Genomic DNA, 144179 nt, shown 5'->3' with positions numbered 1-144179 from the left:
GAAATTCAAATTACAGTAACACATGGCTAAGGCTGAGGATGACAATCATGACACCTTCAAAGCGACAGAGGATTGAACAAGAGCGTATTGATTTCTATTTCACTATTCCACCAAACAGATTGTAAAAACGTCTATAGACTATTACACTCTCATGAAAAAAAGTTCCACAGAATAATTATTTACCTACGAAAACATGTTTAACCCCAAACACCCCATCCTATTTTAAAATTACAGCTGAATAATGATCCCCAGTCAGTATTTATAAGCTCGAGATAGATTTAAAGTATAAGGTACGAACCATTTGATTTGAGGAGGCAGTCTGAGATATTTATATATGTCTGGTTCGCATAACTGCTATATTGAATACTATTTTAAGACCTGACTGCAACCTGCCTGCTGGGTGTGACCTTTATGTCTACATATTCGACCGTCATTCATAGATTCGTTGTCATTTCAGACCCATTGGCAGCCTTAAGTTGATAAAGAGCCCCTTAATTTTCTTGGGTGAAACCTACCAAACAAACATTTGGGTAAAAATTTCTTCTTTTGTCTTTTTTATCTCGTGTCCGTCGTATTGAAATATTCATCGAATAGCCCGGCGTACATCTGGTTTACTGAAAAGTCCCACATCAAATTTATCAGCACATAGCTCGTACGTTTAAATTTTATGATAGACAATTGATATAGGAGATTCGAATACAGCATCGCAAAAGTCGAACCCTTACACTTTACAACTACTAATAAATATACATGCCCAACGACGGGAATCGTTTAAAAAGTGCATATTATACTTAATGTATGTTTTTTAGACCCCAAAAAGGTTCCAAAAATTTTTCGCCTCGCTCTGCTCGAAGATCTTTAAATAATTTGCCCCCCTTCCAAAATCCTGGTTCCGCCCCTGACCGATATTCTTTTGGGAGACAAAAACAGTCAAATATATTCAACGAAACTATCCGACACAGTGAGGGTCTAGATTAGTGGCAACGAGTGGGAAGGGGGGGGGGGGGGTTGCATTTCTTTGTTCTGTAATTCTTTTAGCCATTTTTATTCGATATGCACAACTACATAGTATGTCCTTATTAACCGAAAAGGTTTCGTGAAATTCTGTTGTGTGGTTTGATAGGAGTTGCGATGACAAACTGTTGCAGTAGTACGTTAAAGTAAATAAGTTCAAAGGGGCGTAACTCCTAGAAAAAAATTGAATCGCAATTTCCCGTCGATATGCACAACTACATAGTATGTCCTTATTATCTGAAAAGGTTTCGTGAAATTCTGTTGAGTGGTTTGAGAGAAGTTGCGATGACAAGAAACAGGACTGACGGACGGACGGACGGACTGACGGACGGGTCAAAAACATTATACCCTCCGCAACTCGTTGCGTGGGGTATAATAAGGGGACGACCATTTGATATTCTGGGGGGGGGGGCCAGGAGGATTTTGAAAATAAATAACTCAGCCTTGATAATCACAAAAATAAATGGTTTGTTCTTTGGTAGTTTGAAAATAAATTACTTGACTTGCAATGTATTGAAAATAAATAACTCAGCAGGTCTATAGCTTCTTCGGCCTTCAGCGGTTCCAAAACCCTTCAAACAAAATTTTGCCTCGCTCCGCTCGGCTAAATATGCTTATAACAAAACTATTGAAAGACTTTAGAAGCTAGGTAAAACTAAACTTTAATACTATTTAATAATAAAGTATGTATGTATGCAATCCATGTACTATGTATTATCTTAATATGTTTGTATATATTGTCCTTTTGTGCACAAATATGTGTCTGAGGTTATGAATAAAATCTTGAATCTTAAAATTTCTGCAGGAGATAATGATTAATTTTGATTAAATGGTTCACAATAACTTGACTATATAAAAAAGAAGATGTGGTAGGATTGCCAATGAGACAACTATCCACAAAAGACTAAAATGACACAGACATTAACAACTATAGGTCACTGTGTTAGGCATTTAACAATTAGCAAAGCCCATACCGCATAGTCAGCTATAACAGGCCCCAATAAGACAATGTAAAACAATACATGTATTATTCATAATTAACAAATATTTTAATAAAAATTGTATGTTTTTCGAATATCATAAATATAGTTGTGAAAATGAATAAACAGTCCCTTGCTTTAATGAAAATGAAAAATCTTGCTTCAATAGTGCAGAAAATGAATAATCTGTCCTCTCAGTTTACAAAAATAAATAACCGATCAAAAACAAATCCTCCTGGCCCCCCCCAGAATATCAAATGGTCGTCCCCTAAGACACTTTAAATGTATTATAGATATAAAATTAATACAGAATTTAGTACGATTAAAGAATTATGCAAGTATTCCTGAACATTATTCTGCCTAACGAGTTTAATACATGGTGAAGCCGACAAATACTTTCTTTCATTGAAATTAAATTATTACGATGGCTGAGAGGACATGGTATATATTGTCCATTACATTTGAAGGGGGTCTCATTGGGAATTCCCGGATCCCGCTTACTGTTTTGTCAGATTCCCGTATCCGGCTTACACTATGCACGTAAGCAATTCTCAGTATTTTGTAATTTCCCGTGTCCCGCTAGACTTCATTTCCCGTTTTCACGGCACAATAATTTGACTCTTACAAAAAATTGGTAATCCCGCGTCACACTTAACCCCAATTAGACCCACTTTGAAGACAAACACAGTACAATGTATTAAACCAAACTACATGTATCTGTCACAGTAAGGGTCTGGTGGATATTTTTTTTGATGGTGGGGGAGGGGGGATTTAATTCTCTGTTCTGTATTTTTTTATTTTCTTTGCCATTCCTATCTATTCAGTAAGATGTTTATTCTTATCTTTGAATTATCTATCCCTTTTTCGATAAGAGGTAATAGTACTGATAATTCGAAGCTGAGCATTTTTTTTAAGGTATACATGCAGCAGCTTTAGTTATCCAACATTAAGAGTAATCTGGAATTTAATAGAGTAAAATTTGATCACCAGAACTAAATTTTATCATTTATAGCACTACTGTCCAACGTCCAACAAAATTTATATAGAAAAAAAATCCAATCAATCATTTTTTTTTTTGAAATAATAACGTATATATTTTATATTTATATGTAGAAAAAAAAAAACATTTCCAAAAAAAACCAAAAAAAACAAACAATGTCATCCGTCCAAAGCATTCGTCTTCCGTGAGACCTTAGCAATACATTGTTGTTTTTAGATTGGAATGATTTGTGGATCTTCCAAATATGAAACTGAAGACCTATGTTAATCATGTTAATAGTCGAAAATTTTGACATTATAAAGAAACTCAAGTTTTAATATAAAAAAAAGAAGATGTGGTATGATTGCCAATGAGACAACTATCCACAAAAGACCAATATGACACAAAAATTAACAACTATAGGTCACCGCACGGCCTTCAACAATGAGCAAAGCCCATACCGTATAGTCAGTTATAAAAGGCCCCGATAACACCATCAGGCAAAGTTGGCCTTCGACTTATTTCGTTATTTATTATGTCCTTTTTTGTCAAATAGCTCTTCAACTGTTTCTGTTCTTTTTGCATCCTTGGTTCCAAATATTTGCGCTGTTAAGCGTAATTGATAAATAGAATATAGCTATTTTAGTTGAAAATTTGTTTTATGGCCTTCGGTTATTGCAGAGCTTTTTGTTGTCAGAGGTTATTTTGTTCTGAACTCTAGATCTATCACGAACTGTGTTATCAGTGTTGTAATAATTTCTGACATAATGTCGGAGAAGAATGTAAAGATAACTTTGTCTGCAATAGTGGACGAAATGGGAAGTCAAGATTTGTTAACTCGTGTGCAAGGTCGTGATTTTGGAGGATAATACCAATGCTTGCGAATGAACATTGTGTGCATGGCTAAAATCAATGAACGAGTTCTGATAAGGACCAATATAATATTTGGCATGCAGAAAACGCAGAGTTCAGTTATTTTGTTAATCAACTTTGCTTTATATTCCCCCATATATCGGATTATTTCAAATAAATATAGTCCGACCGTGTGCGTATTTTGAAAAAGTACGCATACGGTCCGGACAGTACGCGTACAGTCCAAATACTCATCTGGTCTGGAACATAGACACCTATCTATATTGTCGAAAACTATACTATATATTGCCCTCTAGATGTCCTTAGTATGTCTTTGTCATTTGATTGCTGTCTTATTTACGCATAACCTACATCTCCAACAATTTTGTATACATACACGGTTATTGTGTATGACATAATTGTCTTCAGTTCATATCGGTTGAGAAATAGCTTCTCTTATTGGATAAAAAGGGGCCTCATGGCATTCATTATTCTTCAGTAATAAATTCCATCGGTCATTAATAGAACAAGACGGATCAGACATCCGGTCGTTAACGGACTTGTACATTGTATTGACCAATGTGGCGTGGTTTATGTCTGTTAATGGCCGGTGGGGCGTAGTTTCTCTGTTTAGAAAGATGTCCCTTTAAGAAAATATTTTCCTGTTTCAATATTGTATTTAAGTTGTAGAATTGTTTTTTCGTAAAATATAAAATTATAGAGAACTTGATTTAGTATTCATATACTGAAAAAATGCACTTAAATGAATGGTAGTATTACTACGACTGATCTTCACTCTCTGCCATAGAAATCGTACAACTACTGGAGTTTGCTTTGGACATTTTAAATTTATGAGAATTTTCAAAAACATGGTTCCTCAATGAAACAAACAAGTTAGTTATTATTGCCCGTAGGACAGTCCATATATCACGATAGTGACCAGTTTTTCGAGAACTATTATGTAATTCTTTCCCTCAATAATATGCTTGAGGGAAGCTGAACAGATAAGCGATGTATACAGGCACTTCTTTCTATCTTTTTATAACATATGGAAAGTCGACCTTCCCGCAGAAACAGCTGCCTGTGCCGATGTCCCCAAATTAAAAAAATATTAAGTAAACAGGAAAAAAATGCTTTGAACACTTTTCAATCTTTAACTTCCACTCTGTCTTCCAATTAGTTTTCTTCTGTATTAATATTTGAAGACATGTCTTTGGTATATATACTATCCAAATGAAATTCGATCCCAAAATAGTCCCTTATAGAAAGGCATTACATGTATATCTAAATAGTTGCAACAAATCCCATTGACCACGAAACTATAATTCCAAATCACATTGTATGTTCATTGTGTTCTATTTGAATGGGAATACATAAAATATCCTTCTTTTTAAAAACGTTTTATCGATTACCACTGTGCCTTCAGTGATATAATTATAAATAGATTCCAGAACGCGGACGTGATAGAAAGCCTGTTTATACAAATATTTTAAGACTGACACCGGTAGGAAATAAGATGAACAAAAAGCGATTAACACCTAGGATTTGCCTCATATAAGATGCCTGCATATATACAAATAATCAAATGAAGAAAGACTTTTATTCAATGTAGTTCTATAATATTGAAGATTCTTCTTCGTCTTTTAACATTTGAGGCATCTTGACCAAGAATAAAGAACGCTGCAGCCATGGAAGATGGATTAACTCATTTTCGTAGAAAAGCTACGATGGAGTTACGACTGGGTATAGCTGTAGTAAGTTACGCCAGAATTTACGCTTTATTTACGATCATCTTAACTTACGACGGCTTTGTGAAACGGCTGTAAATCCTACGATTTATTTACGATGGACTTACGGTGACACGTAGACTTACGAAGGCTTTGTGAAACGGTGGCCAGGATTTTCCACAATGTTCCATTATAGATTGTTCTAGAATTTTCCATGACAACATTATATATACAGACACTAAAGTTAAACTCTCATAATTAAACTTTGACATAGACATTGATAGACATTAGTATTCACAGCATTTGGATTGACACTTTTATTCTAGTTTTTCATAGTTATCAAAAAAACCAGGATTCATGTGTGACGTCATGCTGTTTCTAAATTTCATAAATCAAATGTAGCATAACGTTTGCCTTTTCGCCATCGTATGTGACGTCATTTTTTTTAATTGCGTTGACTCCTGGACTGATTCTGGTGTGTCTATGCTGTATTGAACTTGGCATCATGTATTCGGGTTTAGTTTTCTGTAATAAGTTAATACTTCAATTTCATTATGAATATATCTTTCACATTCATTTGTTAAAATTTACTGTTTGCAATAGCATGAATCGTTCTATATAATAGTGTTCTTATCCCAGGCATAAAAACAATGCCGTATTTAGCAAAACCTTTTCAACTTTTGATTTTCAGTGCTGCACAATTTTGTATTTTTTTCACTTTCGATCTTTTATATCTGGGCGTCACTGGTGAGTCTCGTGTGGACTAGACGCGTTTTTGGCGTATTGAATTTTAAACCTGATGCTTTTTGCTATCTATTAATCATGCTTTTCTTTGTCTAATATGTTCTCCTTTTTATTTGTATTGTAGTCCTGTAATATTTTGTTTTCATTTCAAAGTTATATTTAACTGTGCCATTAAAGTGCGAGGTTTGGCATGCCATAAAACCAGGTTCAACCCACCACTTTAATTCCCCTTTAAAAGTGTCCTGTACCAAGTTAGGAAGATGGCCATTGTTATAATATTGTTCGTTTCTGTGTGTGTGTTGCATTTTAACGTTGGGTCGTTTGTGTTTTCTCTTATTTTTGAGATAAGACGTGGCACGGTACTTGTCTATCCCAATTCATATATTTGGTTTTGATGTTATATTTGTTATTCTCGTGGTGTTTATCTGTTGCTTGGTCCGTTTCTGTGTGCTGTTGCGTTTCGGTGTTGTGTCGTTGTTCTCCTCTTATATTTAATGCGTTTCCCTCGGTTTTAGTTTGTTACCCCGATTTTGTTTTTTGTCCATGGATTTATGAGTTTTGAACAGCGGTATACTACTGTTGCCTTTATTTATTCTACAAACAACATCATACTGGATTGTGACCTTAGTATAGTGAACGTTATATTCAGATTGGATTCCGAAAGATTTCCGGATACAGATAAAGATTAAAGATTGGACTCATATTTGACAGTTAAGTTGACAGTACTATTTGTGTAATACCTTTTGTAAACTTTTGTATAATAAATATTGTTAAATTTTACTATTGATTTGTGTCTTGTGTTGGCTACAATTTAAAGGCGATTTCTGGCATTGAGTGTAATGATTTAATATTAAAAAAATATGATGTAAATTTGATTAATACGGAAAAAAAGAGTAAAAATAGAACTAAGAATGAAGTATCTCATTCTGTAGTAGTTCTCCTCATGACCAGAGCACAGCAGTGAGGGACTTTTAAATCACAACAATGCAAATGTCATCAAGGGGAGATCCTTAAGAATTAGCTACAGATACATGAGCTTACTCCAAAAGTGATTCTCCTCATGATTAATGCAAAGCAGCAAGTGTTGACATTGCTACTGGCCAATATTAATCAAGGGACGGTGCTTTAGAACTCACTATAGAAAAAATATAAAGTTCAAATTACAAGTTGTAGAGGGAGATAAACCCCATTAAAACTTTTCATATTTCTTAATGAACATGCATAATTCTTATAATAAATTATCATCTTCATATTCTCATCTTCATCTACATTTGCGCGGAAAATAACCACGTTTGAGTTAAAAAAAACAACACATTACGCTTTGAACGAATTTTACCTGTCTAAAAGTAACTACATTTGCGCGGATTTATACAGAATTATATCAAAAATAAATCCATAAGTTTTCATAAAAGAATACTTAATTTTGTTAAAATAAACTGATATTTGAACAAATAAACTTAACAAAATAAAGAAGATTTGATTAAATAACAAATTTGACGACTATTAAGTAGCCAGAGTATTTTCATAGCCATTACAATAAACAGTTTTATTCAACTTATTCAGTCATCTTCACTTTCGTTCAGATTATTATACAAGTTAAGGCGACTACTTACATAAAAATTCGCGACAGTGATAATCAAGCCCTTGTAAAACGCACAGAGGAAGAGAAAATTAAGTTTACCGTTCGACAATTTCTGAAATTTCAAAGTGGTGAAATTTCTCCTCAATGCTAACTCAAATCCCTAGGATACAAGAACCAGGCAAGGACTGATCTATAATTATAGATGATTCTTGTATAGATATCATCTGCATGACTTTTTTTATACTGCGTTTTATTTATGACTATATACTTTGAATGCTCTTTTCAATGATAGTCGCTGTATTTTATTCCAAACGTGTATTTTACATTAATGTAGTGCTTTTTAATGTTTATATAAAGTAATCTAGACAAGTATTATTTATATTTTTCAATGATCGCCAATTTATGTTCAAAACAATATCGAAAAACAAATTAAAGGCAAAAAGATCTCAGCTAAACTAAAGGTAAATTCGCGCAAATGTAATGAGTGTAATTTTAAATGTAGGTCGCTACTTCACATACATTAAAAAAATTCAGTCATTAAATCTTACCTATTCGGTAAAATTATGTCACCCTGACTGAGGTCGGGTGACATATTGTTATTGTACGATTCTTTTTATGGCACCCTCAACGGAGTTGGGGTGACGTATTGTTATTCTACGTTTCTTTTTTTTCTTATTATTTTTCTTGCAACAAATTTTGTCCGCGCGAGTTCTTGGAATCCAATGGACCAATGTTGATGGAACTCTACTATAATGGAGACCCCCATGTGAAGTTGTGCACCTTGCTATGGAATGGTAAAAAATGGCCACCGTTTCCATGGAAACTGCACAATTGTGAAAAAATCTAAATTTTGATTTTGGTGAACTATTTGAATACTAATTAACTCAGAATCATTATATTTTAATACAATGTAGGTGCCCACTATATACAGGTGTTGGATGATTTTGGCACTCATTGGAACTACTATGTTGCCATGGAAACTACTCCAAAAAATTAAAAAATCTCAAAATGTTCCAAACTTAATGAAACTTCACAGTAACGATGAGCAACATTGGAAGATGTGCAATTTGGTGTTGGAATTACCAAAACCGCTGTTGTTACCATGGAAACAATGCAAAAAGGTCAACACTTTGAATTTTCACAGAACATTCTGGAACATCAATGTTTAATTTATTCTAGAGACATTAAATGGTATATGATTGTGGAGGGAAAAAATTGCAGCGGGGGTTTGACTTTGGAATATTCAAAATGGCCACCGTTACCATGGAAACAGCAAAAATACAAAAAACTTCAAAATGCTTCAAATTTATTGAAACTTATAACAAATGTTGCTCAGCTAATGTAGACTTGTTTTTTGAGTTTGGAATTTCCAAAATGGCCGCCGTTACCATGGCTATCGCTCACCTGGCAATGGGGGGAAGGGTGCCATCCGCTATTGCTTGCAATCGCAAATCTAGTTTTTATTATTATTATTCCACACTTTTTTGTCCAGACTATTTCTGACAATAGGATGGACCAATTGTTATGGAACTATACCAAAATGTTAATGGCCATATGCAGAAGTGCAGTCGAGGGTTGGCATATCCAACATGGCTGCCGTTGTCATGGTAACAGAAAGAATGTAAAAATGTAATGGAACATTCTAGAACATTAGTGTTACAATAAATCTGCGGCCAATAAATGTTATATAATGGTATAATATTATGAGGAGCACAATATGAAGCAGCAGTATGACTTTGGAATTTCAAATGTTGCCATGGAAACTGTTCCAAAAAAGCTAAATTTTGAAAATTCTTCAAAAATGTATAAAACGTTACAGCATATTAATCTAGATGCGGCTTTCAACATTGGAATTTCCAAAATGGCTGCCGTTACCATGGCTACTGTTTAGTGGCAATTGGTGGACCAGGGTGACATCCGCTATTGCTTGCAATGGCAATTCTAGTTATATTTGTCCTTTTAAAATTACACAGTCTATTCTGGTCAAAATATACATTATATAGGTATTCAGGAAAGGAATAACTATTCGGTGTAGTAAAATTTGTCCTGTTGAATTTACTTCTCACAAAAACCCAGTCTGTTTCGGTTGATATATGGAGGTATTCAGGGATTATAAAACAGAGACAATTATAAACACCATGCAACTACACAACTCTTCAAAAGTTAGATAAGGAATTTATTGAGGTAATAAAAAATGTGTAATACTTTGAAATAAAAAAAATGAGAATGGAAACGTAGAATGCGATAAAGAAACAACATCCCGATCACAGATATATTTTGCATTTTCTTTTTAAATATTATAGTCCCTGAACATGCAGTACTCGGTTCGTTACCAATTTTTTATTGTGATACTGCTACATGAAGGTAACGGTTAAAACAATCAGAAAGTTATCATTGTATTGAAAAAGTTTAAATATTGTCAACATTGTTATTTACAATACACGCATTTATGTTTTTTGGTGCAAATTCATTATATTGTGCTTCACTTATTCTCAGTTATAACCTACCGAAAAAGTTTTTAAGTTCAAAAATTTCTTTTTTCTTATATTCACATTTTGCTTCAAACGCCCGGGATCAACTAGCAAGAAACCGTACGTTTATTAACTGTTGCTCTCGAAAAACAGACCGACAATGTAAAACACAGTATTAAATTTTTAAAAATACAACGACATTTTGCGTCGTTTGTGATCAAAACATCAAGTGTTAAATGTATAATAGGCAACAAAAGTAACGTAACTTTGTTTTTTAATTTGAAAATATCACGTTTATTGATTTCAAATATTTTCATGATCAAAACTAGTAACCTAAATGATTTTTCTATCAAATTTACTCATTTATAAAAATATCGGAAATGACGTAACGTCATTTTCTGATTTCAAACAAATAACCATTTTTACATAAATTTACCTGTATAGAGTTGAATTCGAGTTATCCTTTTTGTCATTTATTGTGTCAAACACGATTGTTAACAAAAGGTCGCAATGAAAAAATTAAAAGGTTACACGTAAAACTCATCTACGCCAAAATGAGAGAGAACGAGCTATTGGGATGTTGGCAGCAGGAATGACTCAAGTGGTGCAGGTTGCAAATCATTTAAATGTCTCTAAAATGACTATTGCAAGGCTTAATACTAGTCGTAGAGATACTTGCACAACAAATGATCGCCCCCGTAGTGGCAGGCCACGACAAACAACGTTTCGTCAAGACAGACATCTCCGCATCATTCATCTCCGGAATTCGTTTGAAAACAGGTGACAAAATGCACAACAAACCCACAGCAGACATTACAAAATCATATCTGATCAAACAGGTCGTTACCGATTGCGTCAAGTTGGTCTAAGAGCTCGTTGTCCATTGAAGGCAACTATCCTTACGCAGTGTCACAGGATGGCGCGAGTTCAATGGATACGGCTACGGATTCGATGGATTAGGCAAAAAAGGCGACAGGTTCTTTTTACCGCTGAATCTAAATTCAAATTTAAATTTAGCGATGGCAGAGCCAGGATTTACCGGAGACGCAATGAACGATTTTCTGATTGCTGCGTACATGAAACAGATCGGTATCATGGTGTAGGACGGAATTACCTACAAATAACTCAAAATCGTCGTTGGTAATCTAATTAAATGCAACAAGGTAAGGGACGAAATTCTAGCTCCAGTTGTTCTCCCGTTTTTCATCTACATTGTTTTAACCAAGTTTTTCAGCAGGACAACGCCCGTTGTCACGTGACACACATTTTGATGACCTTTTTGGAGAATAATCATATTCGTGTGTTGCCTTGGCCTGTAATGTCTCCAGATTTATCACCAATTAAACATCTTTGAGACGAACTTGGGCGACGTATCAGAAATAGTCCAAATCCACCGGAAACGCTAGCCCAGCACCGAACAGCATCCCTCAAGATTTTGTTTCGACGTCTCATTGATTCCATGCGACGGAGGTGTCAAGCGGTCATAAATACAAGAGGTATTGACATGTTCTGTACTCGTCCTGATAAAATTGTCCGAAAATGTGCAATTTTGTTTTCAATACAGAAAACTTGGTATTGTTCTCTTTAAAATCATGTTAGCTAACTATTCCATTAAATTTTTGTTATCAATTTTTTTTAGTAAAAAATTTAAACGATCTTATAAGATAGTAACGTTTCTTTTTTGCCTAGTATATATAATATAGTTTTCAAAATAAGACGGAATTTCATGAATAAAACTGTAGTTGTGAAATGCAGTAAAATGACCTGATCGGATTTTGCATCACTCGAAAAACCTGATCCATAAAAGTTGACAGATTCACAAGAAAACAAACACGACCTCCGCCGGATAATAATAATATAAACCTATCATTTAAATGTACAATTTATCATAGATTCGTTAATATAAAAATTTAACGGACGTTTTAGATGACCGGAAAGTGTCACATTTCAAATTGTGTTTAATCCTTGATAAAATTCTATAATACATCTGTAGACAACATGGACAAAAAGCAAAGAATTAATGAACAAGATAGTGAATATTCTACTTACATGAATATATAATACGCGGTCAGATTAAATCCTAACAGTTCCGAATCGACATATCTGTATTTTTCTTGTCTTCTAAAATTACTTATCAGAAAAAACTTAACTATTTTTGTGAATGATCGAATCGAGGGAATTACAATTTTTAAACAACCGCATTCCGTAAGGTAGATCTAAATATAAGATTGAGGTAAGTAATTCTAAAAATAAACAGGTATTATTCTACTGTTATATAATGATATATGTTTGGATTTTCTTTTCACTTTCGTTATAGAGTTTTCAGAAATCTAATTCTCATTACAACGGACAGATTGAGAAAATAATCCAAAACTGAGTGTATAATACTGTTAAAAATAATAAACATGATAAAAAAATTAATCACAATTCGTCAACAATAATATGTAATAAGTATTTATAGTAATTTCGAAGATAAAATCAAATATACTGTTAAAGAGCATTTTTAGAATTGTGTTTTTAAAGTGGTCATGTAGTTAAATTATAGTCTACAATTAAAACACATATCAATTGTATTGAAGTGAGAAATTTTCACGGACAGAAATTGAGTGCATTGACCTATTGCATCACACATATCGTATAGTTGGTTATTTTCGCGGGATATTTGTTTTCGACATAAGATGAGATTCGCATAAATAGACATAAAACATTAAACATTAAATTTTGCACTTCATGCACCATCTTAATATTTTTAAGACACAATATATGGATATAGGCACATTTTTTATTTATTTACATTTTAAAATTTACAATATACAATATACATTTATACTAAAAGGGAGAAAACATTTGTTTATTTACTTCTTCTGAATAATGATATAGAGTATTAGGTTTTGACAACTATTGCATCAACATTGTCGTTACTAGATAAAAGTATAAATTTTTAATCATCTGGTATTAGGTTTAAACGTTCATTAAACTGTGATGCTTCATGCATCATGATATGTATTAAATCGAATTTAATTGGCATAACTCGAAGTTCATCTTAAATTATAGAGCTACAGTTCAAAGATATCCTCTCGGGATCTGCTTTTCTTTCATGATATCCACTTTCTATTTATAGTTGAGCTACCCCATATCTAAATTTAGCAGAAGAACTCCTGTTTTTTACAATATACAATATTTTTCAAATAATAGTCAGTACAATAGTTATTTCTAAACAATTTGTAAGTCTTTAATTTACTTCTGTCTGCATATACAGCATTTCTTGAACACCAGTTTTAATCATTTTTAAAAATAAATCCTCCTCAATTTGTCTCATACAATTTGTGTTCAATACCAGAAACTGATGATACAATTATATGTTTTTGTCAATATATTTAATTCATAATTAAAATATTGCTCATGTTTATACAATTTCATCATAACTCTAAAGCTCCAAGTCTTTATCTTAGTATTACACCTCCGTATGGACCACTTAAATATCTTCAAATTTATCCTGTATGGGTTCATTATGGAATACCTAGCCTAAAACATCAGTGTACCTACATTGGTCAATTTCGTAATTAATCAACCGTAACACTTACAAGAAGTTTTACACCTATGAAAAATAACTACCGGTTTTCTATTAATTAACTGTATCAAAATATAATCACATACTAAAACGTTATGAATGTAGATTAATCATTTAACCAAAGCAATAGACTTTAATCTTGTTTGTCAATTTTATAATTTTTGATCTCAGTTAAGCCAAAAAATAACAGTCTTGGATTCAAGTTTCACAACCCCCTAACTAAAAGCTGCTCAAAATACACTATTTAAAATAATTTTCATTCTAATTAAGAATACAAATGATGGATGACGCTCTGGTATCAGATACGACTTATAAATTTCTCTAAGTGTTGAAAAACATAGCTCGACATTTTCAGTGAACATAATTTATTCCTTCAGTTTTCTCGTTAGACTTGTTTAACATTTTTCGTTTCGGGGCCGTTTATAGCTCGCTATGCGATATGGGCTTTACTTATTGGTTAAGGCCGTGCGATGACTTATAGTTGTTAATTTATGTGACATTGGGTCTCTTACAGAAAGTTCGTCTCATTAGCAATTATATCACATCTTTTTTATAATTGAGTAATATATATTTGTCTTTCTTTAAAACAGAGTTCATATCTTCAAAAGATATATTTGTATTTTGTGCATTTTTAAAAATAAAATATTATTTAAACCAAATCGAAACACTAAACTGCCACAAGAACAGCATAATAGGCTATGCATGCATTTAATACAAACGAAGACACACATGTATTAACAAAAGAGTAATGCCTCCATTATTTAGTTCACTTAAATGGACATTCTAAGGGTTTTGTTTACGAAATAAGGGGGAAAAGAGGCGTTTAAAAACCCTCTAAAGTAGCAAGATGAAGGGGTTATGATCTTGTTTGTGTTGAACGTAAAATCGTAATTTAGGGTTTTTCTTTCATACGGTACCGCACGAAGTTCTATTAAGACCATCTCATGCATATACCATGAAAGTTCGGTTCTCAATTGGTACCAGTTCCAGTTTAACTGTTTTAAAATCTTGAAATTGTTAATCTTCGCTCCCATGAATCCAGGGGGGATTTCAAATATGACCAAACGTATGTAGGGTGCATGGCCCTCGCTGTCTTTAGTAATTTACCTGGAGGATATACACACGAAAAAAGGGTACTGATTTACACTAAAAACACGACCTCCGCTGGATACTCATTAAAATGAAAAAAAAAGTGAAAATGTACAACTTATGATTTATTAATCGATTAAAAACATGCGACGGAAGTTTGAGATGATCTGAACATTGCAAATTACAAATTTGTTTTTAATCCTTGATATTCTATTACGCGCGTCTGGCGTACTAAGCTATTATCCTGGTATAGTACCTTTGATAACTATTTACACTACTGGGTCGATGCCACTGCTGGTGGACGTTTAGTCCCCGATGGTATCACTAGCCCAGTAGTCAACACTTCGGTGTTGACATGAATATCAATAATGTGGTCATTTTTATAAATTTCCTGTTAACAAAACTTCGAATTTTTCAAAAAACTAAGGAATTCCTTATCCACGGCATAGATTACCTGAGCCGTATTTGGCACAATTTTTGGGAATTTTGGATCCTCAACGCTCTTTAACTTTGTAAATGTTGACTTTATGAATATTTGGATATGAGCGTCGCTGATGAGTCTTATGTAGACGAAACACGCGTCTGGCGTACTAAATTATTTCCCTGGTACCTTTGATAACTATTATGCATCTGTACGTTAAAAGGAATTAATCAACAAAATAACGAATTTGCTACTTGCATGTACATATGTATGCTGTGAGACTAAATGATAACCTTTTTAAAAATCAATGTCTGAGCTTGCCTTGTCGTCTAAAGTTACTTTAAAACGCCTAGTCTTTATAAGTCAATGAATTATAGGGAGTTTCAATTTTTGATAAAACGCATTCCGTTAACTAGATCAAAAAATAAGATTGAAGTAAGAAATTCTCTTAATAAACAGGTTTTATATAAGACGTGTGGTTGGATTTTCTATTCACTTTTACAATAAGTGAACAGCTTAACAACGGACAGATTGAGATTATCATTTTAAACTAATAGGTGCATATTGTCGTAAAAAATAAAGAAAAAATCACAATGCATCAATCGTCTACCATTATATGAAATTAGTTAGTAAGCCTAGTAATTTTGAAGTCAAATCAAATATACAATATAAGAGCATTTTTATAATGTGTTGAAACAATAGGTCATCACCATGTTACATGTTTATAAAAACATTCAATTTATAATCTAAAAGTTGTATTACAGTTATAAAGCTACTTGAGGTGTAAAAATCTCAGGGACAGAACATTCTCGATGATTTTATTGACCTATGGTATCATACATACCGTATAGCGGGTTGTTTTCGCTGATTTTGGCGGGTCAGGATGAAATCGCGAACATTTATTCATACGTTCTTTATTATCTAATGCTAAATAGTTTTGTAAACTATCCGCCCACGTTCGACGCGTATCAATAATGGTTTAAGTTAATTTAAACAATATAAATGACAAAGGCCATAGTTTAATGTCTGCTAGGTTTAAGTTAGTTGGTTATATAATAAAATAAATCATAACATAAGAGTGTAAGGTACGCTGTTTAGTTATGTATCCTTATTAATAAGTGTCAAGTTATATAAGAGTTGCAAGTCACATATGATAATTTTATAACTTAATTAGAAAAGATTCAGATCCAATATTTCATTATAGTCTCACCACATACAAACATAAAAAGAGATTCACATACATAGACATAAAACAATGCATTGTATGTACTATGTGTGCCTCTTGATGCGGTAAGTTCTTGCTGCATTGGAGACCTGTTGATGACCTTCTGCTGTTGTTTTTCTATGGTTGGGTTGTTGTCTCGTTGACACATTCCCCATTTCCATTCTCAATTTTTTTTATGAGAGACTTTTAAGACACATCTGCATATACATATAAACACATTTTTACACATTTACATTTAAAGTTTACAATAAACAATATACATTTATACTAAGAGAGTAAAAGAACTAGTTACATGAAATACCGTTTCTTCTTAATAGAATAGTTTTGTAGGTTTTGGCAACTATTGCGTCAACATTGTCGTTACTAAATAAGAATACAAAACGTCATTATCTGATATTAGATTAAAATGTTCATGCATCATGTATCATAATTTGTCTTAAATCTACATATAATGAACATTCGAAAAATAACTCGAAGTTGTTATTCAATAATAGAGCTACAGTTAACACATGTCCCCTCGTGGACTTCTTTCCTTTCATATCTTCCAGGTTTTTTTTTAGTGGAACTACCCAACATCTTATAAATTAAGCAAAAGAACTTCTGTTTTTTATTGACACACTATTTTTCAAATAATTTGCAATACAATAGTTATTTTAAAACAATTTGTAAGTCCTCAACTTGCCCCCTCTGAATATGCAGCATTTATTAAACACCTTTTTGACTTAAAACTATTAAATACATCTTCCTCAATTATTTAATACCATTGGTGTTCAATAAACTCTCATGATTATAAATTCATTTTACAATTCTATCATTCAGTTTAGCTTTTATTTCCATAGAATCATTTGGTCACAACCTTTAGCTTGAGAAAATGCATGGTGACCTACTATTTTTATTATATATTTGAACATATATCAATCAAGACTACATTTTGGCAAAGTATGAACAAATTCAAACACTTTTAATTTAGACACAAATACCAACTTATAATAAGACAGAAACACATAATCTTCTATTTCGAACATGGCCTTAACTTTTCACCTTATGCCAATTGGCATCGTCCTTGGTCTGCAATGTCATAACAAAAGTATCGATGTGTGAGTATGACCTTTGGTTCAAGAGGTAAAGGCTAAATTTCTCATTTAAGAAACATTTAACAGGGTGTATGGCCCGTACGAAATGGTCAAGTCTCTTCGGTCTAGATGTGAAAAAGGTTGCGTCTTTAAAACCCAAATATGTTTTACTATTTACATTTTTTGTATGTATAATTGTTTGAGATATCCAATAAAAAGGTGTAAGGTCAAATTACTTTAAGTCACGTTTGTATCTACCAATTAACTAAATGTCTGCATAATATTAGGCAGATTGATGAATCAATGGGCTCTCACCATTATCATGTGCACTTTGTCCTGCAATTTTGACATTTTTTAGCTGACAAGTTACAATTTAAGCCCTCTGTAGATATCGAAGATGACATTTTTCTTGGAAATCCTTCTGATACAACCTTTTTATATACAGAGTCTATGATTTATTTGAGGTTTATAGACATTGAATGACCAGGGGTTCTCATCCTCATTTGAATGGTCACATGTAGGTTTCCACTTTATATTGTGAATATCCAACTGGCACCTGGGGCCCTCCGTTAATATGGACGACAATAATTTATTCAAATTCTGTCTAGTCATGTCTGTATCTACATATAAACTAATTGTCTCCATAACATTACAAAAAATTGAGGGATCTGATCAGAGGGACCCTCACCCTTATCCTATGGTTGTTGTACTGAAATGTTTTAAATGTTTAGCTGAAAAGCTACAATTTAAGCCCTCTGTATATATCGCAGATGACATTTTTCTCGGAAATCCTTTTGATACAACCGTTATAAATACAGAGTCTATGCTTTCTATGAGGTGTATAGACATTGAATGACCAGGGAATATCATCCTCATTTAAATGGTCTCATGTAGGTTTCCACTATATATTGTGAATATCCAACTGGCACTTGGGGCCCTACGTTAATATGGAACACAATAAGTTTATTCAAATCCCGTCTATTCACGTTTGTATCTACCTATTAACTAATTGTCTCCATAACATTTGAAAAATTGAGGGATCTGATCAGAGGTACCCTCACCCGTACGCTATGGCCTATGTACTGAATTTTTATTTCTATTTTTTAAAGAAATCTATATTACATAAAGACAAATATGCAACTTAAAAAAGGGTTTATATACTTGCTTTTAATGTTATCAAGTATTAATTTTTTGAAGATTTTCAACTAAATTTAAATATCGAACATCGAAGAACGAACCGGCTGCTAACTTCAAACACATAAAACAAAATATTTTCGGTCACTATATCTTACCTATTTGGTGAAGTTAATTTTGTCCTTTTAAAATTACTTTTCATAAAAACCAAGTCTATTCTGGTCAATATATACATGATATAGGTATTCAGAATCAGTGCATATAAATGTGTCCTGTTGAATTTACTTCCCACAAAAATCCAGTCTATTTTGGTCGATATATGTAGGTATTCAGGAAGTATGAAACAGAGACAATAATAAACACCATGCAACTACACAACTCTTTGTAAAGTTAAATAAGGGATTGATCGAGGTAGTAAAAAAAAATTAAATACACTAAAAATAAAAGAGAATGGAAACATAGAATGCGTCATATTCCACCGATGAAAAAGAAAATCAAGTTGAAGGCAGGATGCAATAAATAAAAATAATAATATAGTCCCTGTACTCGTTTCGTCACCCATTTTTTTTTATCGTAATATCGCTACATGTAGGTAACGGTTAATTTTGGTTTTATAAAGAAAGTAAAATTCTAGCAACATTGTTATTTAAAATACAGTTATTTATGTTTTTGGGGGTTACATAATATTGTCCTTCACTTAATTTCAGTTATAACCTAGAAGAAAAGTCAGTTTCTACGTTCAAGAATGTCTTTTTTCTTATATTTTCATTTTGCTTCAAAACCCCGTATCAAATAGCAAAAAACGGACGTTTATCAACTGTTGCTCTAAAAAAAAAAAAGACGGACAATGTAAAATACAGAATTAAATGTTTTAAAGTACAACAACATTTTGCGTCGTTTTGAGATCAAAACATCAAGTATAAAATGTGAATATAGTTTTCAAAATAAGATGGACAGTCATGAATAAAACTTTAATTGTGAATTGCAGTTAAATGACCTGGTCGGATGTTATATCACTCCAAAAACCCGATCTACAAACGTTTATCGATTCACTAAAAAATAACATGACTCCCGCCGGATAATAAAGTTGTATACCTGTCTTGCAATTGAACAACTTATCATTAATTAATCGATATAAAAAGGCGATGGACATTTTAGATGACCTAAAAATTAGACATTTCAAATTTTTTAATACATCTAGCTGTACGTAAAAAGAAAAGAATTAATCAACAAATAATGAATTTTCTACTTACATATATATGTATGCGGTCAGAAGAAATCATAACAGTTCCGAATCAACATATCCAAATGTTCTTGTCTTCTAAAATTACTTATCAGAAAAACCTAATCTATTTTTGTCAATGATTGAATTGTAGGGATTTACAGTTTTTGAAAAAACGCATTCCGTTAGGTAGATCTAAATATAAGATTTAGGTAAGTTATTCTTAAAATAAACAGGTACTATGCATGTTCTATAATGATGTATGGTTTGATTTTCTATTCACTTTCGTAATTAGTTTGTAGAAATCTAATTCTCTTTACAACGGAAAGATTGAGAGAATCATCTTAAACTGAGTGTATAATATTGTTATAAATAAAACAACATGATAACGAAAATAATAACAATTTGTTATGCCAGAGACATAATTCGTCAACAATAATAAGTACTAAGTATAGTAATTTTGAAGATCAAACCAGATATACAATTAAATTAAAGAGCATTTTTAGAATTGTGTTTCAAAGGAGGTCATGTAGATATAAACTATCCCGAACCTTAAAAACTTTCAATTTATAATCTACAATTAACAGATATCAATAGACAACTTTCGAGTTCGGTGCATTTCCGTCAAAAACTTCAATTGAAGTGAACGTCACTCGTGCGTTTAGATGCGTCGTGACTTCCGTTTCATTGTTGGGCGAGTGGTTGAAAAACTATAAAGCTATATTGCACGAATTATTCGGCAAATTAAACTTCTCATAACTGACAATTTGTACCGCTGTCATTAGGGAATTGTGATTAAGTACCCACTGAACAAACTTTATTTCTACTTTATCCTGCACAATGACGATCACTAAGACGATTGATGAACGTTTATAGTGCAGGAATACAGGCGAGCCCCTTTATCTGGTAGATGACGTCACATAGAGGCGTATAATTGACGAGTTTTTTTTCGGTGACGAATGAACTCGAAAGTGGTCTATTGTATTACAGAAATGTAGCTACTTGAAGTGAGAAACTCTCTGGGACAGAACATTCTCGATTATTTCATTGACCTTCTTTATCATACATACCGTATACGCAGGTTATGTTCGCTTACTTTTGCAGGTCAGGTAAAATCGCGAATATATATGCATACGTTACATACTTTATAAATGCTAGCTCGTTTTGTAAACTATCCTTATTAATACGTGTAAAACTATATAGGAGATGCAAGTCACTCAGGGTTGGGTCCGGGTAAGAATATATATTTTTTTTAAAGGGGGCGTACGCCTAATAGAGAATTCTCGATATCTGACTTTACTAACGTCATACATAAAGTATACGTAAGAAATCACAATTAAGACTTTATTTGAGATTGAATTGTCTCCCTTTTTCCAAAATGCATTCAGCCATAACTTCGCCTTTATCCTCATATTTTACCTTAATCTAATTAGGATATTTGAATTAAGACAACATTAGTGGAACAGTTAGGGAATCATAAATACATTGGACAATTAAACAATCTTTTGTTGGTTGATACTGTACGTGTAAGTCTTTTTTGTTTGATAGAAACAAACCGATCAAAGAACAGATACAGCCAAATGCCATTAATCGGCTGAATTCTGCTATATGGTCTGGTGTGGTCTTTTTGAAATGTTTCGTCTTTCATTTTTTTTATACTTTTATTCCGGGCTTTAATATCTCAAATCGTTAATCTATGTCCTAGCTTAGACTATATCTTACGAGTTATTGATTGTGAATTGTTGCAACTGTTTTTTTAAACTGATTTTTACCGACTGCTGTTGCATCGCTTTCTAAATTTAGGAGAGAATTTTGAGTCGGTAAACATGTTTGTCCACCGCCATTATTTAAGCTACACAGTGCTTGACTTTGTTGCTGCTTATGATAATTATATAATAATTTGGTTCGCACATGTTTGCTTTCTCGTTTTAATTTCCTTTCCAAAAAAGAGATTTCGTCAGTGCACAATTAGTCGATCTTTACGCTAACATGCACATCCTAAACTTTTTTGTTTGTTTTAGTATTTAGTGATTCTGGTAACTTAAAATTAGTGACCAATAAATCGCAACAAAAATAATCGTAATTAATGGAAACAAAGGAAGATATAAAGAGCTGATATCCAGTTTTGGATTCAATAACTGGAGACACTGCTATACATCTGTTATACTTTCTTTAAAATGCCATGATGGGTTAATAATTAAGTCAAAGCATGTTATTATTATGATATTATAATTGAAATAAAAAATCTCAAAATACAAATATCATCTCACTTTGTTGACCGTCTATCCACGATTTTTACACCAAAATAGGTTGTATTACTAGATTTATTTCACTTGACTGGGCGGCGTTTAACCGGTTCGCTCATAATAAACCAGTCCATCTATAGATAGGTGTTTTAGGATAAACTTATTAATGAAGTGTCCAGTTATTCTTTTATAAACTCCTTTGATGACACTGATAGGTGATTAGAAATCAGGCATACTCATAGTAACAATCATCCTTATCACACACATCTTCAAATAGACTGTCCTTATACAAATTAAAACGTTAGCTCCGCCCAATCAGTTGAAATAACATTAATAATATCTCTAATTTAAAGTTGTGCTTGACGTAAAGCTGTGTTTGACGTATAGTTATCATAACTAGTATTTTGAAGGTTTTTTGTCTACGAAAAAACCTTTAGATATACCTTATAGTCAAGTCAGAATCAAAATGTGTGAAATTATAAAAAAATCTACAGATAAATATTTATGGTTGATACAAAACTTCACGCCAACATATACATTTGTCGTATAACTGATATCAAAATATTTCTTGTTTGTTAATTGTCGTCAGTACATAATTAAGGCAATCTGAAATTGAGCCCTGGGTCTGGACTAAAGCTCAATAATGAAGGTCATACGGTAACCAATAGTTGCTTAAAATCAGCATTATTCCCTCTTGTAGTTAGCTACTAGTATCTGATTGTTAATATTGTTAGATATCGACCATTCATCCTTTGTGGCTGAACAAAGGATTTTTTAAAAGTTTTATTCTTTATTGCTTCATATATACTTCATCACATTGTCTGTACGAAATAAAATGCCGCTCCGCACCAAATTTTTAAACAAATAAAACGATTGTTCGTTCCTACTATGATGTGAACATTAGAAAGAAAATTAACGGAACATCTGAGTGGCTATCTCCTGGCCATATTGTACCAAATTTCTCTTTAAACGAGTATCCACAGTAAGGTTTAACACATAAATAACGAAGTTTATTTTTTGGGAAAAACTTCTTGCAAATACGTTTATGAAATATCGAATGAAACAAGTGTGGACACAGGCTAGTGTTGATAGTATCCAGCATATAAAGAAATACACGATCAAACTCATAAGACCCAAACAAATTCGAACTTGATCTGGATTTAATTATAGACATTTGCCAGCCAGACAATACCACCAGAACGACAGATGTACAGACAGATAAGACCACCAGACCGACAAGATCATCAGAGAGACAGACCGACAGGCAAGACCACCAAACAGTCACACAAACAAAACCACAAGACAGACATAAAAACACCACCAGACAGACACACAAACAAAACCACAAGACAGACGCATAAAAACACCACCAGACAGACACACAAACAAGACAACCAAACATACACCGACAGACAGTCAGCTAGACAAGAGACATAGACAGACAGCCAGCCAGACTAGACCCACAGATAGACAGAAAAGACCACTTAACAGACAGACAGACCAGATAAAGAGACAGACGGACAAGAACACCAGATAAACTTACAGCTAGACAAGATCACCAGACAGACAGACAGACAAGACCACCAGACAGACAACACAACCAGACTAGATCACAAATCAGACAAACAGACAGACAGACAGACAAGACCACCCGACAGACAGACAAACAAATATAATAAAGTCTCCTATGGCTCCACTTCACAGGTCAGGAACTTGTATAACCAGCTAACACTAGATGATTAACGATGTATATCAATCAACAAAATGTTTTTTAGCTAATTGAGCACAAGTCCCACACAAATCAATTAAGTTTAATTAACCCAAGTTAAACTTAATCAGCATATCTTTGCGTCCTGGCTTTAAACGCCATACATAAATATGTAACATAACGTTGTTATGAAATAAAGAGAATAGCAAATATATTTGCGGGTTCCTAAAAGGTACTTGAAATACTGTGGAGACCGAATATCTACAGATAAGCCTTTTTCAAATGATTTTTACATTTCGTTCTTATATTGTACTATATATAACACCACTGTTCCAGGTTAGGGGAGGGTTGGGACCCCGCTAACATGTTTAACCCCGTTTTAGTTTACGTACATATGTGCCTGTCCCCATGTCTAGAGCCTGTAATTCAGTGGTTGTCGTTTGGTGCCGTGTTACATATTTGTTTTTCGTTCATTTTTTGTACATTAGGATTTTAATATTTTATTGTTAATCTTTAAAAACTGAGTCTATCAAAATTATTGGTCTCTTCAAAACTGAGTCGATCCAGAGCTTTACATTTTGTGATGAAAGGCCTAGACTACAATTCATTGATGGTTCATTTAATTGTTGTCGTAAAGTCGCTTTAACTTTTATAGCTACGACTGGATTATGAACTTGACAGATAAGAATTATTTGCCCTTTTGACACTTTTATACCATGGACATCGATGTTCCCCCCTTGTTGACACCATGTAAACGGATTTCATATATGAGGTTTAAACAGTTGTTTCATCAAAGAGATTTAAACATTCATTTCATCATTAGATTTTTTAGATAAGGTTGTACAAGTTCCAGTTGGATGAAATTTAAAAAAAAAAGGCAGGACAGAAATTTTGATTTTAAGAATACAGAACATGAGTTTCGATTGAAAAAAGGCAGGATGAGCAACTGGCCATGGCAAAAATAACCAGTACCAAATATAGTGAAAAATAATAATGCAAGAAAGAATTACAACTTTAAAAAAAATGCAGGACATTTTTTTTATCGTAGCCACACACCCCCTAGAATCAAATGGTAGCTTCCTGAAATATCAGATGTATGACATTAAGTGATTTGAATATACCTTTACATTGTGATGCGGCAACTTGTCTACCATGATAGGAATACTAACCGCATCATTTAATTTAAAAAGGTTTTTCGAGAAATCATGCATTGAATTTGCGCTTCAGAATTGTGCAACATTTCGCGAAAAAAAATTGAATCTGTAGAAAAAAAGAAATTCATCTTATCTGTGAGAAGATATATTTAAGCTTCAACTTTAGATTACGTTATACAGCCGTGTTTAGTTTCTTTATCGTCCCTGGAGTGCCGATTGGGAGTCCAAACATCTTTCCGCCTTTATGGTTCTGAACTTCTCGGATGGGTAGATTTGTATAGAAATAGTTCTAGGTGGTTTTTTATATCTTGGGTTACAATGCAAAATCACTGGCAGTTCCAGCTCAGATTAACTCTTCACTAAAAGATGGAGTAAATTAAAGTAGTTCCGAAACAGAATCGATCAATGTTGGGAGTTTAATTATAACGGTACAACTACGAGACAGGGCTTTACGGGTTGGGATGCTTTCTATAAGGTCCGCGTTCTCAAATTCATATATGAACTTGACTAGGATGTAGAATTGTCTCATTGGCACTCACACCACATCTTTTTATTTATATTAATAGGTTAAAATTCTAATTTGGGTGCTTTCTGTGACGTTTTCAAGTTGTGTTATTAAATATCGGCCTAGTGTAGTAGTGATCATTTCAAACTTTAAAGTATTGTCGATGCTGCTGTTGCTTCATGTTGAATCATATACAAGGTGTTTCCATGTAATGCCTTAAGCTCTTGTGCTCACTTCCTTCTTGTGAGTGTTTTGTTGCTGCCGTTACTTGAGGATAGAGTGTTGTTGTTGTTGCTGCTGCTGCTTAAAGTGCTCATATTAAGATTTTTTTTTAAAACCTTTTTTCAATGCTCATGCAGCTTTTGTCGTTCTTATTTCACTTCCTAAGTAGTTATGCTGCTGCTTCTTTTGCTTGAGGGAAGATCGAACAGAGGGGATTTTTCTTTAAATTCATAAACATATAGATATAGAAAAAAAATCATGCAATGAGTTTGGATGTGATTTCCTTTATTTGATTCTTAAAAGTAGCAACAGCAACAACATAACTATTCCTAAGCAACAGCAGAATACAATGAGCAAAAGAACAAGCTATAAAGGGCCCCAAAATGACCATTGTATCAAAATTGAAACAGGAAAACCAACGTTCCAATCTATTTACCAAAACGAGAAACATTTATGAAACATACCAACAGAGACAAGCACGGTTCCTGACATAAATTCCTGACTTAAGACAGGTGCATATAATATATGCAGCGGATTTGAACGTTTTAACAGGCGCCAACCTTCACCCTTAACCTGATACAGCAGTATATTTACATGACAAACAGAAAAGACGCACTATAAAATATTAATTGAAAACGGCTTTACTCAGACTATAAAAAAATTAATGTAACATGAAATCGTACGTATCAGTGTATGACTGAAATTTCTTCAAATTTACTTGTTATATGTTGTAATTAATATTGCCCATTTTGCATGAAAGAGAATAAACTTTCAGAAAGCTAAAAAATAAAATTAAAAAATTTGCAGGCATCAGCTACATTTCCTTTAATCTATTTTGACTCCTTTTATTTTAAAACCTTGATTTATTTCCTTGCATAAACTTCAAAGTTTGTTCGATTTCCTGTAGTATGCGCTGCAACGCATTTAAAAAAAATTGGAATTGATGACTGGGGACAAAGATCTTCTAATAATCTAAACAAGTGTTCATCGGTTGATACATAAAATTGCACATTAACATAACAACTGTAAAGATAAACATGTCGTCTTCACCAAAAACTTAAATACATAAATTTGGAAAAAAGGTAACAAATATGTCAATTTCAATTAAAAGATACTGATATATTTCATTTTATCTATAAAAATCGTATTTTTTAGCCAACTGTAAAAAAAAAAATATGAATCTGTAAAATCAATCTTACATATGCAAAGTCAGTGATTTATACATACGTGTTCACCTGTTTAACGGTCTAAAAATGATTTTGGGAAAAGAAAGACAATCCAAATTAATAATTTTCACTTTCATATGTATAATGTATGTTGAAATGACGTTAGGAAGGTATAAATAACATGAAGTTTACGCTTCCTACGAACAAATACCATTGTTAAGTAACAGTTAACGTATAAAGTAGATACTTATGTCGCTTGTGTTGTTTTCTCTATTACGCCCTTACCTGACCCCCCCCCCCCCCCCCTTGTGATTGATATAAACCGGAGGCAGATAATATCACACGGTAAAGACAATAATTCTTCAAATAAACTGGGAAAATATATGAAAAATAATTTTATTTAGGGGTTCACTTATACCAATATTTTCTTTACGTATACATGGTATATGGGAAACTTTATTGTATACCTCACATAATTATTAAAAAGGTTCAAATGAATCCAGTTTTGTCTATACCATTCATTGAAAATGAGAGTCCGGCAGTGACTCAGTGTTCATTTTAGGTTTTGCGTTAATTTACAGGGAATTACACATTCTGATAATTAGAAAAACCTGTCTATTGTGTAAGGACTCAATAAATCATTCATCAATTGAAAACTACTCATTTGATACACCCCAATCCTTGTAATCAACAATTCTACTGATATACTCAGCTTTAGCGTTTATATTAGTGATCTAGGAATCCACTGAATGTCAATGAAAATGCATTTTTGAATACAGACCGAAAACATCGACATAGCTACAATTTGTAGTTTTTCATTCATACTATCAGCTTTTACAATTTAATACAATTCTGATTATCTGTGTACCATTAAAGCGTTTTGCCTTCAAAAACATTTTAAAAAGATATCAAGGCAAGCTTTATAGCCTAACTTCCTCAATGTCGAACTTTCTAAAGCTTCAGAAAAATCCCACGTTTCATTGTTCTTGTTAATTTCTACTGAATAGGCACCTGAACCTTTATGACTGGGATCAGAGTAAATTACAAAATGTGACTTTGAGTTATGATCCAACAACTTAATGTTTAAACCATTTATATTTTTTAACTAAAAATGCAGTTCTAATAAGACTTTATACAGACATGGAAATTACAGCCATTTGTCCAATTCTGTTATGCACTCTATTGCCATATAACACAATTTTGTCATAATTCTAGCTACATTGCCAATGACTGGAGCCATTGAAATAATTTTACCTACAACCTGAGCCAAGGTCCTAGCAGTGATATTAGGAAATCGTCCAATAACTGACATAAACGATACACGCAAATCATTTACACGCCTGTCTGAGATAACAAGACTAAATTCGCTAGCATTCCAAACAATACCAAGCCATTCTAATGACTGTACAGCGTTCATTTATAAGAAAACCGGCGTTTTCTAAACATTTCTTAAAAAAATTTGAATCTTCTATACACTTAGATTTATCTGTACATATACCAAAACCATCATCAAAGTACAATACAACATCTATACCGTTTTCACGCCAATAGTTTACCATTGATCTGAGGCATTTTTTTATAATATATATGGGCCCGTACATATAACAAATACCAAAACTGTAAAACAATAAAATCCATTATTCCATCTGAAACCTAAAAAGGTTTGTTGCTGCGAACAAATGTTCAAATGAAAATATCCAGATCTTAAATCAAATTTATACATGTACGAATCTCTATGAAAATACTGAACTGCTATCTTCAAATCTTCAAATGTTATTGTGTCTTTTTTTATTGATTTATTTAAAACAGATAATCCAAGAATAAGCCGTTTTTTGCCAGATTTTGACTCGCTACGCTTAAGGGATTGAGAGCAGGAGGTTGAAATGGTACTTCAACAACACAACCTATAGAAACTAACTCAGAAACAGTTTGATTGACAAATGATTCGTTCATCATTGCTGATTTGTTATTTGTGAGAGAAAAATTACCGGCGGGTCAATAAATGGAATGACATAACCGTTACTTGTTGTGTCAATAACAATTTGCTCCAATACTCTCCCAAAAGTTTACATGCTTTTGTAACCTTCCTTTAAATGACATGAAATTATGACTAATTTCTTCAAAATAATGATTTTGAGTTAAGAAATTATCTAATTCGTATATCTATATCTTACTTTTCTACATTGGCTAGAGGTATAGGGGGAGGGTTGAGATTTCACAAACATGTTTAACCCCGCCGTATTTTTGCGCCTGTCCCAAGTTTTTGAGCCTCTGGTCTTTGTTATTCTTGTATTATTTTAATTTAAGTTTCTTGTGTACAATTTGGAAATTAGTATGGCGTTCATTATTACTGAACTGGTATATATTTGTTTAGGGGCCAGCTAAAGAACGCCTCCGGATGCGGAAATTTCTCGTTACATTGAAGACCTGTTGGTGACCTTCTGTCGTTGATTTTTCAATGGTCGGGTTGTTTTCATTCCATTTCCATTCTTAATTTTATATCAGTAAAATTATACTTATCATTTACATTTTTGGATGCATCTGCAGATTTACTTGTGATTGGCAACCCCAGACGATCCAGCACCAACAGATCCAATTTTGAGGGGGCAACATTTTCTCCAATGCCCCAACTCCTTACAAAAGAATGCACATGTCCCACTGGCACGGGACGCCTTTTTGTCGTGTCTTTCATCGTGTGCATATCTCGACTCACCGCCTGGCGAATTTTTTTTCTCATCTTTACTGTCAGAAGCAATATCAGTGGACTCATTCTCACGGACGGTTGACCATCTTGCCGGTGAAGAATCAGCAGTCCGTATAAGCTTATTACGGCCTTTAACTTTATCCAGCAAATCCAGAACAACACGTCTACTCTGTGCCTCTGTTGACGATATTGACTTGTAGAGCTTATTGAGATCATTCACAATTTTTCGTTAAAACTAAATTGAATTCGGTTATCTTCGTGCTTAAACTTGATAAAGAGTTCTTCTTTTATCTTCTTGGACATCGCGTCTTCTTCACGTACCAACTTGGATCCAAGGCTATCCATTTTCCTGTCCATGTACAACTTGAATGGAGAGAACGTGTCATGTAAGTCCCTATCAGGAGATGATCTGTTTGCACCATCACTGATTTGATCAGGTAACGAGTCGTCTTGTAGAAGTAAACTTTCTTCGCATGTCCGGCCATATTAAAGAGAATGACCAGACTGAACTGTCCGATATGCATAATTACATAATTACACACAGATTTACCGTTACAATTCTTCCCGCTAATATTAGCTCGTAAAATACTCATTTCTCTGGAGTATACCTTAAACCCGTATATCTAGTCATGTGACAAGTATCACAACAAATACACGTGTTATTTATAACAATGATACATACATATGGTTTGTGTTTATGCAAGATATGATTGGATGGTAGATACCGCAAAGCGATTCGTGAAAATCATGATTAAGTACTAGTACTAATCCAATGTTCCCACTTACTGTTCTGGTCTGAGTACGAACTTAGAAATAACGAGTATAGTGTGACATAAAAAAAATTTGCACATTGAATTTTGTTAAGCCTTCATCAATGAAAGTTCCTGCGCCAATAAAACTGACTATCGTGAAATGTTTCGCTAGTATTGATTTAAAAATAACGTAACGGAGGATCAATATCATCTATTGGCGGAACTATTTAATCATAACGATGAGTTATTTCCTCATTCTCATGTGATTTAACAATTAAAAGTAATACACTTCGATCAATAAATATATAAATAATGATTATAATACTGTTCATAGTTTTCTTCGTCGTTGGAATAAAATCTTTCAAGCAGGGAAACTGTACACAAAGAAACGGGTAAATTAAGCTATTTAAGTTTATAAATGTACTGTGAATGATATTTCTGTAGTGTTTGTCGTTGATGGAAGATGTTTCTGCGGTTCTCTGAGATGAGTTTGTTTGCATGTGTTAGTGCTGTATTTCTGCCACTTAATGTCGTCATTTAAGAGATATATTGTGACAATTCCTTATAAGCTGGAGGTTTGGCTAGCCATAAAACTAGGTTCCAGTCACTTTTAGTTTCTTAAAACAAGGCACACTTATCAATTGATTCATTTCTGTGTATTTTGTCGTTTGTTTTTGTTGCAATTCTGTTTTTTGTTTTACTCTTGTATATGATGTACATGTAGTACCCTCAGTTTTAGTTTGTATCCTGAATTTATCAATAGATTTAAGACTTTTTTACACCGATATCCTACTGTTGCCTTTTTTTCACATCTTCTAAATTATGCGGATTGTCAATTGAGCGAATGAAAGACCGACACTGTAGAAATGTCTTATTTGGGTTATCCTATAATTTCAAGGGTTATATGCTTTGGTAAATGCATACCTCAAATACTTTGAATTTGTTATTTGTTTTTGGCAAAAATTTGTATCCAATTCTAGTGGTTACATTAAAGTGGGAAATTCTTCATTTATGCGTTTATAACAATGTCAAACGGTTCAACTATAAGCTTAAAAAAAACACAAAAAAAATACACGGGTTAAAACCACTACGATATAGATAATAAAGTGTTATGCTGTGCAGCATTCATCAATGAAAACATGTTTGAGTGTTTATTTGTGAAATAACGAACTATCTTTCTGTAAGGAAATTATCCATATAAAAAGTATAAAAGCGACAAGCTGGTATCATACACCTAAACATATGTATTATCCGACATACATCACTACTTATCAAAGATACAAGACTTATAATTTGATACGGCAGACGTGCGTTTCGTCTGCATTAGACTCTCCTGGGACGCGCAGATAAAAAAGTTAGAAAGCCAAGTCTAATGTTCAAGACCATCGTTGACCAAAAAATAAAAGTTCAAAATACGGCTAAATTACACCATTGTAAGACCTCAAAAAACCTAAATAAAGCTTAATAAAAAAAATTAAAACATCACCAACAAGTATGCAGAAGTTGAGATTTATATCTTATTATTAAGAAGTGTAAAGTTTGATGAAATAATGATAAATAGTTTTGAGATATGGCGCGACATGTTAAGAAAAAACCACACTCCTGTGTTAAATACAAAGCTCTGTAACTCAAAAACTTTAAATTTGATTTTCACTTAAAGGTTTACAGATCGTTTGACCATTTCAAGAAATAACTTTGTAAAGTTTCATGAAAACTAGATAAGCTGTGATCAAGTTACGGTGTGACATGTTTACGCTGGACAGAATGATAGACGGATAGATAGACGGACGGGCAGAATGACTGATAGATGAAGGAACGGACAGATGGAAGGAAGGACAGACGGACGGATGTAAAAACGCAATGAAATGAAAATAAAACTCTTAATTAAAGGTCAATAAGTTTATACGAATACCGGCCAAGTCAATTTATTTGTATATCTTCTTGACTTCCTAAGTCATTTTTTCTATATGATTTTTATATATATGTTTAAAAATAATTGATAGAAATTGATAAAAAGAACTTCAAATTCGTCATTTGAGGGCAATGCAATAACTCCTTTAAGAACTTATGTGAGAATTTTATAGTAAATGGACAAAATGGTAGAGCTCAACATTTTGAAGATAATCATCTGGCCCTTTCGAATTTTCTATGTCTACGGCTGTTTTTAAATAATTGACATCATGCACTTGCATGTCCCCCTTTGTTTATTTCTTAGCCATGAAGGCCATCTTGGTTGACACGCGGGGTCACAGTAAACTTTTTAAAACTGGATACCCTAATTATAATTAAAAAAAAACATATGATTTTAAATAAGGTTTGTTAAATGCAGCCTAGTAATTTTAGATGTGAACATTTATGTAAAAAATTGTATTGAAAGATAATAAACGACGGTCGACCGGTACCAAGTGATGAAAAAAAACTTTTCCTGTTGGGTCAAGTGAGCTAATAACAATCACGAATTCCAAACAAAATTACACCGTTCTAAAATTTAAAAAAAAAGTGTAACAACTCAAATTTTCAAATTTCACGATCCGGATCGGACATAGCAAACAACTTCATTGGCGTTTTTTTTTTCAATAATAAAAAAAGACATATTATTTATATTTAAGTGTACGCACTGATATGTCACAAATGCTTAAATGGTCCCAATTCAATTTATGATGAAGGTCTGTGGTCGAAAGAAAAATAATATAGAAATGAGGTCAAATGCAAGGGCAGTGGACATATAGCAAATAGGGAAAAAGTCGTTAGATCTGTGTTCCATACTTGTATATGTTACATTCAAACCTTCTAAATTTTGACATATGCAGCTTTATACAAATAGTTCAAAACGCTATGAATTCGAATCACTTAGTGTCGCTTGTTTAAAAATATCAACAAGAATGTTTATAATAAACATAATCAAACTCACATAATCCGATTTTGCGGGTGTCCCTGTTTTCTTACTTCTTACAATATTTTAATTCGGCATACACTTTATAAGATAAGTAGCGAATCTAGAAGATGTATAGATTGCACCCCTCCCCCCGACCCACCTTTGGTGCACGGTAGTAATTCTTTTCTTCATATAAACATTCATTTTCGATGTCGATTATGCATGCATATATACATTTGTCTTATCATCAGCGTTTATTCTTAAGAAGATTTATTTTTAACGATCATAGAAAAGATAACATACAGAGAATGATTAGATTACTTATAAAGGTGTCCATCCTATTGTACGAGAAAATCACATATCAATTGTGTGTTTCCATTTTTAAAGACCGTAAAGTTCAATGAGTTAAAACTTGTTGGTTTAGGTTCGAATCCCTGTATTCTTTTTGTTGTCCCTTTTCTCTAGTTTTTCCTGTTTTTGTTTCTTATTTTGTAAGTTATTGTGAATATTTTGTTTAATAAAAGCGTGTTAGATCGCTTATAATCGTTTATTATCGGATCATTGTTGGCTATTCCACATGTTGTTCCTCATAACAAAATTTGATTACATGATATTATATAAGGTATTCACAAATGTTAATCATAACGAACTGACACTAAGAGAGCACAAAGTCGTAATTTCCATAAATTAAAAAAGTTTGTTTTTGCTTTTTTTATTTGGCGCCTAGATACACCTGAATACTTATTGTACATACTATTCCATGATCTTTTATTGTAGCTATCAATTGACATGACTTCAGATAATTTGTGTCAAGTAGAGCCGCAATACCAAATATTTTCGAATCTTTTCAACATTTTTATTTTTCTACCCTATTAAAGGCATTTGAAAATCAGACTGCGAATATGAATGGACAAACTTTATTTGGTAATTTTTAAGTAACGTCAAACAAAAGAACTATAATGTCACCAGACCTGCTTTGATACTATAACTGTCATGAATTTCTACTACATAACATTGTCGTATGCTATAGAGATTCCGTACATCGTCAGGTTGTCGGAATGCCCATGGGGACTAAATGTGCACCACGTTTTGCGGACCTATTTCTGTTTTGTTATGAGATACATTTAATTACTTAAATCAGACCCATCAAAACAACAACAACAAACTAAATTCAATCAGTGTAATTAAGGTCTTGAGCTGGCATGTCAATAACTGCTAGTAGTCCTTTGTTATTTTTTGTATCATTGTAATTTTGCTAAGTTTCTTTTGTTACGCCAACCGGCATTGTACTCGGGCTTTTTTTAAACTGAGTTTTACTGTGCGAATATCTACACTGTATGTATTTCTTAATTCTACATTGGCTAGAGGTACAGGGGGAGGGTTGAGATCTCACAAACATGTTTAACTCCGCCACATGTTTGCGCCTGTCCCAAGTTAGGAGCCTCTGGCCTATGGTTTTTAATTTAGGTTAATATAAATGTTTTGATGGTTAGTGTGACAATCATTTTTATTTAACAAGTATACATTTTTATTTGTGGGCCAGATGAGGATCACCTCAGTTTCAAGGATTTTCGCGAGGTCTCATTGGTGGCCTTTGGCTGTTTGTCCATTTGGCATATTCCCCATTGGTATTCTCAAATTTATTTACATTTATCAAACAAATAAGACTTAGTCCAAATGAAAATTTAATTTTTTTTTATTGAAAGTTGTTGGCACTATGTTCTTTAAGACATTGCAATATGGGAATAAACGTTTTCGCTTCAAGCAAAAGAGCATTTAATTGATATTTTTTATATTGAAAATAGATGCCAAATAATTGTTTTCGCTATTGGAATTTCCTGAAATATGTCTTTTTTAATAAGTATTAAAAATTGAAGTGAACACTATTATTAATTTCTTATGTGCATGCTTTGTAGAAAAACTAGTTTTATTGTTATGAAAAAACAAAGCACTGTGTATTCGGGATGTAGAAGCAAGGGAATTTCCTTACCACGCTCGCCGACCCTTTGGTCAAATCCATGAGTTACAGTTTATTTATTAAAGTTAATCTTGTCTCAGAAAAAGAAACTATAAAGGATAACAACAGAACTGGGGTATAATTTCTTATAGACCAGTTCTATTACAGATGATATCCGCTCACTTAGCATTTTCATGTTTCGTGACTATATTGGACGTATGTATCACGTCGAATTTGAAATAACAGATTACAAATTAGTTTACTTTTCCTTCACATCATTAAATACCGTTGTATTACCCTTCAAATCATAGGTATATTTGTTTTTCATTTCAGATCTGGACAGAGAATATGGTTTTGTTGTGATAATCATGAGTTGATTCGGGGTACCTGTGTTGGTGTGTACTTGTTTTTTTATGTTTATTAGAAGAAAAACCGAACAGTATATTTTTACATTTAAAAATGATGTAAAATAAGTCAGAAAATAAGACGTAAAATCAAACAAATACTGAACACCTAGAAAAGATCATGAAGGAAAGTCACCAATCTAATGGCATAATGAAAAATGGCTAGATCGTGAACACAGCGACATATCCTTTCAAACTTATAAATGTTGATATCAAGTACTCATTCCTAGTATTGTTAATTATATTCATATTCACAAACCGTACGGGAACAACATCTGAAATAATTATTTTTCATTTACCAGCAATGCATAGGTACATGTAGAAAACTACTCCACAGTCATAAATTTAAAGTTATTTTACTGGTTATTCTTTAAGTTGTTTCTTTATGGAATATTTAATATAAGCAAGGACAAGGATTGTCATTATAAGTCTTAAGGATGTCAAGGTCCCATTATAAGTCATTATAAGTCATGCAGTCTTTTAGTCTATTTTAAATTTTAGCCATGTATCCGTAGTATGCATAGTTGAAGCACTGATTTCATGGATTTCATCTTTTTTCTGGTCATCTTGAAGTTTTGCAAAAAGCAGAAAAATGTTCGAAGCTATAACAAGTACCTACACCTACAACATTTGTCTTAACTTTGTTTATTCGACCCCGATCAGCTATTGTTTTCAGTCATTAATAAGAGTTTGAATGCTATCATCATGATTACAGAATCTGCACTATTGGCGACCAATGATCGCTGTCCATAACTTTTTTTGTTTTTTATTTCATAAGTTTATAGGTTTTATCGTTTGAATAGTTGGTATTTTAGCTTTTAAATCAGTTTATTATACCTAATGGATAATTCACTCACTGTTACCTCTAATTATTTAAATTTAAATTATTTGGTCTATGATAGTTAGCTTTGGTTGTACTACTCACATTCATAAAGCATCTTATCTTTATGTTAATTTTTTCCGCCAAAAATCTGTATTTAATAATGGCAAAGAGTGTATATACCTGTTATTGAAAAAAACATACATCAAATTCGTATACACTGACTGATATTGTTCATCATTTCAAAAAGGTATAGTCCGGATGGGTATGTAATGACGGGTTAACACGACGGGTGCCACGTTTTGAGCAGGATCTGCTTACCCTTCCGGAGCACATGAGATCACCTCTAGGTTATGGTGGGGTTTGTGTCGCTTTTTTTTCAGTTTTCTATGTTGTGTCCTGTGTACTTTTGTTTGGCTGTCTGTCCTATTCATTTTTAGCCATGGCGTTGTCAGTTTATTTTCGATTCATTAGTTTGACTGTCTCTCTGGTTTCGTTCGTCCCTCTTTTATGACTTGATACCTTGCCATCATAAAGAGGTAATAGCCAAGGATGCGAACTATCTAATTCCAAGACAATAGTGAAGGGAAACATTCTGGCTACTGATGAATGCAACTACGGTAGAATATGGATAAACAGTGGTCTCATAGGCAATCATACCACATGTTCTTTTCTATATACACAAGCAAGCGCAACCAAAGTTGAGAAACATATCTGAGTAAGGATAAAACGTCGTGAAAATGTATTCAGAAACGTATACGAGAAACACGGGGAATTCTGACTTTTTAAGAAACCCGATGTTGTAAAAGATTTCCTTGTTTGGACGGCTCCAAATCTTTGTTTATATAACCAGATACATATGGCAAACAAGTGGTAGGTTAACTAAGCTATAGAACAGGTCCAACCAACCCATTACAACTGAAAGTTTCATGTTCGAACAGGTTTCCTGTTAAAATATCATTTAGGGTCCCCGTATAGTTCACTACTAGTATGTGTTATGATTTTTTTTTATCATTGTTGAATGCCGATGGTGACTAAAGTCAATATTGGCACTTTGGTCTCTCACAGAGTGCTGTCGCATTGGCGTTCATGAAAATGCACTGTACTAAGTAAGGAAAATGGCAGTTTTTATCTTATAGTTCTTTTCTTTGTAAGTCACCTTGTCGTTTAAATTTTGTTGCAATTTAGTATTACTGTTGTGTCGTTGTCCTTTAATAGTTGATGTGTTTCCTTCGGTTTTAGTTTGGTACCCATTTTTTTGGGGTCTCAATCGATTTATAAGTTTTAAACGGAGGTATACTACTGTTGCCTTTATTTATTCCTTTTGTAGTCCCATTTTTTTAATAACTAGATTTGTATCTCTGTAATTGATTCATGAGATTTGAAAACGAGGATCCTAATTCTAATTCAGATCATGGTGGGTTTCACCTGGTTGAACGTGCACAACAAATCTAAAACACGTCTCGCCGAGTTATACCCTATGTCGAACAACAAAAAACTCGGGTAATGAATATGAATAAAACAAGATCAACAAACAGAAACGATCAAAATTAGGCAGTGCTTCTTATTCAATAATGGTTTTTGATAATATTGCTATAAACAAAATGTGTATATTATATATATATTTTAATGCCATTGCAATAAGTTACACTTATTTTACAAAATATAGAATGTTTACATGGATTTGAAGCCATTGATGGTTCTTCCTGTAAGCCTTGTGAAAACGGTAGATACGGACGCAAATGTGGTTACCATTGCAGATGCTTACACAATCAACGGTTAGTAATAATAATTGCTACTTGAAAACCATTTAAATCATATATGCGACTTCACAAATCAGGTGTTTGGTATATATCTTTATTACAAAATGAAAACATCAACTAACCTTCAAACCAATCGTGCTAGCTGAGCTTTTAAGAAAATCAGAAAGTCAAAGCTTTTAAAAGTATAATGCACTGACAGGTCTATTTCTATAACAACATATATGTCTCAACTTTTCAAATGATCTTTCATGAATTCAAAACAAAATAAGATAAATTCATTGAAACTCTCATTAAGCCTGAATTGAGGAATATCTGATTTATTTGAAAAGATTCGCATGTTTAACAATTTCACGCGGGCAGACACTTCAATGTATAATCTATAACGAAAGTTAAAAAAAACGTGATTTAATCAGGTGCAGACTTATCATTATTAAAAAAAAGAATTCAAGTGGTCTAAAGGTTCAAACTGTGAGTTCATGTTTACATGTCGATCGTACAGATAGATAAGTTCTACATTATTTACCATTCAGGGTGGTTAACGTATTTTTATTTCCATTAAATGAAAGAAAATGCTACGGTCACTAATCATCTATAAACTTTGAAATAGTATTATGGGATTTTCATATCTAGTTAAATACTCGCGTATAATTACACCATACGAACGTCATGAAGAAACAAGAATTACTGTACATGTGTATATCAGTCTCCACACGTACAAAATGCGACACGTTGCATTATTCCATGCGTCCGAAATACTTTTCTGGATTTACTTAATTAGGAACGCTCAGAGCCGCATATTTGAAAACCTAGGATGTTCAAGAACCGACAAATTTGAAGAGCTATAAGACAAAAACAAGTACCGAAAATATAGGTAAACTTATCTAAGTCAACTATGCCTGATTGAGTTGAAACCGTAGTCTCAAAATTTATTATCAAAAGTTTGCTTTCAATTATGTCTAAACTACTGAGCTAATGACAAACTCGGGACTAATAATCGGCAAGCAAAGGTTTTTGCCTTGTGCTAAAACAACACGTTCAATTTCAATTTTATGCGTCCGAAGCGCTTTCCTGGATTAACTTCATTAGGAACGTTCAAAGCCAAGATTGTTTAAAATCGATAAAGTTTAAGAGGTATATGACAAAACAAAAATCCCCGAAATATAGCTAAATCCCTTAACGGATTCAAATAAGTAACGGGCATAAACTAAGAATGGTTGACGACGAACGAACTCACTTGACCAATTCAGGCAGAAAACGAGTCGAACTCACCAGTCAACCAGATTTCAATTTCTCGAGCAGATAGAGGAACTTTTGATTAGGTTGTGAACTTGGTTCTTATAATATCCCTAGTCTTTCTACTTTTTAGGGAATCATGGTACTTCAGACCGCCGACAATAAACTATTTGAACTTAGGTTTATAGTTTTTTTCATCGGAAATCATCCCAAATCCTTTTTTTTTTTTTAATTTTTAATAATTGAACTTCATATGAACTAATTAAATATCGAAATGAGTAATTCAATTTTAAACAATGAAATTTTAAAACGCTTTTGTTTTCAGATGTGATCATAAAACTGGTTGCATACAAGGTTCGAGTAACATTTCAACAGAACCAGGTAATAAATTTATATATCAATTAACGAACGATACGCAATGATAAAGCATACGTTTTAATAGAGGTAACCGGTGAGATCACGAACCGACGAATAATGACGAACGAGCGTATTGGGAGCAGTGATTTTCATATTTGGTAAAGCTCAGTATATTCGAATAATCGACTTAAAAACCCCTTGACACCTCACAAAGTTTCTTTTATTAGAAAACAATGATAAAATACGAGCTTTCAAGTATAAGGATGGATATAAGACTATGCATTTTTAACTTGAATACCGGAAGTGCCTTATATATATATATATATATACAGTACGTATAAATGAATACCTGTGGTTTTAAAGTCACGTGAAATGATAGCATGATTTAATCATGGGGACAATCATTAAATTAAGAGACCGACCGTTTAACTTTTTTTTATCCTGCGCGACAAGTACTTTTTTCAAATTTAACATTATTTTTTATGGTAATTATCCAAGATAAGATTGTTTCTTCCTTATCTGGCCAGATCAATTGTTTTCTCAAATTCAGAATCAACTTTATTATTTCTGAAAAAAAAAAACATGCCCCCGCCCCCTCGTCATGTTAAATGGTCGGCCCGGGACAAATGGTTTTTTTTTTAAATTACTTGTTGCACATTTCTTGCAAGGGACATTTTAAGGAACTGCCCCTAACAACAAATTTGCAACAAATATTAAAAAAAAATATCATTTTACATCCCCAAATCCGCCCCCCCCCCCCCCCCCCCCGAACCCGTTTTTTTCCTATATATTATTTTATATCGCAGATATAGCGGGTATCGATCACCTATCTTTGAGCAGGGTATACAGAGTCAACTATGTGATTCTGAAGGCGACGGCACGGCAGATTTGGGCAGTCAGATTATTTATTTTACAAAAAAAATCAACTGCTATACGCAAGATTATCTATTACACATGTATTATTTTATTGTATAATATAATATGAAGGCCAAGATTTTTGGCAAGAAGCCAGCATACTCATTGTTTTTTTTTCTAGCCATAAAATTTATTTCTAAAATCTGCAAGCTCCGATCCTAGATTCAAAGATTCGTCCCCTTGTACCCATTGAGTATGCGGTATTGCTGTTTTCATTTCATATTTGGTGCTGTAAAAAGAAAAGTACGCCGTTAAAAAAAACAAAACTGGAATTTTATACGTTGGAATTATAAAACTATATCAGTATATTTTATTGGGTTAGTCATCGTTTATTTTGCAAAAGAAAACATAGTATATATGACGTTTTCTGTACAGTATTCGGAATTCTTTTTTTTTCTTTTTTCCTTTATTACAAAGAGTATAAGGAATCTCCCCTCCCCCTTTTTGTTGTTTTTTATTTAGAACATTCTAAACAATGATCCGGATAAATTAAAACAATCAGTCAATACTTTCTTAAGCTTTGCATGTTTACACCCAAGGAGGGGTCACTTCCCATCAACAAGTATATTTATAGACGTCCCGCTAGAATTGGTCATGTTTCAACTTGTTAAATACATGACTATTATTTCCGAAAGAAATATGGCCCCTCTTCATGTTAAATGGTTGGTCAGGGACAAATGATTTTTTTTTATTATTTGTTGCAAATTTCTTGCAAGGGACTGTCAAAAAATCAATTGACCCCCCCCCCCCCCCCCCCCCCCCACTTTCCCATTTTTCACATCCTTTTCCTAAATATTATTTTGATATCTCAGTTATAGCGGGTATCGATCATCTATCTTTGAGAAGGGTATAAGGAGGCAACCATTTGATTCTGAAGGTGCCGGCATGGCAGATTTGGTCATTCAGATCATTTATTTTAGAAAAAAAACTGTTACACGCAGAAGGCTGTTCCCTACTCTAGGTGCTGGCCCGAATTCTTATTTTACCAAAATCAAAATCAAAATATGTTTTTCTGAAGATGTAAGCCTCACCCCTTCCCCCCCCCCCCACCCCCCGCTTTCAAAACCCATCAGAAAATGCTGTGTGACTGACGACGACATACAAAATAAAAGAATAAAACAGACAGTAGCGAGATATTCATGAACCCATGCACGAGACATCCTAACTTGACATTAATGATCCCGCTTCGTGTCATACGGCAAATTATGTGATACGTTCGTGATTCGTACGTGATTCGTGATCTCACCGGTTACCTCTAATAGGCTGGTCCTTTCCCTTGCAACATACGGGTATCACAGATACCTTTGTTGTGAAAGCCAAACAGATAAAGGACAGAGAACCAGTCTAACGTTTTAATAGAAGATAATTTGCGGAGGTACAAATTACTTCTGACAAATAGAGCATTTGCATTGATCAAGTATTTGCTGGCGTATCCGAATCGACGTATCGTATAACACGTAAATGAGGAAACGATAAATTTAGTCAAGTTGGTTCCAATGAAAATATTATATAATGCGTTTAATTCTAATTGAGATCGGTATAAATAAAGGCAACAGTAGTATACCGCTGTTCAAAACTCATAAATCCATGGACAAAAAACAAAATCGGGGTAACAAACCAAAACCGAGCGACCGAGCGAAACGAATAAAATCATTATTGTAAACAAATCTATTCGAAACGTATACGTCGATCGGTGCAAGAATTCTGGTACATGAATAATGCTAAATAATTGTGAATTTTGCTGGCATTTTTTTCAGTTTAAGAATCATTGAGTCAAAATTCAAAATGTGTTTTATGAATATACATCCTACGATATGGATGAAGGGAATGTAACCACATTTAGTATTGAGTTATTTGATTATATCAAAAACGACCAACACGTAATAATTGCATTTGCTGTTCCAACATATTAAAGGTATTATAAGTTTATCTGTTTACGTATTTATCAATTATCAGTATCGATATCGTTGCACCAGTCTTAATATATATCTGTATAAATATACTAGTATATTATTCCTGTTTGTGCAGTATCATCACCTTCTACCGTATCGACAATAATAGCAGCCTTTACATCAGAATCTGTATGGTTTACCACTGAAATCCAAACGGAAAATGGAGTAGAGGATGACAATATACATTCAACAATCTATACAAGTAGTAGTTTTGAAAAAAAAGAAACAACGACGTCTATGTCTACTAAAAAGGGTGAGCAAACTTTAAGGGACAAGCTGTATGAGGAATTGTTAAGCTGCGATGAAAGTCATTGTTGAAATTGGACTGTTTTCTGCGTTTTGGTCAAGTTGTTGTTTCTTTGACACATTACATGTTTCCGTTCTCTACTCTACAATATAATGCAGTAACATTTTCTTTATCATTTTATTTACCTTCGCAAATAGAAACTTAAAACAGATTTAAAAATATATATAATAATTGGCTTATTCATTTGATAGCACTCATTGCGTATAATGAATGTACTTCCTTCCGTAGGAAATGACCTATTCTCGTTTCAGACATTTTTATTGATGTGAATTTGCACGTCTAATGATCTATGCATATCAAAATAATACGGCGTGGTATGATTGCAAATAAAATACCTTTCCATATGAGACAAACTGACATGGAAATCTAGAACATAGGTTACCGTACAACCTTCAACAGTGATTGATATCCATATAGTCAGCTATAGAACACCCCGAAATGACAAAGTAAAACATTCTATACGGGAAAACTAATGGCATGAGTGTTAACAAAGTAATGAACGAAAAATAAATTTTATATACAGCAACAAACGAAAACGACGGAATAACAAGCTCGCCAAAGACACATCCAGCATTTTTGCCAGCTGAAATAAAGTTTTATTAATTTTTAGTCAACAATATTATATTATATTACATTGAATACTGAACTATCGTTATTGAAAATTAATTTTTTTTTTTTATATAGATTCTACAATATCCAAACACAGATATTTAAATTGCAAAATAAAAGGTTTATATATAATGAAATATTTGTAAATTTTTCAAGTATTTGTACCTTCGTTCAATGTCAATATGTCTATCAAATAAATTTCAGCAGACAAAACAAATCGATAACGAGCTTATAATTGGGCGTAGGTGTAAATCAGATTTAGAATAGTTGGAATTGGAGTAATTCATCGTTTGTTAGACAAACAAGGTTCATATATAAAAAGAAGATGTGTTTTTTGCCGATGAGACTATCTACAAGAGATCAACATTACACAAGTAATAAGAATTCAGTAATGAGCAAAATCCATAACGCATTGTCAGCTTTAAATAGCTCCAAAATGAAAGATGTGAAATAATTCTAACGAGAAAACTAACGGCCTTGACTCTTTTCAGCCGAGTTATTAAACTTCTGCTTACAAAACGAGGTTTTAATATGAAAAATTAACTTTTTGGGTAGATCTAGCTCATCAGGTGTAGAACAATTGAAAAAGTCAAGTACTTTAAACGGAAAAAGAACGATCTCACTACATATTAGGCGTAGTGAAAGCGTAATCACATGCCAAACGTCCAATAGGATGAGATTTTTGTTTATTAGAAGACAATAGGATAAACATATATCATTATGATTGTCGTTATAAGAATTAACTAGATTGGAATGTTTTATATTACAGGTTTACTCGAAAGAGAAATTGTAATTTATTCGTTAAGTGCAGCTGTACTTGTACTCTTTATATTACTATGTACAGCATGCCAGCAACGATACCAAAAAGTCTATGGCAATTTAAAGAAATACCAGACAAGCAAGAGAAGAAGGAGAAATATACAAGAAAATCCATTACCGGAAATTCCACTAGAAGACATTGAAGGGGTGTATGACGTAATTGATGAATTGAATATGATAAATGACTTTGAAAACGTTATGGATAGCAACTTTAGCTCAGAAAGTGAAACAAATGGAGGTTATGTTCAACCAGATAACAACGGTTATCTAACTCCATATCAACCTGTTGATGAAGATTCAAATACAAGTAACATCAATGACATTAAATCGGTATCTTTACAGACACCAAACGCAAATGGGGATGCTATAAGTGATCACGTATCCATTACATCAAGCTCAGGCGTACATGGTAGAAAATGTAGCAATATAAACACGAACCGACCGCTTGATCACCCTGTAGATACTCAAGACTATATATCTACACATTCATCGGATTTGGAAACAATATCAAGGGAATCTGGATATTTGAATCCATACCAGCCCATGATTCCAGCCACGGATTTACATGAATATAAATATGTCATTGGTTTTTCCGACGGATCTGGTTCCTCGTTGTCAGAAACATCTACTAAAGAAATTGGAGCTTATATTTCAAATCCTTATCAGGATTTAACATCTGAAATCGATACCCATGACTACATATAGCCATATGTTTCTATTGTGATACTGTTTTATTTGTGACGTGCAAAGATCCCGTTGAGCAGATAACGATTCACCGAATGATAAACACCCTTTTTACTAACAGGTTTGCTTCAATCGAAAACTATCATCTTCTCATCTGAAAATAATTTAATTTTGAAAGAAAAAAAATAGACAATGTTCAATAGATGTGGGGGAATCCTTAAAACGTTTGAATTGTTATCTTAAAAAAAAACGGTTTAAGTTTAAGCTCAAAAGAAATGGCTTTTGAAAACAAAGATTTCGAATAATAATTTAAAATGAAACATGCCTTAACTACGAAATTTTTTCAACGTACAACAAAAGATTGAGATTTTGAATAGCATACGAATTAATTACATTCAATCACTGTCATAATCTGAACATTTTACATTTTGAGGTTTGAAAAATGGCGTTAAAAGTGTATAATTAAATTTTGGATGTAACGCGTCTTCTGATTGGCTGACGTTATTTTGTTATAAGCCCATAGACATAATTAAGTCATGTGATCTTGACGTCTTCATCGTTTTCCACCGTTTAAAATGGAATTTAGAATTAAATTATAAGAAATGACTGTAATCCTTTTTCTGTCTATTCGAAATGACATAAAAAATGTGGTGCACACTGTTCATAACCCGCAACGAGCGTTATTCAGTGTGCACCAACTTTTTTATGTTATTTCTTCTTTGACAAAAAAAATATTACATTCATTCCTTCAGTAACTTTAAACGCATCATAAAGGAAGGATTTTATGTAAATAGGGACGGAAGAAACATTATGACAATCAGAAATTACCAACAGAATTAACAAACAGAATAAAATGACCTAATAGGCAAACCACCATAAGATAAACAACAATACACAATACATGTTACAGAAAACTAAAACTGAGCAACAAATACTCCCCTTAACATTTTATTTTGCACCATTATTTTCAATCCTTAAATTTATCATATTATCGAAACATCAAAGCTAGAATATATCAATGACGCAGTTAACTACATGTCGTATAAGTCGACTTGACAGAGAACACATAGCGAAAGTTAACAAATGTCCAAATGGTGAAGTTGAAATCATCCCTTCGTAAATTTTACGGACGCCATCACGAGTTGGTTGACCGTTAAGGAATAACCGTTTCACAAATGATATCGGATATGTTCCTTACGTCGTAACTACAATCCCCTTCCCTTTCATGAATTTGACCTACCGAATTAGACTATTTACCGGATTTGTAATCACATAAGCAACACGACGGGTGCCGCATGTGGAGCAGGATCTGCTTACCCTTCCGGAGCACCTGAGATCACCCCTAGTTTTTGGTGGGGTTCGTGTTGTTTATTCTTTAGTTTTCTATGTTGTGTCATGTGTACTTTTGTTTTTCTGTTTGTCTTTTTCATTTTTAGCCATGGCGTTGTCAGTTTGTTTTAGATTTACGAGTTTGACTGTCCCTTTGGTATCTTTCGTCCCTCTTTTAACAAAACAGAAATACGATTAAATCTGCTAAACGTTTTTTTTTTCTTTTCTTCGAAAACCAGCTAAATGATCACATAACTTATTTCAAAGTACCGGACATAAACGTTGGTGCTATAAACGATATTTTTCACGAACCCTAGATGTATTAACCTTGTTTTTGATTCATATGAAACATTTTAAATAAGTAATAAGTCATTATCTCGTATAAATGATAATCGATAAAAGGGAGATGGAAATATTGATAAGATACATTCAACACACTCTCTGTTGTTTTCATGACATTTACGTTCCGTATTGGTGAACCAAGTTTTGATATAGAAAATCGTTGGTAGTAAGCAATTTTCTACTTACTTAATCGGAAATATTACAACGTCATCAATAACCAATATATCTAAGTTATAATTTATTTTTAAAAGAGAGACGCAAGAGACAAGAGGGACATTCAAACTTTTATGTCGAAAATAAACATACATCGCCATGGCAAAAAAAAGCAAATGACACATAAATAATTTGTTTGCGTAACACAAACCCTACCAAAACTGTGGTGAGATTAGGTGCTACAGAAGGGGATAACCGGATGTTGCACCCATGAAGTACGATGTTGCTCGTTTGCAAGACGTGCTTCCCATATGTTTACTTCTCTATACAACATGTAAATCCTTCTTATTGGATGACAGTATTTGAACCACCACCAGACGTAGTTCTGTGTATTATTCAGAGGCCGAGGACATTAATATAAAGTGGATGTATTCATTAGTTCAAATTGACTTCAAACTCGCTCGAAGCATCTTTAACCACTCCAAATAGTTTTAAGTTCGTTTTCATGTTGAGCTATGACATTTCTTTGAGTTAAGATAAGGTAAATGCATGTTTAACCCGCCATATTCTTTTGTGTTCCTGTGAAAAATCAGAAGCCTGTAAGCCGATGTTTGTCTCTGACTAGTTTATCGTACTCGATTTCTGTTTTACGCATATATATAGTCTTTTGAGCTGTTTCACATTTTTCTCATTGTCAATGGCTACTGGGCGGTCTATAACTGTTCATAAACCATTTTATAACACGGAGTAATACATCCCGCACAATAAAACAGAGACATTCGATATATTTTCAATTGAACGACTTAACGTCCATTTTTTGTAATCGTATCTTTCATTTTTACTAATGTGCTGTGTCTTTATAATTGCTTGTTGTGTTTCTTTTTACTGTTATATATTGTTTTCTTTTTATAATGAGTAAGAGTATAACACAATGTTGACTGTTGTATCCCAATTTGTTGACATTTGTACATTGTGTCTGTTTGATTTTTTTTACACATCGTTGTCAATATAATGGAATTGTATGCGATTGTCATACAGGTGAGAGGATTAGCTAGCTTATAAACGAGTTATACCCACCATTTTCTACATAAGTAAATGCCTGTACCAAACAACGAATATGACAGTTGTTATTCATTTATTTGATGTTTTTGAGCATTTAAGTATGCAATTTGATTTAATTCTCCTTGGAGTGCGAAATTTTGTAATTTTATCTTTTGTTTCTACATATGTTTTGTAGGACATGAATGCAAAAAAATAGTCTGCAGAGACTCCAATTATTTTTCTTGATTTGATACGTATCCTTTTCCAATCAAAATTTAAAACAAATTTGTTTTATTAAGACAGTAGTGATATCATTATCAATTAAGTGCGCCTTTGTATTCACAAATTGGATAGGGCAGTTGTCCGAACACAATGACTTACACAGGAGGATATAGTAAATAAAATGCTATTGGTTTTTTTTTAATTCTCATTTGCAAATTTACAATATATTATATTGTTTTTCTGTAAAAATAATTTAGATAACTTAAGGCAGTGCACCTAGAATTAATAAGATTTCTAAGTGATTATCCGTTCGAGCTTAATGATGAATAGGCGTGGCAAGGCCAGAGTTAGTTTTATTTGTACACTATATTAATGCAAGTTCATTCACTGCAATATTGATGTGCGTAGTAATTACAACCACATACATTTATTTTGGAATAAATTAGTACAATTAACGATGTACTTAGGTGAGGTTTGAGGGAATATGAGTCAAATGTGCGGACTCCTTGGTGTTTTTCCATACAATACCATGTAAAATATTTTGCCCCACAACACCCATTTATTTTTTCATATAAAACGTAATGGCTCATGAAAAGTCATTTACCAAAATTTTAGAAGATTCTTAATTTTCTTTCTTTTGTTTTGAGACCTAAAAATACCAATCGAAAATAAGGTAAAAATCCGAGTTAGCATTTTCCCACCATATTGTAAATCTCAAATATCTCGAAAAAGGAGGTCCATGACCTATCAGGATGTTTATCTTATTTTTATTCTTAATTGATGCTCTACAAGTATAAAGTATCAATTTTAACTTCTTAATTTATCAATTTTCACCAAACCTCACCTAAGAACATCCTTAAGAAAATTCGAAGTTACTTATCAATAATATCAATTTGATGTTCTGTCAACTTGTAACATTAGTCAAAAGTGACAACTTCTATTGTACAATGTTTCCAATTGATTGCTTCAACATATCTTCAATCAAAATATCAAAATAAGGAGATGTTGTATGATTACCAAAGAGATAACTCGTATTTAATGTGTTTTTTTGTCAAATAGTTTCCGGTATCGTACTTCGATATATATGTCGTGTACAAGTTGCAATTTTGTACAGGTTAAAACACTACATATATTCTTGATTTCTGTTCTTTTGATTTGAAACCCTAAAAATACCTAAAAACCATTTTTAAGCAATCTGTTGTTCAGGTTATAACATGTACGAGGTACTTTTGTACATGTTATAACTGGTATTTTTGCATTATACAAGTTATAACGTGTACACTATTTTTGTACATGTTATAACCTGTACAAAATCGCAACTTGTACACGACATATACACATTTTGACTGTCAACTCCTTGGGTTTCAGCGTTCCTTACGATGAAACGCTTTTTAATTTTCATTTTTTGTCATGGTGTTGTGTTTTTTCTGCTAATGATTTTGATTATTCCTCCGTTATATTCAGATTACTAAAAAGTAAGTATTTGACATCACCTTCTTTGCTATTTTTTTCTTTTTATACTTTTTGATTTCTCTTTTTTTTTAATGTTTAATCAAAATGTATGAGTCAGACGTAGTCATACCTGGGAGTTATACCAATTTAATATACAGGTATTACCATTAAGGTTTAATAAGAAAATATGCAAAAAATAATTCTAGATTTTTTTTTTATTTAGTCTTTTAAAGATGTCCTTTAATAAGCGAAATTAAAACAAATCAAGAATTTGAAATTGTTACTATATGTCAAAAGAGCATTAGTTAAGGAACAAAATACAAAAAAAAATGATAGGTCATGAAGCTCCTGTTCGAGATAATTGATTTTTAAAATGTAGAAGAAAAAGGGTGACTCGGTCTTTAACCTTTTTTTACATAAGTATTTTTAGGGTTTCAAATCAAAAGAACAGAAATCAAGAATATATGTAGTGTTGGAAAATGCCCCTTCATGAGCTATTAAGTCTAATTTGTAAAGTAAAATAAGTGTTATGATGCACAATATTTTACCTTGTATCGTATTGAAGAAAACGAAGGATTCCAAACATCTGACACGAATTCGAAACCTCACCTAAGCCTGACTTTAATAATTTTACTAATAGTTCAAATAAATAAGACCATTGTGGACGTTAAAGTATTTATGTATAAATATAGAACACGTATATATTAAACAGAAGCACATTACAAATCAAACAGTAATTTCGTTTGAACAATTAGTTATATTGACATTATTTAAACATATTGAAGTTAAACATGTATTTGCATGATGGAAAGTTTCAGTCAAAAATCTGACCATAGTAGTAAAATGAATATTATTGCCTTTACTTCTGATATAAATGTGAAAATATATGCGAATGGTACCTACCGAACTAAAGACGTTCTACCGGGTTTGTAAAACACGAGCAACACGACGGGTGCCACATGTGGAGCAGGATCTGCTAACCCTTCATGGACTTTTGAAAAAAAATATTGTCTTTTAAATCAATTTTCTTTATTAATTAGTTAATTAGTTTGAACTATTTTGTTGATAGCTCTAAAACTAACATATAAAGTTGAAAATTAATAACAAATACTCCCTGTTTTTCGAATTTTTGCCAAATTAATCGATTAAAACTCAAATGTGTTTTTTTTTTTAAAAAGACTGAATATCTTATGATCATTGGGGTCTATATTTTTTAAAAGTCAATTCGATTTTAGTCACGGTTTCATCTTATTATTGGTTTCTTTGTAATTGTGTAACTATCAATGAAATAAGATGTAGATACCAACGTCTATCAAAAACAGTCCCAGTATATAATTATTCATTTAATATTCAAATTTCATGATCGGTAGCTGTCGGTTGAAAGTCTTTCAAACAACACTTTGTAGTGATAAGCTGTTTAAAATTTTAAACTTTCAAATCAGTAAACTAAAAATCTTCCTTTTACCTTTTTCTGGGAGAAGCTAGCTCTTATATATAGTTCCTTAATTAAAAACACAATAGTATAATATTAAAAACTGTAAAATATAAACAAACAAATAAAAGAATTATTTACATGATAATCTGATTAGTGTGTTAACAAACAAAACCATGTGCTAGTTTATCAATTATTTTACATAAAAACACAATGTTTATATGTAAAGATGATAAAAGAAAGGCCGATATGTAAAATTTCTCACTATTTAACAAACAAACGTAAAAAGATAATTATCAAAATCTGATAAACAATTCAAAATGAGTCTCCTCACACATTGAAAAAATGCAGTGTGAATCAATATGCGTAAGATAATACAAAAATACCTGAATAAAATCCTTTTACATGTAAGTGGTAAGCATCATAAGTATGTTCATAGTAAAATCAAAGTTTGAGTGAATGGAACCAACTAATCTTAAATGGTAAAAAAACAAAAAAACATAAACTTAGAAACTACTAACAAAAGCTTCATTATCAGTCTACATTGAAATTTTACAGAAATGTTGCCCATTAATGTCTCATTCTTTAATAGTCCAGTCAACATAAGTTTGAATTTTGAACTCATTGCAACATAAAATAATTAGTTCTTATCTATATCATTCAGCCCCATATATACAAAGAAAAAAGTCCCATAAAATCTAACTTCAGGAAAACACAAAATCTTTTTTGTCAGATTTTGGTTGATTTTCTTAAATTCATGTAAAATATGATATTTTAGTTTTCCATAAGTTAGATATTGTTGACTTTTTTCTGTGTATATTTGGGGTATAATGCTAGAATTTAAAACCTAAAAATCTTCTGTTGCAATTACTTCAAGGTGGGGATCAAATTTATGCTAGATTGGCTGGACTATAGCAGTTACATAAAAGCATTCGAGTTTTCAACAATTTACGTAAAATGATTAAAATTGACTTTTAAATCTAGTATACATGAAGATATTGATCAATATACATCTTTTTAATTATTGCATTTTTTTTATACAGAAAACAGAAAGTGGTTTCTTTTCAAATTAACACGTTTCAAACACAACTATAACAGTTACTGCTTTATAGTTTTCGTCTTTTTTAAATAACTATTTGTATTTTGACAATTCGCTTCAAAATTAGTTTCCAAAAAACATTATAATTTTAAATAGAAATGCAGAAATGAGAAAAAACAGAGTTTGTATGCTTAGTATTTAGTTCAGTGAAGTAAAATATGTTCATTAAATAAAAGAATTTAAAAGTTCTTCTACGAGTAATGCTGGTGTTTGAAAGCCCTAAAATATATCTATGTAATAGACCTCGTCAAGAGTTAACTCCCCTACCTTGCTCTTTTGAAGTTTTCGGATTTTATTGTCATCTGACATGTACATATTATGTAAAACAAAGCTATGCTGATTTAAATATTAATTTGGCAGCTTGAAATTTAAAGATGATGATAGGTTTCAGTATACATTTTTTAGTGGACAATAATTTAGCAAATTTACAAAGCTAACATTGTTGGGTTGATGTTTAGACGAGTTGTATATACATTATGTACACAGTCATGTATCACCATCATTGATGGCGATCCGATGGATACATCTGTTGTAGGGTTGTCACTGACTCAGACGTACTTATATATATATATATATATCAAAAACAATTTTTAATATTAGCTAACTCGAATTCCGAGCCTACATTTTAAGAACAAGCAAACAATTGAATTCAGTTGTTTTCACAGAAATTCTTAAACTGTTGTTACGTTTAATAATCGAAAAACGTATGTGGTAAGTAGGGAACAGATTAACTTTTGACGAGATGCATTCATAATAAATTTCTGGAAAAAATTATATGAATCTCAAGATAATCTCAATTTGTGTTTGATGTGGCGATTGAACTATACAATGGGGGTAAACGATTAGCACGTCCCTTTTCAGGAAGTTCTAAATCAAATAAATTGGTTTCTGTTTGTGGCATAATCGTATGCAGCGGTGGAGTAGGTGGTGGAGCAGGAAATGCCATCTTTTTCTGACCATTTTTAAATTTGGTATTCCTTGAGTCTGGCTGTATAGGGTTTCCGTCATCAACTAAGAATGGTCGAGGATATGTAGCTGCTTTATTTTTCTTCATGACCATAACGACTATGAAGACAGCTACAATTATCACTAACAGGCCTGTGACCACGCAGGCTATGATGATGTAACGACTGTTATCTGAAAATAAACACAAACTATGCATCATAAGCCTTGATTCGAGATTTCAAGTTTTAATTGTTTATTTGTCAGTGTCATAATATAAAACAAAAAGGTATAAGATAATAAAACAAATCATGGAGGGAAAACATGGCAGTTGAAAAGGAATATCAAATTCAAAAACCAATTACATGAGTAACTAATTGTAATAAAGAATCACTCGTTAATATAACTTCAGATTGGATGGTACTTCTATCCAGTGGACCCACTTGAAAGCATACACTACAATTACAGTAGAGTTAGTGACGTTACTAACGTAAATTGTTGTTTTCGCGACGTCAAACTGTGACTTCTCACGAAAAGATGCAGTTTTTCACTAATTTTTATCTTCCAAACTGATATAACTTGTCGAGTTCATGGACCCCTCTTTTTTAATGATGACATTTGGTTTGATAACATATAAAGATTATTTGTACCAATTTTCATGAAAAAGTCAATAGTGCCTTTTTTAAATTCGATAAATATACAGCAAAAAATAATGTTTTTTTCTATATTCATAAACATTTGATAAAAAATTTGTAAAAATTACAAATAATTTTAGAAAAACAGCTTGTGTTTATATTTAAAAACAAAACAATATGCATATCTGTCAAAAATAAGAATACGTTCTCAAATCTGAATATTGAGAAAATGTCTGAAATTTCAACCTCAATTTACTCAGAAAGTACGAATGCAGCACATGATGGTATATTTTTTATTACATTTTTTGATTTTGTAAGGTAAAAAAATAGCCTTTATGCAAATGTTCATCAAATTTTATTATGGGATCTAAACTGTATCGAGTGCCCTTAAATTTTGTTTTATTTTTACTCTCCTGGCATCTCTATCATTCATAAAGGGGGTTTCAGAACAAAATTGTCAAATCACATTATCACATAGATAATTATACATAATGACAAAATTGATGTTAAAAATATTAAAAAAAAAAAGCTGAAGTGGAAAGTACTACGACTTATATGATATTTTACACATTTTAACACTTATTTTTTCTCATACATTTATGTGTTCAAAAAATACGAGCGCAAGATACCATGAGAAGAATAAGTATTAATATGAGACCGGCAATATTATGGCAAAATCAAACCAATATACCGACGAAGAGACTAACAACAGTTTAAAAACACTGTGTAAACAACTCAAGACTGGGCAACACGAACTTCACCGTAATCCGGTGTGATAACAGGTGCTTAAAAGGGTAAAAAAATAAAGGCAACTGTAGTATACCGCTGTTCGTAATTCATAAATCTAATGAGAAAATAAATCCGGGTTACAAATTAAAACATTTATGTAAAACGTCAAGACTTGAAATAGAGTTAAAAAATCCTAATCTATTGACATAAACGAGAAACAGTAAAATGACAAGTATCCCTTTCTGTATAAAATTTAGATAATGAAAAAAAGATATATAAGAAATTATAAGAAGATTTAATTAATTAATGTTCAGATTTTTTTCTCAAATGTTTGGGCTAATTGTTGACCTGTTTTAAGATAAATGGCGATTTTCGTATAACTTTGAATAGGCAGTAGTCTTCTTGGAACTTATATATAATGGACTACCAATGTGGCAAATAAATGTTAATTGTTGTGCATCGTTCTTTCTGTTGACCCTAAAACACACTTTCAACGGAGTACCATACCTGTAACAACCTGTGCAAAATATGTGATTGTCATGCTAATGATCGGAATGATTTAGTTCAAATAACCCGATTTGCGGAATCTTGTAAAAGTTGTAGATATAAAATATTATCTGGAACTGGAGATATATATATATATATATATATATAAACGAGTCTAAATTGAAAACTACGTTCAAACCGATGACTGCGTTGGATAAAAACCGCAGTTTTTATACGTGTGCATGTCAAACAAATTTCGTTGTAGAAGGGTCTAAAAACAGCACAAACAACATTTTCCAAAAGACCAAAAGAGTGAAAAAGTATATTTAAACAAAACGCATTTGACTAACAGGTCGAACAACTGATGTTCTTTAACCCTGCTGACTGCCATTGACGATTGCCAAATAAAATTGATCACAAGATGTAACAAAATGGATCCTAATATAAATTTTTATTACGTCACAGAAAAAAAAAAATTGTTAACTTGTGGACAGGATGTTGTGCCACAAACATTCGGTGTCAATATTTCTTTAGTACACCATATCCGGATTTCGACAATATATATATATATATATATATATATATATACAACTCGTCTAAACATCAACCCAACAATGTTAGATCTGTAAATTTGCTTTCGCAAATTTTTGGTTCTTCCCTCGCCGGGATTCGAACCCATGCTGCTGTGATATCGTGACACCAAATCGCCTGCACTGCAGCCGTCCCGCTAGACCACACAACCACCTGGGCTCTCTAAAAAAAGAGCTTTCGGTGGCCATATGTTACCTTTCCACATCAGTTTTAATCTAGCGGCGTACTACAGTACATGATATATAAGGCATGAAGATGTTATTGTTACAGATCAGCTAAATTATCTATAGTAAAGAATCCTACAAATTAATGTAAGATACAGTCACAGAAAATAATTATATTCATAAGTACGTCTGAGTCATATATATATATACAAGTAAGTCAAGTACAAATTCCAAGGACGCCCAAGAAGATAAAATGTAACATGCATCAACAACACTAAAAGCAACATCAATTTTACCATTTCCAGCATCTGAAACTATGGAGGGAGAAGTTGTGGTATTTAGTGGAGCGTTGTTAGGTTGTGCAATAGTAACTGTGGTGCTTGCAAAAGCGCTTGCGCTGCTGTGCGAGTTCTGGTCTGCAGTGGAAATCAAACGAAGGAAATATATATTCTGAAGTGCAAGCTATGCTTTTTAAGTTAAATTAACAAATGAAAATGGTGTATGTTTAGAGCTAAGGCTTAAATTTCGTCTTCTATCTTTTGCGTAAAGAAGTTCATTGGTATGGCTAAATGCCGTTTTATTTGAAAACATCCTGTAATATCACAAAATGAAAATATTAACTACATAGATATAAACAGATATGTTACAATGTATGCGTACCAATGAGATAACTCTCCATCCAAATCACAATTTATAAAAGTAAAATATTATAGGTCAAAGTTCGTGTATACATCATAAATGTGTATGCCATAACAATTATCTGCTTGCCCTGCCGGAGCACCTGAAATCAGTCTAGTTTTTGGTGGGGTTCGTGTTGTTTATTTTCTTAGTTTTCTATGTTGTGTCATGTGTACTATTGTTTGTCTGTTTGTCCTTTTCATTTTTAGCCATGGCGTTGTAAGTTCATTTTTCGATTTATCTAAACATATATGTTCATGCTCCTAATTAATTTGTCGAATTGCAAAATACGTTTCGCATTTCAAGGTTGTATATTCTAAGTAATGATAACTTATTGCTATATCTGATGTTTTTAAAACATTGCTATTATGTGTTTGAATGTTTTGATCTCAAGTGTTGCTAACAGTAAAACCTCTAATATAACATGTATAATGTGATGAGAAATAAGTTGCAGATTTCTTACTTGCGTCTACGAAACTGGTAAGTGTGATGGGTGTGCATATCAAGCTCGAATCGAGAGGTCAGGTTTAAATTTGATTTCTTATTTTGAAAACTTCAAAAGCTTTCGGCACATTCAATTGTGCATTGCAATAGCTATGAATTATTTTAAGTATTTAAAATAATGTAAGTTATAAATGTCTTATGGTAAAAAAAATCACGTTTGTATTTTTAAATTGAATATAAAACTATGACATTTTTGTGGTATGATTACCATTGAGACGACTCTCCAATTGACACAAAATGTCGTAAAAGTTAAACACATATTGGTCACCGTTTGGCCTTCAAAAATTAGCAAAACCAAAACTCCATACTATGCTTAAAATGCCCCGAAATGACAAATGTAAAAATATTCAATCAAGAAAAATAACAGCCTTGTACAAAACAATACATGGAGCAAAACCAAAGTATGCAGCAATTAACTACCCGCACTGAATCAGAGGATCTGGAAAAACCTAAAGAAAGTATCGGGATTAAAATGCTTGCTGGCGTCAAAACCTCTCTATGACTGGGAACAGTGGTGAAAATTGCATCATAAGAACAAATTATAGAAAACAGTAGTTAGGTTTTTATTTCATCTGATCGATATAATACTGATTTTTTTTTATTATCAAAAACAATTCGTTGTATGACATAAAAATTAACCCAACACAGTTGACTATCTTGTAAGTCGAACTATTACAACATATACTTATACACAAAAGGTGAATGCCAACCATTCACCCTGCCTAGTTATCATTTAACTTATTTTATCGTTATTTGGTTAGTTTCATTAAGATATCAAATACTTTGGGATTTCAAAGAGATAACAAAGGTAATGGAATAATTGATAACAGAATACCATCTTTCAATAAAGCATAGAGTTGCAATAAAAGAAAAAACGACCAATAAATCACTTAAATCACGCACAACATTTATTTTGACATACCAGGTTGACCAGTTGTATGAGATGTATTGCTGTTGCTTGCGCTGTTTGTAGTTGTATCTACGCTGTTAATGTGCATTGCTGTAGTGTAAGTGCTATCTGTGCTAGTATCTAATAGTTAAATGCATAAATACTTTAATCCAACATCCTGTCCCCAAGTCAATCCAATCTAATATACAATACTTTTGTTTGGAAATTTTAAATATGGTAATTTACTTTAGAATATCTTTATATTTAAAAAAGAAGAATCTATAGTATCACAGTAATTGATATAGTGGCAATGGCTCTATTACAGACTTTAGGACCAGAACTTGATACAAAAGATCATCTGCAACTTGGTGATGATTATAACATGAAGAAACAGAAAGGAGGCATTACAAAAAAAAATTCAAATCGGCATTCGATAAGTCTTCAGTAGAAGATTTATACATATAAATAATTTTGATCACATAAATAAAAAATAATAAATTCGTATCAGAGTAAAATCTCTCAATTTCATATTTCGGTTAAAAAGAACAGACTGCAAAAACTGCAAAAGAAACGAAAAAATTGACATATAGCAACAAAACAGCAACAACAACAAAAGCAACATAAATATTACCCTTTCTATCATCTGAAACTGTGGAAGAAGGAGCTGTTGTGTTTGATGAAGCACTATGAGATTGTGTAATAGTAATTGTGGTGCCTGTGAAAGCGCGTGCGCTGCTGTGCGAATTCTGGTCTGCAGTAAAAGTCGTATAAATAAAATATTTAGCTAGTTTTATTTTAAGCGCTTTTAGTATGCTTTACTTGTTGAATTTACTTGTGTATTAATGGATAAGTTTGGTTACAGTTTTCTGCGTTAAATGATTAATTGGTATAACTCAAAATGTCTGGTCAGTTAACACGAATATCTGTTCTCTTATGAGGATTTAATCATAACGCTACTGTTCTGAACTGAACGGCCTCAATCGACCGAAAAAACCAATTACAGATCATACATGTATTTCAATATAAAAAAATCTTGATTTTGATTGACCACTAATTGTTTTTCTCTTGGATAAATGATCTTGCATAATTGAAGGTTTATATTTTACGTAAAATGAAGAATACATCCGCTACTTTACCGTGGCTATAAAAAGTCAAACACGGGGAGGGACTGAATTATTTCTGTAACAAATAAAACGAGCTATCACGTACCAATAGTATCTTTGTTTGTAACTGTAGAGAAGCTGTCTTTTGAAGTAGTGCTGCTATATGCATTTGGATTTTGTGTTTCAGTACTGAATGATTTTCCTGTAATAGTACCACTGGCATGACTTGTTAAAATAGCTGATGTGTGTGAAATATTGACAGTTGTTATCCATTCGTTTGAAGTGTTAGAGCTTTAGATTTTGCCATTTGATTAGGGACTTTCCGTTTTGAATTTTCCTCGTAGTTCAGTATTTTTGTGATTTTACATTTTTTTTCTCGAAAAAAATAACTATTAAATAAATAAGCTTGACTAATGTATTCGTTTTCTTTTAATTTCTGAAGTATTCGAAAAACTTATTTTTAACAATTAAACAAATTACTAGTGTTTTTGTAAACAATCTAAAATATATAAGATACAATCATTAACCTAATCATAATGTGTAAAACACAAGAATTAGAAAAACATGAGTTATCCTGTTTTTCAATTACATTGTAGAGTTTCAAATTGCGTTCAGCAATGAGGCTATTTATCAACAAATGTATTTTACTACACCCAAATATTTGTTTATACTCCGCTGCCCCCTGCTGTGGCTTTATAAAGTCAAACACGGGGAGGGACTGAATTATTCCGGTAAAATATAAAACAAGCTATCACGTACCAGTGGTCTCTTTTTTTGTAGAGATAGAAGATGCGGCTAGTGAAGCAGTGCTACTATAAGCATTTGGATTGCTAGTTTGTGTTTCAGTACTGAATGATTCTCCCGTACTATTACCACTGGCATGACTTGTGGATATATCTGATGTTTGTGAAAAATAGCCAGTAGTTGTTTGTAAATTTTGATTTAAAATAGTGCTGGCAGTATAAACTTCAGGTTCATGTGATGACGACGTAATCGTAGATGTAACACTTGCGTCTACAAGCATATAAGTTTAAGGAGTGACAAGCATATAAGTGTAAGGATGTAAGCTTGAATTGAAAGTCAAGACATAATTTGATTTCTGATATTTAATTAATTGAAAGCGTTTGTACTCTTATTTGTAAAATTAAGTTTCAACGAATTTAAGTTGAACTAATTCAAAAGAGTTTATTATATTTTTATAGTAATAAATGTGTCTTTATTTTTACAGATAGTAAAATATTTTTCTATCTAGAAATTAGATAAATATATAATTAACATATATACATTCAACTTCATTTATTATCTTAACATGCTTAATGTGGATAGAAAAGGGATGTTCGTCCAATTAAATTTAATTTAATAAAATTAATTTTGGTTTGTTGGATTTAAACATCTAATATTTTGATAGTTCACATGGTTATTAAAGATAATGGAATAATAAAGCTGTGTTCTATTGATGATGGGCAAGCTTAGTTTAACCAGCATTGCACTACAAAGCACGGACCAAAGCACCAGCAAATTCACATACGACAATTTATTTGACATACCAGATGTACCAGATTTATCAGATGTCGCGCTGCTGCTTGCGCTGTTTGTAGTTTTACCTGCGCTGCTAATCTGCTTTGTTGTAGTTTTACCTGCGCTGCTGATCTGCGTTGTTTTAGTGTCTGTGCTAGTTTCTAGTAGGTAAATGCATAAATTCTTATATATATACACATATTTTGAACAAAACTAATCCAAATAAGTCTCCTCTTAACATATTGTAAATCTTGTAGAACTTAAATATTTTGAATGTCCTAAATCCTAAATCATGGTACTTAAGTGCCAGTCTGCCTAAGAAACAGGCAGTGGTGAAAACATGACCAAAAAAACCCACCCAATTTGACAATGATTTCAGTTCATAATATGTAGTTATGCACAAAAATAACTTTCATTTCCGTGTTCTGTTCTGCTAATAGAAGATACAATTTGGTTGAAATGCACTAGGAATTAACGAATAAGGGGAGATAACTCTGTAATTTGCTATCATTTTAACCAATTTTCTAACCGAGTTATTTGAAATTACCAGACGCACACAAACGAAAGACTAATAATTTTGAACTCAGGATGATGGTAAGTATTAAATAGCATGATTAGTTCGGTGGGTTTTTTCTGATCATGTTTTGATTTTTACATAAATTGCCTGATTCTTACAAAGACTGGTACTTAATTCATAATTGGTACTTGCAACATACATGCACTAATGCTGACTTGACATAATATAAAAATGCACTACTTTATGATTTATAATAATAGCGTTATACTACTGTTGCTATAATTTATACACAGGTTTAATTACAAATCATTTATATAACTTATGATAAAAACGCGGAAGATAAAGAAATATATATTACTCGACAAACATTTATTTTCTACAATTGTAATATTTTGCAATTTTGGACTGGTCAGAATAAAATTAGGAATCAATCATATGACTTAAATTTCTTTGGTAGTTCACGAATCTGTTAGTAGCTTTTAAGATTTGCGAACTCCAGTTGTTTCTCTTTGAGTAACACTACTAACAATGTTAAACCTTACCAGTGATTCATTGTATGCGTGTATTATAAATATATCTTTTTTAATTAAAATATATAAATAAAAATAAAAAAAGATAAATATACTATATATAATATCTGAAGATTTGTTTGTTACTTCAAACATATCTAAATTATTGCACTCCCTTTTTGAAGAACGAATTCAAATAAACTCTTAAAAAAATATCAATGTAGAAGAAAATTATTTTGGTTTAATAAAATTCGATCAGGAGTTGTCTCCCATAGACCTAAGATTATAAAATTATGCAATTTCTCCAGGTCACAGCGGCATCTCAAATAACTTAATGTTTTGTCAATAACATGGTTTATAATCTTGTTACTTTGTGTGAATGTGTATTCATGTTTTTAGTTTAAATGTACTTAATCGTTCTAATCATTCAGTGTGCTTTCTTTTGTAATTCATTTGATTGTATAGCTCAAATTTAGAAACCGTGATTGGTATATAAAATTATCTTCTTTTTATCACATTTTCATTGCATTCATAATATACTAATAACTGTTTAATATATTAAACGGAAAAGTACACATCCAATATGCACATGCTCATGCATTTATTAATATCACAACTGAACTATAATATGGGTAAATTATCAAGGTTATATAATATAAGTACAATGTATAAGTAAGATAAAACAGTATGATAATATTCGAAAACTACATGCAAAAGATATAAAAGATCACATGCTTAGTTTGAAATTTCTGTAAAAACCCTGATCACATTTTGTATATATTTACCATGCTTGCATTTGTATAAGTATAGATCTTTCACCATGCTTAACAAACTTACCTGTAGTAGGAGCTACCGTTGTTGTCGTAGTTGTTGTTGTGATACCATTGGACCAGTATTCGATCTCAAAACCTGTATCTCCGACCGTATTATCTGTCTCAAAGAAGATATACATCTCTCCAGTAGAGCTTTCTAATGTTGCACTATGTGTTTTTCCACAACAGGTTTTCAGCAATTCAGGACTGCTGGAGTTGGCCCCTGAAAAATACATTGCACAAATTACAATACTATTTTACCTATATTAACAGCCTTGAGATACTTATACTCAAATTATTTGAATGCTTTATTCATGCCCACTGTTTTCTCTAGATGTGTTCGTTCTATAAAGATGTTAACGTATAATATAACATATCTGTTTTGGGTCCAACCTATTTCTTCCATTTTTTTTATAATTTTTGTTAGACAGGAATTACCTGTGCCAGGTTCCTAAACAATAATGTATACTAGATCACCAAAAGGAACAACATACCAAACTCTGACCCTTGCCGGTAAAATCTAAATCAATAGATAGATAAAGGAAGATGTAGTGTGAGTGCCAATGAGACAACTCGTCATTCAAATATTAATTTATAAAAATAAAGACACTACATTTTGTTCCTTTTCAAGTTTATCTCGGGTGAGAGTATTTACCCTTACATATTAGATTCCCTTCAAACATCCTCATTGTAAACCGCATGAATTTATATTAAAATCGAGTGCATGAATCTGGAAATTTGCCTTTTACATTGCTGTATAAAGTATTTACTTCATTCATATTTTTTTTAATGCTGTCTTTTTGTTTATAGCAATACACATAGTACCAACCATTTTGCATAGAAAAGAAGTTATTTGTGAGAAATTTCAACACAATCTGAATATATTATACTGTAACAGATATTTACCATCATACACGTAAAGGTAATCAAACAAACAGACTCCTTTAGAATTTTCTATGAAGCAAGTAGCAAAATGTATTTTTATTGTGTGGTTGATCCAGTTCGTTGTTAAGTACCAATCTTGAGTATAGTTCCTGCAAACAAACATTACAATTACTTACATATGATCTGTTTTACACAAGTAGGAAACGCAAATTGAAGTTTTGATATGCGAATTAACTTATAGCACATATAATATCCTAAAATATCAACTTTATCTTAAAATACCGAAACGGTCACCCGTGGGCTCGTTAATGGGTCTATTCTAAAAGCCTTACTGCTAAATAAATCAGTTATTTTCATAACAACATAATATTCTACAAATGTCATTTTTCAAAATATGACGATTTTGTGAAATTTTCATACATAAAAGCTTATATATTTATTATAAGTAAAACATTGGCCGCCAACTCAATTCATCATGCAATTTAAAGTTGTTTTAGATCGTGGATGGCGACCAAGGTTACTTAATTATGCCAAAAACGATCAAGATTATGTTAATGTTTTTACCAAAATTGACCTTTAAATACATATAATGTTTATTTCAGAGGTCAAACTAGCTTCGTTAATTTTAAAGGAAGGTGCCGAAAATATATATTTTGGTCTTAACAGTATTATTACATGTATTTCTATGTGATTTTTTTTTTTTTTTTTTTGCCCGCTCCAAAATATCATCAAACATTTAGGGCCAATTAAAACCCTTGATTGAACCTTCTCTTAAAGTTGCAAAGTACTAAACTTTAAGATAAATGTTTATTTCATACCCGTCAGGATATCGCACATGCCCATCATAGCCCGGATGTGAGGTAAATACGTTAATCAATGGCGTGGCTGTCAGGGATATCATATTACAGCTGCAGCATACTGCAAATAAAAAAATATTAATGTAAATACTATTTGAGACCGCGAAAAGTATTTTATAACTTCTTTAATTTAAAGGTTATTGAAGGTTTTCTTAATAGTTGAATTCCATTGACATTCCCTCATCAGTGGTGCTCAACACACAAAACCGCTATATAAGGAGCATTATCTATGTTATTGTATTAATTTTATCAAAAGAGTTTCGTTCATATTTTATCACCGTCATGTCTCGACTGATATTTCGTGTGATTTCACATTTTTTTATGTATGATGTTCAGTAAGGTGATAAGAAAACAAGTCTTCATACGAATTTACACTCGCTTGACAGATATTCCTCGAAAAGAAATAAGATAACAAAAATACCGAACTCCAACGAGAGTTATAGACGGGAATTCCTAAGCAAATCTAAAATCAAAAGTTTAAACACATCATACGGATGGTTAACAACTGCCATACTCCTAATTTGGTACAGTTATTTTCTTATGTAGATGGATTTAACCTAGTTTCATAGCTAATGTAGCTAAACATTGTCACTTGTATGACAGTCGTATAAAATTCCATTATATTAACTGTGTGTGTGAACAAAACAAAGTGCTTGGTGAATTTGTTGACAATTCGTCTTTAATAATCTATCCATCACTGGTCCTTAGGTAACACTTTTTCAATATTTTTTCAATAGCGGTCACATGCATGTCTTATACTGTTAATCTAGCTTTTTAGAAGTATAGATGGCAAACACGTATTGTCTATTTAAAACAATCACACATTAAACATTGTATAACAGGGAAAGTACATGTAGGAAGAAGAAAGGACATCTTTTATATTTCTACCTTAATTTACACCAGAATTTGAATAATTACTAACAAGAATGCCTTAAGTGTACAGGAACTAAAATTTGAATAAAGTTCTTCGGATAGGTAGTGTTGATTGAAATACAATAATGTTGTGTTATATTAAGCTCAATTTTTCAAAGAATTCATTTGATACTGAGTTCTAGGAAGGAATAACCTTTCGATTATAATTGATTTTGATATTAATTTCATCATTAATGACCCGTCAAAATGCTTTATAAATGTCACGTTATATAATGGTTCGTCAAATTAATCAATTGAGACTTGTTAGCATGCAAAATACTTCAAACTTTTGTTTATAGCTTTTTACAATTATTAAATGATTAATTTTATCGTTATAAAGTTGAAGACCATGCAGATTCTTGAACACGAAATGTAGATATATGAAGATGTGGTATTAGTGCCAATGAGACAATTCTCTCGTCTAGGTCACAATTTGTCAAAGTTAACCATTAGAGTTCAACGTACGGTATGGTTTGTCTATAATTCTTCATATGAACAGACATGTAAATATCGTGACCGTCTACGTCTTATTGGTCACGTGGTGGCTTACGGAGACTTGTTTATTTCTGCTCATTGTTTAGAACTTTTTGATCTCATAAAATATAATTTTGACCTTATTATTATGGTCGCAGTAGATTGCATTTATATATTAAAAAAAAATAATAATACCAAATATATATTCAAACTAATGAGTCGAAATATACTGACGACGCCATGACAAAAAAATAAGATAAAAAGACAAAACAGCATACAAAACAGAACATGGACAACACAAGACTGGGCAACAAGAACCATGTATCATTTATAACAGTGTTTTGCTATTGTGTGTCTACCAAGATTTTTTTTCTCAATTTCTGCAATGTCTGATATAAGCATTTTTTCTTACGTCTACATTAGGTCTTTTTGTTCTATGAGCACTATTTTGTGTTCCTCTCTTTTTCATAGGGTTATAAGAAGAAGTGGTGTATATATCAATACAACAGTATCGTAACTTGATACAATTTACTTTATAACAACAGCAAGTCAATATACAAACTTCAACAACCGACAGTATATATATACTAGGTGTCAATTGCATACAGTAGTAACCCAAGGTCGATGACCTGTTGCAAAACAAATACGAAAAGATGAACCAATTCATTATTATTATTTTTCAAATTCGCACTGCTTGTAAACTTTATGACTTTTTCACCTGTTAAATATCATTAGTTATGAATAATTGTATTATTGTTGTTACACTTTAACATCTGCTTAAATATGAAAAAAGAGATAACAAAGTACAATGGTACATTCATCACTTTATACATTATGACTATTGAATCATTTCTAGTCAGTTTTCAATTTTGAAATGACTAGAAAAGGATAAAGCAAAAAATTAACTTTATAGCTCACCGAAATTGTATGACATATAAATGTATTATATTCCTTTTGTAAATGTACGCATGAAATCTAACCTTATTTTATAAACTGCATAACTTAAGGTACACATGTAGAACGTATCTTACACAATTTGTACTTAACAGAATAGTCCTGTTTCAAGAGTGTTTAACTTTAATACAATTAATCAGCTGATAAACTGAATGTGCAATAAAATACATAATGTAAACCATGCTTGTATCGAAGCAATGGCGTATGAAACTTTCAATAACAAAATTACTCAAGACAAGATTGTGTGGCTGACCTAAAAGATATACATGTAGTAAAAATCGTAAAAAAAGGTTTAAGAACAATGCAGGATTTCAAATAAGCAGCACTTAGACAGATATCATACAACTCAAATATTGAGGACCAGTCCTATTATCGGACTTTTGTCGAAAAAAAAAGTTTTAAGTTTTTCAAAGTTCGCTGTTTGAATTTAGTTAAGTATTTTTCAGGGTTTCCATTTTGCAGAGTTTTGTAAAGAATTATTTTTTCACAACATAGTTAAAAATCGATTTTAGAATTTGTTAAAATTGACTATAATGATTTAACTAGTCATGTAAATAAATACATTCAATTTGTTGATTATAATTCAAAATTTAAACAACACAGGCATGTGAAAGCCAATAAAAATATTTGATTTCCTATAAAACAATCACATTTCCGTTTATCAGTCTTGGAATATAGTTGGATCATTAAACAAATATGAAATCACATGTCAAACTATTAAAAAGTCTATTATATATTACTTTTAGATAGCGATTGAATTTCATGCTTGCTGCATTGGAATCGAATATTCAATCCATTTAAAAAAAAAAATGCTGATCAAATGGGATAAAACAATGTTTCATTCTTTTATGTTTATGAATTTGAATTTATTAGCTTTATTGGGTAAAACAATAGAACTAATTTTTACAAAAGCTTTGTTAAAATAGATGTTTTATATTTCGTTGATAACTTTTGGTTGTGTTGTTAGGGTACTGCCTTCACGACGTTAACAATGCCTTTGTTTCAATCATATTGTGAAAACATGTATCGGACTATGTACTTGGAGTCATACGCTTGCTTACAGACTCTTTTTCTTTAAGTTTAGTGAAGATTACTAAGCAACACGAACTCCAACAAAAACTAGGAGTAATCTCTTGCTCTCCGGAAGGGTAAAAGGTACCTATTGGTGAACTATAGAATTAACTTTAGAAAACGTATGGTCATTCTTCCTGAATGATTACACAAATGGTCATTTCTTATGTTCAGTTATTAAGTAAACACATTCGCGTTTTCGACTGCGCATTTTTGCGTTTTCGACTTCGCGATTTTTTGTTTTCGTCCTATAGAATATGAAACGTGAAAACTCGAAATGGCCTTAATCGACCACAATAACTGTAGACCCTTCTTCGTTGTTAAATTTTATACAATTTTCTGTTGAATTAAAGATTATTTGTGCGCCGTATATTGTTTATTTTCCTGGACAGAGATGCTCAGGGTTTTCATCGTTGTTGTTTAACATGGTTAACATGGTCGATGTATACACTTAAAATTATTTGTCTTTGTCGTTCAAATGTTTAAATTGTCATTTTATTACATTAGAAAACACCTTTAATTAAAATCAAAATCAATGGAATTACATAACATCACTGAAGAATCAATTTGTCAAAATCGTCATAAATGTATTATACAGTATTATGTATCAAATCAAGACTGAATTTTAGAATAAAAGCAATTACAATGTCAATAAATAACCGCAAGTAAACTCAGTGACTCTTTGTGTGTGGCTTAAAAAGTAATAGAAAAGTTCATGATCTATGAACGGAACAAAAAGCAAAAGACGTCGTGTAGATTAACGGGTTTGTTTTAAAAAGAAAAGGTCAATTATAATGCTTTGAAAAATTTACAAAAAGCACCTATGATATATCTAAATAACTATAACCTTTGAAAAAAGAAATTTGAAATTCTTTGAAGATTGTAAACTTCTTTTTTTGTTATTCCACCGTCTCTATTAAATGAATCTAATTAACCTTATGCAGTTGTCAATATTTTTTAAACGATTTATTAAAAATAAGTATACTGAAAGATAATTCTGTCTGAAGAAACAATCTGTCTGAAGAAAGAATCAATTGTTGATTATTTCAGAAGAAACAAAACGAAAATTATGAGAAGCAACACATACCATATGGCACCAGGCGTAGAAACACGGAAAAGATAATGTAAAACGATAGACACAAATAAAAAAAAAACTCCATTTTTAAAAAGCCTTAACCAGCTTTTTCAAAAACATGGTAAAATATTTCAGAGTGTTTTATTTGTAATTGCATAAAAAGTAAGAAGTTACCATCGACACATATGACTCTCAGTTTGACGAATGAATAACAATTGAATAACGGTCTGTTAAACTGAAAAGTGTAAAATCTTAAGGCGGAAGCTTATATAGGTTACTGGAAAGCAAAGACAGATAGATATAGGAAAATGTGGTGTGAGTGCCAATGAGACAACTCTCCAGCATGTTCATTTAGAAATTAACATATATTGAGTTAAAAAAAAATCGTGCATGTAGTGTTTCATTATTTGTTTTCTTGTTGATTCTTGTTCCCGTTGTATCTATTGAAAAAAACAAGTACAAAGAACTCGTGTTGAGTCTGTAGGTCTTTAGATATAAATTGAAACATTTTTTTTTCATATTTTATATATTCGTTTGTAATGTGTTGTACTTTTACAATGCCTAAATGTTCAAATAAAACAAAACAAATAGTGTCATTATCCATTTATCATACGATATATACAACAATTCATGACAATGCTCTTGTAAAAGTTTAACTAATACATCAGCGATACAAAAAGGATCTTCCTAATTACGCAATAAAAGTTTATTCAAGTGCGCACGTTCGAAATAGTCCTAATTTATTAGTCTAGAATGAATAATCTTTTCGTTTTAAAGTAATCACAATGCGATTTGTGTTTTGTTCTAAGCCAGCAGGTGATCTAGTTCGTGGTCGTTGTAAGGGGTAGTTGCGTGGAAACCCGAAACAAGAAAGGTATCCACAATTTACATCAAATACGTAACACAAATATCAAAAGTTTTACTTTTTATTACTTTTTTAAGAAAAGTCAACATTAATCAAGTAATTTAATTTATAACAGCGTTTTGTTAATGGTGTTATAGTATATTTATTGAAAGACTGTTTTAATTTGGAATATTGAACAAATACTAGACGTGAATATTAAAGAAAGAACAAAGAAAATCTGTTATAAATTTCTCACTATTGGGGCCTTGCTTTTAAAAGCTCAAAAAACTATTTCTCTTGAAAATAAATGGGTAAAAAACTGCTATAGTCACATGAAAATAAACTTTATTATGAAGTCTTTGGTATATAAAAGCAGTTGAAGAAGAGAAATATCGTGCTAAATAAGGTGTTTATCGACTTTTATTTACACTTATTTAATCTTAAGTGCATTAAGCACTTATTATGGAAACAAGATAAACAATTATCGCATTTGAAGGATCAATATTTTCCCACTTTAATCTAAAATGGCAATTATATATGACAGTATAAGTTGCTATATAATATTGATATTCAATTGAAGAATTAAATTAGAACTTAACCGTTTTAAAAAGAGAATATGGACCAATTTGATGTCCATTAATACATCAAAACCTACGTGGTGTTAAGAAGTAAATGTCCTTGCTAATCGACTTCTTCTTGCTGTAAAATACATTCTAACGATCATTTTAACAAAGGGACAAATATTTCTATCTTTTTGAATAAATATATCTCTGTATGAAATTGATCCAAGGTTTATTAGAAAAATCATGCATTTACTAGTATCAGTTATTCGCTCATTTAGTATATTTTTCACTGAAGTTTTATTTAATAAATAAAATACTCCATCTATGATATCACATCAAGGTTGTAGCCAACACTATACAAGTGGTTTTTGCCTTTGTAGATTATAATCGTTTAAGTTTCACAATTTATTGAAAGTAGAATGATTTACTAGTTCTTTTAAGTGTGTTTGTCGTTGAAACAGATTACTGTCCAAAAGGTGTTCTGATGTTTTGTGACAATTGTCTGTCTGTATAATGATCATTGTGTCTTTGATAACGTATATTTGTCATTTAGGCCCATAAAGTTGATTAATTAAACGTAAAATATTCAAAATGAAGATTCATTACAGAGTGAACTTGGTCATAGAAATTGAAAATATTTTATCAAATTAGCTGTAGAATTGTATCTATTATGGACCTTATGGTATTTTTTTTTGAACAATTTGTGGACATATATTATCGTATGTGAAAAGTTTCCCTTCATTCAAGTAAACTATGTTTTGTTTTTGATATAAACTTTTGTGACGGAGAAGATGCAAATAAAAAATGTGGAACAAATCAAGAAACGGTCTCGGTGTACTTAACTTAACCATGTACAATGTATAGGGTACAGATACATACTACCCTTACCCTGGTAAATCAAATATACAAGTCAAGGAGTCCGTTCATATGGTCATAATTACTCTGTATCAAAGTTCTGTATACTCTGCGATTTGGATGTCTGATCAAATATCTGGCTTGAGCAGACATCCCTTCGTTTTCTTAAGACGGTTTAAACTTCCTGTCTTTAATAGCAGTACATCCGAACCCATTTACTAAACCATTAGATGCATTAATGTTTTTTTTTCTTTTAGTCTCGACTATGCATAACAAATTTCCCACTTGCTGTTTATGAAATTACAATGACATAATGTTCCCTAATATAACTTTTATGGCGACGCCAGTACAAAATATAGCAACGTATGTTAATAAAAAAAAAACACTAAAAGTGGGAATTTAGTATTCTTATCTATAGCAAACTATCATAAAGAATTAGGTAGATATTTAAGTACCGCATCATTCATGAGAGTTCCAAGAAATTGTTAAAGAATGTACATAAGAAACTGGTATCCTACTGAACTGCTGATCTGGTGGTTCATAAATTATGTCAAACTTACTTAAGAGTACATCAAATTGATAACAGAAAGGCATGTTAGTTAATAGAAAATAGACAAACGACAAAATAAGAGATAAAGATTATACCAACTACTCTACATATCTACGAACAGTGTCTGTCTCCCATATATTAAATATACTTAGTGATAATAGATATAATATTTATACTGACAGTCATTTCAATTTAACGACTTTGATCAAAACTTTACACCAAGGGTGGTTTGTCTGCATTGATAGAGTTTATTGCAGCTTAAGTAGCCGATTTATGATATACAGAGAGAGTCTTGAATTTTAAAATAATGATAGAAGTGTATAACCTTTTTGAGATATTTAAATTAATACAGAAAAACAATATTACAGTTTTATGTCTTTACTTTCGTCGGGATATCTGTTAAGTATTTGTGTATTTAGAACAAAAACACACTTCAAAAAAGGAAAGCACGTTTTCGAAAACAAAACAAACTTCTTGAAGACTTGTTAATCTGTGTTATTGAATTGACCTTCTAATATTCAAAAATATGTCAAATTAAAAAGTGCAGCCAATTCGTTCGTACTACCTTAGAGTGAGTTTTTTTTTCGATTTTCTTTTCGCTCCTTCGATTGACTTTTTAAGAAATTTGCAATTTAATTACTCGATTAAAAGAATTTTAGTTTAATGAAATCTATATTTCATTTGCCCAAAATAGATTTCGTTTTTTTTTTAATTATCTTTTATTTCCCGGACTACGTACCTCAGTCCGCAATTTACTACCCTTGCTTTGTAACCTTGTGCACGTAGATAATCCTGATGTTCTGAAATGCCAACATTTTTTTTTTAGAAAACTTGACTTAATTCACCAATCTGTAACATCATGGCAGGGGGTTATTCTTAAATATTTCAGAATTACGTAATAAAAGGAATAACAGGACCAACTAAGTATCCGATATTCTCTTTTTTTTATTGTCGTGTTTTTTTCCCTGAATAGTTTCACACATAGATATCTCAATAATATATTGATAACACAAAGGATAAACGTTTCTTATAAACAAAATACATATACCCAAATATAATAAAATTGAGAATGGAAATTTGGGGAGACAACAATCCATCACAGAGCAGACAAGAGCCTAATGTCACCAATGGGTCAAGCTAGAAAGGGTCACAAATTGACTAATATTAAAAAATTCAAACAGGAAAACAAACGGTCTAATCTATTTAAAAAACAACACACACACGAAAAACAAAAACCACTTATGAACCACATGAACAAACGACAACGACTGAACAACAGGTTCCTGATTTAGGACAAGTACAAACAAATGCAGCAGGTTTAAATTTTTCAACAGGCGTCAATCTTCACCCTAACATGAAACAGAAGGGCACCATTACACCAGAGAAAAACACACTAAAAATATCAAGTGAAATGACTTAACTCGATCAAAAAGATATTTAACATATAACAAGTACATTAGATAAATAAATTTGATTTGTAATAATGAGATAATTTTTACAAAATGAAATGCTTTAAGGTCTACAATATTTTTTTATTGGAAACGGAAAGAAGGGGGAAACATAATAAAAAGAATACCGGCATAGCGTGGTCGTGTGAATCGTATGTGTAATGGTGTATTGAAGCATTTGGTAATAGTGGTAAATTAAGTTTTAAAAGCGTAACACAATGTTTTTTAAAAGAGACGGTTAAGTAGGAATCAAAGTAACGTACGTGAAGATAAACTCTTTCTTCGATCTTTTTTATTAGACGAGTAGCGTAGATAAATACAGCATGCTCATTGTATGAGATATAAGAAGCATCTGAGTACAAAAAAAAAGGTAGTTTTAGAAATTGACCCCTATATGTCTACATATATATAATTGGAGAAAGACCATAGTTTTTTAACTGTGATATATATTCCCAATTTTGTACTGTTGGATTTGCTAAAAAAAAATGTTCATAGTAGATTGAGTTCGAACTATTTACTGGTAGAACTATAAAGATATTATCTACCAGAAGAATTACATGAGCAATAGTGAATTATTTGTCTTTGAATTATTACTAGAGGAATAAAATCCATTATGTTGCAATGGGGAGTGGGAATAGACCCGTGAAATTTTTGACAAAAACCAATAGTGTTGAAATCTCGTAGTTTAGTTGTATATTATTAAAAGTGGACATGTAGCAATATGAGATGCATAGGACGACATCAGTCACAAATTTATCTCATGTATGAAAATACCGTAGATGTTATTTCCAAATCCTTAAAAAAATAATATCTATACACTCGGTTTAGTATTTCAAGATAAAATTTCCAAATGAAACCTGTCAGATTCAATATTGATTTTTACAACCATCTTTCTAATTCAGCTGTAAATATCCAAACTCGGAGGAGGATGGGAAAAGAGGGACAGGCTTGCCCGGTCCCCATTTAGTATGAAAAATTTGGTTGATTATTTAGGAAATCACTGGAGCATGACTGGTTCCCCTCTTAGGCAGTCACCTGGCCCCCTTTTATCAAAATTTCTAGATCCGATACTGAATTAGACTATTAGGTTTAGAGATTTACCCCTAAGTGTATGAATGTTTGGTTGTCGATTGTCGTCTCATTAACGTTAGCTGGCATTATATCACAGTAATATGAAGTTTTTTCTCTGCATTTGTCATTCTAGTTTATCACTCTCAGACACCTTAAGTTTTGTGGATTATTTGATCGTGTTGAAATATAATTAGCTTTACTATTTATCTTTAGTTGCAATGCATTTCCCTCACGTTATTTACTTTTTCAGTAATTAATAATTATTTCAATAACTGAGTAAATGTTTCCGTATGGTCTTATTCTATAATCTCGTCTTAAAAAGTCGATTTTTAAAGTGGCACGATTCTTCATGTACCTTTTAAATTACATAATTACGCAACACTCAAGATGCAGTTAATCTGATTAAGTGAGTTAAATCATGTATTCACCCATTTTCTTTTGTAAATGAAAAGATAATGAACAAAAGCAAATAGTAAAAGTATTACAAGTTGGTATATCAATCGTCATAATTGTTCGTAAATGAAAACTCGTATGTCGTTTTTATATGGTGTCTCAACCTTGTAGGATATATGTATATTTCAAAATGCCTTGTGCAAATCTTCTGTTACCGGGCATAATAGATAAGGAAACGGTTACGATAAAATCAATTATTCAGAATTGGATCTGAGAAAACTTAGTCGAAATTATGTGTATCATATAAAGTATATTATTCGTTTGTATAAACCAATCGAAAGGTTTCGCTAGACCAGTTCCTCCAGATTTTATCATACGTATAATCTGTAACAATAGCAACTGCTTATAATAAGTACGTATTTATAGTTTAATCAAACGGAGCAGCCGATCTTACTAGGATATACCTGCTCAATTTTCAATACCTCCAGCGGGTTGGTAATGTATATGGGATTAATATTCCTTGACAGTAAATTGCATCATCACTATTTATTCAAACTTATTGCTTTACATGCATATGTATCTAAAGTACTAGGAAACGTATAAATTTACTAAACACATGTCAAGCTCACCTGCATTAGTTTTCATATCTTACCTTTTTATTAAAGACAATTTGACAGTTATATTATATTATATGCTTATTCTTCTACCTATTATAGACATCTAATATGATAACGTTACACCTAATCAAATATAATGAATTATATTCCATGCATTAAAGGTAACTACGAAAGTATAAATGCGAAACAAATTCATCCAAGAACGTGCTCATAATACTGAAATATGTCAGGAGAAAATTATTAACGTCATGTTTATATCTTTCCAGAAACCAATTCGTTTTTTGCATTTTTTAATGCATTTGTTAAATAGGTGATGAGTAGATTGTAACACGTCCTTTTTCCATATCGACGTTCGTATTGGTCTACCTTACTGCTCCTCTAGTTGATACTCTAGTCGATATGGAAATAGTTAATTATACACTTAGTCTAGTAATTTTTGGGCCCTTAATAAATTGTTGTTCGGTGTAAGCCAAGGCTCAAGGCTCCGTGTTGAAGGCCGTACATTGACCTATATTGGTTTACTTTTTTAAATTGTTATTTGGACGGAGAGTTGTCTCATTGGCACTCACTCCACATCTTCCTATATCTATTCTTTTAAGAATATACGTACTTAGGTGAGGTTTTGGAAATTTGAGTCAGATGTTCGGACTCCTTGTTTTTTTCCCAACGATATAGGGTAAAATATTTTGCCCCATTACACCAATTTATCTTTAGATTTAAAAAAACTTATCAATAGCTCATAAAAGGTAACACGATACCGAATGACGTTACGCCACGAGTTATCGTTCCTGACGTTATCGAATAACGTTCACACAAGATGTATGTATACAAGCCAATGTAGCAGCTTCTGCAATCACAAGGTGAATTGAATAAGAAGAAAAAATGGTAACTAAGTGACATTTTTAACGGAAACTTTTTCTAGATGCAGAGTGCCGAGAGTTTTGATGCAATACGAAACGGTTAACTTATTTGAAATAAATTGCTTTATCGTTTTCTGGTAATTCTTCTGCTCATTGTTAACCTTTAAAAATGTATTACTTTTCTTTTAAATATCCGGCTGTTTCTTAAATATTTAAGCATCTGCACGATTTATCTATATATGTTCTTTTGAATAAAAGATTGAGTTTTGTCACTTTATTTTATTTTTGGTTTATTTGTGCAATAAATACTTATTCATGATGCACGCCGTATCCCCATGCAATTTTCGTAGAAATCTAATCTTTAGAAACTTATGATGATGCGTAATAAAACAGGAATTGAACAACCATCAATTCGTTTTAAAACTGGTCGTCAAAAACACCGCTCGGGCAAAATGGAAAATAGTTATCAACTGGATGAGAATTCGAATAGGATTAGGCGACAAAGAACAATACATTGTACAATCAGACTTTGAAACTCATACAGAAAATAGTTTGTTAGTACGGAATGTAAAACAGTAGTTTAACTTTGTCATTTTGCCGAAAAACATTCCCTGCATGTGTTCCAAGTATAAACAGTCTCTGAAATTCATTGGTCTGTAGAGAGTGAATCCGATATAGTTTCTGAAACATTTATAAAATAAAGTGCTAGCTTTTGTAGACCAAATCTACACGGGACAGACAGCAAATTCGGAATGAGGTCTGAGAAAGTTAACTTAGACTGAGAAATACATGAGAACTAGATTGGGCAAAAATAAAATTAAAAACAATTCAGGTCCAGTTAAAGTCTGATTAAAGACAGCCTCATGTATCCACTTGCGTATATAAACGCAAGTAGTCAGGACTGGCTCTTGTCATCCTGGTTCCGTTACATTTTTTTCTCTCGAAATTTACAAGCAAACGACTGACTAACTTTTTATTCAAACGACAGAAAGAGATTTGTTTCGTAGTGAGAATAAATACATTTTATATTTCTGACAATTACATAATTTTTATATTTTTTTTTATTCTACGAATTACACCACAAGGGTGACTAGGGAATAGAAATGATTACTTTGTCTTCTTCAAACCGGCAGTGAAATGCTTCGAAAGTGAGAAGTCTATTTGACTGTGCTGGATGTATCAAGTTTGCAGCCACATCCGGTCAGAATGGGGACATTAAATCCGATGCCTCGAATAAATAGAGTGCTATGCTCTCTGAAAATCAAGAACCTTTCCAACAACTCTTTGAGGGGTCCGTAGGTGGCCTGTTGCTAGATAAAATTTTTGTCCCTATCCAATGTACCCTCATTTTTCAGTGTCATTCCAAATTTACTTGACCATAATCCTGAAACGCCTCTATTACATAACCTACCAATTGTATTTATTGTTAACTTGTTCTCGCCCTTAACATGTATGATCTATTTGCCACTGGACGTAAAGCAGACAGCAATTAATCCGACAATTTACAACCGTCACTTGAAACTTTAGTTGTAAAAATTCAAATTATAGCCTCTAATTTTTCTAAGAAATCGACAAAGTTTACGAACATTTACGTAAAAAGAAATATTTACGTTACCGCTTGCACATTATTGAAGAGGGTAACATGACACTAGTAAAAGTACAAGTATAAATAAAGCAAACAATTATATAGAAAATTTTATTTGTACAACAGTTGACTGTTATAATGATAAATGGAGATATGGGATATGCAATTTATAAGAAAGCAACATTTGGAGCCAAGGCTCCGCGTTGAAGGCCGTACATTGACCTATAATGGTTTACTTTTTTAAATTGTTATTTGGATGGGGAGATGTCTCATTGGCACTCACACCACATCTTCCCCTATCTACCTAACGACATCAAAACCAAAGAAATCAAGCAAATTGTGACTGAAGCTAATTGGACGAGTATCTTTTTATTTCTAATTTGTAGTTTTAGTAAATGTAAGTCCCCTAGATTGGAAAGTTTTGATAAGTATAATTATCACAGTAACATTTCAAAAATACGTTTTGTCACCAAAATCCTAATAGGCACGTATCATCATATTGTGTCACTTGTGTCCGTTCAACCGTCAATCCCGCACTTGGTTTATAGGGTGTATACGGCTAAGTATTTAGCACTACAGTCCTTTTACTTCAAGTTAAAATTATGTACATGGTGTTAAACTTATATTAAAGCTGCGCATATCGTGTGGATTTTCTTTATTTCTTGTTCATAACAGGTTGCTAGATTGGGCATTTTGATAAAAAAAAAAAAAAACACGTAGATTACAGACTCCGGCTTTCATCTGCTACATGTGAAATTTCAAGCTGGATCCTTTATATTTCGAAGTTTGTTTTACTTAAAAGAATGCATATCTGATCTCAAGATTTGTTTTGTAAATAGTTTTCCACAAATAAGAGACTGTTGAATTTTGTGAAAGCTTGCGTACAGTTCGCAATGTTTGTTCGACTAGCTTAGCAACCAACTGACACATTTACACCACGCAGAGTACGCGATATTTATGTATGTAGTAAATCAAGAATGTGAGTTCTGAAATTTCCTTTGAGTTTTGTTATTTTATTTTTTAGAATGTGTATTTTATCACGATAATTACTTTCACTCATAATTTTCACAACTAACAGAATGTTCAACCTTTTTTGACTGATGCATTATATGTGTCTTTTATAAACAACTATTTTCAATATTGTATTGTATCGTCCCGAACATGCATAAACTATTTGCCACTGAACGTTTAACAACCACCAAAAAACGTGGCCGAGCAATCATAAAACTGTTAACTGGATCAAATTTTTAAAGTTCTCTATTTCTGCATAGATGAAGCGTCGATACCATCTTTGTCTTAAAGGATGGAGATAAAAAAAACTCAGTTATTCAAATCACACGTGAACTTTATAAAAATTTGAAGGTATATTTCATGATTTTAATTAAATTTTAGAATTAAGATCTTTGATCTTTCCGGTGATTTATTCATGAACTATTATCATTAGATTCACGTTGAACCAACCAGTTCAAGCAAGTTTCAAGTATATATAAAAAGGAGGATGTGGTATGACTGACAATGAGACAACACTCCACAAGAGACCTAAATGACACAGAAATTAACAGCTATAGGTCACCATACGGCCTTTAATAAAAAGAAAAGCCGATACCGCATAGTTAGCTATAACAGACCCCGAAATGACAATGTAAAACAATTTAAATGGGAAAACTAACGACCTTATTTATATACATTTTGTAAAACAATGAACGAAAAACAAATATGTAACACATAAACAAACAACAACCACTGAATTACAATATGCTCGTTTGGTGTGAAAATTAGACAAAATTAATGTTAATTCATTTGAGTGAAATTTCCATGTGCAGGACGAAATATTTCATATTGCATTACTAGGAAATTTACGACACCCGACAGGGGAAATGAAAATAAAATAAAAACCATTCAGATTCCGATACATATTTTGTTTCCATTTCTCTGAGTAGGAATAACGTTACATTTTGTATTCAATAACGTCACATGTTTTCGGCCAAATTCTAAGGGTATCAATTAACTTTGAAGCCATTTATCTCAAAAACAAGGATGGTGAAATATAAGTTTCTATACGTTTATGGATTCAGAATGCAACCTGGATATTGTGTTAGTTTTTTTGTTTTTCTCCGTATATAAGAACAAAGCCATTCATTGGAAAATCTAAAAAGGCAAGCCGAAAAATAGGCATTTCCCCTATATACCTAAGTAAATCTGTCGCCAAAATTGACGTTTTCTTATGAAAATACCAAGAAAACAAAAATGGTGACCCCAATTTTTTATTACATATTCCGATGTAATTTGATTCAAAGAAAACGTGTGCCAAAAAGTTTGGAAATCGGGAGATATGCCATTCGGTATCGTGTTACCTTAAAGTCATAAGAAACCTCAAATTATAAAAAATATATGCAGGAGGATTTTGAGAATAAATAACCCAGCCTTGATAATCACAAAAATAAATGGTTTGTTCTGTGGTAGTTTGAAAATAAATAACCTGACTTGCAATGTATCGAAAATAAATAACTTAGCAGGTCTATAGCTTCTTGGGCCTTCAGCGGTTCCAAAACCCTTCAAAATTTTTTTTGGCTCGCTCCGCTCGGCAAAATATGTTTGACACTACTTTTCAAAGGAGCTAGGTGAAATAAATTCATTTTAATACTATATATGTATGCAATACATGTTTATTGCTTGAGGATATATATAAATGCTTCATTTCGTGAAGAAAATGATAAAATACTTTTTATACCAATTGTCTTTTATATTATACTTTTTACTATGTATTTGTGTTTCGTTTGTTCTGTATCGCTATGTATTATCTTAAAATGTTGTATATTATATTGTTCTCTTGTACACAAGTATGTATCTGAGGTTGAATTAAATCTTGAATCTTAAAATTTCTGCAGGGAATTATGATCTTTTCTGATTAAATGGAACATAATGACTCTACTATACATGTATTATTCATAATTAACAATTTTTTTAAAATTTTTATGTTTTCAAATATAATAAATATAGTAGTGAAAATGAATAATCAGTCCCTTGCTTTAATGAAAATGAAAAATCTTGCTTCAATAGTGCAGAAAATGAATAATCTGTCCTCTCAGTTTAAAAAAATAAATAACCGATCAAAAACAAATCCTCCTGCTCCCCCCCCCCCCCCCCCCCCAGAATATCAAATGGTCGTCCCCTAAATGGATAGTTTTCATTATACAACTTGTGTACCTATACTTTTATCTGAGGGAAATTTATTAATTTGTCCACATTTAGAAGACGTTTACTTAACAATAACCTACCTATATAATGATAACATAAGATGAATTGTATGTAATGTTTACTTATAAATAACACTAGAACACACCCGCGAAATCGAGGGCACTCAGAGCTTAGTTTAAAGTATGTAAAGTGTTGTTGGAAGAATTTTGTAAAATATTGAATGACTGGAGAATTTCAGCAAAAGTATCATAAGTTATAACGGACGGACGGACAGACTAGCCTGAAATCATAATGCCCATAAATGGGGCATAAACATTTATTGTTGAAAAGGAAAATATTGATTTGGCAAAAATGAAAGTAAGGTAGAGATTAAAAGTAGGCGAGCATTTTTCGGGGGTCGGTATCGTGTGTTTTTAAGCTCGGGATTTGGGGATTGATCCATACTGGATCCGGGAATATATTTTTCGATTTCGTAATTTCGGGATATGCATTTCTTTTAATTCTGCATCTCTGGATTTCATGGTTTTAAGGGCGGGATTTTGGGATCAGGAAACCTCCGACCACCCCTCAAATTAGCCTTAGTCATTTATACATGATGCATATCCTACCATTGACATCTTAATAAGGCTCTCAAAGGAAAAAAAAGACACTGACGGATTGTCCTAGAAGCATATTTTATTAGACTTATAATGGTCTATATATAAGCAGTTAGATTTATTTCATGTTTGAAACGGTGCAAATTGTTAATTTTATTTGACTTTTACCAAAAAGCAGCATTGTAGCAAAGGAGAAGAATCATTGTGGTCTGAGGCCAGACACACGAAAATATTTGAATTTAATAGATAGAAAACAAATATCGGACTTTTGAACATGGAAGAAGGCTGTTGATACCTTTTATGAAATTTCCCATACATACTATCTTTTACAAAAAAAATCCTCCTACAACAGTCCACAAGCTGTATATACCCGCGATTTCGCGGATGTGTTCTATTAAAGTTTGATTTATGCAATATGTGTAAGTGGCCGGAGAGTGTCTATAGTCAGACTGTCGGCAAAAACAACCAATTTTATCTGACATTTTATTACCGAATGGCATACATGTATCCCAAGACTGATTTCTATAATTTTCAGCACACTGAGACTTTCAATCGAATTACATCGGAATAAGAAATAAAGATAGGGGTCATCATTCTTGTTTTGTAATTTCAATAAGAAAACGGATGGCTATTTTCTTGTATACTGAGAAAGACTAAAAACTGACATAAAACCTAAGATCATTTTCTAAATTCATGCATATTAAGTTAGAGGTATTGTAAAGGGATCTAAAGGACGTTCGTTATTTCATTTTCGACTGACTCAATTTTATTTCGCCATAACAAGGTGCATACTGTTTTTTTAGTGCTGAATCTTCAACTTATAACTCTACCAAACTAGAGTAAGACAGTAATGATGTAACCGATCTATCCATGAATGGATATATAGAGTGTTTCAAGAATTTGATATAGGAAAACGGTGATATTGAATTACAATTTGAATTGATTGAACGGTGGTTGATTATCGTCCAGTAGCAAATATTTCTCTTGTTCCATACCAATCCATGTATCAACATGTTTTTAGCAATGAAGATAAATATAATACTTTAATGTTTTATAACGTTTGCAATTGCAGATATAAAATGAACATCTAAGAAATGTAACTGACCAAAAGTAGTTACATGTACATGCATGTAGACCTACATGTTTGTCTGCATAAGAAATTTTCTGTACCAAGTCAGGAATATATCGGTTGTTATCCAAGTTCGTTTGATGTGTTTGAACTTTTGATTTTGCCATTTGATTAGGGAATTCCCGCTTTGAATTTTCCTCTGAGTTTAGTATTTTTGTGATTTTACTTCTCAAAATGGTTTAAAATGACGAAATACTCATCTGGTTGTGTGAGAGGAGATAATTGGGAAATGTTAATGATGTACGTATATGTTCCAGACCATATGAGTATTTGGACCGTACGCGTACGGTCCGGACCGTATGAGTATACGCATACGGTCCAGCTGGTAATATATGTTATTGAATCAAATGGGTTACTAATAAATGTAAAGAAACATTTATCGAAATCTTTATTTTCAGTTTTACAAATTGTTATTATTACAATTAGATGGATAAAGTGAACAAGCGAACAAATGAAATTAAATATTTGTTGAACTGTACATCTGAATCCTATTTTTGTACTCTCGCACTAGGTGACACTTGCTACCACAAGTAACGTAATAATTTTTTTATATGTACATGTTTGCAGTTCATGCATGTTTCTAAGCTTTTCATTCCAACCGAATGAGTATTTTGAAAAAAGTACGCATACGGTCCAGACCGTACGCGTACGGTCTAAATACTCATACGGTCTGGAACATATACAGTATACATACAAAGAGGTTATTTTGAATCCATTAACGATTTGCCATCAAAATTAGGAATCAATCAAATAATTTCGTTATAAAAGTAAAAGCTATAATAAAACATAATTGTATTATATAACTGTATATTTAATTTATACTTATCATCATTAATTGTATTTCTTTCTTTTATATTATTTATATTATGATTATGTCATTTGTAAACATTGACAACGCAATTTACTGATGACACGCGCAAAGCAAACTAAATCTGATCATACGTGTCTATGTGCCTACAATTACTCATAATAAAAAACATCCTGTCGGGACTGCAACTAGATTATGCACTTTGTCTATCCTCTTACCTTTTAAATACTGCAATTACTTCATACATTAACAGATCGATTAGTTATTTTCACTAAGTTAACCAGTAAATGAAAGATTAAAATACGTCATCGGCTGTTGATTATAATCTTCAGGTTCAAGTAGAGATGTAGAGAGAAAAAGAAAAATCGACATTACATTTTTAAAGTATATATCTTTATATGATATAACATTGAGACTTGTCAAAGAGACAATAACCCGACTACAGAGCAGAAAACAGCAGAGGTCCATCCCAGCACATAACAACCGAAGTCCACGAGGCGTGCTTCAGATGGCCTCTTAACAAAAATGTGTACTTCTTCAATGATTATGGACATCATATACTGTGGATTCATTGCTATTCGTTGGATACCATTTTTCGTGGATTTCGTGTGTATAGGGGAAACACGAATTTAAATTTTGAGCGATTAACACATTTTCTTAAGGAATGTATGCAGATTTTGTCAAAACAACGAAATTAAATACCCACGAACATACATTGTACACGTTTTCCTTTATCCACGAATAATGGAACCCACGAAACTTTTAAACATTAAAATGATATGAAATTTAAAAATCACACAAGAGCAACAAATGCCAGAGGCTCCTGACTTGGGTCAGGCGCAAAAATGCAGCGAAGTTGAGCATGTTTTGTGAGGCCTCAACCGCCCTTCTTCCCATATACCTCTTGCCAATGTAGAAAAAAACAAACATACAGCAATTCGCACAGTTGAATTCATTTGAAAAGTCCGAGTCCGATGTCAGAATAGGGAAGACAAGGAACTAAACAAATGACAATGAACCATACATTAACAAAAGATAACTAGCATTTACTGACATGCCAGCTCCAGATCTAAATTAAAATGACTGAAATATTGTGTTTTCATCATATGAAAATCAATCACAATTCCTCCCTTTAGGGGGTAAGTATCATACTCTCATAAATAAATGAGAAGAAAATAATCATACCAACAAATGATTATGAAGGTATTCCGATTATAATAATATTGGTACATGTATATAAGATATAAAACTGATAAAAAAAAACATAACCAAAACATTGCTGGACTACACCAACCATCAGAACCCAACTTCTAGAGAAAAACTGATTTACAAACGAACGGCTACAGATCCAAATAGACTGAAAACACAAGACCCAAATAGAAAAGCGTGCAATATCTTTGGATTAAACCAGTACAAATAGTACAAAAACCTGTAGCTAAGAACATGATGATCACTTATCTAAGCAAGACACATAAAAGATGGCACATTATTTTGAAAGCAGGAATAGCATCTGCTTTCGACCACAGGAAATTCATGAGGTACCTAAAACTGTTAAAAGAACTGCCGCTAAAGAAAAACAAACCGTAAAGAGATATCACTCTTAACTATTTTCATGGCGTTTCATGATATCAAGTTCAAATTACAACATTCTTCACTGGTTTCAGGAGGTTTCCTGATAAATTCAAATTGAATGGACAATATTTGTATATGCGAGAGGCATGTCATTTTTGAGTGTTTAATAAGACAGCCATATTACTTGAATTAGGTTGCATATAACGTCTGTAGACTTATCTGTTTAAAAATGTTAGAATGTTTCTAATTTATTTTCTATTTCATATAAAAGGTGAGATGATCAGAAAATATTCTTTTTAAGATTTATCATATCTCACAATAATTGTTACAGATTCGATGCTGATTATATAATTACTTGTTAAGTTACTATTAGTATTCAAAATTAAAGTCTATTAGATTAACAGTAAGTCGCCTTCACTAGAATGTATACAACAAAACTGAATAACATAATGTAAAATGTTCACGCAATATAATAGGCAATAGGATCAGATTAATATTTTTATGGACATTTTGGATTGTCATATGTTTTTCCCGCGGTTATTTCTCAAAATGGACTGTTTAACGAAATTTGAGGGGAACAAATGAACCTTATTGAACATGCACAGTACATGACTACACTGTATTATAGTACTTAGTCAAACTTCTTATCAAAAGTGTATATTAATCTCTATATTTTAAATATTGACGTCCTATAAAAGTGAACTGTTTATCTCTTCACAAAAATGAAAACATTCAGTTTGAAAAGCACTCTCTATTCAACATTAATGTAACATTAATGACAAGTTATAAGATAATGTTTTTCAGCCTCTTTCTAACATTATTGTTACATTTGTAATACTTTAATATTTTTATTGGATGGTCTTTTGTGGGCAGGTTAACAATGTTATAGGGTTGATAGGATAATTATACTGTGATGAATGTAAGTATCATTATTTAGCGCTGTGTTAAATCCAACATCACGAATCCCCGAACCAGATTCATAGTAACTTGTATACCTTAAGTTAATGTGTTACGAGAAGTTCACTTTGATCACAGTTTTAGAAATAACTGTAGGTTGTACACTTTTCATTTTCTGCTATGATTGCCTGACAAGTAATATAGTACTATTAAGCAGTTTGTCCATATACATCAATATATAAACGAACCAGTTAACATTATAATATGATGAACACTTTTACATGTCAAACAGTTTGCAAATGCGGAGAATAATGCAGATAATAACACATCTTTGAAAATAAATGTTTAGATCCTAACTACATTTGTAAGCACATCTTTTTTCGACTTTTATTACATGTTTAGGTCTAAACGTGTCTCACTACAATGTGTTTAGGATTGTGTTTATAATCCTGTTATTAAGCTTAGAAATATGTGTTTAATTTCTGTACACTTTCATTTTTTAATGTGTTTAAATTCAAGTCATGTTTAGATATTATGTGCTTACTAAGAATGTGTTTAGAAATTAAACACAATTCTTAACACGTTTAGATCTAAACACGTAACACAAGTTTTTAATTTCTATGCACGATTTTTACAGAGTACACTTGTTTAAGTTATATATGTAGAACATCGTTGTCTTTTATGAACTTGTGCTCATTTAAAATGATAAAATAATCATTTAATTGTTTGTCAGTAGATATAGTTACGGTAAATTTCAATGAACCAGCAACCCAACATCACTTATCTTCAAAGAATAACATGTAAAGCCTCATAGACAAATAATTGAGCATATACAATACAAAATAAAAAGATTGAGACTGATCTTATAATCTTTCTCTCTTATTTTAGATCAGTGGACACACACAATATACAGAAAATCACAAACAGTGTACTCGCATAATAAAGTTGGGCGATGTGGAATTGTAACCAACGATACAACTATCCATTAGACTAAACTCACGTAGACGTAAACAACTGTTAGTCAGCATAGAGCATTGTAAATCATAGAAGGTTCCGACATCATTTAAAATTGCGAGAGAAAATGGTGAATGTGTCAAAGCGACAACAGCCCGACTATAGAGCAGACAACAGCCGAAACATTGACATATTTACAACGTTATAGTAATAGGACAATATTATTTTTCTTTTTATCTCAGACAATATGTCTGTTGATATAAGCGACTACCGATGTGAACATAATATGTATTTCGATTGGTCAAAGTGTTTAAAGGAGTTTAATATTTTTTTAAGGAAAAAAAAGTTTGTATACATTACGGGAATATATTCTATTTAAATGTCATTCAAATAGGAAGTTTAGCTAGCTATAAAAAAAGATTGAAATCATCATTATCTTCGAAAAATGCCATTACCAAGTAAAGAAAATGACAGTTATTTTTCGTCGTTCCTCCAATGATTGATAACGTTAGATTAAAACTTTTTTATGGACTTTTATCTTACTTTTACAGGTATTAGCTGTATTATAAGTAAAAAGGGAGAAATGCATGGTATGATTGCCAATATTAAGACAATTCTATTTACCAACACTGCTAAAATGATTTGGATTTAATGTAAGCAACTATATTTCGTCTTACGGCCTTCTATGAATAGCGAAACCCGTGCAGTATAGTCAGTTGTAAAAGTAAGTTAAAAAGAAAAAAGAAAAAACAGACAGACAGACAGACCTTTAACAAATGACAAAATCAAAAGCGCAAACACATCAAACGAATGGAAATCAACTATCACATTCTAGACTTGGTACAGGCATTTCCTTATGCAGAAAGTTGTAGAATATATTTTACGTTTGATATGCCAAAATGCAATATTTGAAATAATCAAACAAGAAACCCATGACTTGATTTAAAATAAGAAATTATTTATTTATGATTGAAAATAAGAAAAATGAAAAACAAACACATATGACAGCCCCACGAAAACTAATCACTGAACATCGTACTTCCGACTTGAAACTGGAACAATTGGATACTGCGCGGTTAATAGATACAAGAAGATAAACACGTATTGAGCGCACAATATGCACCTTACTTGTGACAGCAATCTAATAGCACAAAACAGGAACGAGCTGTTAATATCATTTGAAAATGGTTTGGCTTTTCCTATTGGTACATGGCAAAAACAAAGGATAAACATAAATACAAAAAAACCATAACGTCTTGATCTAATAGTTTATAATTGCTTTGGAAGATTTTTCTAAAATTGATGAAATATTTGTGCAATGGAGTTATAAAATTGGTGTTTTAAAATAACTTAGTACATATTATATAAGATACTAAACGACGAGTAGGTACAAACACAATGATAAATCTAGATAACGTATCATGTCATATCATAACTTTGGTTTTTTACAAGTATATATATTTTCATATTCAATTTACTTACCTATTTGTGACAAAAACAATGCAATTCCAACAAAATACATTTTGTTCTTCGGTTATTTTGACTGATTATTGATCGTCTTTTATCATTTTGACTTTTGTGTAGTACATGTAACTTAATTTGATTAATTTTAATCAAAGCTGCAACAGTAAAAACTTTAAAACTATCTCAGATAAGTCTTTGATTGGTTGATCGTATCGAACTGAACTCTTATAGCTAGCAACGTTGAAATGATGAAGAGTTTGTAAAAAAAAGTCCGGGGTATCCACTTAGGTTATATCAATTTCTCTCTTTGTCTTTCATAACAGTTATTAAATAAATTACATCAATAAACCCATTTGAAGTCCATTTGTATTAAATACTTATGAAAATCAATACGTATGTCCATCGAGGAAGAGGTAAAGTTTGACAATGTGTATTATGTATAGTTTTATAAAGCATCTATATTTAAAGTGTTGAAAAGTTAACTTTGAAAATATCGTAAGCACGTGTTAAATTATTCAAATTTATGAAAGGAAAATATAAGTTGAAATGAGTTTCTGATTGTATCATGAGCATTTCTGTGACAAATGTAGCATAACTTTCCACCTTTGTTACACTATTGAATGGAGATGGACTGACGTACTTTCTTATTAAATAACCCTGTTTATTTAGGACAGTATTGCAACTAATAATGTTTAGATGCTTACAATTTTAGCCAGTAATTCACCTCTAAAGTGAGAAAATACCCATCAGCAGTGAAACGAGATAAGTTGGAGGTTTTTATATTTGTAGGAAAGATGTACTTACGCTACAATTTTATAGCATGATAATTTATAAACAAAATCGTAAGAGACCGATTTAAAAAAAGGATTAAAAGAAATCGCACATAAAACATGTAAAAGCCTCAGACTGTATTCTACACACCCGACAAATCTATGTTGGGGTAAGTGCACACAACTGTTAATGACAAATACTAACAAATTAGTGTTATGTTACATTTATTTATACTTTTTGAATGTACCATACTACAATGTACATAATACTGCTTTATAATTGAAATCTACATATGCTACTAGTGCAAAATATCAAATTACCCAAGAAACAAACAATAATGTATATAAAGAATACGCTCTGCTACTCATTGCGGACAAAATAACATTAAAAGTGGTCTCATTTGGGGTCTAAGCGTGACGCAGAATTGCAGATTTTTTGTAAGCGTGACACGTGAAATACAAATTATTTTGCCTTGAAAACGGGAAATGAAGTCGAGCGGGACACGGGAAATTGAGATGAGAATGAGAATTGCTTACGTACATAGGATAAGCTAGATACGGGAATCTGACAAAACAATTAGCGGGATCCGGGATCAGAACCCCTAATGAGACCCCCTTTAAAGACTTACACTATTATGCACACAAACCTTCAACAATAACAAAACATAACAGAAAATTATTCCCTGAAAAGCAGTTTATTACATGAATGGGTGGACTTATTTGCAACAATCATTAAACTCACATGCAACTATATATATAGCAATTATATATTTATAATTACGACACAATGAAAAATAGCAGAGAACATGTACCATAATATAATGCTGATTGAAAATATGATATCTTATTTTCTATGCTGTCTTCAGACAATTAAATAGTTTTATGTTTGGAGTTTTGTTTTCTCCGTCTCCGAAACTGATATTATCAAGATGCTTGATTTCTTGATTGACAGCATACTTGTTACGTTTGGAGGACGTGTTTTTCAACAGACTATCGGCATTCCAATGAGAAGGAATAGTGTCTCTCTTTTTACCGACTTGTTTCTTTATAATTATGAGGCTGACTTCATACAGTAACTTCTTAGGAAGAAGCGATATCCTTTAACTCTACTTTCCGCTATGATGTTCTTCCACTAAATAAGTCTACATTTGTTGACTATGTCGAACGCATCTATTCCATTGAAATAGAGATAAAGGATACAGCAGATACAGTTAAGTCGGCCTCATATCTTGACTTACAGCTAGAAATTGACAATGAGGGTCGATTGAAAACAAAACTTTACGACAAAAGAGATGATTACAGCTTTTCAATTGTGAACTTTTCATTTCTAAGTAGCAACATTCCAGCAGCACCTCCATACGGTTTATATTTCTCCAAATTGTTACGAAATTCACGTGCTTGCTTTCCCTATGATATTCTTGATAGAGGATTGTTGCTCACAAGGAAGCTATAAAATCAAGAGTTCCAAATGGTGAAGTTGAAATCATCTCTTCGTAAATTTTATGGACGCCATTACGAGTTGGTTGACCGTTACATGGAATAACCGTTTCACAAATGATATCGAATATGTTTCTTACGTTGTAACTACACTCCCCTCCCTTTTCATAAATATGACCTACCAAACTAGACTATTTACCGGAGTTGTTATCTCATAAGCAACACGACGGGTGCCACATGTGGAGCAGGATCTTCTTATCATTTCAGAGCATCTGAGATAACCACTGGTTTTGATGGGGTTTGTGTTGTTTGTTCTTTAATTTTCTATGTTGTGTTATGTGCACTATTGTTTTTCTGTTTTTCATTTTCATTTTTAGCCATGGCGTTGTCAGTTTATTTTTGATTTATTAGTTTGACAAATAGTCCACAAAAAATAGAGAAAGGGTCAAAATAAAAATATATTGAAAGTCGTCTTTTACTTAAAACAATATCTATCTTTTACAAGGCGGTAAATGTCTGTTTTTGCAATTAGCAATGTTAATAGTATACGCTGAATACATTGCAGTTTCAAATTAATAAATGTTTGACCTAACATTTTTGTTGAAAGTTTTGCAGTCTAAATTAGGGAGTAACAACAGGCCCCATGATCAGGAAGGGAAAGCTTGGCAACAACATCCGTCTTTTTTTCAAAACGGTTTAAGCCATCGAAAGGTCAAACTCGGTGATGGGTCCATAAACAAATGACTTGTAGACACAAGAACGTACTATATTTCCTAAGTATAAGTCCTAGACTGTTTCTGGTGCAAAGTCAAAAGGTATATAATATAACTCTTTTAATGGTAAGTATTTAATTGTTTCCTTTAAAAGTGTTTTGCTATATACTATGACATTTAGCAGTCATCTATAAATTATAAAGACTACTGTTGTCAGGTATATATGTTTGCTGAAGACCTCCCAGCAATTGTCTGTACGAGGAGAAGAGATAAAGGCGCTATTACTTAGATAAAATGATAGTTTTCTAATGAGTCATTGAATTTTGAGTGATATGCATTCACCCCGATTTGAATTTGTTTTAAATGTATGTATATACTGTTTCTCAATCTTGACAGTACCGAACATTGTTCCGTGGTTTATAACCTTATCATGAATCAGCATTTGTATTCAAAATAATAAAATCGTTATCATCTAATGTTTTATACAGATTCGTTAGAATGGAGACTATTTAAAACACAGGAAGGTTAGAAAAAAATCTTGTTCAATCATGAAAAAAATTCGAACCTAATAAGCGATAACTTAATTAATGGCTCGTTGCAAAATTTGAATTATTTAGATTCAGATTCAATAGTTCAGACAAATGTTGCCAGGAACACAATAGGATTGGCTCATTGTCAACAAACAATGATACCATTGTAAATACCAGTACAGCTATGCAAGTCTGATTTCTCATAGAAGAATAGAAGAAATCAATTAAACATTTAGATGATAGAATTGTGTTTTAGAAGTATAAACTTCTATAAAGCGTGACAGTATCGGAAAAAACTAACAGTATGCTTACATTACAGAACAGTTATGGTTATGTTTTAAAAAAGTATAGAATTGTGGATCGAACAATTTGACATCGTTTTTTTTTTTTTTTTTTTTTAAAGACAACTATTTGCAAAGACTTTGATTATTAAAAAAAGATGTGGTATATTTAACGGTATATTGTATCGTTTAATCTATATATTATAAGACACATTTTTTTCTAGACATTTTAAGTTCGACTTTACGATTATTTTTGTAGTTAAACGGACATATCATTTTTTTCCCTTTCTTCGTATACTGGGTTCTTACTTACTCAACCCTAACAAATTCTTACAACATGCTTTCTGACCAGTAAGGTATTTTTTTTTTCAAATATTGATTAACTTTGTAAAAAGAATTATATACTGTAGTACTTGCTTGCTAATCTTTATGTCAAATTGTACCCATTTAACGGTGATTAATTGGAAACAATATTTTAAAATACATTCCTCCATGCTGTGTTTGTTTGATTTCAACATCTAATTTTTAAAATATTTTTCTGTCATTCAGTGTACCATCAGTAATCTCAGCAGTTGTACGTATAATATATATATCATTAGAAAATATTCTTCTGTCATTCAGTGTACTATCTGTATAATCTCAGCAGTAATACGTATAATCTATGATAAGAATATAATTCTTATATCACAACTGTAATCAGATAAACCAAAAAAACAGTGTGATACATACAATAGGATGTCATCACTTCACGAAAACTTTTTATTTTTTTAAATGTCAAGGGTTTTCTTTTCCGGAATACCTTATCTGTATTTGAAAAAATCTTTCACAATGTTTGGTCGTTAGCGCTTTTCAAATTTGTGTTTTTTTGGAATATTTAACACTTTTGATTCGAGTCTCACTATTGAGACTTTTGTAGATTAAACGCGTGTCTGGCCTACACAATTTAAATCCTTGTATCTATGATGAGTTTGTTTTAATACGATGATAAGATGTATGTACTGTAGAATACAGATAACATTTAATTGATGGCACACACTCGGAACAGTCTATATATTTCTGATAATAACTTTGTGTAAATAATTCAACTGTTTCGCATGTTTAGTCAATTCTAATGGACGAATAATTTTATTGCGCTGCTTTTACAGTTGTTGGTATTGCAACCAAAATTACTCAATACATGTAATGCATGTACATCTAAGACTTTACTAAATGATCCGAAAAGTCACTCTTTCAATTGAGCAATTTTTGCATCATAGGTATTTTTTGCTTCTTTTATATGTTTTTCTACAAGATTAATACGTTTGGTGTATAGTGTTAATCTCATTTGTACTTATACACATAAAACACAATTTGGATTATAATGCTCTAGTTGCAATCTGGTGTGTTGTCCTCAAATAAACAGTTGAAGACAACACAAACCCTGCACACTTACAATGATGAGATTTTAGCAGTGTTTATTCTATCTGAAAGAAATTAATCATTATCAACTAGCATCTATCGTTTTTTTTTCTTTCATTTTTATCTTTGACATCGCTGTCCAAAGTCAAGGAAGGATTGTTTACCCCTCTAAACGGAAAATAACCCATTTACTACACACCAAAATCAGGAATCAGTGATTCAGGGAAAGTCGTTGTTTGATGTGTGTCGCATTTGTTGTTTCAGCACGATTCAAGCTCTTCGGGTTTCTTTTGTTTTTCGTTTTATCCAGCATGTGGGGTTCTTTATAGATTCCTATATTTTATAAAATATATAACGTAGATATAGGAAGATGTAGTGTGAGTGCCAATGAGACAACTCTCCATCCAAATAACAATTTACAAAAGTAAACCATTATAAGTCAATGTATGGCCTTTATAAAACACGGCGCATTGGCTCACACCAAACAACAATCTGTAAAGGGCCCCAAAATTACTTGTGTAAAACCATTCAAACGGATAAAAACGGTTTATCCATTTTGCTATGACGTCCATTATCACTGTACTAGTATACATTTTTTCAAGGGGCCAGCTAAAGGACGCCTACGGGTGCGGGAGTTTCTCGCTACATTGAAGGCCATTGGTGGCCTTTGGCTGTGGTCTGCTCTACGGTCTGGTTGTTGTCGCTTTGACACATTCCCCTTTTCCTTTCTCAAGTTTATGCTATTGCTGAAGACCTTCTTGTGACCTACAGTTGTTTAAATCTTCATCATGTTGTCTCCGGTGTATATATAGTTTTCTCATTGGAAATATTTCCACATCACCCGAGTCGACATATTTTTATTAACAAACAAAAGCATAATACAACGTTTTATTGCTGACAGCGCTTATTTTATGGTAATTTGATGAAAAAGTTAAATATTAAATGAACTAAGTTGATCGTTGTCTCGTAGGCAATCATGCAACACCATAATTTCTGTGTAAAAACATAAAACATCAGTAGAGCAAAACTGATTAAGATTTTGATTTATTTTTGTTTTGTTGTTTTACAAGTTTTTAATAGATTGAACTATGTAATTGGTCAGTTTCAGGTACTGAATGAACTGGCGATTACATTTTTTGCTTAAAAACCTCTAATTGATACAAAAACTTTTAATTACATACACATTATTGGTAACTTAAAGAAAGTTTTCAATATCGATTGCTAATTCACTTAACCACTGAACAATTGCAATAGAAATTTCAAGACATCAGTTCAGTTGGAAAGAAATGTTAATTCCAGCTACGGAATTCTTTATGAAATATATTTTTTAAGGCTTAATTAGAAAATTCACTTCATTGTACGTTGTTATGCACAATGATTATGTAGTAAAATCAATAACATATTTTGCATGTAAAATTCCATACGGTTATCATAGGAAGGGAAGCAGGGTGTTTATAAACAATTCCTTTACATATTTTAAACAACATGTATTGTTGCTATCAACTACATGCAAGGTCTTACGTGAACCTTTGATCAATTATTATAAAAGAACACAATTATTCTAAATCAGTATTTATAAATATCAACATCAATATATAACAGCAGTATAACATTTACTTTAGATTTATAAATCAACTGGAGTCCAAGATATGAGTACATATGCAAATCTAGATGAAACAAATAAAATGTATTAACGGTATACACATTAGGAGATGTGGTATGCACCAAGGAGCAAAGGTCGAGAATGTAAGCAAAGTATATAATGTAGTTTTTATATATTGATTATTATTTCTGGTATAAAGACTTGAAGGCCGTACTTTGACCTTTAATTGTTTACTTTTACAAATTGTAACGTGGATGCACAGTTGTCCCGTTGACACCCATACCACATCTTCTTATATATATTTGCCTGGAACATTAAAAAAAGATTTGAAGTTTTGAGTGAATGATTTGGGAAAGAAAACAACTTTTGAAGTCACCAATTTTAATAACTTATCATTTGTTTTAAATATTATTCATTACATACATAAGGGCAACATTAGTATACCGCGGCTGTTCAAAACTCATAAATCCATGGACAAAAAACAAAATCGGCGTAACAAACTAAAACCGAGGGAAACGCATTAAATATTTGAGAAGAACAACGACATAACACTAATATGTAACATACATAGACAAAATCCCACGAGAATAACACATATAAGATATATATAACATCAAAACCAAATACATGAATTTGGGATAGACAAGTACCGTGACACGTCTCACGCAATGTGAATTTACACTAAAAAATAAGAGAAAACAAACTTCACACCGTTATAATGTAATACACACAGAATACAATTTTCTGTGCATTTATTTGTACACAGGACTATCAAAATCAGATGTTTTTCTTCTATCTTATTTTCTGAGCAAATGTGTCATTTTAAGCTAAAAGATGCACGTTTATTCCACGACTTACACGTGTTTTAAAACTGCATTATTTAGAATAATTATATTATAGAAAATATAAGTAAACCATCGGCACCTGACGACTAGTGCTTATCAAGACCAATAAAATAAAGAATTCAGAGTTTAGAAGCTGTGGTGATTAAAATAATTTATCTGATTATAATGTATATCAAATTTATAAACAAAATTATGTACAGCATAATTTTATTCATTCATAAATGTCCTGCAAAAGTGACAGAAACACGGTCTGATTTTTATTAAAGGAGGTCAAACTATAACTTTGGATTAATGCTATTTATATTTACACAAACAATATTAAACTTATCATTAATAGTTATAATTGATTAAAAGTTGTAAGTCCATTATTTGTCGTAAGTATATTGCTTTGATTGCTGTTGTAGTCATTTACACTGACAAATATTTGCTATATAATTGAAACCAAACACTCTCTTCCGTTCATAAATATTCATGTGTTTAGAAATATTTAAATCAGACGAGACCAAACATGTCACTGATGATAACGTCAATGACAATCGCTTAAAAGAGAACTCCTCATTTCAAATGCGTAACGTGTTGTCTTCAACACAATAATGGAAATAGTTCTAATATAAATGTTCTTTTAACTTATAAAAGTTTACATAATTTATTTATCTATTTAATAGAAATAGTAGTCAAACAAAAGCGGTACGTGCATAAAATTTAAACAAGTTATAGAATTTATCAGATTTCTCTAGATGATGTTGAATTTTTAAAACTTATTTTGTATCGACTGCGCACTTACATGTTTTTTTTTTATAATCATTTAAAATAAATGTGCATATATACATGAATATAAGTTTCATCACATACAAAAAGCATTAAAGTAAAGGACAAAAGGTTTCGTTGATCTTTAATTTTATGACTTGATAATTTAACATTAAATTAAAGTTTCAAAAAAATCCATTTTTTTATTGACATCTACCAGAAAGTATTTTTTTTGTTTTATTCAAATAAAAACACTATCCACGTGAATTTGAAAAATCTCATGGCAATGTGCAGAGTTGAAAACAGCTTTTATAATCGGTATAAGGACTTCATTCGAAAATATAGCCCAACATGCAGACTTCTTATACGTTCAGGCATTGCACATTCAATATTTTATGGAAATATTCTTTATAAAGCACAAAAAATGAAAGTATTCACCTCAGAAAATAACAAAACCTTTAAATAGACTTATTAAGAAGGGATATAGTTCATATTGTTGTCAGGTCATTAAAGATTGCATATTTTGGCGTTAATATTGATTCACTTATAGGGTCTTTGCATCGGAACTAAATTCATTTATTTAAAAAAAACCAGTTGTTGGCATTACATGGGCTATGTTCTTCTCATATGGTATGATGGTATAATACTAAACTCATAACGGGAAGATTTGTGCCTGATATTCATTTGATGAAATCATAATCTTTCAATCATGTAATTGAAGTCTGGAGCTGGCATGTCAGTTAACTGCTAGTTGTCTGTTTTTTTTTTTTTTTATGTATTATTGTCATACTGTTTCTTTTTTTGGTTACATCTTCTGACAGACTCGGACTTCTCTTGAACTGAATTTTAATGTGCGTATTGTTATGCGTTTACTGTTCTACATTGGCTAGAGGTATATGAGGAGGGTTGAGATCTCATTAACATGTTTAACCCCGCTGCATTTTGCTCCTGTCCCAAGTCGGGAGTCTACGACCTTTGTTAGTCTTTTTTATTTTTATTTTAGTTTCTTGTGTACAATTTGGAGTTTAGTATGGTGTTCATTATCACTGAACTAGTATATTTTGTGTATGGGGCAGCTGAAGGCCGCCTCCGGTTGCGGGAATATCTCGCTGCATTGATGACCTTTTGGTAAAGTGCTGTGTTTTTTGCTACAGTTTTAGAAAAGTTATGTATGAATAAGTGACCAGTGAATTATTTTTTTTAAGATCTATGCATTTATCAAACTTGAATTAATTAATAAAAAGAATCTTTCAAAAATATACTCACTTTTATAGGAAATGAGTTTGAAGTTCACGTTATATATAGCTGTTGGAATTGAGCTCTTAGACTAGATGAGATAGCAGAATCAGTTAGATAGGGTTTATGTGTGTATGCTTATAAGAGACCAATTTTTGTTAGTGCTTATGACGTTGGACGAGTGAATACTAGTATTTAATAAGACTTGCACATGCATTTATGCACGTTTTTGCATTTCAGTTTGATCCGTCTGGAATTTTCAGATTGAGTAAATTTTGTTTTTTGTGGAATGTTTGACCAGTGTTTTAGAGTTATGCATGAAATCGATTTTTGTACTTAATTAGACTTCGACAACTTCAAAGTGCGAGGTTTGGCATGCCATAAAACCAGGTTCAACCCACCACTTTTATTCCCCTTTAAAAGTGTCCTGTTCCACGTCAGGAAGATGGCCATTGTTATAATATTGTTCCTTTCTGTGTGTGTTGCATTTTAACGTTGAGTCGTTTGTGTTTTCTCTTATTTTTGAGATATTGAGATAAGACGTGGCACGGTTCTTGTCTATCCCAAATTTATGTATTTGGTTTTGATGTTATATTTTTTATTCTCGTGGTGTTTTGTCTGTTGCTTGGTCCGTTTCTGTGTGTGTTGCGTTTCGGTGTTGTGTCGTTGTTCTCCTCATATATTTAATGCGTTTCCCTCGGTTTTAGTTTGTTACCCCGATTTTGTTTTTTGTCCATGGATTTATGAGTTATGAACAGCGGTATACTACTGTTGCCTTTATTTATAGTACTAATAAACAGTAATGACGAAAATCCTTGATACCTGACCCACATTGACAAGAAGATCAAACAAAAAGGCCAAATTGAAGGTTGAAGCATGAAGAAAATATTGCAATAATGTCAAAATAAATATAAAACGATACTTTTTAAGCTTTGTCCAATGATTTATAGCCTGAACAAACTCCATTTTGTACTTTGAAAAGTCATATGACAAAACTGAGCTGTGAAAAAAAGGTAGATTTTGGTAAATAATTCTATGCTTTGGAATATGTGGAACACTGCGAATGTGTGTAAGGAAAAAAAAACCTCTAAATGTTGAAAGTAAATGATATTAACCAGTTTAAATCACCAATGTAATTACCTGTATCTAAATAAATAATGGAAAAAGACAATATGATTTAAACATAAAAACAAGATATACAATGTGTTATATACACAAAAAAGCGACAAACACTTCACACCCAACATTCGACAGAGAGAAAAAAACCTGACCTTATGCAATGCCAAAATGAAGGTATCGACAGATTGTAGGACGTTGAATGTTTTAAGCATGTAGGTGTATAACAATGATATTAGGTTGGGTTTTAATTTATTGATTATGAAATCAATATTTATATAGATAAAACAATATTCAAAGATCTAATTACATTGTTAAATTGGTAACCTTTGCATGTATATTTCGATTAACAATGTAAAACTGATATTTAAAAACTAATGCACGATAAAAATTTGTGGTTTCGAAATAATGTGTCCGAATTAAATCATTGATTTTTAGAGTTCCTTTTTTATTGTTAACGTTGAATACCTTTATAATCTGTCTGTGATATAATTACTTACATGTACTTTCAGTATACAACTATGTGATATTCATAATCAGTTTTAAATGCCGAATTGTACAATAATTGTGGAAAATAATGTCCAGAGTTTAAGACGAAGTTGGTGTTAAAAATAGACTTATATGCTCAGTAACCGGTGTTAAAAATCATACAGACATCTTCAATTGCCGAAGAACAGCGACAGATATTAAAAATGATATTCACACTCATCAATTGAAAAACAAATTGACATTGCCATGACAAAACCGACCAAACTACAAACAATACTACACAAATCACAAGATGGAAAACTATACACCGTGGAACATTAACCCAACAAAAAACCAGGAGTGATCACAGTATTAGAAGATCTTGCTCCATATTTGAACCATCGTACTACGCTAACAAAATACGTTGATAAAATATATCAAGTGGTATGACTCTTTAATCTGACCGAAGGTGAAATTTAGAAATTGAAACACATTACTTGACAAGGATAGATAAGGCTTTTACGGGTATAACAATAAAGAATTGAAAAACAAAAAACCACAACTTACAACACTTTATCCTAAAACAAATGCTACACTTCCCTCTTCAAACATAACTAGGGGTGCACTTATGAGCTTTGGAAGGGTAAGCAGATCAAGCTCTTCAGTTGAAACCCGCGTGTTGCTGATGGAAGTTCAAACAAGGGATAAGACTTATCTGGTTTATAAAATTCGAATAAGAGAGGACAGGATTGATGTTGAGTCCATTAGAATAACGGTCATCCAACTCGTGATGCATGGCGTCGTTTATCTATTTGAAGAGATGAATTCAAATTTACCACTTAGAAGTCTTTGTTTAACTGCTATCTTGAAAGCAGCAACCCCCTATCTATATATTAATATTATCCTTGGGTACATTTTATACACTGTGGTAGTCTCCTTGCAAATAAAACATTGTTTCCATATTTTCATATTATTCGTGCGTTTATATAAACTTGTAAAAATCGACCGAAAACTTCATAAATCTGCATCGTTATTAATTACGTTATTATCATTAAAATTAAAATAATCAATTTCAGTATAGAGAAGTCAAGGTAAGGCTATAAACTGAACTAATTATTCAGTTTTCGAGATGAAAAAGATAAAAATTCAATTATCTCTAACTAATTAATCATTTAAAATGTTACTTTTGACAAAATACCTATTCAGATGGAAACAATTAAATTTGATAGGTTCCATACAAAGTAATAGAAACTTCTATTTGTTTATTAAAAAATCGACATGTTAAATGATTTTGTTATGGTATTTTGTTAATGGACGCCATTAAAGGGACAAATACGAAGGTGAATAATTAGAATACCTAAAAAAACATCCCAGAGCCTTCAACAATGGTGAAGGTCCATATTATGTAACTGCTTTTTAAAGATCCGATCTGATGCCTAGTATAAGATTTCTTTAACGAGCGCGACTGGTGTCTTGTGATCAGAAAACACGCTAAAGCCTATATTATCTTTGTTTTTTCAACAACTGTAGACTGGACACAATCGGGGTATACAACACACATTGGACTATATGCTGGATAGTTGGATATAAAAAAAACCGTAGCGGATTTGTTTGCTATCGTTCTTCAAATACAGTTGTGCTCTTTATTTGGATGGTTTTCTCTTTGTCACATTCCCTTTCCCATTATACTATTAGATTTTGGTTCCAATAATTGAAATCATCAGGTTGACTTTTACTATAATTCTGAATATGGTAAATTAGAGAAATAATAACAACATCTTTTTAGAAAAGTTGTAAATGGTTAACCGCAAATATCTTGAAATGAATGATCAATTTTCAGTTCTTGCATCGTGCATAAGATCTTGTATAAACATGTCTGATTGTGATACAAGTTTTGGTATGCAGAAGTCATAATACCTTTGGGCCTTTCTAAAATGATGAATTTTTAAGAAAGTCTCGTATGTTCACATCTGAGACGTATTTGAAAGTTAACAAATTTAGACATTTAGATATCAACTATTCGAATATCTGTAATATTTGCCTAGTATATTTACATCGTATTGAACATGTCCTACAAGTTATAAGTCCTGCCAGTCTAGGAACTTTGTGGAATATATCACTAGAAACGATATTTTGTCTGACACCAATACCGCATTAAGAATGGACAGAAAATATGAGTATATCTTTGTTTGAGGTTCACCTATGTTGCACAGTCTGGATTGATTCAAACAGTTAATGACTTTTGCTGATATACACAAATATAAAGTCAGTCTGTGCATACTCATGCAATTTTTTAAATAGGTATTATTTCAATCATATCTTAACAAGGGCAAAGGTTTTAAAGTAAAAAAAAGTTTTTAAAATATTCAAATAATATCTAAGTTATGAAACAAAATACTATTTCCTCATTTAACCATGTAGCAATAAGCTAAACGGTACAAATAGACTGTATTTTGACAGGTTTCTACAGTAATGGCGGATATCAACATATTTGAAATATATAATATAGCCAAATAGAAAATACTAGTAATAAATTTCAGAGCTATACACGACGGAGATTCGTTCCTTCAATTAACTTGAATTTATAAATATAAGTTTAATAATAATTAAAAACAAAAAACTTCATGTATTGTTTTATATAAGTTTTGTATTTTCAAATGTTCTGGACTCGATCATTATCTAAGATACATTTAGTGTATGAAGCACACTTTGTGCAGAAAAAGTGGTAGTGGTAATTTTATTTCAACATGTATATAATATAAGTACCCGAAATTTCATCCAAGACAGAAATGCACATCCAATAATGTCATATTATGATGTCCCACGTCCTTGGGTGTACATTAAACTATAAGGAATGTTTAATCTTAACAAGGAAAATCACTTTATTCAAATTGCATATAAGAGTTAAAACTCGAACAATGTAGTTACAACAGTAAAGAATTACGTAATATCACAGATTTGATAAAAAAAAATAACACATAAAAAATCAGATATATAAATTTTCCACTTCTATCTTTATCTTACAAATATAGGCTAACTTTTATACCAGTCTACAAACCATCATATCACTAAGGCCTCCAAAGATTTGGAAGGTCAGGAGGTTCTTGTCTTGGTATCCCCCGCAAAGGAGGAAGCACCTGACGACGACTTTTAGCAAGATCTTCATCGCATACTGTGGTTCTCATCCTTAATATGTCAAAGGCTTGTGTTCTAGGAATAAGGTCAGGAATATTTTCGTCATCAAGTTCTTCAACACCCATGGTACGCATTCGACGCAAAACTGTTGCCTTAGTTACTTGTTGATTGCTTTTTATTTCAAAACCATCTTTCTTAGGTTGAACTAACCAAGGATTTTCTTTAACTGCTGTCGGTTTTGGTTGCATTTCGAAGTCTATTTGAGTTCGCGCTCTTGCAATGTTTCGATCATTACGACCATGCTTTGAATGCGAATGATAAATATTCTTTAAATTTTCTATCCTTTCTTCATAATTTTCCTCATTTAGTTTTGGTTGGCTTGTTTTATTTTCAGGAACATACTGTTTGACACTTAAACTAAACCTCTTTCTTTCTTTTGATTTTTTGAAATTGCTTGTGGCGCCACTTGAAATTGTAAATATTGAAGAGTTATCATCGAAACGATCGTTCGTGCTATTACTCGATCCCTTAGGTTGTTCCGAACTGGTTCCAAAATTTAATATCGAGGGTGCCGATTTTGATAAAATAGGTTTGTTCTCAGTTTTGTTATCCCCAGATTCCTTTAATTTTTCAGGTGTTAGATTTATTACACGTTCGTCATCATTTTGATTATGTTTGTCACTTTGGTCAGTTTTTGTTTCCATTTTGCTTTCCTCGCTCACTTGATCTGATATATCATTTTCGATGCTTTCTATAGGTACTACAGAATTTTTCGAATGAATCACTTTTCGCTCTTGTTTTCGCCTGGTTTGTTTTGATGGCTTCTTATTTAAACTTTCAAAAAAGGTATTGTTGAATATCATTTTTGAAGCTTTATCTGGCCGTGAAGCATTGTTTCCTGATCTTATATCATGATGTTGATTGTTTGATTTTTGGAAATATGGTTGATCGTCTTCCAATGTCTCCTCCAACGAATTATCAATCGACGTTACATTTGACTGGTACGTTATGCACTTAGTTTCTATAGCCATATCATTACTTGAAATGGAATCGTCGTTGTTTTGCGGGCTCTTGTTAAATAAAGGTACATTGTCCATTAAGAAACTGTTTTCATTTTCAAAAAGATCGTCACGTGATTCTGTTTTTATCAATACACTTTGTTTTTCACAATATGTTAATGTTTTATTATGTACCTCTGCCCTATTGTTATTTTTTTCCTTGTCTTTTGTTTTATTAAGTTCAATTTCCTTTTGATTCTTCTTCGTGTTTGTTTCTACTTTTTTGTCTTCCTTTTCGTCTGTTTTTATAGTTTCTTCATTTTGTTTATTTGATATTGGGGAAATTGTATTTTTAGTTTCTTTATTTTCCTTAGAGCGTATTTGTTCTGTTTTTGTAGCTGGCTTAGTAGTTGCCTCTGAATATATTATTCCATGTTCATGAGGTTTCGATGTTTCAGAATATTGTTGGTCATTTTCTATTTTATCAACATGCTGTTTATCTAATACTCTAATTTCTGTTTTACCTTTTTGTACTTTACCTCCCTCTTTGTCCTTTTCCTTCTGATCGGGTGTTGTTTCTGTATCTTTCTTATTGGGGATTGTTTTAGTATCTTTCTTATCGGGTATTGTTTTAGTATCTTTCTTATCGGGTATTGTTTCAATATTATTCTTATTTGGTGTTGTTTTTATCTCCTTCTTATCGGGTGTTGTTTTTATCTCCTTCTTATCGGGTGTTGTTTTTATCTCCTTTTTATCGGGTGATGTTTTTATCTCCTTCTCATCAGGTGTTGTTTTTATCTCCTTCTTATCGGGTGTTGTTTCGATATCCTTCTTATCGGGTGTTGTTTTTATTTCCTTCTTATCGGGTGTTGTTTTTATCTCCTTCTTATCGGGTGTTGTTTTTATCTCCTTCTCATTAGGTGTTGTTTTTATCTCCTTCTTATTGGATGTTGTTTCGATATCCTTCTTAACGGGAGATGTTTCGATAGCCTTCTTATCGATTATTGTTTCAATATTCTTCTTATCAGGTGTTGTTTCGATAACCTTCTTATTAGGTGTACTTTCGATATTCTTCTTATTGGGTGTAGTTTTGATATCTTTTTTATCAGATGTACTTTCTATATTCTTATTCGGTGTAGTTTTGACATCTTTTTTATCGGGTGAAATGTCCAAGTCATTGGTTTGACGTTTTATATGCGTTTCATTTATTACATTAGATTTAGTATTAGTTGGTTCTTTTTCTTTATCAATATCTGACGTTCTTGTTGACGTGGCTTCTTTTTCGGTTTGTTGAACCGGATTCTTTCTGGTTTCAGTTTCAGTTGGAACTGTTTTTTGTTCTTTTGAAATTTCCCCTTTCTTTTTGGACTTTTTAACCTTAGATTCAGATGAAGCTTTTGCTGCTTTCTTTGTAGATGGGTCTAATTCATTGGTTTGTTGAATACTTTTTTCTGTTTGAACTTTAATACTTTTTTCTTTTTCGACTTTACTGCTAATATCTTTTTCGACATTACTGTTTTTTCCAGAATTTTTCTTTTTGTCGCTGTTATTATGAGCTGAATTATTTTGCTTGGAATTTTCATTTTTCTGTTGTATGATAGTATTTTGATTTTGCTCTTTTACCACCGTTGCATACGCTGGAGGCGGGGAATGTTGTTGTGTTTGAACTACACGTGGCGATTCTGAATCTCCCTCAAGCTCACCTTCGGAACCACTCTCTGATGTTACAACTACAGGTTTGGGTGCTGAACGATCGAATTTTTTATGAACTTTTTTCTTTTTTTTCTTAGCCTTCGATTTTTTCTTGCAACATACGATACAGATAAGTATTATGATGATTATGATAAGTAAAGCTGTTACAGAACATGCAATTATTATATACAGTAAGGTATTGTCTTCTGGTGTACCTGCAACAAAAATGTTTATGAAAATGACATTTAAAAATATATAAACAAGGTATATTGCATGTGGATAAATCCTGGTCTTATATTCATATCTAAATTAATTCCAAACGTTATGATTAAAATAAACGTAGACGGCATTTGGAGCATGTGTCGCAAACCTACATTTTCAATTATGGCCACTTTTTACACGTAGCGAAACTCCTTATTAAATGGGAACAACTGAATTAAAAGGTAACTAACAATTTCAATCATGTTGACTTTTTTTGTAAATTTTATCCTGCAGCCAATTTTCTTTTCTTTAGTTTCTATCTATATATTATAGTTTTCGTTTTCAAGATAAAAGGCACAAAATGCAAAAAATATCACGAACGGGCAAAAACTTCAATAATGAGATAACTTCAGAATTCAACCATAAGGCTTATTTGTAGATATTGTCTTGTTGATCAAAAACCATGCATTTCGGTCTCTTTTTTTAAACTATATACATTTTTGTACCGAAATGATAATTATGGCAGGTTTGGTTAAATTTAGCCAAGACATTTCAGATGATAAGATAAGATTGGTTTCAAAGTTAAAAACGAAGACACAGACGACGACAATACAACGACGAAGAACAATGAACATCGCCAGCAAAGTGATGACAAAAGCTAACTTGCCCTTACCGCTGAGTTGAAAATATATATCAAAACGTTTATAATAATTTTAATTTCAAGAAGATAAATGTGCTAAAACACCTTATTTAAAACGTGTCAGCTCAGAAAATTAGTAATTATGATAATAGATTGCATCAATAAACTTAGTTTGAAACATAGTGAATTATGTTTAAAAATAGTTAATTACAAACAAAGAACATGTCTAATAAATTACCTTCTTATTAAGTAAGAGCAAATGTCTTTTTACACACTATTATCAGTATATACTGTTACAATTACTTTAAAGAAACTCATTCATGTTTACATACTTGCAGCGACTTGTACAGTTGTAATACTAACAGTACTTGTTGGTGCTCCTTGTAGGATGTAGCTAACACGAAAACCTTCTGCTGCTACTGTGTTGTCAGTATTAAATAGAATATACATAGTTCCATCTGTACTTTGCAATGTGAAAGGAGTGAAAGGAGCAGGATATGCAGCGCCACAGCACGTTTTCAAGAGGAGAGTTGCGCTTGAGTTGGATCCTATTAAAAAAAATATAAACAGTAATAGAATTGAAAAAAAATATCAACCCTGAAAAATATCTTATTAATTATTTTATTTGAAAATAAGGAGAAATATGATATAAACTTACTGAAGACATAAACAACACAACACAGAATACAAGAAGACATATAGATACGGGTTGCAATAATATACCAATGTAAAAATCAACAGAATCGTTTTGAATAAATCAAACAGATTAACAAATGTCAACCAGCTTATAAATTCAAAACGCAAAACAACTAGAGGTAAATAGTTGTATCCCGAAGATAGAACTTGTGGTGTAGCGTCGAATGAGACAAATATCCACCTGAACTTTTAAAGTCCACCAAACTGAAAATCGAAGACGTAAAAATTATAGAACATTGAACGGTATCACCTGGAAAAAAACCTTATCAAAAAAAAAAGTAGGACAAAATGAGAAAAATAATGAATTCAAAGCCAAAGGAAAACTGTAAAATCAGCGCTCTAATTCAAAACAAAAATTAAGACAGATAGCGAACAACGATTACACCTGAATGACATTTTCCTGGCTTAAGACTAGCCCCATGGAAATGGATAAGGATATACGCCAAACCCTCCCACCAACATGGAAATGGATAAGGATATACGCCAAACTCTCCCACCAACATGGATCTGTGGCGAAACAGCCCCATATAGTAACAAACTATAAAAATCAGTCCGATAATACAATAAGAACACAAAAACTATACAATAGTCAAAATCGAAAAGGAACTTTCCCAGAGTACTCGTAGTTTATAGATTCTTATTCTGATGCAAATTCAATGAAACAATTTACCATGTTTACCAAGACACAATTTTTAGTTCATATATGTTTCAGACTACAGCTTACCGAATTATTTTGAATGAAATTTTCAAGAATTCAAATATAGAAAAAAATATATATGAAAAGCTTCTCGCGTTAAGTCAGATTTGTGGGCTTAACATCAACATATATTATCCCATAAAAGACACACATTTATAAACTGCATACACCTTTAAACGAGAATTCAGGAATTTTTAATGATCAAACGAGTAAGGCTTAGCCATCTTCATCAATCAAATATTCAAAAGTGTTTCTAGCTATGTTTTTATAAATTGATTAAAAAAACAAGTTCAAACATTTATGTATTGCAATGAGAAAATGTCCTGATATTTTTTGTTTTTCTTTAAGTTGTATGATTTAAGTAAGACAATGTACAATGTATGATACTATTTTCTGTTTGTATGTTTTCATTTCTAATACTGCTTGCATGGCTTGCCTATGAGTAATTTTCAGTTAGTTTAAAGAATTGAAAACAACACGTTTTATAATTTTTTGCGTCCGAGGCGCTTCTCTTGATTTACCTTCATCAGGAACGCTTAAAGCCAAACATTTAAAACCCGAAGATGTATAAGAACACAAAAAAGAATTCTAATGTAAACACACCATCGTAAACGAAGACGTCATCAAACAGACATACTCCCTTGGTATTCTCTATGACACATGCTTCGAATTCTATTGTAATCGTGTAGTTTGCTAGTTCTCCAGTTATCAACCAGTCTCGAGAATAATTACTGCAATTAAAAAAATACATTTATATAGGATCATAATATGATACATGAAGATTATCTGTATCAATTTAACTTGCTACAATAGAAAAAGACATCGGTGAGGTATGTAATCGACAGTTCCATCGTAATATCTTAATATACAATTACAGCTCAAATCCTTCTGACATAGATGACCAAAATGGGAAATCCTATAATTATTACCTCGACTATCTTTAGAAGGATCTACCGTCACGTTAACGTTTACGTTTTTGCAAGCAGAAAGGAATAGATATAATTTGGTTTCGTTGGATTTTGTGTTTTCAAGTGATATATATGTTTAATCCAATGGAAAAGGCCATCATGACCAAAACGTGAGGAAAATTATGTTATTTTTTTTTATTATACAATAAATCAGTGTTTATATGTATACTAGTCAACAAAGGCAACGATAAACAAGTTTTAACTCAAATTTATCATAAAATATAATTAAAGTGGAAAAATAATAAACTTTCCAATGAACAATACTCATTGGTAAGATAAATGCATATGTTTAAAAGAATCTTTTCTAATTGGAAAATGAAACAATACCGTGTTATGGAACAAAGGGGTCTAATTCATTTTGCGGGAAATGATGACAGAAATTCGCACTTAATTTCGAAGATGGGAATTTAGTATCGGAAAATCTTCAAAGGCATTCAACATTTCAAGCAAACCATGCTTAGGTCTAAAATTTGTTAGTTTTAATAATAATTTTTTACTTCTAAGTGGTGAAAAGACGGTTTTTGATATATAAGATCAATCCCTTATTAAGCCTACCATCAAGGTTCAGAGAAGAAACTCTGTAACATTCTGTAAATAATATTCCTATTGGGCAATCATTTACCTCGGGACAGTGCTTCCAATTTCATTATTAAATCAGACAAATTAAAGGGAAATATAACACTAGATTTTTGTGAATCAAATGAAGAAAAAAAAATTGAAAATGTGATAAATCTTTTTAGATTTCAACCTTTGTGGTTAATCAGATAGTATAATTAAATCGTTTTTTTTTATTTTTTCTGCAGAAATAGAGTATGTGATAAATAGATTGCAGCATGTATTTTCCATGTTGGCACTGGTATCATCGGTCGACTCATATCGACCTCGCCTAAAGTCTCGGGCTAATATTGAAATCTCGGGATGATACCAAGGCAAATATGGAAAAGTGCATAAATATATTATGTATATCATATTGTACAACTACCCTTTAATAACGGGGACAAACGTATGTGGGGGTAATGACATCTGCGTTATCATTAAAATAGTATTTATTAACAACATTATATGATTGTAATAAGAATGGAACAATATACTTGCCAATATTAAAAAAAAATTGAGAATGGAAATGAGGAATGTGTCATAGAGACAACAACCCGACCAAATAAAAAACAACAGCAGAAGGTCACCTACAGGTCTTCAATGTAGCGAGAAATTCCCGCACCCGGAGGCGTCCTTCAGCTGGCCCCTAAACAAATATATACTTGTTATCACATACTAGTTAAATGTCTATTACAAAAACTCTTAAATAACATAATACATTGGTAAGTTCATAAAAGTACATTACAGTAACAAGTTCATATATAATGGAAAACCTTTCTGTCGTCCATAAAAGACTAAAAAAAACCCAAACAAACTCAAACTTGAAACTAAAAAACAGTTCGCTATGAAATACACCTAGCAATTTAAGCAACACCTGATAACACCAGAAATGATTTTAATGTTTACAGAGATAATCGAAATGGCGAAAAAAATAACCGAACTTGTGATAACATTCAGAATGTAAATTGCCAAGTGAAAGTTTTGAACAATCTTTTCTTAACTCAATTGTGACAATTTGTGAATACATTCAAGTTTTAATTATGTCAGTAGCGAGTGTAATCTCCGCGCTTTGGGAAAAGTTCAGCCACACGTCGTATTTTGCTTGAAACTGAGTGTTGTAATGTTCTAACATGTATTATTTGCCATTTAATTAATCAAGGTTGCTCGTAATCCATGTGAATTTTGACAAGCTGGAACCCTGTTGTTTTTACTTAACCATTGCTGAGATGATGTGATTCTGCACACCGATATCCCGGATGATTATCGCGTTATTGTTGGCCGTCATAGTCCCATCCAGAACACAAAGGTCTATTTTGCAGTTGTATGAAAACGATCCCCAAACTGTCAAACTCCCACAACCAAACGATGTAGTTACAATGGTTGTGCTATTCCATGTATGCTGTATTCTGAGGAAGCCATACACGCATGTGCCAATCAATAAGATGTAGGAGGAATCTGCTTTCGTCAGACCAATATACTCAATGTCACTTGCTGATACCAGGTGAAAACTAATATCGAGCTTGACAATAAGTACGAGTCAATAATGTTTTTTTTTACTGTCCTTCGAACACGAAAATGGGCCCTTTCATTTCTTACGTATGTTTTACATGGCCTATCAGATAGTTCGCAACGATCTTACTATCTCTATTGCGCTTTATAACCTCAAAATAACACTGTATACGAACCAAACCTGTTATTCTTCCCAGACTCAACCTTATATTGCGCATACCAATGACTTGCCATTTCTGTACAATTTCAAACCTACGTCTGTGCATCTTCGAACATAGGAGATTTATCTTATAAAAAAATAACGGACAAAACAGGACAAAACAGGACGTAAAACTTCTGAAATTATATTGCACGAAACTTGCAATGAAAAGTAAGTTGTCAGTTGTAAGTATTTTTAAAAATCCTATTTTTGAGATACTCTTATTTGTCGATTAACAATACGAAATATACGGAAACAAAGTCGTATCACTTTTGATCATAAAACAAACTTAAGATGCAAAAACATTTAAATGTTCCTTAACTTTGGGTAAGGCTTATATATGATATAGATTTTCAATTTTCTTGTTTTGAGTGTACCGGATGAAAGCTGTAAAAGAAAAAAGTGCGTCATGTCTATTACAAGTTTATATTATCACCCTTTTTAAAAAAATAACCGATACATCTTTTCCGTCTTGATAGTTCATCTAAAATATCATGAAAAAACAAACGAGTAGTGTTACCAACAACTCATTACTTTGTTGACACTGTATGGTTTATTTTGATACATCCTGTTATCAATCTGAATGGATTTATGCATTTCCCTTCTTTCTAAGTAAATCCCATTGTTCACAAAAAAAAAAAGATTTACACTAACTTACCCTTCTGGATAATATACAGTGCCATTATAAGCGTCATGGGACACAAATCTTTGTAAGTAAGCGTTAGCTATCAAGTCGATGGTACAATCAACATCTGAAAATAGATATAAAAGATCAAATGGTTCTCATAAATCATGAAATGCATGTTGCTTTAAAAGTAATAATTCAAATTTTTGTTTACATATTTTTTTTTTGATCGCTAATTTAAAAACATGATCTTTATATTCTTATTTTTGAGAGAGCGATATCCACCACAAAGATTCTTGTTGTTTTGATTGACACCCGATTTACTATAATTGTTCGATCAGATTTTTTTCAAAAGATCATCGGTACACTTATTGTCGATGTACCAACCCTTTATTTGTTTAAGGCTGATGTAATGTAATTTCAGAAAATCATTTTCAATTTAAAGATATAAGTAAATAATAAATGAAATGTGAAATTATTTGCCAAACAATTAAAATCAATACCCGACATTTGAAAGGTATCTCCAATTGAGAGAAGAAAAATCAAACGTGTTCACATTGTATTCTGATTGACTGCGAGGTTTTAAAAAAGTCAACTATACTATTGAAGCAAACATTTTACATGCATATTTACATAAAATAATTGTCCCAATATCCTTCTTCTGTATATTCTTTGCAAAGTTATACATTTACAACAACAAACATACATACGATCTGAATGCGTAACTTCAAAATTGAATTTCTCTCCTTTGTTATACATATTTCCAACTAGCGGTATCGAATATACACAACAGTAATAAGGTACAATGTACCGTATATACCGCAATACAGAATTTACAATGCTATTTCTCTGGATTCGAACTTTTGCAAACCACAATCCGAATGTCTGTAAATGCGAAAGTAACCAAAATTGACTGACTACGCCATGGCTTTAAACGAACAATAAGTCAAACAACAAAGAAAACTAAAACCTGAGCAACGCAATGGTATTCTCAAGTGCATATTCTCAAGTGAATTTTTGTAGGATTTGAGAGTTTCAATCTGTGATTCCAGAGTATTGAACGTAGAATGGGCCTTACTAATGATGAACATTTAAAAGATTTGTTTCAAGAACTTATATCTTAACTTTCAGACTAATTTATTATCATGAACAGTGACCAATAAACATTTTAATTTTTACCAAAATGTAGCTTCACTAAAATATGATGATTAAGTATGAGAAAACAATATGACGTATATCATAACAAATGTTAAGTGTATACATGTACTTGTTGCCTATACACATTGATTTCTACTTCAATATACATGTACGAATAATCAGTGTTACTGTTTTGAGAGTTACGTTTTCATGGAGTGTTTATATTGCAGAATTGATAATTTTAAACAAATATTTTTCTTTTGATATAAACTTCTCTTTTCACGAAATTAACAGACATTAAATACTATGGATTTATCTGGTTTCGTGGATGCTAATTTTTGTGGGTTGAGGAAAACGTATATTTTCGTAAATATTTGATTTCGTGGACTTTATAAAAATAAAAAAGATGAGGTATGATAGTAAATTTTAACTCTCCGCAAGTCACCAAATGGCACAGACTTTCACAACGTGAAGAAAAACCGAACACAAATCTTATACATTTGCGGGTAGTGGTCTTTATTACTGTTCCATCTCATACAGGAGCGTCTGTGTCATACTGATTGTTAGGGGCAGACAATTTGCTTCTTAGTCGAATAACTAAAGTCAGGTTGCCTATGTTTTATCATACACATTCTGAATAAATTGGATCAATTTGTATTAAAACCAGATACACCTGTGACGTACAGAGTTTTAACTGGCTGCTACCATCAAGTTGAAATAATTTTAAGTGATTGTTAGAGACAAATAACGAGTATTTTTATAAACATGTTCATTACTTCCATATATTTAATATTATTATCATCAGGTTAAAAGGTTACCACTTCATATAAGATTATTAATACTATACAAATACAATAATATACTTCTATACTTCATAACATAAATGACAGTTGGAGACAGATTAAATATTTAGATTTTAAAAACTGACGAATCGTTTAAATGTACTCTCAAAAAGACAATACCTAAACATCTACACTTGAAAATTTAAATCCTGTTTTAGCATGAAATAAATGAACGATTCAATATTAAAATCATATGACAAATTCTATGTTAAAGGATGAATCTTACTTTTTTTATCTCTACGTTCAATAGTATGCTTCACAATTTGTTTATTTTATTATTTTATACAAAATAGCATTGATAATTAAAAATCGGTTGTGATTGTTTTAGCACGGTACATTTTACAATTTTATTTTGGGTTTCATTTAAAAATTGTTGAATGATACTTATCTAATGTCTTTTGAAACATTGTCAGAAAAGATTTCAAACCAAAGCAAAAAACATGTATGATAAAAAAAAATGTGCACACATAAATGTTAACTGAAGGATTCCAGGGAAGCATACACTTGAAAGAGAAAAGAAAAATGACCTAAATATAAGTACATTTACATAAAAGTAGGGGTAAACAGTACAGTTATTATGTAATTGATAATAAGAAGGATATGCAAATGTGTGTCTACGTGAACATGCATTGTACATGCCTCATAAAATGAGAGCTATAATTCATATTGGATTATATTAGTTAAAACACATTTCTTAATCTACTAAACCGATTCAAAATCTATTTGAAGAAACAGGATTGATCAACTGTCAATATTTTAACTAAACAGCAATTTATTCTTAGTTCAATAAAAGTTGAAATATGACTAAGTACATTGAATCGTAATCAGTAAATTCTTTCTCGTAACTAATTGTAAAATTCTTTTGTTCGAAAATGGATGTTTTTTCATATCGATTAGTTTTGCAGATGTAAAAAGTTGCATTTAAAAAAAACCCGATATAATTCATTGAAGAGACTGATGTAATGTCATTTTGTTTAACCTTTATTTAAAATTATTAAAATTTTCACAGTTGTGTCAAAAAGATAACTCGTTGTTTTTCTGTCTTTGGTTTGAAACAGTTGTCTCGATGTCTAATTGAAGTATTCTTGATCCCGCATCTAATTTAATTGATATTGTAGTTTTGCTTTTTAGCCCGAATACCTATGCTTCACTTTGAAATGTTAACAAAATGCATAACTTTGACTTGCAATTCACGAAAGCAAAACCATACAGTCATCTGTCAAATTGATTTTTATAGCTAAAACCATGTTTCACTGAACGAAGTTATTTACGGTTTAAGAATTTATGGTCATATTAAATAAATGCATATGCTTATTATTTCTTTTTGTATCAACATCATTTGCTAACCTTACGTGATTTTTATCTATGAAAGGATTAATTGTTTTTGTAAAATAATTCACTCTGAATCAAACATAAAACTATCTGGAAATGACGTTATCAAATTAAATGAAAATATATGCGTCACGTTCGGATGATGTGTTTTTCAACAAACAATCGGCATTCCTAGATGTGCGTCTCTTGTTGCCTATATGTTCCTTTATTCGCGTTAGGCTGTTTTCATACAGTATGTTTCTAATGAAGAGCGAAAAAAAGATAGCATTGTCCTTTAACTGAACTTTTACCTATACAGATGAAGTCCAGTTTCATTAAATTATTCAAAGTTTTGTGATCATGTTGAACACATCTATCCAATTGAGGTCGAAATTAAAACTGCCTTCTATTTGGACTTAGATATGTAAATTGACAATGATGGTAGGTTGAGAACAAAAGTTGTGATTGCAGTTTTGCAATTGTAAAATTTCCATTTCTATATATATATACATGTATATAGCAACATTCGAACAGCGCCTGTATTTGGAGTATATACTTCATGATCCAAGTGGCATGATTCATTTCTTCGAAGATTTTAACGAACACTTTTACGACTCAATTGGCCCTTATGAGATAACTTAAAAGATGTATCCGTCTTTTTTTACGCAAATGTGAGCTACCGAATTAAACTAATCACTCGGATTGTACTTTCACGAACAACAGGACGGATGCCACATGTATCCTTCGGGAACACCTGAGATTACTCTCGATTTTGATGAGGCTCGTGTGGCACATTATCTAGTTGTATTTAGTTTACTGCTGTGTGTCTTCTTGTTTTTGTATGTTCTTTGCCCAATCATTGAAAGTTTCGTTACATTTTTTGAGTTTTGATATTCCTTCGGTATCTTTTATCTCTTTATTGTTATACCGTTAATGGAGTACTTGTCTTTTTGAAATAACACGTTGACACATTTATTACTCGACTTCAAACTAAATGTCAAAAGAAAAGTTTTAATACTTTATATGCTTTTTTGTACGATATGTTTCAAATCCGGAAAACAAATTACATAAATACAGATGTTTTACAACATTCTAAAATCGAGCATCTAAAACAGATATAAAAAAGAATATATATTGACTTTGTCCACAATCGATAAGGTTACTAGTATTAATAAATAAAAATTAGGACAATGGCTATCAATTTATGATTTTGTTAAAAACCATTGGAAAAAAAAAGAATTCTTTATAATAAACCAACATCATGAAATATTTTATTTGAAATCTTAGGTCTATATAGTCTTTTACACCGTTACATTGTAAGAAAATAGCTAAACATTCGGTAAAACTTTATTTTCCAAACAATTAACTGTGGCATTATGACACAAAACTGTCTATAAAAGCATGTATCTGTTGTGGTATTTTCTGGAATCGAGTCGGTGCAACTAGACCAATTAAAAAAGAAGACGAAATAATTTCGCATATAAATTCATTAAATGCCCTTCTTCATTTCAAATACGGGTTTTAGAAATAATAAAACAAATAGTAAATGTATAAACAAGTAATTTCCATAAACAGTATCGAACCATAATTCCAATTTTATACATTGTACCAATTGAGCACAATACAAGATTGGAATTAAATATAACCTTGTTTCCGCTCACTGTATATTGGTATTACTTTTATTTGTTTTCAATATCGGCGTTTAGTTACCCTAATGTTTTGATTTGTTTCAGTATTTTATATGTGAAGTGTTAAAATTGACAAAATAGAGCATTAACAAAGGGACATTTCTAATTAATGGGTTAAAACAGACAGTTTTGATGAATAACACTATAACATTTGACTGTTGTCAAGCACGTGATGTAAATGGTGAGATTAGCATGTTCATGGGGAATCCTTCTTCATCAGCACAACCGATAGCTGATAAATAAATGTTCTCCGTTTTCTTTACAAATTAGCCACAAAAGGAATGTAAGGCAGTCAGATAAATTGTACATACAAACATTGCAGTAAATTTTATATAACTAAATGATAAAAATTAGATTATTTACCACTCTTTCAAATCTTTATAATATGATATTATTTACGAGTCATATTTGGCGGTAAACATTGTGCGATTTTTATTATAAAGAAAACAATTAAAAAAAACATATTTATACATAAATCGAAATTAACAGTACTTCCATATTTGGATATTGGTCATTTTTTTCTTTTGTCTCTTTCATTTTGGTGTTTTTATGTACGGAAATATCGACCGTGGTTAATGTTTTATTGAAACAAAATATATATTATGTAAATTACTACAGAAAAGGTATCCAAACTTTAAGTTAATTTAATATCTTCATACATCATTCATTAAAAAAGAACTGCTTCCTTTTCTCTCATGTTTCTATACTTTTTAAAATTCTATTTCAATTTGCTAGTCTTCAATTCTTCAGTTTTAGAACTACAGTACTCAGATGAAACAAAAAACAAATACTCTAAGCATATGAAGAGAAAGAGACCAACTTGTCACCAGTAGACAAACTTAACGATATAATATGCATGGAAACGTTGTGCACCTATAATGCTTGAAATTTTAAATAAGTGTAAATTGCATTTCGAAATTAATTTGTTGATTGTTTTATAAACAGAGAAAAAACACGTTAAAAGAAGATTGATTAAGGAAAGAGAATATAGAAAAAAAGCGAATGTTATGTTCTCTTCATACCTTTCAACACCAATAATATCCCAATCAGTACGTAAATGTAAGACTTCATTATTTATATTCCATTTTGTTTTTGACTACTATTAAAGATCCTATTTTGTTCAACACTTCATCCTCGTTCAAAGGTAAACTTGTTCATGTCACTACCTTAGTAGATCCCCGCGTATTGTTAAACTTTTGGAATTCCACTGATACCAAGTCGTAATAGAGTGATAATGTATTTCACACTTTTTTCAAAGCAATATACCATCCAAGTGAAACAAGCATAAGTAAAAATGCTTTATTATTTATAAACCATATTTCACTGATTCTGTTGATAACTATCGTTCCTTTGGTACTGGCGCATGTTTGCCCCACGATCAAGTATTAAATGACTTCAACTGTGGAAGGTTCAGTAATATAAATCAATTTCGGAAGCTTAGAATCGATAGCAATTTACCTGAACGTGTAGGATTTTTCATATTTTCATATATTCTATATGGGTTTTTAAACAAAGCAACGGTAAATGTTCATTAGCTGTGAAACATCATGGTTAAATTTCTATAAAATTCTCAGAAGAAGCTGATGCGTTTACAATTAAACTTTACAACAAAGAATTCAATTGATTGAATTTATCTATCTATGATAATATTATTGATAATAATAATGCACCTTCAAGTGCACATAGAAGTCGTTTGAAATAAAGAAATAAATTCAAAGCTATTTAAAGGGACGATTTTGACAAAATAATATTATTTTTAAAGATGCTTAAAACACATATATGTTCAGTACTTAACAATAGGATCACTGGAATGTTTATATACACAACAGAAGTGTCTATATTTGATAACGAATATTGAGTTGCGTGCTTTATCGTCTCATTAATTATGCATAGGGTTTATTTTCCCCAACTATATTTGATAATTTCTTTATATAAAACGTACGTACCTATTTGACGCCATTTATAAAATTAGGTTATCATATAAAGCATAGCAAAATATAACAATGAATAGCCATACGGTTTCAAAAGAGGAACGAAAGATCCCAGAGAGGCAGTCCAACTCATAAGTCGAAAATAAACGGACAACGCCATGGCTAAACCTTAAGAATAAACAACACGAATCCCATCAAAAACTATGGGTGATCTCAGGTGCTTCGAAAGGATAAGCAGATCCTGCTCTATATGTGGCACCCATCGTGTTGTTTATGAGATAACAAATCCGGTAAATAGTCTAATTCGGTAGGTCAGATTTATGAATGGGAAGGGGATTGTAGTTACGACGTTAGGAACATATCCGATATCATTTGGGAAACGGTTATTCAATAACGGTCAATCAACTTGTGATGGCGTCCGTAAAATTTACGAACAGATGATTTCAACTTCACCATTTGAAACTCTTGATGTAATACCTTCCTTGTGAGCAACGACCCTCTATCAAGAAAATCATGATAGGAAATGCAAGCATGGGAATCTCGTTTCAATTGGGAGATATATACACCGTATGCAGGTGCTGCTGGAATGATGCTACTTAGAAATCAAAGTTCACAATTGGGAAGCTGAAATCTTCTTTTTTGTCATAAAGTTTTGTTTCAATCGACCCTCATTGTAAATTTCAGATGTAAGTCAAGGTGTGAGGCCGAATTAACTGTATCTGTTGTATCCTTTATCTCTAGTTCAATGGGATAGTTGATCTCTAGTTCCAAAACGTTTCTCGAATAATGACGATATTATACACTTGTTTTTACATTTGTATAACAAAGCAATACGGATAGTATACCCGTGTTAGTGAATTGAATCAAGGCATTCAAAAAAGACATACATTTAGTACATTAGTAGATTAATTCTAAACATAATCTTCGTACTTTTTTGGCCTTTTAAACATTTTTTGATTCCAGCGTCACTGATGAGTCTTTTGTAGACGAACTGCACGTCTGGCGTAAATATAAGATTTGAATCCTGGTATCCATGATGAGTTTATTATTAAATTGAAAGAAGTTGACTTTAAACTTATAAGTTTGGATATCACTGCTGTAATCAATAATGATTGAACAAAAACATATGTATCTCGTAGGAAGTGCACTATAAATAAGAATGTGTTTACTATTTTTCTGAGTCTGAAATTTTTTTTATCGTTTGTAAGAACCCATATGTTATATACCGTACTTGATTGGGGGAAACGATAAATTGCTTTGATGTATGACACACAATAACCATTTCGGATGACGAAACCACAAAACAAATTGGGAAAAGTGGTTTGAATTGTTCTTATTCATTTATAGTCACAGTGAGGACTTCGCATGTACAAAACCCCTCACTCAATAGCAAGTTCGAGACATATTATCGTATCAAAAATTGAATTTATTTATATGATAGTTTTTGTTGCTATACCTTTATGCTTTTTGTGTGTCTGATAATATTATTTCATAAACAGTTTAGGTTTGTAATGCAGACATCCAACCTTTTTCAGAACCTAATGTAGTAGTAAGATGCTGCTTGATGACGTTAACTGGTTTTGACTAATAATTTTTAGTCATCTTATACTAATTCTCGACGTTGAAACGTATTCATACATCCCTGGGTACCAAATGTTCGCGTTTGAGCGTTCCCGACAAAAAAAAATCCCGAAAAGTGTTTCGGATGGACGAATTTTGTAAGTGTTATAATAAATATATCCTTATATTTCTGTGAAAACATAATTGAATAAACTTCTATCGACCAGTGGCAAATATTTCATGCGACATTTTGGTGAAATGGCAAGATGTATCGGTCAGAACATTGTACAAGAGTAACTAAAGTATCGATTCAGCATGTTGGTTTAGTTAAAAGAAGGTAAACATTGTATACGAGTACCTAGATTAATCTTATGGACAACTGAGATCTTGATACATACATCCGTTTAATCATATTATATTGATATGTTATCGTTAGAGTATTCATGTAATAGTTGCCACTAAACCATAAGCAGCATACATGAATTATCCAATCACAATCTTACATAACAGTTAAAACAAGAGAATATTTTCAGTGGGGATACGTTTTAATATATACAGAAAATGATTTTTTATTGGATGAAAAATGAATCATATTATTTCGTCATTATTTTTTCAATTGGTATAATAGCATTCGAAGAACATAATTATTTGGATCATCTATTTAATTTACAACACCACATGTGCATGTCTTTTAAAAGCCGGTTGCACAATTCAATTATTTTGAAAAAAGATTGCAAGTATAATGTTTTTACTAATATATAATCAAATAAATAATTAAAAGAAATTTGAAACGCTTAATTACTACCTGAAAATAAATGTGCATACAACAGAATGTATAATAGAAGTTAGATAAATATTCCATGAGCTACGTAATCCACTTTTGAAATTATCACTTTTGCAATTTATTTAAAACGAAGTGCTGCCGCACAAGTTCTACCATATTTTACTTTCACAGACACAAAGTTATGATATAATTCCTAATGCATTTTTAGAATTGAGAGCTTTTGTTTTCTTAATTTCTATTCATACTTTGCATCATGTATAATGTGATTATCAATTCCTTTCCTTTAGTATAATGTACAAATAACACTATCTATAATATTAGGAGAATATATACAGAAAAGGGGTTGGTGGCAATTTCAACCATGTACATGTATACAGGTACATGTACGAGGAACCCCCCATACCTCAATGACTTAACCAAATATATTTACTGCACCGTCGTACGTCTTTCTAATTAAAAATCATACATACAATTGATATATGAAATTGATTGAATGTTATCAATTAAAATTGGTCATTCAATTCATTGTTATTTGTGTATTTGCATAATTATTTATATCAAGACTTTTTGCGGTTTTATCTTACCTCAGACCATACTTATGTACTGTTATATATTTACTTTTATTATAAATAAAACTGTCAAACAAACAAAAATATAATTGCGACTTAAGCTACAGTAAAATGTACTGTACATTACCTTAAAGTAAGACAGTCAAATGGTTTTTTTTTTTAAAAAGACTTTGCGATAGATAGCCTTAACGATACGATATGCGCTTTACAATACGACCAACGCTGAACTATTTAATATACGACAACTGATACCATGAACGATGAACCAAGGAAAGATTTACAATTTACGATAGAAAACATGTAAATAGGGCTGATGGTATCCTTTAATAGAAATTGATAGAAGCAGATAGAATGAAAAAGTAACACTATCAATATCATGCGTATGAAACACTTTTTGTTGGTTTACCTTGATCAGGAACGTTCAATCAAAACCAAAATGAAAACCGTATGAAATAAAACCTTATAACGTTTAAAACCTGAACGATCAAAGGGACACACAAGTTATAGCTAAATACATAAATTAGAAAATGCATATAAGTAATGGTAGACATCTATAGAACAATTTAACACAAACTTATGGTTACTTTTGCAGCAAATTGAAAACTGAAAATGCAATTACACATCAAAACATTCAGAAAATGAAATAATACAAAGATTAATTCAAGATCACGATCTTGAAGCGTTCATCTGTTCTATCTATAAATAAACTGTGGCTATGAGGAAACGGCTTCCGACTTTTAAAACAATGTTTCATTAATACTGGATTTAAATGTTAACAAATATTGGCATTTGTTTTTGGCAAAATTTTGATATTGTTCCAGACAAATTTATTATTGGTCTATACGTATGATGAAGTTTTGTGATTTTACTCTTTCAAAGGCTAAATATGAAAAGGTGATAATAAAACAAATAATTTAAAAAAAAATCCGAATCCGTCCACAAAAAAGGTTCTTTTAAAAGAACATATACTAATTATAAAACTAATTAAGAGATAAATGCCAAGGTAAATTATTAAATCAGTTCCACTTTGTATATTTTGTTATTACTTCTCTTTAGAGAATACACTTCTTTGGTAAATTATATATTATATTTTAAGTGGTTCAAGTATTCAATTATTTATGAGCATAAATTATATTCTTAAAACATCAGAAAGCAAACTGGTACTCAAGTAGGAGTTTAAGTTAATAAAAAATCCTCGGTTTGTACACACCATTTACCTTACAAAAAACCTATACATACAACAAGTCAATAGTTTACTTGTTCAGCTGGTTGATTACATTTGATGTTGTCTGATTTGTTGACTTCCCCTATTTGAAATTACCTTGAAGTTAAATATTTTTTGATACTTAAAGGATTAAAGCAACCAGTGCACTACTTCCTTCTTGACTTTTATCAACAAACTAAATCCATATCGCAAAGCAATTTATCAAACAGTACACTATACATGTAAGTATAGTATACATTCTAAGTATTTCTTTCATAAGTTTACTTACCAATTAAATAATCAAAAATCAATGGCAAATGGCTAACTGTCATCAATTAGAATCGTTCCAAATATTTTTGAATAAAAAAATTAACTAAAGATTTCCATCAGCAAAATGTTATATACATATAATTATATTTGAAATAACAATTATTTGATAAACAGTTGATTTGTTGATAAATGGGACGACAAAACTTGTGACAAATATGACTTGCATACTACATGTAAAGACTATGACTATGACAATTACTGTTAAATGAAAATCTAATTCTGTCGGTCTACTAAACCTACACGATGTTAAAGAAGTAAGCACAAATTTACAACCACTTTACATCACTGGGTCGATGCCACTCCTGATAGATTTTTTATTTTCCAAGTGAATAACCGTCCCAGTAGTCATCACTTATGTGTTGACATGAATTATCATTGAGATGGGGATAAGGGGACGACCATTTGATATTCTGGGGAGGGCAAGGAGGATTTTGAAAATAAAAAACCCAACCTCGATAATCACAAAAATAAATGGTTTGTTCTTTAGTAGTTTGAAAATAAATTACCTGACTTGCAATGTATTGAAAATTACTCAGCAGGTCTATAGCTGATTGGGCCATCAGCGGTTTCAAAACCCTTAAAAAAATTGTTTGCCTCGCTCCGCTCGGCGAAATATGTTTGACAATACTTTTGAAAGAGGCTTGGTAAAACCAAATTAAATTACCTTTTTACTATACATAATGTATGCAATATGTGTATATTGCTTGGGAATATAAATGATTCATTTCGTTCAGAAAATTATAACATACTTAATCTAATTATACCAATTGTCTCTTATAATATACTTATTAATATGTATTTGTGTTCCGTTTGTCCTGTCTTGCTATGTATTATCTTAAAATATTTTTATATAATGTCCTCTTGTACACAAGTATGTGTCGAGGTTATGAATGAAATCTTGAATCTTAAAATTTCTGAAGGGGATAATGATCTACTAGTAATCTGTTTAAATGGTACACAATGACTTCACTATATTTACCTTTTTTTAAATGGTTATTTGGATGGGGAGTTGTCTCGTTGGCACTCTCACCACATCTTCCTATATCTAGTTATTCATAATTAACAAATATTTAAAAAATTGTATGTTTTCGAATATCATAAATATAGTGGTAAAAAATGAATAATCAGTCCCTTGCTTTAATGAAAATGTATAATCTTGCTTCAATAGTGCAGAAAATGAATAATCTGTCCTCTCAGTTTACAAAAATAAATAACCGATGAAAAAAATCCTCCTGCCCCCTGCCCCACCTCCCAGAATATCAAATGGTCGTCCCCTAATCAGAAATTAACTGTTAACAAAAATATAACTTTTTTCAAATACTTCGGCTTATCTACCCAAGGAATAGATTACCTTAGTTGTGTTTGGCAAACATTTTTTTTTTTATTTTTGGTTCTCAATGCTCTTCAAGACAAGACACTATAAGTCAAAAAGTCCCCATTAATATCCTTAATATTGATCTTAAATGTCTTAACATTGTCTCAGAGACTAGTATACATTCTTACATATTCCCACGGATCGGGAATGGTCCGGAGAGGTTGGAAAATCACGACGACAGATTTACGAGTTTTATTGCCGTCCTTGACAGGACAATTCACGATTAAAATTTGTCAAGTCTGATCAAGATTTTTTTGATCGTGGCCGAAATCACGGGTGTCATTCGGTTTATCGAGAGAAATGATCGTGAAAGAATATCCAACGGCGGTTAAGTATTGAGCGACGATCGTGAAAGTTCTGGTAACGGATCGTGAAAGACATTTTATGTACATTCTAGTTCAGAATCTTTGAAAAAAATCGCTTAATGTTTTAAAACGCGGAACAAATACGAACAAAAAAATATGTCTGTCAAAATGGTTAAACTTCCTCAACATAACTGTGAAAGAAGATAAAGAAAATATGAAGTACTTTTAAAAAACACACAAAAGGCGCAATGCGTGTCTATTCAATTAATTACAAATAACACGCTTTTTGTACCTATAATGGTCATATTTCAGAATATCATGACATATTTGAAATTTAATCTTTGGTGTATCTGATAGTACAGTAAAATTAAAGTATGTTCTTCCATTAAAAGCGTTAGTTTGCTTATGAAAACCTTGAATTTGCTGAATTTCCATCAAACTTGATCGTGAAAGATCAGGCAACGTATTTTTTCGATCGTGAAAGAAAACGCGTGACCAGACTTAATACTAATAATCAAAAATCAGTATTTCTTTTACCATTTAATAAATTTGCAAGTGGTTGAAGCCTGTAACTATTTTGATAAGGATGAACACTAAAGCTATTATCTTTTTTTCTATTCAACACTTTACCTCTGAAGTTAAACAAGAGGCTTTAAGAGCCTGTGTCGCTCACCTTGGTCTATGTGAATATTAAACAAAGGACGCAGATGGATTCATGACAAAGATGTGTTTTGGTGATGGTGATGTGTTTGTACATCTTACTTTACTGACCATTCTTGCTGCTTACAATTATTTCTATCTATAATGAACTTGGCCCAGTAGTTTCAGAGGAAAATGTTAGTAAAAATTTACAAATTTTATGAAAACTGTTAAATTGACTATAAAGGACAATAACTCCTTAGGGGGTCAATTAAACATTATGGTCATGTCGACTTATTTTGTAGGTCTTACTTTGCTGTACATTATTGTTGTTTAAAGTTTATTTCCATCTATAATAATATACAAGATAATATCAAAAAACGGCAAAATTTCCTTAAAATAACCAATTCAGGGGCAGCAGCCTAACAACAGGTTGTCCGATCCATCTGAAAATTTCAAGGTAGATAGATCTTTACCTGATTAACAATTTTACACCATGTCAGATTTGCTCTATATGCTTTGGTTTTTGAGTTATAAGCCAAATACTACATTTTACACCTCTGTTCTATTTTTAGCCGTGCCAGCCATCTTAGTTGGTTGGCCGGGTCACGCCACACATTTTTGAAATTTGACACCCCAAAGATGATTGTGGCCAAGTTTGGATTAATTTGGCTCAGTAGTTTCAGAGGAGAAGATTTTGTTAAAGATTACTAAGAATTATGAAAAGAGGTTAAAATTGACTATAAAGGGCAATAACTCCTAAAGGGGTCAACTGACCATTTTGGTCATGTTGCCTTATTTGTAAATCTTACCTTGCTAACCATTATTGCTGTTTACATTTTATCTCTGTCTTTAATAATATACAAGATAATAACCAAAAACAACAAAATTTTTGCTAAAACTATTTATTCAGGGGCAGCACCCAACAACAGGTTGTCGGATTCATGTTTAAATTTCTTGATTTCCTTATTAACAATTTTACCCCGTGTCAGATTTGCTCTAAATGCTTTAGTTTTTAATTATAAGCCAAAAAACTGCATTTTACCCCTATGTTCTTTCTTAGCCATGGCGGCCATCTTGGTTGGTTGGCCGGGTCACGCCACACATTTTTTAAACTAGATACCCTTTGGGCCAGGTGAGCTAAAAAACTAAACTAATAACGTGTCTAAATAAGTGTGAAAGATTCAGCTCTGTGAATCGGTCTAGTGCACTTCAGGCAGACCGACACTAGTTAACTAATAATATGGATATGCAACGTTTAAACCAAATGTTTTGTTATCCATCAAACAAAAAAATAATAGCAAATGAGCAAATTTCATGTGTAATTTGGGATTGAACGATAACCAACATTTTGTGCAACCGAACTTTTTAAGTTCTTTATAAACAACTCAGATAATGATTGATTTAACTATATAGTACATACTTCAGAATACCAAAGCGCAAATGCTGTAATGTCTTGTTTGCTTAACTTATGATAGTATATTTGTTGAACGTCTATAATATCAAGGGTTTTACTAGAAGTGTCAAATGCGCTTAAGATTGTCAATGTTTCATCAAAAAAGGTCATGGTCAGATGAACCATGCCATACAGATCTCTACAAATATCCCGTACACAAAATAAATGTGTTCCGATCCTTACAGTGTCTTAGAAACTGACAATTGTAAAAGTTATGCTTTGCCAATTAATTCGGAACATAAGGTCAAAAGTATATGAGCTCTGACCGACAACCAGGCATTGACATCTTACTATCATTTAATAAATCAAACACAATTGAAGTCATCATGGTCATATAAGAAACATGCAGACAAACATGTACACCATACCCGAAACACCTAGTCGCTATAGCATACAGGTACAAAATGTATATATTCAAAAGGTCAAACAACACAAAACAAACATTGCCGAATGATGCATGATAATGAGTTCAATGTTAGTTGAAACCTTGCAAAAGTCGAAAATATACACCTTACAATCATAACAACAGACAGTTATCCTAAAGCTTAACAAATCCTCGATACGGACTTGACCACTAAAGTGAATCTTCATCCATGAAATGAGGCAAATTCAGGGTCAAGTGAATCCTGTCTGACGGACATTTAGTATAAGATCCAATATACAAAATATGGGTATCCTATAATTCATGATAAGTGAGTACTTCACATGACAATAAAAAACTTCATCCTACAATCATCCAACTATTTTGTAAACAAAATGTTCACAAATGTCCAAATAATAATTATAATGTATTTGCGCGTCTGGCGTACTAAATTATAATCCTAGTACCTTTGATAACTATTTACACCACTGGGTCGATGCCATTTCTGGTGGACGTTTCGTCCCCGAGGGTATCATCGGCCCAGTATTCAACACTTCGATGTTGACATGAATATCAATAATGTGGTCATTTGATACAAATTTCTTGTTTACAAAACTTAGAATTTTTCGAAAAACTAAGGATTTATTTACCATAGTCGTATTTGGTACAACTTTTTGGAATATTGGATCCTCCATGCTCTTCAACATTTTACTTGTTTGGCCTAAACCAATTGAGGATGTTGACCTATATCTAGCCTTTTTTAAATATCAATAACAAATCAGTCTAACATCCATGCACAAGAAAGTGAAAATTTCATATCTTCTCTCAATTATAAAATGGTTAAGTAGTGCTATAAATCTGTCATTGCATACTGATAAGACCTGATATTATTACAACAAACAGATGTTTAAAACACAAAATTGTTAAACCTTAAAAGTTTAGGGAAAATGCACAGGCACTTGTGGGGTTGACCCTCCCCCTTTTTTCTTAATTTTTGGTGTTTAATAAAAAAAAAATGGAAATGATTTTGATGTTGTTTATTCTGACTTTTAAGATTAATTTGAAAACCCAATTAGTTTTAAAAATGTGTTTTTTAAATATTTTAATCTTGCAACATATATATAAGGAAAAAAAGATACATTTCTTGATTGGTATTGTGTATTTATTTTAATCTCTTCTTGCAATTGTTACCTATAAATTGAGAAAGAAACCATGTGGCATCTGTTAATTACATAATATTATTGATGTTACAGTTTAATTTGAAAATATTGTGTTTTCTAAGTGATGCAGGAGATAAGTTCACTTTTTATTCTACATCATTTTGATGCAAATTCTTGGGCTTAGAGTGAAGACTGAAATATCAATTATCATATAATGGAAGAATAATGTGAACGTCTTCGTAGCATCAGATATTTTACGATCCTTTTCACGATCTTCAAAAATGCGGTGCGTAATCTTTTACGATCCAAAAAAGTCAAGTTTCAGATTATATTTATACAAAATAACTATGAAAACCGTTTAAATAATTCAAATACAATGCCCTAATTCTGATAAATGTAGTTTATCTAGTCGAATTTGTGAAAAAAATCGTGTTTGTTTACATTTTTTATGTCATTGACATGTCGAGAAACAATCTGCCTTTTGCATGTTTTGTCGTTTTGTAATAACTAGATGTACTTTTGTAACTGGATATTCTCACATACTGATCATAATGTTGAACCATTTTGACAGACAGTTTTATTTTGTCGTAAGTGTGTCTGTGTAATTAATTAGATTAGAATATTTACTGAACTTTCATATGTCTTCTCGATTTAATGTCTTTCACGATCCGTTACCAGAACTTTCACGATCGTCTCTCAATACTTGACCGCTGTTGGATATTCTTTCACGATCAGTTTTCTCGATAAACCGAATGACACCCGTGGAAATTAAAACTAAAACTAAAGTTTGTAAAAACATTTATCAAATTACGGCAACAATTAGATATTGATCGGTTAGCGTCCAAATACAGACGTTTCAAGCAGAAATTTTCCACGATAATACCTTTCTCAATTCGATTTGTATAGTTTGCATGGTAAGACCAAAATTCCTTTAACTTTTGCCAAATGCAAAAAGACTCTTGTTATGATATTGTAATTATTATGTTTATTTATGTTGGCCTAATTTGTGTTGTATGGCCTTTTACCAAATAATCTTATAACTGTGCAGTTTAGGAATCACTGGAACAATCACAGAATGATTGGAACTTTCTAGAATGATCCTTATAAAAGATGTGTAATTTAAACTTCTACGTTATTCCAGAAACTTCCGTTGTAACTTTCCAGGATTTTCCACAATGTTCCATTATAGATTGTTCTAGAATTTTCCATGACAACATTTCCGGATACAGATAAAGATAACAGATTGGACTCATATTTTGACAGTTAAGTTAACAGTAATATTTGTGTAATAACTTTTGTAAACTTTTGTATATTAAATATTGTTAAATTTTACTATTGATTTGTGTCTTTTGTTGGCTACAATTTAAAGGCGATTTCTGACCGTAACAGAAATTAGGGGCTCGTCCGGGATCTTAAAAATATTTTATTCAAAATTTGTTTAGTATTTTTATTATAACTAGCCAACAAAATCTACAAAATGGCATTTGATGCTGGTAAATTTTTGAAAACGCCAGACCTGGAGAGTTTTGATAATTTAAAGAAAGAGGAATTAGTGTTGCTTGCTAAACAACTGAAATTAGTTTTTAAAGTATCTATAAGAAAACAAATTATTAAAAATTTGGTTATAGACAAATTAGTTGACGCAGAAATTTTAGGTGAAGAGGCTCTTGAACTCAAGGTTGAAAATGTTGACGCTTTTAAGTTAAAACAGCTTGAATTGGAACATGAATTTAAATTAAAACAGGCAGAACTGGAAATGAAGGAAAGGTTAGAAATGGAGAAAAAAGGAAAAAAGATGAATTTAAATTAAAAGAATTGGAAATGAAGGAGAGGGAAAAAATAAAAGAAGATGAATTAAAATTAGAAGAACTTGAAATGAGAGAAAGGCTAGAGATGGAAAAACTGAAAATTGAAATGGTCAAAGAAGAAAGCAACACTAAAGTTCACTCGAAATCAGATTATTTTGATGCAGCAAAAAATATACGTTTGGTTCCGAAATTTTGTGAAAAAAACAGTTGATAAATATTTTCCACAGTTTGAGAAAATTGCAAATAATTTGAAATGGCCGAAGCCATATTGGACTACGATTGTGCAAAGTGTTTTTGATGGTAAGGCCGCTGAAATTTATTCCGCACTTCCATCAGAAAAAAGTTCTGATTATTATATGGTAAAACAGGAATTTTTGAAAGCTTATGAACTAGTACCAGAAGCGTATAGACAGAAATTTAGATCTTATAAAAAGTTTGATTCACAAACATATGTGGAATTTGCTCGGGAAAAAGAAGATCTATTTGATAAATGGCTTACGTCAAAGAAAACAGATAACAATTTTGATAACCTAAGACAATTGATGTTATTAGAAGAGTTCAAACAATGTGTTCATTTAGACTTAAAAACACATTTAGACGACAAAACTGTTGAGTCAATACATGATGCAGCTGTTTTTTCAGATAATTATACTCTTTCACATAAAAGAAGTTTCAAGGGTCAAAATGTTAATACTTCCAGAGGAAATTACAAAAATCAAAGCACTGAGCATACTGATAGTAAGCCTGTTCCACAGAATAAGAGTCAGTCCAGTTATAATATGTATAGTCCAAAATTTGATACTTTTGAGAAGAAGTCACTGACTTGTGCTTATTGTAAGAAGATTGGTCACCTGATGGCTGATTGTTTTGGACTCCAGAAGAGGAATGCACGAGATAATAAGCCGAAGACCAGTCCTTGTACGACACCTTATATTACCAGTACATTGGAATGCCCTGCGCGTCAAGCTTTTAAGTCCAGTTTTTGTGATTACATGGAGGAATACAAACCCTTTATGTCTGATGGGTTTGTTTTTATTGTTGATGATACCACTCTTAAGCCTATTAAGATTTTACGGGACACTGGAGCCTCTCAGACTTTATTGTTAGAAGGTGTGTTGCCTTTGTCCGATAATACTTCTGTTGGTGCCTCCGTTTTGTTACAAGGTGTAGAGTTAGGTTGTATAGATGTTCCTCTCCATCGTATTTATCTAAAGTCAGATTTAATAACTGGACCAGTTGTTGTAGGTGTTCGTCCTAATCTCCCTGTTGAGGGTGTTACCTTATTGCTAGGAAATAATCTAGCTAGGAACAAAGTGGTTGCTGAACCAATTGTTACCAGTGAACCGGTGGTGGATGTTAAATCACCTGAAGATGATACTGAATTGTATCCAGCTTGTGTTGTTACTAGGGCGATGGCTAGAAAACAACAAAATGAGAATTTGCAAGAAGACAAGTTTGATTACATGGACCTTTCTGACACTTTTATAGCTGATATTGAAGATCCTGGTAACACAGAAAAGGCCATTATAAAACCACCTAGTGTTAACAAAAATGTTATTATGCCATGGCCAGATGTAAACAGCCATTCATTAGACCGAAAGAATTTACGCGAAGAACAACATAAAGACACTGAGGTACTTCAGCTCAGTCAGAGGGCTCAACCACAGGAGGAAGCAGACAAAGTGGCCGAAAGTTACCATCAGGACAGTATTTTAATGAGGAAGTGGAGGCCTCCTGATCCTATCCCAGAGGAGGAATGGAGAGTGCTATACCAAGTGGTGGTGCCTAAAGTTTATAGACAAGAAATTATTGGTCTTGCCCATGACACCCCCTTGGCTGGACACTTAGGTATAAGGAAGACTTGCCTTAAGATCTTGCAGCATTTTTACTGGCCTAAACTTAGAAATGATGTTGCAGAATGCTGCAAATCATGTCATATATGCCAGGTTGTTGGTAAACCTAACCAGAATATACCACCAGCACCACTTCTGCCTATTCCAGCCTTTGACGAACCTTTCAGCAGAGTTATAATTGACTGTGTTGGACCTTTACCAAAGACCAAGACTGGAAATGCATATTTATTGACAATCATGTGTACATCTACCCGCTTTCCTAAAGCTATTCCGCTCAGAAATATCAAGACACCTACTATCGTCAAAGCTTTGATCAAATTTTTCACATTAGTAGGACTTCCTAAGTCTATACAGTCCGACCAGGGATCAAATTTCATGTCAGGTTTATTTCAGCAAGTCGTATACCAGTTAGGGATTGCTCAGTACAGATCAAGTGCTTGTCATCCAGAATCTCAAGGTGCCTTAGAACGTTTTCATCAAACATTGAAGAACATGATAAGAACTTTTTGTCTTCAATTTGACAGAGACTGGGATGATGGAGTTCACTTTCTACTTTTTGCGGTTCGAGAGGCTGTTCAAGAATCCCTTAGATTTAGTCCCTTTGAGTTGGTATTTTGTCATACTGTAAGGGGACAGTTAAAATTGATTAAGGAAAAGTGGCTTACTGAACATACTGACTTGAATCATTTAGACTATGTATCTAGATTTAAAGAAAAAATGTATACTGCTTGACAAATTGCTCAGAAAAACTTAAAAAATGTACAGAAAAATAAAAATATGGTATGATAAAGATGCCAGGGACAGAGTTTTTGAGCCTGGTGATAAGGTACTTGTATTTCTGCCTGTCCCTGGACATCCTTTACAGGCTAAATAGTGTGGTCCTTATACAATAGAGAGTAAAATTAATGATTTGAATTATATTGAAAAAAATCCAGGGCGGCGCAAACAAAATAGAGTCTGTCATATTAATATGTTAAAACCATATTTTGAGCGTGCTAATGTACTATGTGATAGTAAACCAGTTGCCACTTAAGCCATGGTTAAATTTGAGAACAATCGTGACAAACCAGATGTAATTGAACCAACTTTTAGTTGTAAAACTATGGAAGAGACAGTTAGATTAAAAAATTCAGAAATTTTGTTAAATTTAGATTCAAAACTTGCACATCTGTCTTTTGATCGTAGAGAAGAAATAAAAACTTTGGTATTTTCTTTTAAAAATTCTTTTTCCAGATGTGCCAAACAAAACCACTGCTGTTTGTCATGATGTTGATGTCGGAGATGCTTCTCCAATTAAGCAACATCCTTACAGGCTCAATCCACTCAAACTTGAAGTTATGAGAAAAGAAATTAAATATATGCTTGACAATGATATTATTGAGCCGAGTAACAGTGAATGGAGCTCTCCTTGTCTCCTTGTGCCAAAACCAGATAAAACTTTTCGTTTCGTGACTGATTTCAGAAAAGTAAATTCAGTCTCAAAATCTGATTCCTATCCGATTCCAAGGATAGACGATTGTATTGACAATATTGGGCAAGCAAAATTTGTGAGCAAATTTGATTTATTGAAAGGTTATTGGCAAGTTCCATTGACACAGAGAGCTCGTGAAATATCAGCTTTTGTTACACCAGATGGCTTATTTCAATATACTGTAATGCCATTTGGCACGAAAAGTGCTCCAGCTACATTTCAAAGAATGATCAATAATGTTATAAAAGATTTAGACTGTTGTTATGCTTATATTGATGATCTTATTGTATGTAGTGATAGCTGGGAACAGCATTTAACACATTTGTATGATACTTTTGATAGATTGTCAAAATCAAATTTGACTGTTAATCTTGGTAAAAGTGAATTTTGTCAGGCCACTGTTGATTATTTAGGGCATACAGTTGGCCAAGGTCAAGTAAAACCTATTATGGCTAAAGTGGAAGCTATTTCCAAATTTCCACCTCCTACAAATAGAAAACAACTTATGAGATATTTAGGCATGATTGGATTTTACAGAAAATTTTGTACAAATTTTGCTACTGTTGTTCAACCATTGACTCATCTTTTACGGAAAGATTCTAAATTTATCTGGAGCGAAAATTGTCAAAAAGCTTTTGAAAATAGCAAATCACTTTTAATCAATAGTCCAGTGCTGATTACTCCAGACTTTGAAAAACAATTTAAACTTGCCGTTGATGCAAGCGATGTAGGAATAGGAGCTGTTTTATATCAAGAGACAGATGATAATGTTGAAAAACCTATATCATATTTTTCTAAGAAATTAGATAAACATCAGAAAAATTATTCAACTATTGAAAAAGAGTGTTTTGCAATGTTGTCAGCACTTCAACATTTTGATGTATATTTGAATCCCACTGTATATCCTATTTTTGTTTATACTGATCATAATCCTCTCACCTTCATGCATAAAATGAGAAACAAGAATCGGAGGTTGACTAGGTGGAGTTTATTGTTACAGGAATATTATGTAATTGTAAAACATATTAAGGGTAAAGATAATGTAATAGCTGATGCTTTATCTAGAGCTTATTAAATCACTTTGTATATATTATGTATTTTTGTTCATATTATTCATGATAAGTTTTTGTTACACTAAAACTTCTTTTAAGGGGGGAGGTGTTATGATATTGTAATTATTATGTTTATTTATGTTGGCCTAATTTGTGTTGTATGGCCTTATAGTTGTTTACCAAATAATCTTATAACTGTGCAGTTTAGGAATCACTGGAACAATCACAGAATGATTGGAAATTTCTAGAATGATCCTTATAAAAGATGTGTAATTTAAACTTCTGCGTTATTCCAGAAACTTCCGTTGTAACTTTCCATGATTTTCCACAATGTTCCATTATAGAGTGTTCTAGAATTTTCCATGACAACACTATATATACAGACACTAAAGTTAAACTCTCATTATTAAACTTGGACATAAACATTGATAGACATTAGTATTCACAGCATTTGGATTGACACTTTTATTCTACAAACAACATCATACTGGATTGTGACATTAGTAGTGAACGTAATATTCAAATTGGATTCCGAAAGATTTCCGGATACAGATAAAGATAACAGATTGGACTCATATTTTGACAGTTAAGTTAACAGTAATATTTGTGTAATACCTTTTGTAAACTTTTGTATATTAAATATTGATAAATTTTACTATTGATTTGTGTCTTTTGTTGGCTACAATTTAAAGGCGATTTCTGACCGTAACACTCTTCAATATGGACTCAAATTAAAACAATTGGAAGGCCAGGTTGAAGTTGAAGAGAATTTAAAACCAATCAGAAATACCAAAAGATTGTGACACGTTTTCCTTAGGTCATATTTATGTCTTGGTTGAAAAAAAACGAAATATTTTGAATAATATACATTAAGATCGGGTTTCTTGTTAAATTAAAATAATTAGAATTGTTTTTTTGTTGCACCTTTGTGTTTCTGTTGATTCAGTGTTTTTTTCTTGTAAGTGATGATTGGTGATATGTTTCCCACGGTTTTATTTTGTAACCCTGATTTTTTTTTCTCTCAATCGATTTATGACATTCAGCGGTATACTTCTATTGCCTTTTTTTGTTTAAAATAAAACAGATATGTGTCGACCTACGTGCTTCTATTGTTATTTTTCCATGACGATATAGACAAAATGATATCAAAAAGTGCGAAATGTATATCTTTACAAAATACTAATCAACAGGATAGAAGAAATGGCACAGAGATAAAAAAAAAAAATGCTTCCTGTGATTTGGTCACCAGAAGCTACACATCAGACGGAAGTCCCATTTTACAAACCCAAGGCAATTAGATGCACCCCAACATTACTATGATGTCTATGATGTCCTCATGATACAGTGTTGATAATGTTTTGCTGTTTATTTCAATTAGTACTCAGTAATTGCCAAATCAAATCTTCAGTGATGACTTTGCCTTATAAATATATTCAATTCTTTATAAATCTATAAGAATTTCTTTACATTAGCAGTACAATTAGTGTACCAAAAATACCAGGTTAATGAAGATTCATATCGCTAGGGTTGATATTCATCTTTCTTATTTCCAATCTCTTTCTGTACCTGTCTGCTACATGATACATATACAATATTAGGTATATGTCAGAAAAATATAACTTTTTTGCATGAAGCTGAGAAACTGGGGAAGGACCAGGTTTTACCTAGCCCTTTCCTAGTTTTGTGACGAATACAAAAAAGAATATTTTTTTTTACGTTGACCTCATATTGTTTGTATGCTGCAACTTAAATTAATACTTTGGTTACTATTTAAATTGTAACTTATTTGCAAACTAATCATCCCTTAATGAACCTCTGATTGCAGAGAAATTGATCCATGATACATTGACTTTGCACAAAACATAGCTGTATTAAGGAAATAAACACAACTAGTTGCCGTATAAAAAGGTTTATCTATATTGGACATGTGTGGTATACATCTGCGGTGATCAACACAGTAATTGATATCAATTAGTATATAATCGAACTGCACTTTAATCACACCTTGAGCTAATTCACTAATTTTTTTCAAATGATTCAATGAACTATTTTCTCGGATAGAATCGTAAAAACGAATAAAACATTTCCACTTTTTGATTAGATGTCTTGTGACTATGTGTTAGGTCTTCGTGTTTTATTGTTTATAGTAGATGCTGCTTGTTTGTTTTATTGACGTAATACCCATGTATTACATTATTGATACATAGACAACGACTAGATTAATAATCGGGACTGCAAAACCATTAGAAAAAAATTATAGGCATCTAGGTAAGTTATAAACATTTGTGTGCTTTAATAATCTATATGGGTATTGCTTCTAAAAAATCTTGCGCGACTCTAGTTATTTATTGATGTCTGTGCCAGCTATAAGATTCGAAGTAAGATGTATGTGTGTGTTGCGATACTTATACGTATATGGCTTTTCAATGTGTGGTTTTAAGCGATCTTGACGAAGGTTAATTCAGAAAGGCACTTTGAAAGCACAACATAAAGTAAAGTGTTATTTTCAGTCTTTGTTTTTAATAAAATTCAAATCCAATCAATAAAAACTCTTGTTTCAGTAGTTACACTTTCATGACGTATTTACAAGTTTGCCTGTTTTGAACTACCAATTAATATTTAAAATATTTTTCCTGAGAGCGTTTATTGACAAAACAGACAAATTTACTTCCGCTTCCTGCATACTATGTTACATAAGGGGATCCTTTCATGCAAATATTTTAATTTATTCGATCAGTTAGTCAGACATTATATAATACAACGAGGATCAATAAATGGATGTTTATATATGGTTGTAAAATCTAATTTTATCACTTTTAAGGGTTTGGTATTGTTTTGGTTGCTTTTGTAGTTTTGTTGTATTTAGTTTTTATCTACATTTTTGTTCATCAAAGTCCATACATGTATGTTGCGTCAGTCATGAGTCTAAACATGTTAAGTGTAAGAGCAAGTAATGATATATGTTATTTACATACATACATGTATATTTGTTGTCTTAATGGTGGTAGATGCTTATAATATGTCGTTGTATAACCTGTTATGAAATAAGGATGTTTGAACTTTGGAAAAATTAAGTTGTACTTATGCTTATTTGGCATGATCAAATGCTTGACACATATAACCCCTATTATCGTTCTTTTGCACGATTGGCGTATACATGTGTATCTGTTAATCTAAATTTAATGTAATGAACGTTTAACTACCGTCGCTCTTGGGTTTAACTGTGTACTAGTTTCATCTTACTTAACGTTACTTTTTTTTAGGAATTAACTGGTTTTAACCTGCGAATATATACTTTGAAAATTTTAGATGTTTATAGGTATATATGCATTTTCAGGAAAATATGTTTTACTGGTTTGTTCTTGGCATTGACAATGATCGTATCATTTGTTATGCGGCACCTACGATAGTAGAGGGGCATTATGTTTTCTGGTCTGTGCGTCCATTCGTTGTACCGTCTTTCCGTCCGTCCGTTCGTTCGTTCGTCCGTCTGCCCTGCTTCAGGTTAAAGTTTTTGGTCAAGGTAGTTTTTGATGAAGTTGAAGTCCAATCGACTTCAAACTTTGTACACATGTTCCCAATGATATTATCGTACTAATTATAGTGCCAAATAAGAGTTTGTACCCCAATTTCATGGTCTTTTGAACAAAGAAAATGATAGTGCAAGTGGAGCATTCGTGTCCGAGGACACATTCTTGTTGTTAATGTATGACATGAACTCCTAAATAGAAAACACAGGAGAAGATGTATTCATTCATGATACAAAGTCAGTAAATGTACAGCAATAAACACACAACAAGCAAAAGAACATCAAATTCACAGTTAGGCCTAGCTTAAGAACAGTTACCAATATAACCAATATTTTAATGTAGGTGACATATACTAGTTCTTTGAAGGGATTTGTAGCTAGGTCCAATTCAACAGCTTTTCTCATCACTTCATCTTGGTGTCCGTCGTTTTCGTCCGTACTTGTCAGCTTATGTTATCGTCCGTTAATTTGAACAAAGATCCTCGCCTCTGATACAACTGGGATGCATTCACAAACAAACCATTGCTACCATTATTATTCCCGTATTTACTTTATAAATATGACCTATGACCCCGCATGCAAGCAAACACGGCCGACATGGCTAGATATAGAACATAGGCCTTATACCAATGTTTGCGATATTGCAACTTTGTAATAGAAATATTAAAGATATATCGACACATTAAATAACATAAATGACCACCAAGACAAGATTAAGTAACAAGCCATATGTTTCCAAAATTATTAGTATAGTCTGTTAAGGAGTATTTGTTTTTACGTTATTTTTTTAAAACCATTTTTTTTTCATTTTGAGCAAAATTAAAGAAGATCGAAAGAAACTTTAACATAAAAATGATATGCTTATATACAATATTAACAAAAAGAGGTTTTTGTCATGAATTATGTTACAGTCTACAATGTTGAAGAGTGTCCACTGTTCAAGATACACGTAGACCTAGTTGAGCAACGTATGATCTTAAGGTGCGATCCTTGTTTTTCATAGTCCTCTGATATATATGAAAAGGAAAACATCTGTGTTACAAAAGCCTGATTAACTAGTAAAGAATATATGACTGTGATATTTGGTTCTGTAACTTTATGTATTCGAGCATTGACCTGATGAGTGTTTTTGGGATTTAATGCACCTCTGGCGCACATTATTGTAGTCCTGTAATGTCTGAATGAATTTATTCACACGTTCAGTAATTGAAAACGAACGAAAGGAATTAGTTCATAATCGGTCCGTGTGCTGTTTTCTGCTCTTTGGTCAGATTGTTGTCTCCTTGACACATTCCCCATTTCTTTTCTCAACTTAATCTTCTTTTTTATATAAATATTTTCGAAATTTTCAAGTTGTTCCCTATGTTGTCGTCGGTTTGAATTATAAAATACGATAAATTACGCTACTTCAATGATTTAACCTGTTTTTAACTTAAAAACTTCTACTCAATAAATTGATTCCATATTTCTGCGTAATGCATTTGATTAGAAGGTAAATATAGTTCTAGATACACTTAAAAACAATGAAAAGGCTTTTAAGGTAAAATGACTAACGCATGTATAATTCATTTAAAGGGAAACTTCGCAAAAAAATCAAAAATTCATATTATGTCCATTCTGTATAAAAATGCTCAAATTTATAAATATTAAAGTTTTATTCCGCTAGATAAGAGATCACTATCGATTTTAAATTTTGAGTATCAGTTCTTTGCGTTCCGCCATTTTGTTATCTTGTCCAAATAAAAATCACGATATGTCTATAAACCATAAAGAAACAAAACTACAGTAACCGATGTTGTCGTAATTACGTGTCGATATCTTGTCAATCGTACGGTTGTTTTATCTGACTAACTAACTTGATTCGGAACATGTTCTTATATTTTTAATAACCATATAGTCTGTTATTTTTAAACTGTTAATATTGGAATTAGTTAAAAAGTCAAAGTTCCAATCATAAATAAGAGTTCCGTGAAAATTGTTTTCGAAAATCTAATTCGTTCATAATTCTTTAAAGTAATATACTTTATTCAAATAAATTAGGATCTTCGCTCCACTGATCACCCGCATGGCTTAAGGTATTACTCCCAAAGGTATTGTGAGGGGTGTAAGGTGACACGACCAGGTATTCAAGCGATTTCCTGTCGGACCTGCAAGTTCATGCATCGTTTCACTTCTGTAGGTATTGATCAGTGTACACGGCCGATAACTTATAACTTTCCATTTTGAACTATCAGGTGCATGTATAATATACATCTCTGTCTTGCGTGTCCGAAAGTGATATAATATACTAGTCATTACTTAACTCATACCACGGGGGGGTCTCAACATGGGATTTTGGGTACAGGTGTGCAGCTGGGATTTTAAAAACACCCCCCATTCATATATTGAATAATTGTGAAATCCCTACCTATACATATATTTCACAGCGAAATCATAACCCATTCATATATTTATCAGCTCAAATAGTACCTATATGCATATACAATCTTATTATACATCAAAAACACTACCTATTGATATATTTCCTCGGTAAAATTGCACCCCATTGATATATTTGACGGATCAAAAAAGGGACCCATTCCAGCGGCACATATGTATATACCTTTATATAAGAAGAGACCCCCCCCCCCGTGACTCATACGCTTGTTTATAAATAAAATTTCTGGTGTAAAGAATATTATTTATAAAAAAAAAAAATGATACCAAAAAAATTTAAAAAAAAAATTGAAGATATACAAGTATACGTATTTTTTCCAAGGGTTAATTTGGGGAAAATCAGAGACATATAATTGTATTATATGTCTCTGGGACAATGTAATATTTACTCGTTGTCAATAGTAAAGGACATAGTTGGATCATTCCAGAAATGTTGATTAAAAAAATGTGCGCACTTGTCGACGATTCGTTAATACGCCCGGATAGAAAGTTACGGAACTACAGCGCAATTTAAAATATATACATGTATACATTGAACATAAGAAAGAAACATACATTTTGTGCAAATTGGGGTAAAAGTTTTGTAAATAGACTAGTCCACGTATACCAACAGTATGTAATAATCCAATTCGATAGACTATTGTATACCAAAAGAAGAAGAAGAAGAAGAGAACCAATTTGATTTAAATACAGGTCGATCTATAACTTGCTTTGGTTCATCGAAGTTATGAACATAGTAAAATCACAGATTTATATATCAATTAGATTGTTCTCGAATAAAGAAAGAAATTCGTCATCACCACAACTGTTCCGACATATGCAACTGGACGTACACTAATAATCACCGAGGGATGTGAATATTTTCTAGGAAAGCTATTGAGTATTAAAGTTTCAAATCATTTTCGGGATTTATTTTCTTTCTTGATATTCAATGACGGCAAATTTAAAAAATAAACTGCTTGTCAGATATTTGTCCGCTTTAGGGGTATTCTTGCCAGTTGAACAGACTTATAATTACATTCAAAAAACGTCCCCGATTATGATTAAATTTGGTTGACGTTTTTCACACTTGATAATGAATATCTATTCGTAATTTTTTGATTCCATTCCAAGAAGACCTTAAATTTGCTGTCAATGTTTTAAGACTTCTCAAGTACAAAAGTATTTTTTCTTTATTCGTTCATATTATATTCCGCTTCGGTAGAGTTATCTTCAGTGAGTTCCAGTTATTAATTTGTACGTGGCTTTTAAAAAGTCTAAATCTAAGTGTTCTCATTCATTTATTTGCCTAATAAAGACAAATAAAAATACTTTGGTAAAGCTATTTATAATTTCTAAGTTCTCCTTTTTATTAGACATCAATCAAGGACAAAAGGTGTAAATCATTTCAATCGGACATATGAATTAAGTTTCCCGTCTTTAACCAAAAATTGTGTATTTCTTAGTAAATTAACTTATTTGAATTCAAATAAATAATAGCACCAAACATAATTAGATAATTCCACGGCGATCAATTTTTATTTGTCACCAACTTGAATATATATTTTAAATATGTGTATTGGATGCTCCCCTTGTCTTATAATTCACTGATCCGAATAGACAGTCACACCTGGCAAGGTGTGCCCGAGAGGCGTGGTTAAACACCGAAGTGCAAATAACAATTTACCTTTCAACAAGCCATCTACGAGTATTGCTACAGAACCGTGAATACACACATCGTATCAACCAAGTCATAACAGAGATAGTAAAAGGTCAATAAGAGTACACCAACATATTGTCTTTACAGATTATTGTACTTTACTTTGTTCACCTTATCAGTCCGAAAATACATTAATTAAAAATCAATTTATAACTTTTTGTGTTGTCTACAAAAATAATTCGAATATATACGTTTAACATAGAAAATTTATCTCATGAATATGTACAATTGAACGTATGTGCGTTTTATCTTCTTATTATCGGATGGTTATTAGATAAAGCATAAGTCATCGGCGCGCTTACGATTACGTTAAAATATGATTAAAAACCAAGACTTTTAATGATTGTTTTTTAAATCCCGGCATGCAAAAACCAGGAGAAAACGTCACGACCTACAGGAAGTAGTTAATATTTTTTCATTAAATATTGAATTTCTCCTTTATTACTGCACATATAGCGATAAAACTTTGTGAATATATATATTATGTCATAATGAACATATTTAAACCATAAGTAAAAAATCGTGAATTTTCCCTTTAAAATAGAAAAAATACTATAGATCTAAAATTTTATTTATTCAGATTGAATATTTTTCATAGCAAATACAGGATAGTAAAGATAACGTTAGGTGAACAATGGCCCACATTCACGTAATCTACTTGTTATGGTAAATATATCCGTAATTTATGAATATTTCTTAGAAAATACAGTCAAATAAATTGTGCAATTCATCTGTAATACGTGAATAAAAATTACCTAACATTTTAAAATAGGGACGAAAGATACCAAAGGGAGAGTCAAACTCATAAATCTAAAATAAACTGACAACGTCAAGGCTAAAAATGAAAAAGAAAAACAGACATATAAAAGTACACATGACACAACATAGAAAACTAAAGAACAAACAACACAAACCCATCCAAAAACTAGGGGTGATCTCATGTGCTCCGGAAGGGTAAGCAGATCCTGCTCCACATGTTGCACCCGTCGCGTTGTTTATTTGATAACAAATCCGGTAAATAGTCTAATTCGGTAGGTCACATTCAACAATGTTCATGAAAGGGATGGGGATTGTAGTTAAGACGTAAGGAAATATCCGATATCATTTGTGAAATGATTATCCCATAACGGTCAACCAACTCGTGATGGCGTCCATAAAATTTACGAACGGATGATTTCAACTTCACCATTTTGAACTCTTTGTTTAATAGCTTCCTTGTGAGCAGCAACCCTCTATCAAGACAATCATGATAGGAAATGCAAGCACAGGAATATCGTATCAATTGGGAGATATAAACCCCGTATGAAGGTGCTGCTGGAATAATTACATGCTAAGGAAGCTAACTTTTCATTTTCAATCAGAAAATAAAACATCCATATTAAATTAACAGTAATTATTTCTCCCTTATCAGCGCTTACTAGTGTAACAGCAATTTCAGATGAACGAAAGACAACCCTTGTTAATTCAAGAGAAAAAAAAAGAGAGTTTATGTCGTACATGTGTTAAGAGCATACGATACAGTTACAGGGTAGGTAATGACGTTGCTAACGTAAAATGTAATTTTCGCGTCGTCAAACTGTGACATATCGGGGGAAAATGCATTTTCGACTGATTTTTATCATTCAAACTGATTTGATTTCAAAACGAGTGCATGTACTCCCATTTTATTAAAACGACATTTTGTTTCATTTTGCAGCAAGATTATGTGGAACAAATTTTATAAAAATGTAAATAGTGCATGTTTTCAATTTTGAAAAGTATACAGCAAAAAATGACGTTTTATCCTCAATTCTTGACCATTTGATGAATATGTCTTATTTCTGAACAAAAAAAGCATAAATATTTGCACAGAAATTTTTATCTTTTAAACCAATAAGTTATGTCTGTCTTTCGAAAGGGAAAATACGACCACAAATCTAAATTTTGAGCAAATATACAAAATGTTGACCTCATTTAAATCAAAAAGTAGCACATGAAGGTATATTTTTTTTATTACATATTTGATTTAATCAGGTAAAAAATAGCCTATATGCAAATTTCCATCAACAATGCGTTGTTAGGGCGCATGCGTGGAGGAAAGACGTAAATTTTTGACAGCTCCGATACTCACCAATATTTTAGGTTTCCTACAGGTTCAAATTGTCCCTAGTTCTATATTTTTGTTCCATTTTGATAGATAACCCTTTACAAAACACTCATAGTGAATGTACATTGTATTTATAAGTTTTAACAAAAAAAATCTTTTTTGTTTCTAAGGCCACCAAAAGCGGTCACATGACAAGTATAAAAGTCACATGATCAAACCGGGAGTTGAGAAAAGAAATCAAAACAAGAAAATCTTCAGAACAAAATAACAACACTCTGCTACTTTTCCTTTATACTAACATGGCTATTTCAATTTCCTGTACTCCTTGGTAGCCGAGGAGACGAAGATAAAGTGAACAAAGGTATATATTAAAGATTTAACATATGTTATTGTACAAAATTAAAATGAGACTTTACTATACTTTACTGATCACATCCTTTATATTGCTCATATGCCACCATGCAAACTTCAAAACCA

The 144179-nt window shown here is 31.9% G+C and overlaps 3 protein-coding genes and 1 long non-coding RNA gene across 4 annotated transcripts; 2 read left to right on the top strand and 2 right to left on the bottom strand.

Annotated features, from left to right (window-relative positions):
* Positions 1-30874: 30874 nt before the first annotated feature.
* LOC134697159 (uncharacterized) lies at positions 30875-38356 on the top strand. Its single transcript, XR_010103075.1, has 3 exons — positions 30875-30933; positions 35707-35768; positions 38267-38356. It is a non-coding gene; the product is annotated as an uncharacterized LOC134697159 (long non-coding RNA).
* A 670-nt stretch (positions 38357-39026) lies between these two features.
* Positions 39027-45647, top strand: LOC134697541 (uncharacterized). The gene is made up of 4 exons (XM_063559821.1): positions 39027-39046; positions 39919-39974; positions 42894-43070; positions 44503-45647. Exons 1-4 carry the CDS (start codon positions 39027-39029, stop codon positions 45255-45257), a joined length of 1008 nt encoding a protein of 335 aa, XP_063415891.1. The 3' UTR covers positions 45258-45647.
* Positions 45648-52757: 7110 nt separating this feature from the next.
* LOC134696913 (uncharacterized) lies at positions 52758-88396 on the bottom strand. Its single transcript, XM_063558880.1, has 5 exons — positions 88034-88396; positions 64087-64186; positions 63290-63417; positions 62409-62606; positions 52758-53443 (listed from the first exon to the last, which is right to left on the bottom strand). Exons 1-5 carry the CDS (start codon positions 88071-88073, stop codon positions 53100-53102), a joined length of 810 nt encoding a protein of 269 aa, XP_063414950.1. The 5' UTR covers positions 88074-88396; the 3' UTR covers positions 52758-53099.
* A 13616-nt stretch (positions 88397-102012) lies between these two features.
* On the bottom strand, positions 102013-117476 carry LOC134696057 (muscle M-line assembly protein unc-89-like). Its single transcript, XM_063557623.1, has 5 exons — positions 117117-117476; positions 111150-111243; positions 107822-107949; positions 106158-106373; positions 102013-105199 (listed from the first exon to the last, which is right to left on the bottom strand). The coding sequence occupies exons 1-5, from the start codon at positions 117163-117165 to the stop codon at positions 102228-102230; spliced, it is 3459 nt and encodes a 1152-aa protein (XP_063413693.1). The 5' UTR covers positions 117166-117476; the 3' UTR covers positions 102013-102227.
* Between the last annotated feature and the right edge of the window lie 26703 nt (positions 117477-144179).

The sequence above is a fragment of the Mytilus trossulus genome, chromosome 14, assembly GCF_036588685.1.
Source record: "Mytilus trossulus isolate FHL-02 chromosome 14, PNRI_Mtr1.1.1.hap1, whole genome shotgun sequence".
NCBI lineage: Eukaryota > Metazoa > Mollusca > Bivalvia > Mytilida > Mytilidae > Mytilus > Mytilus trossulus.
The sequence above is the reverse complement of the archived record's forward strand: the minus strand, read 5'-3'. Positions and strand labels throughout refer to the sequence as shown.

What these genes read in the sequence shown, in the direction of transcription:
- LOC134697541 (XM_063559821.1), top strand. Translation starts at nt 39,027, where the DNA reads ATGAAGAAACAAGAATTACT. An exon ending in ATGAAGAAACAAGAATTACT is followed by an intron (nt 39,047 to 39,918) that starts GTACATGTGTAT and finishes TTTTGTTTTCAG; the next exon opens with ATGTGATCATAAAACTGGTT. An exon ending in TAACATTTCAACAGAACCAG is followed by an intron (nt 39,975 to 42,893) that starts GTAATAAATTTA and finishes CTGTTTGTGCAG; the next exon opens with TATCATCACCTTCTACCGTA.
- LOC134696913 (XM_063558880.1), bottom strand. Translation starts at nt 88,073, where the DNA reads ATGTATTTTGTTGGAATTGCATTGTTTTTGTCACAAATAG. An exon ending in CATGTGCGATATCCTGACGG is followed by an intron (nt 63,418 to 64,086) that starts GTATGAAATAAA and finishes GTTTGTTTGCAG; the next exon opens with GAACTATACTCAAGATTGGT. An exon ending in TTACCTTTACGTGTATGATG is followed by an intron (nt 62,607 to 63,289) that starts GTAAATATCTGT and finishes TGTATTTTTCAG; the next exon opens with GGGCCAACTCCAGCAGTCCT.
- LOC134696057 (XM_063557623.1), bottom strand. Translation starts at nt 117,165, where the DNA reads ATGAAGTCTTACATTTACGTACTGATTGGGATATTATTGGTGTTGAAA. An exon ending in GATATTATTGGTGTTGAAAG is followed by an intron (nt 111,244 to 117,116) that starts GTATGAAGAGAA and finishes ATCTATTTTCAG; the next exon opens with ATGTTGATTGTACCATCGAC. An exon ending in ACTGTATATTATCCAGAAGG is followed by an intron (nt 107,950 to 111,149) that starts GTAAGTTAGTGT and finishes TTTTAATTGCAG; the next exon opens with TAATTATTCTCGAGACTGGT.